Source organism: Jatropha curcas, chromosome 6 (assembly GCF_041381405.1).
Source record: "Jatropha curcas cultivar XTBG-Jc1 chromosome 6, XTBG_Jcur_1.0, whole genome shotgun sequence".
Taxonomy (NCBI): Eukaryota; Viridiplantae; Streptophyta; class Magnoliopsida; order Malpighiales; family Euphorbiaceae; genus Jatropha; species Jatropha curcas.
Genome location: NC_143156.1, coordinates 8,274,997 through 8,419,175, shown reverse-complemented (window position 1 = coordinate 8,419,175; position 144,179 = coordinate 8,274,997). Strand labels below are relative to the sequence as shown.

The 144,179-nt window shown below is 31.0% G+C and overlaps 8 protein-coding genes, 2 long non-coding RNA genes, 1 other non-coding gene and 1 pseudogene across 12 annotated transcripts; 10 read left to right on the top strand and 2 right to left on the bottom strand.

Annotated features, from left to right (window-relative positions):
• Positions 1-13,267: 13,267 nt before the first annotated feature.
• LOC105628135 (uncharacterized protein At4g06744) lies at positions 13,268-15,050 on the bottom strand. The gene has a single exon (XM_012209522.3). It carries the CDS (start codon positions 14,908-14,910, stop codon positions 13,417-13,419), a length of 1,494 nt encoding a protein of 497 aa, XP_012064912.1. The 5' UTR covers positions 14,911-15,050; the 3' UTR covers positions 13,268-13,416.
• Positions 15,051-45,211: 30,161 nt separating this feature from the next.
• LOC149495496 (uncharacterized) lies at positions 45,212-46,991 on the top strand. The gene is made up of 2 exons (XR_016321295.1): positions 45,212-46,180; positions 46,488-46,991. It is a non-coding gene; the product is annotated as an uncharacterized LOC149495496 (long non-coding RNA).
• Positions 46,992-53,114: 6,123 nt separating this feature from the next.
• Positions 53,115-54,795, top strand: LOC105630816 (scopoletin glucosyltransferase-like; annotated as a pseudogene).
• A 10,639-nt stretch (positions 54,796-65,434) lies between these two features.
• LOC105628277 (alpha/beta-Hydrolases superfamily protein) lies at positions 65,435-68,145 on the top strand. The gene is made up of 2 exons (XM_012209706.4): positions 65,435-66,880; positions 67,783-68,145. The coding sequence occupies exon 1, from the start codon at positions 65,596-65,598 to the stop codon at positions 66,844-66,846; it is 1,251 nt and encodes a 416-aa protein (XP_012065096.1). The 5' UTR covers positions 65,435-65,595; the 3' UTR covers positions 66,847-66,880; positions 67,783-68,145.
• A 3,035-nt stretch (positions 68,146-71,180) lies between these two features.
• Positions 71,181-73,693, top strand: LOC105628370 (cysteine proteinase mucunain). The gene is made up of 5 exons (XM_089722486.1): positions 71,181-71,789; positions 72,011-72,246; positions 72,342-72,482; positions 72,732-73,199; positions 73,292-73,693. The coding sequence occupies exons 1-5, from the start codon at positions 71,306-71,308 to the stop codon at positions 73,388-73,390; spliced, it is 1,428 nt and encodes a 475-aa protein (XP_089578612.1). The 5' UTR covers positions 71,181-71,305; the 3' UTR covers positions 73,391-73,693.
• A 938-nt stretch (positions 73,694-74,631) lies between these two features.
• LOC105628449 (hypothetical protein) lies at positions 74,632-78,141 on the top strand. Its single transcript, XR_016321208.1, has 6 exons — positions 74,632-74,763; positions 75,180-75,283; positions 75,620-76,543; positions 76,662-76,808; positions 77,242-77,572; positions 77,865-78,141. It is a non-coding gene; the product is annotated as a hypothetical protein (transcript).
• Positions 78,142-84,715: 6,574 nt separating this feature from the next.
• Positions 84,716-91,911, top strand: PEN2 (PTEN 2). Of its 2 annotated transcripts, XM_020677342.3 has the most exons (14): positions 84,716-84,875; positions 85,690-86,132; positions 87,002-87,103; positions 87,194-87,250; positions 87,840-87,905; positions 88,652-88,690; positions 88,965-89,141; positions 89,279-89,365; positions 89,493-89,557; positions 89,647-89,723; positions 90,432-90,478; positions 90,627-90,757; positions 90,861-90,930; positions 91,089-91,911. In XM_020677342.3, exons 2-14 carry the CDS (start codon positions 85,707-85,709, stop codon positions 91,623-91,625), a joined length of 1,881 nt encoding a protein of 626 aa, XP_020533001.1. In that variant the 5' UTR covers positions 84,716-84,875; positions 85,690-85,706; the 3' UTR covers positions 91,626-91,911. The 2 variants fall into 2 exon arrangements, with proteins under 2 accessions (XP_020533001.1, XP_012065393.1); XM_012210003.4 differs by lacking the exon at positions 88,652-88,690 and having other exon boundaries at positions 84,717-84,875.
• A 736-nt stretch (positions 91,912-92,647) lies between these two features.
• LOC149495494 (uncharacterized) lies at positions 92,648-100,649 on the top strand. Its single transcript, XR_016321360.1, has 2 exons — positions 92,648-92,846; positions 100,462-100,649. It is a non-coding gene; the product is annotated as an uncharacterized LOC149495494 (long non-coding RNA).
• On the top strand, positions 94,191-98,940 carry LOC149495495 (uncharacterized). The gene has a single exon (XM_089722365.1). It carries the CDS (start codon positions 94,718-94,720, stop codon positions 95,744-95,746), a length of 1,029 nt encoding a protein of 342 aa, XP_089578491.1. The 5' UTR covers positions 94,191-94,717; the 3' UTR covers positions 95,747-98,940.
• A 10,736-nt stretch (positions 100,650-111,385) lies between the features above and the next one.
• On the top strand, positions 111,386-114,873 carry LOC105628626 (Calcium-dependent lipid-binding (CaLB domain) family protein). The gene is made up of 7 exons (XM_012210096.4): positions 111,386-111,585; positions 111,753-111,857; positions 111,990-112,116; positions 112,223-112,294; positions 113,858-113,903; positions 114,012-114,300; positions 114,381-114,873. Exons 1-7 carry the CDS (start codon positions 111,486-111,488, stop codon positions 114,416-114,418), a joined length of 777 nt encoding a protein of 258 aa, XP_012065486.1. The 5' UTR covers positions 111,386-111,485; the 3' UTR covers positions 114,419-114,873.
• Positions 114,874-122,906: 8,033 nt separating this feature from the next.
• On the top strand, positions 122,907-124,970 carry CYCD3;1 (CYCLIN D3;1). Its single transcript, XM_012210210.4, has 4 exons — positions 122,907-123,658; positions 123,790-123,991; positions 124,111-124,241; positions 124,342-124,970. Exons 1-4 carry the CDS (start codon positions 123,152-123,154, stop codon positions 124,627-124,629), a joined length of 1,128 nt encoding a protein of 375 aa, XP_012065600.1. The 5' UTR covers positions 122,907-123,151; the 3' UTR covers positions 124,630-124,970.
• A 10,790-nt stretch (positions 124,971-135,760) lies between these two features.
• LOC105628797 (DNA-directed RNA polymerases II, IV and V subunit 3) lies at positions 135,761-140,466 on the bottom strand. Its single transcript, XM_089723340.1, has 3 exons — positions 139,889-140,466; positions 139,555-139,792; positions 135,761-136,178 (listed from the first exon to the last, which is right to left on the bottom strand). Exons 1-3 carry the CDS (start codon positions 140,329-140,331, stop codon positions 135,906-135,908), a joined length of 954 nt encoding a protein of 317 aa, XP_089579466.1. The 5' UTR covers positions 140,332-140,466; the 3' UTR covers positions 135,761-135,905.
• Between the last annotated feature and the right edge of the window lie 3,713 nt (positions 140,467-144,179).

Genomic DNA, 144,179 nt, shown 5'->3' with positions numbered 1-144,179 from the left:
AATTGGACCCTAGAGCAAGAAAATGTATTTTCTTAAGATTCAAACCCGGTACCAAAGGTTTTTTACTTCTTGACCTTCAAACCCGCACCATTTTCATTTCAAGAAATGTTTCATTTTATGAGACCATTTTTCCATTGCATTCTTCAAATTTTCCTACATCTGTTTCTTTGCTTACTAACTCTACCGTACCGGATTTAGATCTTTCTTATCCTGATCCTAATGCTTCACCTCCACCAATCATCCCCACTAATCCTCCACTTGCTCCCTCCACTTCTATTTTACCTATTCCTAGGCAATCAAATAGAACCAGAAGACCTCCAATTTACCCACAGGATTATCATTGTAGTCTCTCCTCTGCTGCAGATTCCTCTCAGTCCTTCAAGCAATCAAAATGTATTTCTTATCCTTTTTCTTCTACCATCTCTGATTCTAAATTGACCCCTCGCTATTTGGCATATACTTTGAATATTACCATTGATAAAGAACCCACAATATATAAACAAGCAGTTAAATTTGATTATTGAAGAGAAGTAATGAAAATTGAACTTTTGGCTCTTGAACAAAATAATACCTGGACTGTGACAGATTTGCCTCAAGGGAAACAACCGATTGGTTGTAAGTGGGTATTCAAGATTAAAAGAAAGGTTGATGGGTCAATTGAACGTTATAAGGCAAGATTAGTTGCTAAAAAGCATGCAAAAACTGAGCGAATAGATTACTTTGATACATTTTCCCCTGTTGCAAAAATCATTACGATAAGACTCCTTTTGGCCTTAGCCTCATCTAATTCTTGGTATTGGCACCAATTAAATGTTAATAACGCATTCTTACATGGTGATTTACATAAGGAGGTGTATGTGGAATTGCCTCAAGGTCTTCTAAACCCAACCAAGTATGTCTACTTTATAAGTCACTCACTTTATGGCTTAAAGCAGGCTAGTAGGCAATGGTTTTCAAAGCTCTCTATTGAATTGGAGTCTTTGGGTTATAAACATTCTCAATATGATTACTTTTTATTTATTAAGAAGACATCTACTTCTGTCACACTACTTTTAGTGTATGTCGACGATATCATCTTGGCTAGAGCAGATTTAATTGAAATTAACAAAGTCAAGCATTTTTTAGATACTACTTTCAAAATTAAAGATTTAGGAGAACTTAAATTTTTCTCGGCCTTGAGGTGGCTCGATCCCTTAATGGTCTTGTTCTTAATCAAAGAAAATACACCTTGGATATTGTCTCAGACACAGGTTTTCGGATTCCAAGCCTGCAAAAAACCCCATGGATTCAAAACTTAAACTGACTGCTGCTGGCTCTCCTTTATCTGATATTCCTCAGTACAGAAGACTCATTAGTAGGTTACTTTACCTTACCTCCACCAGACCAGATATCTCCTTTGCAGTACAGCAACTCAGCCAATTCTTAGATTCTCCTACTTCTATTCATTTGCAGGCTGTACATAGGGTATTGCGATACCTTAAGGGATCTCCAGGAGCAGGATTATTTTTTTTCTCAAGCTCTATTGTACAATTGAAGGGCTTTAGTGATTATGATTGGGCCGTTTGCATCGATACTAGAAAATCAGTTACTGGTTGTTTGATTTTTCTTGGTTCTTCTCTAATTTCATGGAAAGCAAAGAAGTAATCCACAGTTTCTAAGTCCTCTTCAGAGGCTGAGTATAGAGCTTTAGCTAAAACTACATATGAATTGCAATGGCTGCTCTATTTGTTAGCTGAAATGCATGTGTTACACCCTTCTCCGGCCTTACTTTACTGTGATAATAGATCTGCCCTTCAAATAGCAGCAAATCCTACATTCCATGAGCGCACTAAGCATATCGAAATTGACTGTCACGTAGTAAGAGAAAAGGTGTAATCTGGTTTACTGAAGTTGCTCCCTCCCAAATCTGCAAATCAACTTGCAGATGTGTGCACCAAACCTCTTCCTGCTTTTCCCTTTAATACTCTAATTTCCAAGATGGGACTAGTTAATATCTACTCTCCAGCTTGCTGGGGGTGTTAGATGATAAACCAAGTCAGCATTCGAAAAGGAAAAAGGGCACCAAAGTCAGTTAAAGGAAATTAGTTTGTTGCAACCAATTGTACAGCTAAGCAAATTAGTTAGCAGTTGCTTGTAATTGATGCGATATATAGTTGTAAATAAGCATCAGTGTAATTATTCTTTTTGGCTAATCAATATACATAACCAAATTCAGTTTCTTCTTTTCTCTTAAACTTCACACAAACTCACTGATGGAAACTAAAGCCTTGCTAATGAATGAATTCAAAGGCATCCCAATATAAGGTTTTATAGAAAATCCTCCTAATAAGCAATGAACCAATAAGAATGTATTCCAGGCTAGATGCAAAAACCTGAAGCTTCAAATTAGCCAGATCTTCTTGGGTAGATGCAGCAGACCGTATATGGATTTTCCATCATTACACGTTTCAATTGATGAAGTACTTACTTCAAGCAGAAAATTTCCTTGTGATAAATCTCTTGGTCCAAACTCAGCGCTCTAGAAACTTGAAAAATCTCCTGTCTACTCCATCAACTGCCTTCAAATGGGTATGAAAAGGAAATTAACATTATGAGAAAAAATAGAAAAGCAATGCATAAAGAATAGACACAATATCAGTTACACATCCATGACTTATATAAACTGACTTGCTATAATGTATAATTATAGAGGAGAGTAGCAGAGTCAAATTTACATGTTTAGGATACAACTCAGCCTATTAAAACCAATAAATTAGAAATTCAAATTTCATGGAAAATATTCATCAGAAGGATACCATACTGAGATTAAGAGGAAAAGAAAATGAGAAAAAAAATATAACCTCATTGTTGTGCCAATGCCTACACAAAATTACCAGAAAAATATAAACTGACTTGTTGTAATGTATAATTATGGAGGAGAGTGACAAAGTCAAATTTACTTGTTCAGGTTTCTTTTTGTGTTTATCGACTATCTCCGGAACAACTAACAATTTCAGCATGGATTCATGTGCGGATGTTCACCTCTTAAATGATATGCAAGGAGTACCAGGTTCATCCTCCCCCAATCCACTATACGAAATTCCAGGACTAGATGCAGGAACTCCTAAAGGAGTGTGAGCAGATACATGGATACCATTCAATTGATAGAACTTAAAAAGGATGCAACTGTTAGATTTCTGGCATTTCAGTTCCAGCATACTGTTAATATTTTTCTGTTATTTCTTTTTTTTACAGCATCAAATGGTGGAGTTAGTGGCTTAAGTTAGTGGCTGTTTTTTAGCTCTTAGTTGCAGATTTTTTATTCAGTTTTTATCCACCTTATGAGTGGCTTCTAAATAGGAAGTTTGTTATTTCCATTCTTGTATAAATTCTGCAGTATTCTTCAATGAAATATGTGCTGGAATTCTCTATCAATCTCATAAGATTTAATCTGTAAATTCTCTACTGTTGTTTGTTTTAACAGTGGTATCAGAGCCAGGTTTATCTTACGGGACCAAACTACAACCAAAGTTTTTTTAATCCAAAACTCCAAATGGCATCCAGCAGCCAATCTTTAAACCCGCCTATCATCTTAACTGGTCAAAATTATCACATTTGGTCAGTGAAGATGCAAGCTTTTTTGGAAGCCTTTGATCTCTGGGAATCTGTAACAGAGGATAAACCAATTCCTGCTCTACCAGCAAACCCCACCTTAGCACAAATCAAATCCAACAGTGAAGAAAAAGCAAAGAAATCTAGAGCCAAGTCAGTTATTCAAAATTCAGTAGCAGATTCTGTGTTCTACCGAATTATGGCTTGCAAAACTGCAAAGGAGGCTTGGGACAGGTTGAAGGAAGAATACCAAGGCAGTGATAGAACACGTCAAATGCAAGTTTTGAACTTGAAAAGGGAATTTGAGTCGTTGAACATGTTGGAGGATGAAACAATCAGTAAGTATGCCGATCGAATTTCTTTGATTGTTAATAACATAAGATTGCTTGGTGAAGATTTCTCAGATACAAGAATTGTGGAGAAAGTTCTTGTGACTCTTCCAGAGAGGTTTGAATCCAAGATTTCTTCTCTTGAAGAGTCCAAGGACCTATGTACGATTTCATTAGGTGAACTAATGAGTGCCCTTCAAGCGCAAGAGCAAAGAAGGAATATGAGGCAGGAGAGATTCACCGAAGGAGCTTTCTCTATGCAAAAGCAAAACTCTAGTAAGGGGAAACATCATCCCAACCAGAAAAATAAGGGCAAGCACGATGCTGGAAATAGCAGTGAAAGTTCAAAGAAATCGTTTCCTTCTTGCAAACATTGCAAAAAAACAACACATCTTGAGAAATATTGCTGGTGGAGGCCTGATGCTGTATGTGGCAGTTGTAAGCAGGTTGGGCATGTATCCAAAGTCTGCAAATCCAAAAACAGAGGCTCAAAACCTTCTCAAGCTCAAATGGCAGACGAAAATAATGCACAGGAGGAGCAACTTTTTGCAGTTACTTGCTTCTCAATGAATGACTTCTCTGATGCATGGCTTATCGACAGCGGCTGCACTCATCACTTGTGCAATGATGCAGAGATGTTCAGGACTCTTGATGATACCTACAAATCCAAAGTAAAGGTGGGAAATGGAGAATTCCTAGAAGTCAAAGGAAGAGGATTAGTGGCTGTCTTAACAAAATCAGGTATCAAAACCATTCCTGATGTTTTGTACATACCTGAAATTAGCCAAAATTTGTTAAGTGTTGGGCAAATGCTTGAAAAAAATTATTCACTTCTTTTTAAGGATCACAAATGCACTATTTTTGATCCTTCTGGAGTTGAATTATTTACTGTGAGCATGAAAAATAGAAGTTTTGTGGTAAATTGGGAGAAAGCAGCTGAGCAAGCTTACACAAGTGCTTCGCATTCAATTACAAACTTGTGGCATAAAAGGCTTGGACATTTCAATCAAAGAACAATTGCTGAAATGAACAAGAAGGGTCTGGTGGAAGATATGCCTGAAATTTCCTATGATACTCAAGTTTGTGAGATCTGTCAGCAAGGGAAGCAATCGAAGCTACCATTTCAAACAAATCAGGCATGGAGAGCAAATCAGAAACTTCAACTCGTCCACACTGATGTGTGTGGTCCGATGACAACCAAGTCCTTGAGTGGTAACAATTATTTTCTCCTATTTATTGATGACTGCACCAGGATGTGTTGGGTTTATTTCATTAAACTCAAAAGTGAAGTCTTTGATATGTTTAAACAATTTAGAGCTTTAGTAGAGAATCAATGTAATCTTAAAATTAAAGCTTTAAGATCTGACAATGGAGGAGAATATACTTCTCGCCAGTTTGCTGAATTTTGTAAAAGTACAGGCATTGAACATCAAATGACTGTACCTTACACTCCGCAACAAAATGGGGTGTCTGAAAGGAAGAATAGGACAATAATGGAGATGGCCAGGTGTCTTTTAATTGAGAAACAAATGCCAAACCAATTCTGGGCAGAGGCAGTCAATACTTCTGTCTATTTATTAAATAGACTTCCCACAAAAGCTTTGCAAGACAAGACTCCTTATGAAGCTTGGTATGACCACAAGCCAACTGTACACCATATCAGAATCTTTGGGTGTATATGTTATTATCAAGTATCTGAATCAAAAAGAAGCAAGCTAGACAACAGGGCTGAAAAAGGCATTTTCATGGGCTATGGTTCATCGTGTAAAGGGTACAGAATTTTCTGCTTGAAAACTGAAAAAATAATTTTGAGCAGACATGTAAAGTTTGATGAGGCTGCTGTTTGGTGTTGGGAGAATCAAAAGGATACTCATGCTAATCTCTTTCCAAAAGAGCAACCTCAACTTGTAGCAGATGATTTGGTGGATGACTTGCCGGTGAGAGGTACAAAGTCCTTAGAGGACATTTATGAAAGGTGTAGCTTGGTTGTCAATGAACCAACAAGCTACGCTGAAGCACAAGAATTTCAAGCATGGAGGAGAGCTATGCAAGCTGAATTAGAAATGATCAACAAGAATGAGACATGGCAACTAGTTGATAGGCCAGCAAATCACAAGGTGATTGGTGTAAAGTGGGTCTTTAAGACCAAATTTAATTCTGATGGTTCAGTTTGTAAGCATAAAGCCAGATTGGTGGTGAAGGGATATGCACAACAATATGGTGTGGATTACCAAGAAACTTTTGCTCCAGTAGCAAGGTATGATACAATCAAACTCCTTCTTGCTTTTGCTGCTCATAATTCATGGCAAATTCACCAACTTGATGTCAAATCAGCATTTCTGAATGGGTTTCTCAATGAAGAGATTTTTGTAGAGCAACCTGATGGTTTTTTAATTCCTGGTAAAGAGGATCAAGTTTATCTTCTAAAGAAAGCTTTGTATGGCTTAAAACAAGCTCCGAGAGCTTGGTATGAAAGGATGGACAATCATCTCATGCAACTTGGCTTTAGCAGAAGTCAAAGTGAAGCTACCTTGTATGTAAGAAATACAGATGATGAGTGTTTAGTTGTTTCAATTTATGTTGATGACATGCTTGTGACAGGTAGCAAACTTGAACTCATTCAAAAGTTCAAGAATGAAATGGAGAAAGTCTTTGAGATGACTGATCTTGGAATCATGAAATACTTTCTTGGGATGGAGGTGCTGCAAACTAATGATGGTTTTTTTATAAGTCAGCAGAAATACATTTCTGATATTTTATACAGGTTTAAAATGCAAGATTGCAAACCTGTAAGCACTCCAATTTCTACTGGTTTAAAGCTAGGCAAGGATGAAAATGCTGAAAAAGTAGATGCAAGCCTCTATAGAAGTTTAATTGGTAGTCTTCTGTACCTTACAGCTAGCAGACCTGACATTCTATTTGCTGTAAGTTTGCTCTCTAGGTTCATGCATTCACCTAGGGAAACCCACTTTACAGCTGCCAAAAGGGTGTTAAGATATATAAAAGGAACCAGCACATTTGGGATGTTCTTTGCAGCAGTTGCAGGGGAGAGTTTGAAGTTGGTTGGTTACTGTGACAGCGATTGGGGTGGCTGTATTGAAGACTCAAGAAGCACTTCTGGATACTTATTTTCATTGGGCACAAGTTTTTTCAGTTGGAGCTCAAAAAAACAAGAAACTACAGCTCAATCAACAGCAGAAGCAGAGTACATTGCTGCTGCCTCTACTGTAAACCAGGCTATTTGGCTAAGGAAGATGCTAAAAGATTTGCAGTGTGAGCAGACAGAAGCTACAAAGATCATGTGTGATAATATTTCGGCAGTTTCAATCTCCAAAAACCCAGTGTTTCATGGTCGAACGAAGCATATCAAAATTAAGTTTCATTTTATCAGAGAAGTTCAACAATCTAACGAAGTGCTACTTGTACATTGCTCATCTGAAAATCAGCTTGCAGACATTTTTACCAAGGCCATTCCTAAGGAGAGATTTGAAGACTTGAGACAAAGAATTGGTGTTTGTCACCGAAATGCCAAGGAGGAGTGTTAGATTTCTGGCATTTCAGTTCCAGCATACTGTTAATATTTTTCTGTTATTTCTTTTTTTTACAGCATCAAATGGTGGAGTTAGTGGCTTAAGTTAGTGGCTGTTTTTTAGCTCTTAGTTGCAGATTTTTTATTCAGTTTTTATCCACCTTATGAGTGGCTTCTAAATAGGAAGTTTGTTATTTCCATTCTTGTATAAATTCTGCAGTATTCTTCAATGAAATATGTGCTGGAATTCTCTATCAATCTCATAAGATTTAATCTGTAAATTCTCTACTGTTGTTTGTTTTAACAGCAACTCCACCTATTAAAACCAATAAATTAGGAATTCAAATTTCATGGAAAATATTCATCAGAAGGATACTATACTAAGACTAAGATTAAGAGGAAAAAAAAAAGAGAAAAAAAAAATATAATCTTATCATTGCGCCAACGCCTACACAAAATTACCAAAAAAAAAAAAGATAAGAACTTTGAACTCCATGAACTCAAAGGAACTTAATAAAAATATATATATATATACAATTATGCAACAAAAATTTGCAATGAAAAATGACAAATCTAACAAATTTCAAAAAAAAAAAAAAAAGATGAGAACTTTGAAGAGACAGAAACAGAGTTGATCGGTGGTAGCGAGAGAAATGCAACAAAAATTGGTGAAGAAGAGACTTGCGGCAGTGAGAAGTTCTGCTTGGGGGGTGATATTTTGTGTTGTGGTTGGTTTGTATTTTGTTTTTATTTTTTTTAATAATTATTAGTGATAATTAAAAATTAAAATTAGAATTATTAATTTTTTAAAAGCCACATTATCTGTGTCTATCTGATCAAATTGTGAACAAATAAAAGAAAATTTCTTAAATAAGATAAATACAATACTGCATAGAGAAAGCAATGTTAAATATTCTCTTTGTTTCAGCTTTCGTGTGTGTATATATAGATGAGAGTTAAAAATAAAACATCACTTTAGTTTCAAATGAAAACTCTTTATCTGTCACCTCTCTCTGTTATCTCCATTTATGGCTATTCACAGGAATGAAATGGGTCAAGTCGGCAAATAATCCAGATTTTTCATATTACTAAATTGTTTTTTCTTTACATAAAAGAAAAGATAAATTTGTCATCCAAGCAAAATTTATTAATAGAACAAATTTGACAGAAAAAAATAAAACCAAATAATTCATCAATTATTGATCCACCGCTAAAATCATAATAGAAAATTTGTTAATTGATATTTTCTAGTTAACAAGAGTATTAAGTATAATAAAATAAAATAATTCAAGGATTTGTACAATTTAATTTTAAATAGATTTTATGAATTTTAATACATCATTAAGCATAATCAGTAATCATATTAATTATAGTTAATATCTTATTTCGTATAAATTGATCTTTCTATTTTTTTGTTTAATAGAAATAATTTTATTTAGAAAAAATTACTTAACACATATGGTAAAATAATACAGAAAAAAAAATCTAGATCGAAGATTTTATTTAGTTAATTGGTATGTTTTTATTTTAAAATACATATTATTATTAATATATCAACAAGTGACTGATATCATAAAAAAATTAAAAATAAAAAGAATGAAAGTGATTTTTATTGACATGATTTGAGATTTTGGCACTTAGAATTTTAGGAGAAAAATAGGCTGAAAATATTTGATTTTCATGATGCGATAAGATGGGGCAGGAACTTGGATTTAAATCAAAAAATTAGTTTGGTCTCAAAATAACTTTCAGCACGAAACTATTAAATTAATGTCAGAATTTTTTTTTTTTAGGAAAAAAAATTCAGGATGATTTTTAAGAAGGGGTCCAAATTCTCATAGTCAATGCACACCAATAATTTTGTGAACCCAGGTAACAAATGATATTTTTACTAAAATTTCTATTTTAATGAATGTGAAAATTTTAATATTTTTATTCATAAAGTATATCATTCAGATTCATGTATTTAAATGATCCTTGGCTCAAGGATAAGGCCCTTAAACCCAGAGGCTGCGGATTAAAACCTCTCCTCCTATTTGCTTGCAAAAGGTGTCCTTAGCGGGACAAAAGCAAAATATGTATTTTAAAATACTCGTCTCATTTAATATTATTTATCAAAAATATATGTAATTATAAATGAGTTAAGATGAATATAAATAATAAAATTACTGGTCGTAACTAATGTAAGTAGGATATAAATATAGATCTTCGGTTAAGTAACAATATAAAATGTTTGATCATGGGTGCTTGATGGAATCCAATTACTACTATCAATTTCACCTTTGGGTCGATACTCGCTACTCGCAGGTATACGAGATAATCGTAGAAGTGTTTGAATCAACCAATATCATTTCTCTCAAGAAAGACAATGTAGTCGAGTTGCAGAGTAACAAAACCGCGTCAACTGAGTCAAGCGGAAAAAGTGGAACTGCCTGCGGCTCGATATGAGCATACTGAAACTGAACATTAACGTGTTGATCTGCAGAGCTTTTAGCTTCGTTTTCAAGACAATCAATGACATGGGTCTTGTTGCTCTCTGAAAGTATATACCAACGAATAGGAAAATAATTACATTGCCGTTATTATGTCTTGTCAAGAATAGAAATTGCAGTTGCATCCAGCTGGACGTTGCATGTCTCTTTCTAGGCTACTAGTCCGTCTGGCTCGGGCACATAATTTTGGGATTGATGGGTGTCGGCAAGACTTACAAATTTTGGGATAAAGGTTTACTTATGCTTCGTACTCGATCCGTTACAAATATTTGTCGTATAAAAATTTTTAAACAAAATAATTAATTTATAAAATATTTATTAATTTCATTAATTTTCATATTATTAATTTAATAAAGATAATTTTAAAAATTATAGAAATATTTATTGTACATAATATAAATAAAAATGAAATTAAAAAAATATATTTATTACTTACCAGAAATTTATGGATAAAAAAACTATTCTAAGACAATACATAAATATTGACAACGAGAATATAACTATTAATTTGAGAAAAATTATCATGATTTTGTATTATTTTGTCCCTTTTTTAATAAAAATATTATTTCATTTGTATTTATGCCATGGATCAGTATACCATATATTAGTAGGTTTTCCTTTTCAAATTTGAGTTATTAAATTTAAATATTTTATGAATCTTTCATTTTTTATCTGGTAAGAGAATAATTTTATTTTTAAAATATTTTTAAAATTCATAAATTTATTTATTAATTAAAATATAAATAGTAAACTTTTATAAATTTCATAAATGAAATGAATCTATAAATTTTTATTTCAACAATCCAAATCAAAAGACATTGATCAATCTTCCCGCGATAGGTGCTGAAATAGGAACTAAGTAGCACATGTTACTTAGGACCCACCTTATGACTCTTCTGTCTTCGTCATTCTCATGTTAACGAGCTTTTAGTGGCAGTAGACTTTGAGTCAACTTTTGTCTTTTTCTTTAAATTAAACTTTGATAATAATAAATCTAAATTTGAATTTTCCTCCTTTAATATTTAGAAAAGAAAAAGAACTAAAATTTATTATTTAATTATAAATAAATATAAAATATATGTACAAAATTAGAAATGATTTTCTTTGGAATAAAATTCAATTTGCCTGGGATATAAAATTTATTTAAAAATCATTTTTTTTTTATAATTGTCATCCCTATTTTGCACTAAATAGTAAAAAAAACTCAAATTGTGACAAAAAAAGTAAAAATAATAATGTTTAATATTTTTAAGTGATAAAATTGTTACTATTGTTAAAGGCAAAAATTATTATTATATTATTTTTTTATCTTAGTCTTTTTGGTCATTCAATGGAATACTAGGGTGATAATTATGTAGTAAGTGATATTACTTTCAAATTTAGAAGACAAATTGAGCTTTTTTTTTTATTTCTATTTAATTGTATCATTTAAGGCATAAGTTTCATTTTTTATTGATGAAAATAATTATTTAAATATATAAATTTATAAACTTTATAGACATTATATCTATATTATATATAAATGTGAAAATAAAGAGAAATAATGAGATTTTCGATAGCATCCTTGATGGAATTTAGGATATCCTAAAATAACTTTAGTCATAGCTAATTAGGAAATTATATTTTATTAGTTGATTGGATATATTTATAAAAATTATTTTTAAAATCAATTATTTGTGGTCTGATTATCTTCTCACTTATATGAAAAATGAGAGATCTCTAGTTTGAGTCATATCGATTACAAGTATTTTTACCGATTTGATGAGTGTAGGATTATTCATTATTGTGTAGCCCACAATGTTATTTCGGCCGTTCAAGCTTCCTAATGAATCAAAAAATTATTTTTTAAATAAATACATATATATAATTAAGTTTTTCAAAATTTTAAGTTTTATCTTTACTAAAATTATTTTTAATAAATACATATAATAATTAGACATTTAAAAAATTTTTTATATTTTATTTATTAAATATTTAATTCTTTCAGGATATAGATAAAAAAAGAAAATATATTCTTTTTATTAATATTTTTATATTTGTATGATTTGATTGGATATAATTTTAAAAAAATTTTCAAATAGAATATTTATGATATTTTATTTAAGAGAGAGATAAAAAAAAGTATGTTATTTTATTAATATTTTTCTTTGTTTTTGTAAGATTTGATTGGATATATTTTTTAAAAAGTAAATTTTCAAATAAAATTTATCTAATTAAATCTGGAACTGTAAATAGTTAAAAATTTTAATTTTAAAAAAATATAATATTTTATTGATATATTTATATATCTATATATGTTGAAACGTTTTTTATTATGTGAGTTTTGAAAGAGCTTTATGCTTAATAATAATTTTTTTTCGTTACTGAATAATTTGTAACTATTATCATTTTAATTTAGTAAGAGATGTATATCTTCCTTGCAATAAATAATGACCTATTGATTATTAAATATTTTTAATTTTCTTGATATTTTTTTTTCTTACGTCTTAAATTTGTTTGACTTAAAAAAAAATAGTGTTTAGAAAATTTTAAAAAAAGATAGAATTATATATTTCTGTTTGAGTCACTTTTTTGGTTTTCAAGAATTTGTATATATGTGTATATATTCATTTCTTTAATGTACCGGATAAGTACTGTAGCCAAAGTGATTTTCATTATCAATTCAAATCATTTTCTCATTTCTTTTTTTTTTTACCTAGGAGTAAAAAATAATTTATTATTATTTTTCATTATAGTTGTATATAGATATTAATTTGAGGTTGAAAGTAGAGAGTTGAAGATTAGGTGATGACTTGATTTTCTTTTAGGGCACCTATTAAGATTTTAAAAAACTGTATTATAAATTAGGGACTAAAAGATTAGGTAGTTGAACTTTATTCTGAAAACACTTTATTATATAAACATAAAATTAAGTACATAAGAAATAACATTGCAAGTAGTTTGTATGACAAACTACTTTAGGGCACCTATTAAGATTTTAAAAAACTGTATTATAAATTAGGGACTAAAAGATTAGGTAGTTGAACTTTATTCTGAAAACACTTTATTATATAAACATAAAATTAAGTACATAAGAAATAACATTGCAAGTAGTTTGTATGACAAAGTGTAATATAAATTAACCTTTTATATTTATTTTATCATAAACAAAACTTATGCATTAATATTATATAGATAAAAAATAAAATATATTAAGGGTATAATCAACGTGCAATACATCTTGCAAAATACCAATAATATATAAGAAAAATAGAATAATAAGCAAATAAAATGACACTAACGTAATTACGCATAAGATCCATTTGCTTGAAAGCAGAATTTGATGATTATATTGAAAAATAATTCATTATATATTAACTCAATGACTGAAATTATTTGCAGAATTATCTATTTGAAAATTCAAATTCTAATAAAAACTTATAGAATATAGAATATAGTACATGGATCTTCTTACATATTTCTAATAACTTAAAAATTAAAATCGCAATTTATTATTTGGAGAAAGAGCATCATACGATCTAGGAGGTGGAGCAACAGCAACCTTTGATTGCTCCGTTGCCGTCGCTGTTGAACTCAGAAACCCATTTTTCCGGCAAGGAACAATGGTCAATGACTTTTCATTTGGACATTTTCTGTTCTTTGAAAAGAAATCTCGACATTGAGCTGCTGATCTCTGATCTGGAAGATCCAAAATGCAATTCTTTCTAACATCAAGTCTCTTCGCCTTGATCAATTTCCTACACTCAGGTCCAACCTGCGTAAAATAATTCCCTGATAATGACAAATTTTGCAGCGTTTTCAGCTCGCAAACCAGTTCCGGCACCGGACCATAAAATTCATTCGTGGCTAAATTCAGAATCTCTATTTTAGGCAAACAACCAAAAGAATGTGGTATTGGACCAGTAAGCTTATTACGGCTTACATCAAAAACAGTAGCTTTCTTCAAGTTTCCAATCTCATATGGCAAGCACCCAGTGAAACTGTTATTCAGGAAAAGCACTTCAATTAAATTTTTAGCATTGCCAATGCTTTTCGGAATTGGGCCGGAAAACATATTATTAGCGAAAGTGACATATAACGCCGCCGTATTTCCGATGTTGTCAGGAAGCTGTTGGCTGAATTTGTTGTTGTTGAGGAAAAGTACATCTAAGTCTAAATTGAAGGCTCCTGCTGGGACCGGACCGAAAAAATTGTTGAATCTGATATCTAAGAAGGTTAAATTTGTGGCTTTTAGAATTTGTGACGGAAACTCGTCGGAGTACTTGTTATTGCTGATATCAAACTCGTAGAGGAAATTTATGTTGTCGATGGAAACTCCTTTTGGTACTTTTCCTGTGAAGTTGTTGGAGTTGGCGTGGAAGATTGCCAAGTCTTTTAATTCACCAAGGAAATCCTCGATTTTTAACTTAGGGCCGTTGAAATTATAGCCGTTGAAGTCTGCTGCTGCTACTGAAAACACGCTGGTGTCAGGCCTTGTATCACAAAAAAAGCCTTTATATCCTTTACAGACATTCTTGTTTTTCGGGTCCCATGATTTTTTTATGCCCTGCGGATCGTCAGTAATTAGCTTGCTGAATTGCTGAATTGCATTATAATCTCTAATGAGGTTTGGAGTTAGAGTTGTAGGTGGAGGCGGAGGAGAAGGAGAAGGCGGAGGCGGAGGCGAAGGAGAAGGCGGAGGAGGAGGAGAAGGTGGACGTGGACGTGGAGGTGGAGGCGGAGGAGGAGGGATTGGTTCAGGGCATATAGGTGGGGGTGGGGGTGGTGGACATTCTTCAGGTTGAGGAGGAGGTGCATACTCTCCGTTTTCAGGCGAAGGAGCATAGCCGCCGCCGCCGCCAATGATTATCTCTAGAGATTCTCTTTTTGACCCGACCGCAGCATTCTGAGCAGCTAGATTATACACGAAAGAAGAATGAAAAATGAGAACCAAAATTAGAAATAAGCAAGAATGAGAAATGCTAGCCATCTATAAGAGTGGGAAAGCTTGAAGGACTGTACTAAAAATGGAGGAATATTTATAGGAATGTTGAGAAAGAGAGAGAAGACCATAGTTGAAGCAAGTCAACATTCACGAGCGTTACAGAGGATTTCCTTCCGCTTGTTGAGCTCTCATTTTCAAGAGACATATTTTATTTTATACATACACATATACGAATAAAAAATAATAATTATAAAAAAAATTGTATAATTTCCTAAACTCTAGTGGAAAGTAGGCATGGCCGGTTAAGTGAACCGCCGGTTCGAGATGTTTAAAATTTTGAACCGGAACCGATCCTTGAACCTCCGGTTCCGGTTCCGGCACGGTTCAGCACGGTTCCGGTGAACCGACGGTTCAAATTACGGTTCCGATTCGGTTCCGACATTACGCAAATTTTTAAAAAAATAATAAAATTTTTGATTCCGAATTCATGAATAAATAATAATTTTAAAATGTTTAAATTTTATTAACTAAATGAATTATTATAAATTTTAAAAGAAAAACATCTATTAACTAACTTAGAACTATTATTACATTAAATTTTCAAATTTTGCTAATTTACTAATATAAAAAACTATAAATGGAATATAAAATTAATGGAATGAGTTGAAAATTATTATTTTCAAATATTAAGAAAAATATTTAAAAAATAAAATGAAGTAAATTTATGAATGGAAAAATTTGAGATTAGAGAAAGAATTTGGAATTGGACGTGAGAAAATAAAAAATAAACAATAGATAATTCCAACATTAGGGAAAATAAAGCAATAGAAAAAATAATGAACTATGGAAATTTGAGAGAATTTTGATTGAGAATAAGAGAAGAGTTAGGATATAATTGATTGTGAAATAAAAAAAATCATCAACTCATCATATTTATACATGTGTCTCATTTATTAGTTTTCCAAATTGTCCCTTATATAATTTAGTAAATTACAGTAAATAAATAAATAAATGATTAAAATGAATAAAATTTATTTACCAAAAAATAAATAAAAAACACCTATCATATCAAAAACTATCCATTACACTCTTTTTTTGTATACTTGAAAGTATTTTTTTTATATAAATCAACTATTCATGTACCATTTTTTATATAAATTAAGTCAAAAAATGTGTATTTTTTTCACAATTTTTTATAACTCATATACCATTTTACTTCTCTTCACCATAAATCAAATCAACTACAATCAAATCAATTGATATAAATTTTTTTTATAAAAATTTTAAGCTACAATTTTTTGTGTATCCGGTTCGAACCGGACCAGAACCGCCGGTTCACCACCGGTTCCGGGCCGGTTCCGGTTCATATTTTAACATCCACATGAACCTTAACCGGCCCTTGAACTGCCGGTTCCGGTTCAAAATTATGAACCGCCGGTTTCGGTCCGGTTCCGGTTCGTCTACAGTACGGTTCGGTTCCGGTTCGGTTTTGGTTAGAACCGAACCGGTGGCCATGCCTAGTGGAAAGACCGCAGGGACGTATGGTCTTCTGAATGGATGATTAGCTCTTAAATTTGTATAAAATGATTAAAAAGATCCGATTCACTTTTTAGGTCAATTTAACCTTTGAACTTGTTTTGATTTTTATAAATAATAATTGATTTGATTTAATATGATTAACTTTTCGTCTCTTTTTGTCCTACACTAAGAACACTGAGATCAAACTTTTTCAACACTTATAAATATAAATTTAAAATCTATAAAACATCATTTCTTATAATATAATAAATTTATAAATATGTATTATAACTAATTTATTCAATATGAAAATAATTTCATAAGCAATAACCCAGTAGTAGAGGTTAACTTTAAAATGTTCAAATTAATACATTTTTATAAACTCAAAATCATCAATCAAGGTAAAGAGAAATACAATATACTTCATTTATCATTTTTCTATATTTTATAATTAATTAATTTTTTAATAAATTAGTCAGCTCGATTCTAACTACAGTTTTAATAAATGTCTACATAATGATTTTTGCATTATAAGTACAATGAAGAATTAGAGATTAAATTAATGTCCAATATGATTTTTATTAATCATTTTAAATAAGTTCAGGGGTTGAATTGACCTAGAAAGTGAAATTAGATCTTTTTAATCATTTTATATAAGTTTAAGGGCTAAATTGACCTAAAAAGTCAAATCTGACTTTTTTGATCCTGCTAAATAAGTTCAGAGACCACATTGTGCTTTATTCTGTTAATTTTGTGACCCATTTCGTTAAAGGGAAGAAATTCAAACATTTTCGGATTGTATGTCTTTGTTTTGTGGTATGTGTTGATAAATTGGATTTTGGATTTGTTTTATTTGGTTTTGATTTAATATTTAGAATTTAGTTTTGAGTAAGAATTATTTTCTGCATATCAATTGCTTATATAAGTGCATTTGGGCTTCTAGCAGTTTAGTTATTTGTTAAGATTAAGATGGTGTTCGGTTCATACTGTGGATATATGTTTTATCTCCAATAACTTAGTTGTAGATATTTGATAAGAATTTTAATGAATAACTAGTGTTAGAACCTGTGTAGTGCACGAAGTAATAATAAATGATGAAATAATCTTTTATAACATTATTCAAAAATAACAAAATTGTATAATAAAATGATTGTGAAATGCATTACAAAACTGTATCTCATTGAGATATGCTAAAAAAATTGCAATGCTAACATGTGTATTCTTAAGTATCCTGCGAAGCTTTCACCAAGGTATACAATAGCAAAAGTCATGCATGTTATGACCTAAATAAAAATATGCACACATACTATTAATGTATTTTTCAACAGTGATAATAATTTGGAGAATTTAATAAATTATATTGAAATAAGAAATTAAGTATTTATTTATTTTATGTTTATGATTAAATGATTGTTTATTTTTTGAAATATTAATGTATTACACTTATTTAGTGTAGTGTGTCCTGGAGTGTGGATGTCCTACATATTTAAAAATTATCGTATTTTATACGTTCTAATATCTTGTGTCTCGTGTTTATGCAATTTAACTCCTGGTATATGAGACTACTTCATACACCAAGATAATCAATCAAGGTTTTTTTTTTATTACTAAGAAAAATGAATTATTCTTTTAAATTTGTTTTTATGTCTTTTTTTATTAATAAATGATCAGAAATACTCTCATTATAACTAAAAATATATTTGAATAGTCTTGGTAAGTCATTCGTCTTTGTCATACTCTAGAATTATTTCCCATTAAATAGAGATTTTTTTTAATGAAAACTACGATAAATAAATTGAAATGGGAGGAGGTTAGCTTTAATCTGCAAATTAATCAGTTTAATTGAAAATTTAACTAATTATATTGAAATAAGTAATTATGTATTTTTTTAATTTTATGTTTATGATTTATTATAAATGATTGTTTATTTATTTGAAATATTAATGTATTGTACTTATTTAGTTTAGTGTGTCTTAAGCGTGTGAATGTCCTATTTTTTAAAAAATTATTGTATCCCTGTACATTTCCATATCTCATGTCCCGTTTCCGTACAACTTAGCTTCTGGTATATGAAACTACTTTATACACCAACTTAATCAACCAAGGTTTTTTTAGGGTTAATTATAAATTTGGTGTATAAACTCTTAAAAAAAAATTCTATTTCAGTGTCTCAACAGAAAATATTTTTAATCAAGGGCTTGAATATTATAATTTTTCAATCAAGTGTCACATGCTTACGTGGCAGGCCGGAAATACAAATAGAATTTGTCTAGTTGTGCAACGATGGAAAAAAAAATGATGATATGTATATAAATGTTGACGTGGCAAATAATGATGTGTCAATCTGAGCGCCATCATCACAAAAATTGCTAACCCTGATTAACCACTCCCACCATCACCATAAAAACAAAAAAGAAAAGAAAAACAATAAAGGAAAAAAGCTCAATTTGCCCCCTCAACTTGGCATGAATATTCAAAATGCACACAAAACACCTTTTTGGCTAAAACCTCATGAACTTGGGATTTTTAATAAAAATACCCTTTCTCCACCTGGGTCATCGCGCGTGAGAGACACAGAACAAGAAGCATTTGGAATTGCAATTTGGGAGCCGAAAGTTAGCGAGGGCAATTGTTGATCTCCCTCAATAACATTTAGGAGGGAAAATCACACTAGAATCTCTCATAACAAACTCTATTTTGGGGCTATTTGGCTAGGTTTCAGTAGGAATCGAGAAATTTCAAAAACCTAGAACTGATTGAAGTTGTGTTCTCTATCAATTGTATCACTCCTCTCCAGATAACATTCATTCACTTATATTTACATAAAAAGCTTAGAATGGTTGATTCTGTGGTTGTTGCATTGAATGGAGAAAAGAATGAGATTTATATAACAGTATTGGGAAATCGATTTTTCTATTACACTCAATATTTTGCATGTGAAACCCTCTTATATATTCTTTTTTTATTTGTGATTAGCATGTCATATGATATTGGTGGAGATAATGTTTCAAATGAAGATGGGGTAGGCTTTCAAGAGACAGAGTTTGATGTTGGTGAAGCTCCTAGTGTCTTTGAAACTGAGGTTGGAAGTAACAATCCCGAGGCTCAATCTAATGAGAATGTGATTGGAAGTAATAATGAAATAAAAGTTGAATCCAACAATAGAAATAGTAGTCCAGCCTCTGAAGTTGGTACCAAGAGAAGCATTATTGGTAATAAAACTGAGGATGGTGAGTATGAAGGTATTGAAGTCGATCCTAACTATCAATCTGGAAATGAAGAACTACATAGTGCAAGGGAAAGAGTCAAAAATTTTTTTTCAGATAGAGGTTCAACTGATGATAAAGATAGCATTGGCGATGAAGAGGAGGGTGAAGAGCAAAATGAGGATGAGGGTGAAGAGCAAAATGTAGATGAGGGTGAAGCAGCAGATGATAGGCATGTTAGTGAAGTTTCAGCTAATGAATGGTGGCAAGGGAATGTGGGTGAGGGAGACGATTCTAACGATGAAGGTGAGGTAGAAGAGCTGTTAGGAGATGAGGGACATAGGAACTTGAGAAGGAAACCAAAAAAGAGGGTGGAATATAATCCAAATTGCCAATTTCCTGCTTTTGCTGTTAGAATGGTGTTCAAGAATGCTACATAGTTTAAAGAGCCTTGTACCAAATATGCTGTAATAAGAGGAGTTGAGGTTGATTTTGGTGGAAATGAGAAGGATAGAGTGAGGGCTACTTGCACATTTGATGGATGTCATTGGAAAATGTTTGCCTCTAAGGATGGTAACTCAAAGGTATATTTGTCAAAACATACAATCACAAGCATAAATGTTTTAGGACTTATGTGAACAAGAGGGTTACCACTAAATTCCTAGTGGGTCATTTTAGAGAGATGCTTCGGCTGAATCCAAAGACAAAATTGAAGGATATGATGGAGAATGTAACGAATACTCTTAGAGTTCATATTTCCTACAGTATGGCAAGGAGGGTTAAGAAGAATTTGAAAGTGGAATTTAAAGGTGACTTCAAATAAGAATATGCAATGTTGGAGGACTATGCAGAAGAGCTTAGGTTAAGCAAACCTGGCAGTACAATATTGGTATATTCAAATAGGGAAACAAGGAAATTCGAGGAATTTTATGTGTGTTTTGATGCACTTAAGAGGGTTTGGAAGGCAGGGTGTAGGTCAATTATAGGAGTTGATGGGTGCTTCTTAAAAAACTAACTATAAGGGGGAGTTGCTAACAACTGTTGGTAAGGATGGTAATGAATAACAGTACCCCATTGCTTGGCCTATTATGAGAGTAGAAAACACTGCAACTTAAAACTGATTCTTGAATCAAGTAAAACAAGATCTTAAAATTGAAGATTGTAGAGATTTATCAGACATGCAAAAGGTATAACTTTCTTTAAACATTTAAATAATTATGGGAAATGACATTTACTCATTGTTTATATAATTCATAGGGACTAATTGATGGTGTGAAGACACAACTACCAAATGCAAAGCACAAATGGTGTGCAATGCACATATTCAACAGATGGCAAAGGAAGTGGAAGGGGAGTAAACTGAGGAGACAGTTTTGGATACGCTCTAAAAGTACTTATTGGTAAGAATTTGAAGATCAATTGAAGGTTCTTAAAGTTTTGGCCCCTGGCAGTGTTGTCGACTTGCTAAACTACCCTCCTCCTTAGTGGTGTAGGGTTTATTTCATAACTGAAAGCAAATCAGATTGTGTAGACAACAACATGTGTGAATCATTTAATGGTAATATATTGGGTTATAGGACTAAAAATTTTATAACTATGCATAAAGACATTAGAGTGTTTTTGAAAAAAAGAATTGTTGAAAGAGGAAGAGAAGATGAAAGAGGAAGAGAAGATGAAAAATCACATAACACAGCTTACAACTCAGCCTCCATTTCTTGTGCACGAATATCATATCTATCCCTTATCAATTGACAGGAATGTGCATTGCCTTCATTGACAGTGAAAAAATTTGCCTTCAAATCATTTATGACATTCACAACCCTCACTCATCTTCTTGTTGTGCCACTCAAAGAAATGACATCCTTTCGGTTGTCATTTAGAAGAAAAAATAAGAATTTATTAGTATCACAAACTGATAAAAATTTCAGAATACCATAAATTAATCATATTCAATGACCTTAAAATATTGAAATAAGAATTTAACTAATTAGATTGAAATAAGAAATTGAGTATTTTTTATTTTATGTTTATTATTTATTATAATTGATTGTTTATTTATTATCATATCCCGTATGTCATATCTCGTATTTGTGCACTCTACCTCCTGGTATATAACACTACCTCATACATTAAGGTAATCATTAAAATAAGATCTAAGTACTTTTTTCTTTTATAGCTTGAGTTATATGTATTTTAATTTAATTTTAATTTAAACTAATTATATTAAAATAAAAAAATTACATATTTTTATTTCATGTTTATTATTTATCATACATGATTGTTTATTTATTATCATACATCTCGTACATTCCATATCTCGTGTGCCGTATCCGTGCAACCTAGCTCTTGATATATAAGATTACCTCATACACCAAGATAATTATTAAAATAAGAAATTAAATATTTTTTATTTTATGGCTCGGGTTATTTATATTTTAATTTAATTTAATAGTATTATTTCGATGGGATGTAACTAATAAATATTATCATGATAAAGACATTATCTGAAAATATAAAATAACTTATTTTTTTACAATTGTTGTCATTACAACTTATCTTCTAACAATTATACTAAATAACTGCTCTCCTTACACTTGTCAATTTGAGAGACTTATATTTGGCTATCATTTAAGATAGACCTCTCTGCTTTTATATATTACTTGTTCTTTTTATGACGTATGATGTACGTTGACTATACTTATTATATGCTCATTTTTTTATACTCGTTTAGCGTTTTTATTTATATGCTCATTTTATATATTACTAGTTCTTTTTATGACGTGCGATGCACGTTGACTATACTTGTTATATACTCATTTTTGATACCCGTTTAGCATTTTTATTTATATAATTAAAGTATAAACTCTTATTTAGATTGCAATAAAAATAGTATTTTTATATATACGGTAAAATATTCTTTTTAATTATATATCCTGCACTATAACATGTCATTAAAAAAAATTGATATATTTGTTTCTCCCTTTAAAATAGCAATTTAAATATGAAATATGTCATTTATATTCTTTTCAACATATTGATTCATATAATTTTTATTATATGCTAGTTGCTTTTATTTTTTATTTAAGTACCAAATTGATTTATAAAAAGCATCATATAGCTTTTATTTTATGTTTTATAATTAATTTACATATTTTGTTAATAAATTTCACTGTAATTTCTTTTAGTAAATAAATATACCTTAACAATGGAATAAGAAACTAATCTAATAATTTTTTATCTTATTTTCTGGCCAACCAAATTAATGTGCAATTTGTAATTAAAGAAATTTAACAATACCTTTTTTAACTGAAAATCTTAATTATCTAGATATATTTATTTAAAATAAATTCAAAAAAATAAAATTTCAAATTCTCATATTTACACATATTCATTTGAAACAATATTGTTAAGATAAATTACAGTAATAGTAAGTAAAAATAAAATAATAAATAATAATAACAAATTATTAAAATTATTTAATTATTATTAATAATTTATATAATAATATAATGAAATCAAACATAATTAGACGTAATCAGATAACAATAGTAAAATTTTAAATTTTCAAATGCTTAACTATCTATATGTATTTGTCTATTAAAAAAAGTTAAGAAAACATCCAATCAAATTATAGAGATATAATATATATTTTTATGTTAAAATTTTTTAATTTGCTGTCACTAAAGTTATTTTAGAATATCTTAAATTCTACAAGGAGAATATAAGAAATCTCATTATTCCCATCTCATTCCCACTTTTATATAGAGTATAGATAGATTATATGTAGATATAAATAAATTAGGCCTGGCCAATTCGTTGAATATTGATTTTTTTTGGAACTAAATTTAAGAAAAAAAATAAGAAGTAACTAAAATATTTTTCACAAAAAACTTATGATACTTGTTTTTTTTTTTTTTTGGATATAAAAGAAAAATAAAATTAATTTTTCTTTACAAATTTATTTTTATAGTTTTTTTATTTTCCTTCTAATTTGGAGAGAAAACTACCAGAATTATTTTTCCTTATATTCCTTTCTTATTTTCAAATAAAATAGTTTTTGCTTATTAATATTAGTTTAGTTTTCTTTTCTTTTCTTTTTTTATATGACATGATCTGAAAATATAAAACAACTTATATTCTTATAATTACTGTCATTACAACTAATCTTTTTACAATTGTGCTAAATAACATTACACTCGACAATTTGAGAGAGTTACATTTGATTGTCATTCAAGATAGACTTCTCTGCTTTTATATGTTATATAGATTGATAACTAATAGTCAATCACGTGCTTCTATCAATTATGTTTTGGAGCTTTTTTGTATTAACTTGCAATGGATTTGTATTTTTATTATTTTGGATTTCATTAACCTCATAAAAATAATTGCTAGTAAATTTTTTTTTTCCAAATTAATACTTTTATCATCATTTTACTCATAGTCATTTTAAAATAAAAAGTTTTCTTAAATATTATTTTAAAGATTTAATTAATATTTTTATTTATATAATACATTAAAATAAAAAAATAATATATTCACCTTAAATTATATATATATATATATATATATATATATATATATATATATATATATATATATATAATTATGCCCTTAATGATCATTTTATATTTTAACAGCAATCGCGGCTAAAATTTTATCAAACATAAATAGTATCAGCTAATCCCTATCAACCATCACCCTATACCAAATGTTAACTGGTATAAACCGTTTGAATCAAACAAGCTCTAAGCGTGGGATTAACATCTTTTTATTTATACTTAAATTGATATCAAATTGGGTAGTTTCATAGGTTATTAGTGGAAAGAATACAAGATTGTAGCTTATTTAGCTGTGGTTTGTGGACTCCACAGAACAAAATAGGAAATCCATTAGCATGTCAACGTGGACTCCTGATAGGTGTTAATTTTATAGTGTTTTTAATATAGTTTTTATTAGAATTTTAGTAAATTTTATTAGTTTAATTTGATTTTAAATTCAATTCTAGTATAATTTTGTTCAAAGCTTCCTTGATTCTTAATCTCTTGATCTAAGAGAAAATTGTAGGAATTTGGCACAGAAAAGAACATTTCAAGGGAAGACACTCAGTCTCTAGCACGCCCAGGCCGTGCTAGAAGGCACAGCCGTGCTAGAAGGCACAACCGTGCTAAAAGCTAAGGAAAACAAAGGAGAGACAAAAGAGAGCACGGCCAGGGTAGTGTCAAAAGGCACGGCCGTGCCAAAATGGGATTAGGGCGTGTCAAGCCTAGCACGCCCATGACAATTCTAGGCGGGAGTGACAGAAGCAAGCACACCCTGCCTGTGCTTGGTGGCACGCCCGTGCCTCAGGGATTCATCTGGGTGTGCTTGCCTAGCACACCCCGTGCTTCACTAGCCAGACTTCCAGACTAAAGCACACCCTGCCCGTGCCAAATGGCACGCCCGTGCTGCGTAGACAGAACTAGCGTGAAATAGATACGCAAATCAATCTTTTTCTCACATGAGCCGACCTCGGGGAGTTTCCTAAACACACTAAACAAGACCTAGACCTATTTTGGGAGAGAAAGGAGTCCTAATCAAGAAGAGATCAAAAGCCTAAGCAGTCATGATCTCCTATAGAAGATTTTGCACTAAATAAGGATTCTATTTCCTAAAAGGAGTCAGACTTACCTTCAGGAACTCTATATAAGGAGGGAAACTTCTCATTGCTAGGGATCTCATTTTTTATGCTACTCTCTACATAATTTACTCTCTCTCAAGACTTCAAGCATCCAAAGAATTGTGCCAAGAATCAAGGAAGCCATCCATATAGTTGTGATACAGTTTTTATTCTAAACTCTTCATCTTGTTTCTTTCTTTTCATTATTGTCTTTAAATATGATGAATGATTCAAGTATGACTAAGTTTTATTTAATTACTATGTCCAGCTAAACTTTAATACTAGGGATTTGATGCAACTTAATTCAATTCCAGTTTATAATATTAGATTTATTTTTCATTGTTCTTGTTATAACTTATTATTGTGCTTAAGGCTTCCAGGCAGAAGATTTCCCCTGGATTGAGTTATTTCAATAATCACTTTTGGGAGAAGGGTTATTGACATGAAAAAGATAATAAGTTACTTGAGAATAATAACTTGACGCGGAAGCTATATGGTTTGACTCAAGGGGGGTTTTCATAAGTTATTGATTATTAAGTTATGAACTCACAAAACAACCATAAAACCTAAGGATCTGATTTATGTTTGATTTCATTATTAAAAGATAGGGAATTAACTAGATTAGAATAGCTAACAATACATCGGGAGAGCTTGTTAGTAACTCTAGGGTTGTTTCTCCTACTTGAACAATTAAAGTTGATTAATGAACTAATAGAATAAGCTGGATAGAATTAAGTGAAATCAAATTCCCTAGTAGTTTAATTCTCTGATTTCTTTTCACCTGAATTTTGTGCTTGATCTCTTCTGTTTTTACTTTAAATTTTATTTTCCTTATAGCGATTCTCTCTTATCATCATCTAAATAATAATAGGTTAACATAATTTTGGTAATTGATATACAATCCCTGTGGATACGATACTCTCTTACTCTATATTACTTGTTGCGATTTCGTACACTTGCGAAAAACGCTGTCACTCCTCATGGCAATCTGATTTAGAGTTCTTGTATGCCAGGCTATGTGCCACAAGTGAAAAAATGGGTTTCAATTACATAATCATGTTTTTGGAGAGTCACATCAGACTCAGACTTTAAAATGTAAATTTTTAAAAGTTCATGCACTAAATTGATAGCATTCTGTGTTTAGATATGAAAATATGAAAAAAATGAAAAATTCAGACAACTAACTTGCAGTAAAATATTTTTCACAAGTTTTCGATGTTTGGGGCATTCAGGAAAATAATTCAATGGAAAATATTTTGCTAATCAAAGGAAAATTAAGTCATTTTTAAGGAAATTAACTTCTCATTTTTAAGAACATAAAATATTTTCCAAACTTTGAAAAACTTATAATAACTTTATAAATCCATTTTCAGACTTTGATAAATTCATTATAACTTTATAAATCCATATTTTGTTAATTTGTTAATCGATAGTAGCCATTATCATCACTCACTGTTCACCACCACCGGCCACTGTCGACCACCACCACCGGTCATAACAACCAGTCACGACGATTTTCATAATTTACCATTTCTTCCACCATTGACCACCACAATCAGCCACCACCACCAATCATAGGGATTTTCATAATTTACCTTTTTTTTTGCATTATTCTCATATTTAATAATAAAATTTTCAAAATACAAAATTTATATTATTAGTATTTTTTGTGTAAACCATCGGTATCCAGACTCTATTACTAGATATTGCCTAATCTGAATCGGGACCTAGTTACTGTTAAGCCTCTTCACCCCTCCCTGTAGGTGCATTTAGTGGGATTGAACTTGAGAGCTCTTCTCACATGTCCAGCTTGCGTTGTCAACTGAGCCACAACACATAAGTATTAGTATTTTTATTTTTATGGTCTTATGAGTTAAAAATTTTAATATTTTTAACTAATTTCAAATTGCAACCTAACAACGTAAAATAAGTCATTTGGATTTTCTTGGAAAATATTTTTCAAATATAAGTTATTTTTTGGAAACAAACGGAGCCTAAAGTTATAATTATTCTTAACTTTAATAATCCTTTTAGAAGCATATTTAGAAAATAGCTTTTAGTTGAACATATTTTGTAAAATGTAAAAGCCTATGAGATAGCAGGTAATTGTTTAGGAGGTGCTATGTTTTAAAATCATGCAAACATGGTTTTCTCACTAGTTTGTGGGCCCATTATAAATATGCATGGTTATTTTTTAAGGGACTATGCAACAGTCAATTATTGGTTGCTAGATCAAAAGATGGAAATAACCAAATGTTTCCAATAGTATGGGTAGTTATTGATACTAAGAGCGCAAAGAATTGGTTGTGCTTGGTTCCCATGGCATCAAAACAAGATTAGGTTGGAGAATTGGAGCGTTTGACAAAAATAATGCTCTCTATAAAACTATTTTTCAATCTAATATCATTTCAAAATTATTTATCAATTTAATATTTATTCTGACATGGAGAGAGAGTGTTGCACTAAAACTACCAATTGAATTGATGGTTTCAGTGCAACAATTAGTGGTTGCACTAAAATCACCAATTGAGTTGGTGATTTCAATATAATAGAAAATGTAACTCGTATTGACAAACAGTTAGCAAAAAGTAGTTATATGAATAAATAATAATTTTTATTTTGGGTTGAGACCACTAATCCAATTGGTGGTTTCAATACAAAATGAAAATTTTAAATTGTCAATTTGCCTTATCACTAAAACACATAATTCGTTTGGTGGTTTTAGTGCAACTATGAGATGTAACCACTAGTAAGCAAAAAGTATATGGGAAATAGTATTTTGTTAAGAGTCCACCAGATTAATTAGTGGTTTTGATAAAAAAATATTTATTCACTTAAAATATTTTTGCACCAAAACACACATAATTTGGTGGTTTTGGTGCAATACATTTGATATGTGCAACGAACTAGACGTTGGATTTCATTTTGATGTGTAGAAGTTGGAGCCATGGTAATTATTCGATATCTTTTTATCTTATCTTGTTATTTCTTAATCCATTGAATAATAAATTTTGCTCTTACTTCCATATTTTTTTAATACAGGCAGATGGGCTCCAACATATATATCACAATTCAACATCACTAACACGTAGAAATCCATCATTCCGTCAAGATTATTTAGCCTATTGGGTGCAATGAATGAAGAAATACGTAACGAAACTCATCCTATGCTTCAACCTACCCCTCCATCTATAGAGTTTCTCGTGTTTAAACACCAAAAGAACTACAGAGATGAAGGAGACGTGAAATGACATTTAGACTTATTCCAATTGAAGCCCCATTGGTAGACGATATACCTCAAGTCCCTCCCCCTATGACATATAACTATTATGAAGGTTATTGCGCTAATATGCCCAGCACATCATCTTCTGCACCACAACCTGAGTGGATTGTAACATCTGCAGCATTAGAAATGCTATTGAATATTCATTACACTCTGTTGATGGCAACCTAGCAAACCCATACTTCTTTCTTTGAAATAGGTGAAACAACGCCATTTCAATATACATTACATGCTTTCAATACTTCTGCAATGTCTTTCAGCACACGTGATGGATCTATATTTCATATTAGGCACTCATTTAATGATTTCTTTGAGATGATAATGGTACCTGAGCAACAGACTCATCTGACATTTCTTAGCTCACATTAACCATTTGTGAATGTGGTTCAAGCTTCTCGCATGAGTTTCGATGATAGGTGTTATTTTTTTAGTATTTTTAATATAGTTTTTATTATGATTTAGTATTTTTAATTACTTTAATTAGTTTTTATTTAGTTTTATTTATGATTTTATTTAAAGCTTTCTTAAATCATATTTCACTTGATCTTGAAGAATTTTGTAGGATTTTTATAGAAAATCAGCCAAAAATGCATGAGAGGATCAATTGTCAAAGGCTTCCAGCTAGTAGCACACCCAGGGTGTGCTACCTAGCATCCCCGTGCTACTTTACAGAGGTCAACTTGGACCGAGATTTCATATTAAGCTTGTGCTGTCTTCATAAAAATATTGCGGGATGTACCTTATTAAAGCTGGAGTCCGATTTAGACGCTGAGAGAGTCCTAATTGGGAAGAAATACAAACCTAAATAGTTTCGTATCTCCAAAAGATTTTTTCCTCAATAGAGATTCACTTTCCTAAACGAATTCGAAGATATTCCAGAAATTCTATATAAAGAGAGAGACTAGCCATAGTCGGGGATTCATGATTCATTGTATATTTCATCTTTTGTTCTATTGTTCTCTAGTCTATTTAGTTTCTCTCCCTCTCTTTGAGACTTCAAGTATTCAAGTTGACGTTAAGATTCAAGGAAGTTACTCAAGCCAATTGTTGACTAGTTTTTATTCCTAAATTCTCCTTTTGTTTATTATTCTTTATGGGATTATTGACAAATTTAATTGAGTTTGATTTCTTTACTATATCGAGCTAAATCTCTTTACTAATTCAACTCCAGTTTATAATATTAGATTTGATTTTCTTTATTCAAGTTAAGTTTATTATTGATCTTAATGCTTTCAGGCAGAATTTCTCCCTAGAATTGATTTATTTTATTAATCCTATCCAGAAAAGGATTTTTGATATGAATAGGATAATAAATTTCATGGGAATAACAACTTGATGCGAGAGCTAGATGGTTTGAATCGTGGGAGGTTTTTATAAAATTAAAGGTCTTAATTTGTGAATTTCTGAATAATCACAAGAAATTAATGATTTAATCTATATCTTGTTGCACCATTGAGAGATGGGTAATTGAAGTGAGTTAAAATAGCTAATAAAACATCGAAAGAGATTATTAGCGAATTTAGGGTTATTTCTCCTTCTTGAATAATTAAAATTCATTATCAAACTAATAGGATAAACTAGATAGAATTAAGTGAAACCAAAATCCCTAGTAACCTTTAAACCTTGATTTATTTTCAACAGTTACTTCCTTGATTTCTTATTCATTACTCTATTTTTATTTTTTCAATTATTCTTCTTATTGTTTAGATAACAGTTGGTTAACACAAGTTTAGTATTTGGTATACAATCTTCGCGGAAACGATACTCTACTCATTATTTATTACTTGTTATGATTTCATACACTTGCGAAAAAGACTGTCATGTTTTTTGCGCCGTTGCCGGGAATTGGTGTTACCAATATCAATATTAATTAACCTATTATTAATTTAAATATTTATTTTTTTTATTATTTATTTATTAATTGAAATATTTGTTTATATTATTTGTAGTTTTTCCTTATTTTCATTGATTTTTATTATTTTCTTGCAAAATATTTTAAGATGTTTCATCGACAAGTAGTCGCAAGTTTTATTCAATAACATTTAGATCCATTTTATGCCACTTGGGCAAGATTTAATGAATTGTTGGAGAGATTTCTTCATCATAAATTTACAAAATAAATATCTTTGTTGGTGTGTGGAGTAGACGGTGTTTGAAATTACCATTTATTTGCAAGGAAGAAGGAAAAGAAGAGAGAAAGATCACTCCTAAAAAAAGCCGTCTTCTTATATTATAGACGATACCACCAGACTCTATGTAACTTCTGAAGCTTTCCAAAAAAAGTATGTTATGTATGCAAAGGATCTAATTACTCTCTCGGGCTTCCTCTCCGCACCTTACAGCTACAGCGGGAGACATGGTCCAACCTAGTTCGAGCTTGCTTCTCTTAGTCCCACCCATGCATATTCTCTAGAACCAGGGGCTAACACCAAAAACCTATTGAAAACTAGGCCTACTGAACCTTACTCGAAAGTAAAAACCCTTCGCAACGCTTGGAAGTGGAAGTAAACCCTTCTCATTTACATGTTCTAATTTGGATTAGATGAAAAAACAAGAAGTTGAGTAGATAATAGATTGTCGGCAACCTGTATCCACCTTTTGGAAAGTAGCTATGGAGATGTACTTTAAATGTGATATGACAGATTTTGACTACCGTTGGCATTGGAATCCTTCACTATAGGATTGGAATCAGCAATACCCTCTAAATTTTGAGTATGAAGAAGAAAAGCAAAAAAATTTAAAGGATTTGATTGCTGCCCTTACTAAATCTCATATGGAATTTATGAATGAAACTTGCGAGGATTTTAAAATCCAACAAGAGACAATAAAGAATTTGGAGGTACAAGCAGCGCAATTGGCAACAATGGTAGCTAATAGATATCAAGATGATGAATGCAAGTTAGATTATAAGGAAACTTTATGGGAAATTGCACCTTTAGAAGAACTAAAGCCTACATGTGAAGAATGCAACTCCTTTGAAGACAGATTAAATCTCACTTTCTTGTTTTTCGCCACGACTATTAATGACAATGAAGAAATTGAGGTACAACTGGAAGGGATGTTGGGTGAGATTTTAAACGAACACAAGCAGAAAGCAATATTGGTCGATGAGAAAATAATTGAGACTATTGATTTGAGCTCATCAATGGTCTTTATGCATACACCAGCGAAAGATCCTTTCTTTTCAATGACACCACTTTCAATAAATTGTGTTCTCCATAATTTAATACAGTTCTTTCCCTAAGTTAATCATTCGAAGCCAGATGTTATTAATAAGATGAGCATAATTCTTTCTAAACCAGCCAATCTTGAGAGCATTTTCAACAAAGATTCAAGTGTGATGCTACATGATACATACTATGGGTGAAAGCCGTTGTCAGATTAACTTCTCAAAAGTCGAGCTTAAAAACTTAAAATAAAGTGCTAATGGAAGATAACCCACAATTTTTTTTTAGTTTATTATTTCAATAGTTTTTAATTATTTCATAGGTTTAAAAAAATTAATTTTATTTTTGATGAACCAAACTTAACCAAGTTTTGCAGGTGAAAAAGACAGAATTTTGGAGTTATACAGCTTGGGTATATAAATTAGCAGATCCGTGCTATTTTTTTTTTCCCCAGTTCAGGGACACCAAAAATTGGACTGCCATTGACAAACACGGGTGGGCCGTCTTAATTATCACAGCCGTGTAATTTTTGTGAGATTTCGGAATACAGGTCGTGATCTTCTAGTGAAAAACACGGTCGGGCCGTGCTATGATGACGGGCGTGTCATCTAAAGCGCATCAAACTAAATATGTCAGGGAAGTTCCTGGGGAGGGCGTGCCGTGGCACACGGCCGTGCATCTCTGGAAGTCTTTTTTTTTTTTTTTTTTTTTCTGCTTTTTGAGCTCAGTATTGTGCAGGTGTAGCCCGTGTTACGAAACCTACCGTGGGCCTTTATTTGAATTTACTTCTAACGGTTTCTTTCATCTTCTTAAGCTTTTAACTTTGTTTTTTTTTTTTTTTTCTTTTTTATATCACATGCAATTTGTCTTTTTCCTTACCATCTTTTATTTTATTTTATTTTATTTATTGTTATTTAAATTATGTATTTATTTAGTATTTAATTTTCTTGCGGAATAATCCTTTTGACTATTTACGTATTTCTTTATTTTATTTTATTTCTTAATTTTTTGTATTTTTTTCCTCTTTTCACAATTAAATTATTTTTTTATTTTTTATTAGGTTATTTAATTCTTTTTCATTTTCAGAATTTAGCATTTGGGTGGTAAGGTGTTCTCAACTCTATTTTTATTTTTGCACCTTGTATTGATAATATATGATAAGTTTGGAAAATTGATTTTATTTTTGCATACATTGGGGACAATGTGCTAAATTAAGTTGGGGATGGGAAAATTTTAGTGAAAATTTTAATTTTTTTAAATTAGCTTAATATGGTTGGAATAATTGTGAGCAAGCTTGGAAATTATTATAATTTATTAACTTGTGATGAATTTAGTTGTTTTTCGAAGCTAGTTGCTTTTGAGCTTAAATTTTAATTTTTGACTTAACATGATTATTTGGTTTAACTATTTATTTTTAAGGTCACGAACACTAATTTTTGTGATTTTTATGGTATATAGATATGTTTTAATCAAAATTTATTTAACTTTGGCATTCTTAGAACAAATTAGAATTCTCTTTGAGGCAAAATTTTAAATTCTTAAATTTAGAAAGAGATGATTTAGACATTATTTGTTAAACTTCATATTTAAACTAGGCCACCTAAGTTAAATTATGACATTTGCAATCAATTTGAAGCCTATATCCAAATTTTATTGTTTACGTTTATTTAACCTAGTCATTAAACCAAGTTCGAATCATTACCCTAAGTACAAGAATGTATAATTATGAGATTTAGCTACATTAAAATATATATAAAAAATAATAAAAATGAGAGTTAATTCATTAATGCTAGCAATCAAAGAGAGAAAAAAAAAAAAAAAGAAGAAGATCACCCCATGAAATAAAAAGTAATCAAAATTCAAGTTTGGGGAATTATAGCAAGGAAGTTGTTATGAAAATATTAATATTAAGAAGAATAATCCTTACCAAATGGTCTCTAATATTGTACTAGTAAATTATTCCATAGTAATCTCTCTTTTGAAAAAAAAAAAATTTTTTTGATGTAATAAAAATCTTGAGATTATGCATTCTTTGTGTTTTTTGTCTATCCTTTTATCATTTCCCTTGTTTAACTAAAGTATATCCCTAAAACTCATTACAACCTAAATAAAGACCTTTTGATCTTTCTAATTGTGTGCATTTCAATTGTGGAAAAGGCATTACTAATTGTGTCTATGGGAATGTTAGATTTATATTGTTAAACATCTTATTTAAAGGTTAAATAATTTTTTGGGAAAACTCATATTCTATTTTGTCATATGTTGAATAATTATTAGTGTTGAAAATCTTATTAATTTATGTTTAAATTAAGGAATGTATTTTGTTGAGAATTGAATTTTTACTGGAATATAATTAGCATAGGAAACACTTGATTTATTTTCATATTAATAATTTTTGATATTTTTGAAATTGTGAATAATTATCAGCAACCATATTAAGGTAGTTTTGTTAGTTTGTTTAGCTTGTGTTTTTCTTTTTTTTTTTATTTTAGTTTTGTTGCTTGAAGACAAGCAATGGTTTAAGTTTAGGAAATTTTGATATGTGTTATTTTTATAGTATTTTTAAGATAGTTTTTATTAGGATTTTAGTATTTTTAATTGCTCTAATTAGTTTTTATTTATGATTTTATTTAAAGCTTCATTGAATCATATTTCAATTGATCTTCAAGAATTTTATAGGATTTTTATAAGAAACCAGCCAAAAATCCAAGAGATTATCAATTGTCAAACACTTCCAACAAGTAACACACTCAAGGTGTGCTACCTAGCACCTCCATGCTACTATGCAGAGTTCAACTTGGGGCGAGATTTCATATTAAGCCCGTGCTGCCCATATAAAGATACCGTGGAATGTACCTTATTAAAGCTGGATTCCCATTTAAATGTTAGGAGAATCCTAATTGGAAAGAAATAAAAAACCTAAACAGTTTACTACCTCTAAAAGATTTCTTCCTCAATAGAGATTCACTTTCCTAAACGAATTAGATAATATTCCAAAAAGTCTATGTAAAGAGAGAGACTAGCCGTAGTCCGGGGATTCACGATTCATTGTATATTTCATCTTTTGTTCTATTATTCTCAAGTCTATTTAGTTTCTCTCTCTCTTTAAAATTTCAAGTATTCAAGTTGACGTCAAGATTCAAGAAAGCTACTCAAACCAATTGTTGACTAGTTTTTATTTTTAAACTCCCTTTTGTTTATTATTCTTTAGGGGATTATTTATGAATTGAATTGAGTTTGATTTATTTACTATGTCGAACTAAATCTCTTTGCTAGGGATATGATATAGCTTTAAGTCAACTCTAGTTTATAATATTGGATTTGATTTTCTATATTCAAGTAAAGTTCATTATTAATCTTAATGCTTCTAGGCAGAGTTTCTTCACTGGAATTGATTTATTTCATTAATCACTATCGAGAGAAAATAAATTTCATGGGAATGACAACTTGATGTGAGAGCTAGATGGTTTGACTCGTGGGAAGTTTTCATAAAATTAAAGGTCTTAATTTTTGAATTCCTGAATAATCACAAGAACTTAATGATTTAATCTATATTTTGTTACACCATTGCGAGATGGGTAATTGAAGTAGGTTAAAATGGCTAATAAAACATCAAGAGAGCTTATTAGCGAATTTAAGGTTATTTCTCCTTTTTGAATAATTAAAATTGATTATCAAACTAATAGGATAAACTGGATAGAATTAAGTGAGATTAAATCCCTCATAACCTTTGAACCTTGATTTCTTTTCAATGATTACTTGCTTGATTTCTTATTCATTACTCTATTCTTATTTTTACAATTATTTTTCTTATTGCCGTTTAGATAATAGTAGGTTAATACAATTGTAGTACTTGGTATACAATTCTCATGGGAACGATACTCTACTCTTTCTTTATTCCTTGTTGCGATTTTGTACACTTGCGAAAAAACTTATCAGTTGATATGAATATTGAGCATGGAGAAGAATATCAAGCTATTAGAGAAGATGCAGTAAGCCGAAATCCACGTTGTAATAAGAGGCCTCCAATGTGTGGTACATGAGGACATGTGGGTTATGATTAATTTTTCATGTATTTTTTAACATCATACAAGTTTAATTTGAAGCACTTTATTACTCTCGGCAATTTTTAATTATGTAAGGAAACTTATGTTGTTATTACTTAACTTGAAATAATTGTAAACCAAAACCACCAGATTATATGTGTGTTTTGGTGAAAAAATATTTTGAGTGATTAAAATTTTTTTTATTGAAACTATTAATTAATCTGGTGGACTCTTAATAAAACACTATTTTTTCATTTACTTTTTACTGACTAATGGTCATATCTCATAGTTGCACTAAAACCACCAAACGAATTATGAGTTTTAGTGAAAAGATAAATTGACAATTTAAAATTTTCATTTTGTATTGAGACCACCAATTTGATTTATTGTCTCAATACAAAATAAAAGTTATTGTTTATTTATATAACTACTTTTTGCTGACTGTTTTTCAGGATGGGTTACTTTTTCTATTACACTAAAACTACCAACTCAATTAATTATTTTAGTGCAATATTCTCTCTCTATGTCAGGACAAACATTATATTGATAAATAGTTTTGAAATGGCATTAGATTGGAAAATAGTTTTTTGAAGAGCATTATTTTTATCAAAAGCTAAGAAAATAAAGAGTAGAAGAAGGACAAAAAGGGAAAAAAACAATAAGAAAGAGAAGAGGGGGGGGGGATACAAGGAGAATAAAAGCCAAAAAAATGAATTAAAGGAGAAAAATAAAAAAATAAGAGAGAGATGAAGAACAATAAAAAAAAGAGAAAGAAAGAAAAAGGAGAAGAAAAAGAAAAACATAATAATAAAGAGAATAAGAAAAAAAAAAGGCAAAAGAAATTGAAGAAGAAGGAAAAGAAAAAAATGAAGAGAAAAAAAAAAAGAAGAAGAAAACAAGTAAAAAAAGGAAATGAAAGAGAAATTAGGTAAAAAAAAATGATGGTATTTAAATACTAAAATTAGGAAAAAAAAATTATCACGTTTACTTTTTATTGACTCGTGGTCACATCCGATAGTTGCACTAAAACCATTAAACAAATTGTGTGTTTTAGTGAAAAAACAAATTAATAAATTAAAATTTTCATTTTGTATTAAAACCACTAGTTGAATTGGTGGTCTCAATAAAAAATAAAAATTATTGTTTATTCATATAATTACTTTTTGCTGACTGCTTGTTAGCATGAGTTACTTTTTCTATTGCACTGAAACCACCAACTCAATCGATGATTTTGGTGCAATACTCTCTCTCCATAGCAGGACAAATATTAGATTAGTAAATAGTTTTTATTTGACATTAGTTTGGAAAATATTTTTTTAAAACACTTTATTTTTGTCAAATCTCCTTATTTTCCTTTATCCTCTTTTTTTTCTCCCTCTCTTTTGTTGTTCTCCTTTTTCTTCTTCTTTTAGTTTTCCTTTACATGTCTGTGTTTTTTATATTAATTTTTAATTTAGTTATTAAATTTTAATTTGGTGTAATTTGTTTAATTTGTTTAACTATTAAATTGAAAATAATTAGTAAAAAAAGAAAAAATAGTGATAGAATATGAACCAGCTAGCGATTGATGGACAAAAATTTAAATTTTAAAAGAAATATTATTATACTTTTTCAATGAATTTAAGTGATGGAATTAGGACAAGAAATGTACAACCAAATCAGTGACAGATTGAATTATATTTAATAACAAATTAAACTTCTATCACTAAAATAGCGAAAAACTTGAAATTTCATTGCTAATTTATAAGCAACAAAGGTTTTAGTGACGGAAAAATTCCATTGGTAAGTAATTCAGCGAGGAAATACCTTGTATTGTTTCACATTCATGGCCTATTTTATAATATCAAAAAACTAGAACAATACATCTATAATTTAAACATATACATTCCATTTACGAGTTAATATCTTGAATTACAAAATTGGGGATTAAGCCTCTTGCAAATTGATAAACTTAATTACAAAAGCAACATGGCTATAACTCACAATAGCAACGCTTTTCAATTCTGCAACTGAGCAACATGTAATTAAATAGCAACGCTTTTTAATTACATCCCTTAGTGTTATACAAATAATCACTACTAGGGATAGAAGCAGGACAAGTAATTAGAGTACTCGTCCTGCTTTGATCCATTTAATAAAGATATAAATAGTTATAATTAAGTATGGTACGAGTACGAATAGTGAAATTACTATCCGCAATAGAAATAAGTAGAAGTATAGATATAAGTCTATATATATCCGTTATCTGTTACCCGCTGTATTAAATAGATTTAGTAATGGGTACATGTGGATACCCTACCAATTGTTAGTAAAAAATGTATTTTAAATATATTTGGATTTGAATAATTAAAATTTTGTGGATATCCTATGACGTATTTTAAACGGATTTGAGATAAATAAGAATAATAAAATTCTAAATAAGTTTGGATACCCATACTTTAAATGGGTATTTAAACCAAATATCTATTATGACTATCAAAGCGTCATCTATATTACTCACGATGACGCTTTCATGAACAAACCATACACATTGAGTTTAATTACCATTTTGTTCAAATCACCTCATCAGTGGCACTTGTCTCATTTTAGTTCCTTTTGCTAATCAAACAACAAATGTCTTCATCAAACCTCATCAACCTAGGTAGTTTCATCACTTATCTTGCAAACTCAAGTTAGCGAATACTTTACCCACTTGAGTTTTAGGGGAATGTTAGAATATACGACTGTTGTTAGAATATCAAGCTGTCAAATCTTGTACACTCAGCATTTACTCACTATAGACTTCATTTTTGCCTCCCTTTATTTTCGAAAATAACTTACTTTTATTGGAATTTTCTTTAGAAAATATTTTTCCAATGACTTATTTTCTATTATTTAATTACAATATTGAAAATTAGTTAAAAATATTAAAATTATTAATTCATAAGACCATAAAAATATTTATAATAATAGAAATTTTAAATTTTAAAAATTTTATTGTTAAATATGAGAAGAATGTAAAAAAAAAATTGATAAATTATGAAAGTCACTAGTGACTAATGTGGTGACCGATAGTGGTTGGTGGCTGACGGTGAAGGTGGCTGGTGCTGGTGGCTGATGGTGAATGATGACTGGTAATAATGCCTATCAATGATTAATAAATTAAAAAAAATATGCATTTATAAGGTTATAATAAGTTTATCAATGTCCGGAAAATACTTTTCTCTCTTGAAAATGAAAAGTCATTTTTCTAAAAAATGATTTAGTTTTGTTTTGATCAGGAAAATATTTTCCGTAAATTTATTTTCATAAACACCCTAAAAAAACGAAAAATTGTAAAAAATATTTTCCTACAAGTTTTTATTTTATAGTTTTAGTTACCAACCATTTTAGTCTAGCTTCATTTTATATATCAACCTTTTTACTATTTTTAGTTTACTTCATACTTGTGAGAACCATCTGCTACTTGTAAGACACATACAAAACTCTCTCTTTCCCATTGCTTTCCTAGGAAATAGGAAAATAATTTTCTCAAATTCCAATAATCAAATGCCCTCTTGACCGTTTAAAATTATAATTAAAACATCAAAAATAAAAATTTCTAATTAGCTTTGTTTTCTAGCCATATGATATTTAGCAGTTGATAGGGAACTGTCAACAATATTTAACTTCAAAAATTTTGTATATTACTTTACATTATAATTTTTCTGTTATAATATAGAAATAAGATACCCATGCAAATACCTACAAACCAAAAAATGTTTCACAAGAATTGCTCTACACGAGAGATTTTGGTTTGATATGGAAATAAGATAAAGGATTATGGGCATCTAACGCTTGGGAGCCCACTTCGTTCAGCAAGTTGATTTGCGCAACCAAAATACGACAATACTACTTTTTAAAAAAACGACACTTCAATAATTGTACCATAATGGAGAGCCTGGGGACCAAGCCCTACAATGAAGCTAGGTGGTTCAGAAATAGCCAATACAAAAAGCAATTTAAGTTGTTTGCATGTCCGTACTTGAATATTTAGTTTTTTTTTTTAAATAACTTGCATGAAAATACTTTTTATAATTTTTCATTATTTAGAATATTTAGAAAAATAAGTCAATGGAAAATATTCTTCTAATCAAAGAAAAATCAACTCATTTTAAGGAAAATGGCTTTCCATTTTCAAGAGCACAAAACATTTTTTGGACTTTAACAAATTTATTATAACTTTATAAATCCATATTTTTTTTAATTTATTAATCATCGGTAGCTATTACTACCACTCATCTCACCACCAACCACTACCACTGTCAGCCACTACCACTGATCACCGGTAACTTTTATAATTTATCATTTTTTGCATTATTCTTATATTTAACAATAAAATTTTTAAAATACAAAATTTATATTATTATTATTATTATTATTAGTTAAAATTTTTAATATTTTTAACTAATTTTCAATATTGTAACCAAATAACAGAAATAAGTCATTTGAAAAATATTTTTTAAGAAAAACATTTTTCTTAGAAAATATTTTTCAAAAGTAAGTTATTTTGCAGAAAGAAATGGAAGCTTAATATGTTAATTAATTGATACTAGTTTTCCATACGCTTCAAATTCAAATGATTTTAAATTCACAAGCATGAGTTGATTCAATAAAAATTGAGTATGAGTTTATTTGCGTTAATAGGATTTGAATGATGGAATTTAAATTTTATATAGATTCGTTATATTCTTTTATTTGATCGAAAAAAAATAAATCATAACTTATAAAATTAATAAATTCCATCATAAATTTGGTTTAAAATTTTTTTTTGGAAAATTCCATATGAGATTTCTCAATTTCATTATTTGGATTAATAATAAATTTTAAACCAATTAATTTCTTTTATAATTTAAATCACTGTTTTTTTTTAGTATTGGGGAAGGGAGATTTGAACTTAAATTTATTGTCAAGCCATATATATACTTTCCATTAGGCTATGCCCTGGTATGCATAATTTAGATCATTTAAGTTCATATAATTCAAGATTTATGAAATATAATTAATTTCATGAATTTTATAAAATTTATGAATTTCAGGTACACAAGCTGTGAAGCCCACATGTGGTTAAGGCTATATGTAGATCATATTGCAGCACTTTTCTTATCCACTCTCCCTTACCTAATTCATTCATCTATCATCAATTGTCAATTTTTGAATTCTTTTAGGTATGACATATAAATTAGTGCATTAAAATAATTAATCAAAATTAGTTTATTTAAATCGTCAAGTCTAATCAAGCTTAATCTTTTATAATTTGGTTTGACACTTTGAATGATTAGATTCGTTATCACAATAGAAGGCAAAATTAGTGCCTTAATTCATATGATTTCTAATATTTAAGAGATGAAATTAAACCTAAATAGAAGATTATATATATAATATTTGTTTATGTAATTTAAAAGTATATAGTATTTGATAGTCTGAAAAATGCCATGATCTCATGAAGATAATAATATTTTAATTATACTTGATAACTCGAATTGGCATTAATCTCCACAAGGAGAAAGGGTTTTCTTTATATACAAGATATGTAGGACAAGTGGTTACGGGAAGAGAAATATCCGAGCAATATCTCCTAATATCAAGCCCGTATCATTTTTGTGTCACTTGAATTGTTCTATGGTCCTAAAATCCCACTAAGATCGGTGTCTATCAGTAGTATTTTACAGGTCAATTATAAAAAAAAAACCTTCAACTGTTGGCCATTTTCTAAGTGTTAAACTTACCCTAATATGTCCTTAGGGGTATTTGGCCAATTGTCGTTCGGATGGAAATCTTATGTTGTAGAAGTGAAAACGTCGTTGAGAGATTACTCGAGTATATTTTAACTATACTATTAATTTTTAAGAATTTTATAGCTATTTTGATAATTTTGAAAGCCAACATTTAATGATTAATTGTGGAGGGTATCATTGATGGATTGATGGAATTTATACATTCCATAGACTTGCTAGATTCATTTGTTTGATTAAGAAAATAAAGACTATAATCTGTGAACCTGATGGACTCCATTTCATTGTTTTAGAAGAGAGAGAAATTTCACCATATGGTGCAATTTTCTTAATTCTATTATTTTTTTATTGATAATGTCATTTAAATCAATTAATTTTATTAAAAATATATTTCAAAGTCATGAATTATGTTTTTCAACTTAACGATTAAAACATTAAATTCCACTTATTTCACAATTAATAAATTCTACATTCTATATATTTTACAAAATCCATGGATTTCACATTTCATTAATCGAAACAATTTATAATTTATTGTTTGAAAAGTAGTATTTGATTTATATGTCACAATCGATGTGCATATAATGCTTCCAGCTAATGTTCTTCACCATGAATTGTTCATATCCCCAAATTTTAGTTGGAAATTTTTGAAGAAACGTCAAATCTGGGACAAAGAAGATAGCGCAATACAGGGAAGAAGCACCGACACCTCATAAGATCCAATATATCTGTATCAATACTGACAATTTTCAGACATATTTAGAAATTTGGTATATATTCTTAAAAAAAGTCTTAATTTTTTTTTTTTTTAATTTCTGATACTTTAAGTATACATCTAAAATATGATGAGGACATTTCTTGAACATTTTATAGACACTTTTAAAAATTTTATAAATTATTATATAAATTTATCAACTAAAGTTTTAAATTGAGTATTTGTTCATAGTAATCTGAAATGTGTTGAAGATTTAGTATTTATTCATAGTAAATTTTCGGACTTTTATTAAGAAAAAATTCATAAATATTATTTTGAGTAAACTAAAATGTGGGACATTGGAAGAGATAAATTTTACTATATTAAATATGTTGAAATTCTTGAATTTGTCGGTTCATCTCTAGATAAGTCAGATATGGAGGCCATGATTTTTAATGATCGACATTGATTTTGAAATTTAACTAAATGATGTTAAAAACTTAAAACAATATTAAAGTCGAAAATTAGGAATTATTTGTTTTGTGTTTTTTGACTTGTTGTGAAGTGATTGTTTTATTTGTTTGATTTTTTTAAATAAAATGTTATGAAATTAACTATTTATCAGGTGATGTTTTTATTATATCTATTTGACTTTCAAATTAATAATTGAAGTATAGCGTATCTGCGTTCTATTTTTTAAAAAAATCCTGTGTCTTGTGTCCGTACCCGTGCTACCTGGATCATATTACATTATACAAAGTTATTACAAACTGAAGATTTTAGATATTAACAAACAGGGAGGAGCAAGTCTCCAAGCAGACTACAAGCAATGACGTTGACAAGATGCTTCCAATAACCATCGATCAATATTATCGACTGTCCATAATTTACACCTTGGGGAAAACATAGAAAGTTGAAAATATCTAATATCTAAAAATGGATGAGCATGTCCTTTATAAGCCAATATAGCTTTTTCTTCGTCACCTCTCTATATAGCAATAACAAGATTAACATGCATATTAATTATTCCCTCATTTCCATTAAAAGTGAGAAAATTTAAATATATATATATATGAGGTGATTTCTGGTAATGAAAATGTATATAAGCTCGATTCACTAAATAACCAAGAAATTGCCATGATATTACTCCGAAGGTGTACTTCATTTGGTGCATCTTCAGCTTGTATTCTTCCAATAAACAAGTCGACTTTTAATTCTCTCAGTCATTCCCAGCACATGCAATGTAGCCATAGATATTCAAGTGACAATACACAATAATTTGATCTATATATAGACAATATCGCTATGGTAAAGGACGTAATATCAGAGAAAAGCTTGATGATCTAGTGTGGATTCAATTTGACCAAGCTTCTGGCTTCGGCGTCTTCTAGAGGTTCGCTTAAAGGTTGACCTATTTGAAAATCTCTCGATATGTGTTTATTTTTAATTCCCTGAGTTACTTTGTGGTTTCTCGTAATGACAATGTATATAAGCCTATTATGATCTAGTATGGTATAGAATGAATCTATAATCATGGAATCGATTCAAGTATCAATTTATCGGTTAATAACTCTAACTCGTTCCCATTTTGGGTGGAATTGTCACTGCAATAAGATACCGGATTAGCAACTACTATATAAGTTTCTAAATGCAAAAATGGTTTCTAAATCGTGTTAGAAACAGACCAGGGATAAGTGCGTGTTTCTAAAATGTCTTATATCCGTTTCTAGAATTAGATGGGAATGAATTTCAATTGCAATCCATTTCTAAATCCGTCGCTATTTCATCTCTAAATTCCATTTCTAAACATTATAATGCGTTTCTAATTTCCCCTTCTTAACTCTTATGATAAATGTATTCAAATGTTTTTCCATTGCTAAATTCGTAGCTACACATTGTCCACCAATAAGTCTATTTCTAGATATGTAATTCAGTTTAATAAATCTGCCAAAACCTAATTCCATTTCTAGATCATTGAATATGTTTAGATAGTCTATTCCTAAATCCATTTCTAATTTCGTGTTTAGTTTTTTTTTTCTGAAATTAATTCACAATTAAAAAAACACAAATAAAAATAAAATTGGCAAACTTTTTAATGAACATATTAAATCTATTTAAAGTATTACAGTGATGAAAATTATGTCCCACAAATAAAACAACTCTATGTCTCATAAGTACTAAACTTAGCTAAAAAATACAAAGCATCTAAAGTCTACTGTATCTAGCAATTATTCAAAACAATCTCGCTGCTTGTTATCTTCTAATTATGCATGTATTTGAACTCCTCAAGGCATGTAAATAAAAATTCCAGACGAAAAACTAAACAGTTCAAGAAACTCAATTTGCCTCTCTCCTTATTTTTATTCTTTAGCCACAAATCTGAGGGGACCATCATCAACCTCATACATGAATCATACCGAGAAAAAGAACAAGATAATGAAAACAATAATCAGCTGAAAACAAAAGGCTTCTCTCATCGACAGCTTGCAAGACTTTCCTGTTCGTCAAGGTTGAAAATTCAACACACATACAGACAATCGCTGTTTTTTGTTGCTGCAATTTCTAATAACTTTTTTTATATAAATGAATTTCAGAAATTTGTGAAATTTATTTGATATTTTCATGATTGGTATGAATACAAAAATTATTTCTCTTACAAATTTTAATTTTATATAATATATAACACATAATTCAAATATTATAACATTATTTAAAATTAATTTTATACTTCCAATTCAAGGCAAATTAATTTCCAAAATTGTGTAAAAAAAACTCAAATGGTATTTTTTTTTTTCAAAAGTATTTCCTAAAAAGATGTGAAAATTCGCTTTTAAAAGGCTTTTGTTTCCGTCAATGTAATAAACTGATTGAGACCATTGATTACAATAGGGTAAAGTACTTTTTAGTCCCTGAAGATCGACTAAATTTACTATTTAGTTCCTTTATTTCGGTAAACCATGTTCTACATCCCTAAAGTTTAGTTTCACAAATTATGTGGTCATTCTGTAAAGAAAATAGTAGTTTTGACAGTTAAATATCAATGAAAAGACAAAAAGACCCTTATTGTATATGCTTCCATATCCCCATCTTCTTGTCTCTCCATCTCTCCCATCCTATCTCTACGACTCTTTCCATATCTCTCAAACTGCAACAATATACAAACATCCAAATTTCAAATCAAAGCCAAGCGTTTTCAAAGATCTAAAACCAAAACTCAAAGATAATGCTAATTTTGAAGGGATTCCATCAATTGATTATAGGTCTCGATTTTTTGCCATGAGGCATGGTAGACGAGTTTAAGCTTAATCAACCTCCTGACCAGCATAGAGTCCTAAGACGCTTGACAATACAACTCCTTAAACATGGAGAATCAGAACCACTAGAGCAAGAGCCAGTGCTATGAGTTAACAGAGATATTATTCACATAGATATGGCAGCAGATTAGCATATTCACATTATTGACTTATCATGATTTTAGGCTGATTATAATGCAGTTATAATGTTTGTACAGTGTATAAATCCCTTCATTGTAGCTGCAAGATTATCAACAAAGATATAATTCTTCAATTCCTATTATTTTCCTTCTCACTTTCTTTGATTATCATGGTATCAGAGCCATAAATTTTTTTCTTTTCCTCTGAATTAAAACCATACATACATTTCGATTCAGCAAAGAAAATTCAGGTTTTCTTTATTCAATCATTCTGAAAATTTACCATGGCTACTAAACAGCATGATCTCTTCTCCATCAAATTTTATGGCAAAAATTATTCTCTGTGGGAGTTTCAGTTTAGAATGTATGTAAATGGAAAAGAGCTCTTGGATATTCTTGATGGCACAAAAAAGGAATCAACAGATGATAAGGAAAAGCCAAAATGGATAATTGATAATGCTAGAATTATATCTTGGCTTTTAAACTCAGTCACCAAAGAAATTGCCTTAGGTTTGTGCTCCTTTCAAACAGCTTCGGCAATGTGGAACACCTTCGTAAGGTATATACTCAATCCAACTATGCTCAAGTTTATGAGTTAGAGCGTGAAATTGCAGAATATAATCAAGATGATAGAAACATCAATACTTTTTATTCTGGTAATCTATCTTTATGGTTAGAACAAGACATGACTTCTAGTATTTCATTGTCTTTTGATGCGATGATAGCTATAGAAAAAGAAAGAAATACAGTTCGAGTTGTTCAGTTCCTTATGAAACTCCGTCCAGAATATGAAGCTATTCGGGCAAATCTTTTGAATATAAAACGTTGCCAGATCTTGATATAGTTCTCTCTGATCTTCTACGCAGGAGACTAGACTTCAAACACAAAAGTCTCTTGATGGTTCGTCAATATTTGATCCAGCTATAATCACTTTGGTTGATTAATCCAAATTCAAAGTTCAATGCCATGAGTGCAAGGAATTCAGTCATGTTGTCGCACATTGTAGAAAGAGAAATTTTTGTAACTAATGCAAAAAAAAGGACATATCGTCACCGAATGTCATCGAAAACCAACAAATAAATCAAACATGCAGAGAACTTGTAAGGTTAGTGAAGATACACCAATCATCTCTTCTCCGATTGACCATGAGACAATCCAACCAGTTACGAAGCCAGGGGGGTCTTGGGGGGCGGTCTCTTTGATAAAACTTTTCTAATGTGGCTATTCTACATTATGAAGTCCCTAGCGTAGTGGTAAGATACTTTGATAAAACTTTTCTAATGCGGGTATTCTACATGATGAATTCTCTAGTGTAATGGTAAGATACTTGTTGATTCTTTCATTGGTACTGCGGTAGACGCAGTTTTTTATTTTTTAGTTTAGTTTTTTTAAATTAATTCTTATATATAAATTTAGTTTAAATATATGTACATGAATAAGCACACAAGATCCCACAATTTTCATAAATTATTTTTTTTCTTACCTTTGAATGACTTATATCATTAATTTTAATTTTACATTCTTTTTTAAATTTTAGTTTTGAATTTAATTTCATTCTAATATATAAAATTCACGTTAATATTAAAATATACAATAGTATTACAAATTTATATTTTAATTATTTATTATTGGTTATTTTATTAAAGCTTAACAACTCAAAAAAATTTTAGAATTCATTGAATAATCACATGATATTTAATTTATTCAAAGAAATAAATTTAATATTATAATTCATGATTCTATTTTAATAGTTTTTTAGAAAATAATATGAAATTGAATTGATTGAATTTTAAAATTACAATAACATATTTAAAATTTTAAATATTAATAATTATTTTCATGGTAATTTCTAATATATAAATTTTAGGAAATTATTTCTTTCCTATTGAAAGTCATTATGTATACTAAAAAAATCTCTATTATTTTGTTGTCATTTATACTATTTTCATTAAAAAAAATTTGACGATATGTAATATACTTGTTTATGTAATTACACTAATTTTTGACACTTTTTAAATATATTTTTTAAATATATTTTCGGCCCCTATCAATCAATTCTGGCTCCATCACTGAATCCAACGCCTAATCAAGGACATAGTTGTTGCTGCTCTCCCAGGTGCTCTTTCAATGCACTTACAGTTGGTAATTATCCAGGTATAAAATGGAATAAAAATTTATGGCATATTGATTCTACTGCTTCTAATCATATGAGTGGTAACCATGAAAACTTTTCTTCACTTGATCCCAAACCAAAATTAAATACTTTTGTTACCAGAACCAATGGAGAAAACTTACCGGTATCAGGTATAGGTACTGTGTCTATTCCTTCCTACCCAAAGACACATACAATACATGATGTTCTTTATGTGCCAAAATCAACTGCAAATCTTCTTTCCATTGGACAACTTGTTGAAAAAGATTGTTTGGTTTCATTTTTTCACTATGGTTGTATTGTTCAGGATCTCAAGACGGCAAAGTGATAGCAAGAGGGCATAGACATGGATGCTTGTTTTTGCTACAATTTGATGTAATTCCAAATCATTCATGTTTTCTTTCTGCTTCAATATCTGATATTGAGTTAGCAAATAAACAATGGAACTTGTGGCATCATAGACTAGTTCATCCTCTTTTTCAAAGATTAAATCTCATGTTATAGTCTTGTGTGTCATCCAATAAAAATAATATTTCTTTGTCTCCTACATTAACATGTGAAACTTGTGCAAAATCCAAAAGTCATAAGTTACCATTTCCAACTAGTCAATCTGAATATTCTTCACCATTTGATTTAGTCCATTGCGACATTTGGGGTCGTTCACTAGTTATCTCTCGAATTGGCTATTGATATTTCATTTTATTCATTGATCATGCTACTCGTTTTACTTGGATATATTTCTTTCATAACAAATGGGAAGTACCAGAAATCGTAATCTCCTTTGTCAATATGGTTGAAACTCAATTCACTGGTCATATTAAACTCTTTCATTCTGATTTGGGGGGAGTATATTGGGTCTAAACTTGCTAAATTCTTTTCTGACAAAGGGATAGTCAATCAATGATCATGTCCAAACACTCCTGAACATAATGGAATTACAAAACGTAAAAATACACACGTGGTTGAGTTATCACTTGCGCATCTTCTTGACTCCAACACTCCTCAAAAATTTTGGGTTGAGGCTGCTCAAATAGCTGTATATATATTTAATAAATAGACAACCAACATCAATTCTTAACCATAAAATTCCCTTCTTTTGTTTTTACCGAAAAATTCCTGAATATTTCTCACTTACGTGTTTTTGAGTGTATTTGTTTTGTTCATCTTTTCCCTCATGAACATCATAAGTGGTTAGCTAAATCTGTCAAATGTGCGATCGTCGGTTGTAGTTCCAACCAAAAAGGTTATTTATGTTATGATCCTGAGAATCATCGCCTAGAAGTATCTAGACATGTTATTTTTTTCGAACATTTATATTATTACAAGTCTTCATCAAATATTAGTCATAACACCATTCTTTATAGCCAAACTTCCCACGTGTATCTTTAGAAGATAGAAATTTGGATGAGCATCAAGATGTAGCAGCACCTTCATCTACATCCTACTCATGTGATACTTCTCTTAAGATCAATTCCAGTTCTAGTGACCCAAACAACACATTCAGAAATAATGATGAACCTTTTGTTCTTTGACAATCTTCTCGTCATGCCCATGTTCTAGATCGCTATGGTCACTCTCCTACAACTTATGGTAAATCATATGCCTTACACACCACTTTGAATTTGATTATTATACCCAACTCTTGTATACAAGCAGTTAGTCAAGAATGTTGGAAAAAAGACAATGGATGATGAACCACAAGCACTTGAGGAAAATCATACTTGGGATCTTGTTCGCGCTCCATCTAATACAACTGTTATTGGTAGTAAATGGGTTTTTTCTGTCAAGCTTAGAGTAGATGGATCTCTTGAACAATATAAAGCTAGATTGGTAGCTTAAGGCTACAAACAAGAATATGACATTGATTACGAAGAAACATTTGCTCCTATTGCTAAGATTTAGACACTTATTGCCATAGCTTCTGTGAGAAAATGGTCTCTTTTTCAAATGGATGTAAAAAATGCATTCTTACATGGAGATCTAGAGTTAGTGTATATGAAACCTCCACCTGGTTACGCATTATCAACACCTAATTTGGTTTGTTGACTTAAAAAATCCCTTTATGGCTTGAAACAAGCTCCTTGGACATGGTTTGGAAAGTTTCAAACCACCATCTTTGTGTTGGATTCTCACAAAGCAATTCTAATCATTGTATGTTCATACGCCGCTCCTTGATTGGTATCACTATTGTCCTCTTATATGTAGATAATATGATCATTACGAGTGATGACTCTGAAGGTATTTGCCAATTGAAGGAGTTTTTACACTCATCTTTTCATATGAAAGATTTAGGAAATTTGACATACTTTTGGGACTGAAAGTACTTCATGCTGATAGTGGCATACAACTAAACCAATGAAAATATAAAGAGGATTTAATTACACTTGCCAATCTATTATATGATAAAGTTGCTTTCACACCTATGGAAATAAATACTAAATATGGAAAAAATGATGGTGAACATTAAGTGATCCTACCATGTACAAAAAACTTGTTGGTTGTCTAATTTACTTGACTATGACAAGACCAGATATCTCCTACACAGTACAAGTCCTAAGCCAATTTGTGTCTAATCCTCGGCAATTTCATTGCTCCGCCTTGCTTCGCATAATTCGATATTCAATTGTTGTTTTATTTATCTACTACTACTTTAAAATTTTTCTGCCTTTGCTTATTCCGATTGAGCTGGATGTCCAATCTCACGACGGTCTACCACAGGCGGTGTATGTTTTTGGATACTTTATTGATCTCTTGGAAGTGTAAAAAGCAAGATCGTATTTCCAAATCTTCAACAAAAGCGAAATATAGATCCACATTTGCTGCATGTTTTGATTTCATTTGGCTTCACAGGCTTTTTGGAGAACTTGGTTTATGCAGATAATTCAAGTGCAATTCAAATTGCCTCCAATCCTGCCTTCCATTAGAGAACAAAACACATAGAATGGATTGCCACTATATTAGAGATCTTGTACAAGAAGATGTCATCTCATTTGCTAAAGTTTCCTCTTATGACCAAGTCGCTGATTTATTATTTACAAAAGCCATGAATAGAACGAGACATGATTATCTTGTTTCCAAATTAGTGTTGATATCCCAACCAACTCCAATTTGAGGGGGGTGTTAACAAAGATATTATTCAAGTACATATGACAGCAGATTAGCACATTCACATTATTGACTTATCATGATTTTAGGCTGATTATAATGCAGTAATAATGCTTGTACATCTAGGACAATATCTTCCTTTCACACTTGTATTTGTACAGTATATAAATCCCTTCATTGTAGCTGCAAGATTATCAACAAAGATACAATTCTTCAATTCATATTATTTTCCTTCTAATAAGTGGACAAAATTATTACTTTGGCTAGTGTAGGTCTTTATACAAGAGGAGACATGCCTTATAATTCATCTACGAAAAGCAGATAGTCCGTACCTACCAAGCTTGGTACAAGAAAAATATTTTATATTGAAAATGTGTAGTTATTTATTTTTTATTTAATCTAATTTGTGAATGTGAAAATATTTTATTTGTAATTTAGCATGTAACCTTCTGAGATTTCATAAGCATCAAAATATTAACCAACATTCAGGGGATGGAAACCGTTCTCGAAATGTATATATTTACTATTGCACTTAGTCCTTAAAATTTAGAGGTCATTTCCAAAGTTTGTTAATTTGGATAAAATTTTGTCAAAGTATATCTAATTCCGTAAATTTAGAAATATAAAAGTTGGACTTATAAATGAATTTTATAAAGTTTTATGAAATTTTTTTATACCATATAAGCTCTGTGAATGACACTTTGATGACTTTTTTTTTTTTTTTTTTTTTCTCAGGCAACTGAACTTTTAAGGTTTTTGTCTATTGAGCCTTGCACTTTAATTACTCTAGATTAACTTTTTGATTTTTATTAATATGCACATTAATATATTTTTATTTTTGTACCAATGAGAATTCACTTAAACAAAAAATCGAATATTCAATCCTTAAGAATGCAAAAAGATTATTGTTGAAAACGCTTCTCTTTATAAGCTTAATGCAGCACAAGCAAGATTACGTTTGGGTCAGGAACACCTGTCTGTGTGTGTGTATATATATATATATATATATATATACACTTTTTAATAAATGTTGAAAGTGTGTAAACCATAGTCTGGGAAAAATTGTTTGAAAAACTATTTTTAGAAGGAAACTTTTATATCAAATTGTTGGCTACCAATTTTATAAAAAATAAATAAATAATTCTATTGATATTACACTAAAATGAGCGATTAATTCAATGAATTGGGGTGAAAGTTAAAAACCAGTTAATATCATAAAACAGCAAAATATTACAACTATCAGAAAATCATCATAAGACCAATTCAACCTTCAATTCATTCAAAACAGACTCCACTTTCCTATATCGTATGCCATGATCTATACATAAACAGCACACCTTAACTAAAAATTCCTTGACATGCCTCCATTATTGAAGTCAAGATAATAAGGTTATGCCCAATAACAAATTTGCTTTTTCAAAAAACAATAAAAAAAAAAATTTCTTTTTGACCAGAAAAACAAAATGTTTTTAACTACCAAGACATCGAGCACAAGATACAGTCAGTCAACTAAAACAAAAACACTTGTTTAGGGATGAATTGTTAAAGGTATAGTAAAGTATGGCATGTCTTTTTTTGTTTGTGGAGAAGGTTTGGTAAATAAAAGTTTAATAATACTGTTTTATTTGGTTTGACAGTAGAGGAAGGTATTGTTAAATATAAATATTACGAAAATACCTTTTTCATGGAAAATTTACTGATAGTCATGGATAATTTTGAAAATCAAATTTTTTAACTATACTTACACCCCAATTCCGTGGATTGATAATTGGGGTACTTAGAAGGGTTTCAATCTCCTCAAATAACTTTCAAAAAATCATCCTCTCCCTCAAACCCTCCTTCCAAACGATTAAATAATTTTCATTTACCTCACTTTACTATCCAAACCCACCAAATAACCTCCGTCCAAACAATCTTTAATTTGTTTTTTGAAAAGACTTTGTTAATTACCTCATCACTATCTTTAATTTGTATATGGTCACTAACACAGCTGATAAGTATTTAAATATTGTCAAATGGATGCAATAAATTGCCTTTCCTCCAAGTATACTTTCTTACCAAGTATTGGTTGTCTGCTTCTCCTGGTATTAATTTGGAATTATGAACAATTTTGATTAAAGCATGAGCAGGCAAATGCTTAGGGAATAAAAAGCCCAAGCTTCCTACTCCTTGATACAGCATCACTTCAGATCAAAACATACATAAATAGCTTTCTTTACGTCTGACACCTCTCCTCTTCAAATACTTAAAATCATCATTTGATTAGTGAATCATCTGCGCTAAATCTGTTAGTTCCGGAAGGCTACATGGATTCACAACCAAGTAAACTTCACATTATATTCTTTCCATATATGGCTCATGGCCTCGTGATTCCAGCCATAGACATGGCCAGGCTATTCGCAAGGCATGGTGCTAAGGCAACCATTATTACCACTCCTCTTAATGCACCTCGCTTCTCTGAATCAATTGAAAGAGATAGAGAATTGGGTGTTCAAATTAGCATTACGATCATAAAATTCCCTTCTGCAGAGGCAGGCCTTCCGGAAAGTTGTGAAAACTTAATGTCTATCAATAACCCAGAAATGGTTCCAAAGTTCCTTCATGCAATTAGCCTGCTTCAAGAACCACTTGCAAGGGTCCTAGAAGAATGTACACCGGATGGTCTTGTGGCAGACATGATGTTTCCATGGGCTACAGAAGTTGCAGGCAAGCTTGGGATTCCATGATTGTTTTTTAATGGAACCAGTTGTTTTGCTATATCCGTGTTTCATTGTCTTAGACGGCATGAGCCTCACAAAGGAGTAGCTTCAGATTTTGAGCCCTTTATAGTGCCTGGCCTACCAGACCAGATAAAGTTGACGAAACTACAATTGCCAACATATTTGACAGAGACAACTGAGTGTAAATTAAAGAAGTTAATGGATAAAATTTCAGAAACTGATTTGAATTTTTATGGAGTCCTTATGAATAGTTTCCATGAGCTAGAGCCAGCATATTCAGAATACTACAGAAATGTTATGGGAAGAAAGGTATGGAATATTGGCCCTTTCTCACTTTTCAATAGGGACACCAATGATAAAGCACATAGAGGGGACAAAGCCTCCATTAGTGAACATGAATGTCTGAAATGGTTGAACTCAAAAAAAGCCAACTCGGTTCTCTATGTATGCTTTGGAGCTTTTTCAACTTCTCAAATTCACAATTACTTGAGATTGCTATGGCACTTGAAGCTTCTAGGCAAAACTTCATCTGGGTTGTGAGAAAGGAAGAGGAAAAAAAGAATGAAGAAATAGAAGAATGGATACTGGAAGGATTCATAAAGAGAATAGAGGGGAGAGGCTTGATAATAAAGGGATGGGCGCCCCAGGTGTTGATCCTAGATCATGAAGCTGTTGGAGGGTTTATGACTCATTGTGGATGGAACTCGACTTTAGAGGGAGTCAGTGCAGGAGTGCCAATGGTCACATGGCCTCTTTATGCTGAGAAGTTTGATAATGAAAAGCTTATTACAGATGTTTTGAAGATAGGAATAGGTGTTGGTGCCCAAGAATGGTCTAGATATGAGAAGAAAATTCTAGTGAGAAAAGAAGATATAGAAAAAGCAGTGATTCAGTTGATGATTGGTGAAGAAGCTGAGGAAATAAGAAATAGAGCTATGGCAACGAAAGAGATGGCAAGAAGAGCAACTGAAGAAGGAGGATCATCTTACTCCGGCATCAAGGCATTGCTAGAAGAATTAAGGGCCCTCAAGGCAAGCAAGTAGAATGCACTAGAAACAGAATAGGAAAAATAGAAAAGGAATAGAAGGAAAACCAATTTATATGCTTCAAATGATTGTTTATACTTCCTTATAAAACCCCTCCTCATTTGTTCCAGATTTACACTATCTTCATATGATTGTTTATACTTCCTTATAAAACCCCTCCTTATTTGTACCAGATTTGCACTATCTTCATGTTGCATATAAATGGATTTGAAGTACAAAATTCATGTATGGACAATATGATTTGGTTTATGTTGATTTCCATAAAACTGAATTCATAGGAGTGAAATGAACATTTTTTTTCCCTCAAACATGAAATTCAAAATGAATTCCAGAACATTTTGTGGAATCATTTATACCAAAGAGGTCTACAAGAACATAAACCAAATCATTTATATATATAGACACATACATATGAGCGCGTGAGAGTGCATGCACCAAAACAGGGCCCTTACAAGAATAAATTTCAATGTGTCTGTGCGTGTTTCTTTTATGAGCTGCATGTAGACAAGTTAAATGTTCTATTAAAACTGATAGGCAACCATGATAAGCAATTGCAGCCAAAATTGAAATGAACATGTCAACCATTTAATTTTACCAACCAATAAGTTTTTGCGTTGTTCATTAATATTAACAATAACAGAAGTACAGAAACTTACCTTCACTAGAATGAATGCATAAACGTTAATGGCCAACAGCGACACTCCTATTTTTGACAAAAGAAAAGATAAAGATAAGATAACATGGATTAGCATAAAGAAAATTCAAATGAAAGGTAATGAACTCATGATAAGACAAAAAAACAACATAGGCTTTTCATCAAACAGGTGACGTGCTTCGAACTTACCCAAACTATTGGCATAGAAATCAATCATTAATCTTAAAATAATTAATCCAATTCACCACATCAACTCCTCAGTAAAATTAACGAAAGCATAAATTAACGGTTAGATGATGAAGGAGAACGAAACTCTATTCAGTGGTATGGTCAACTAGATTGCAATAATTATGACACTCTCCGTTCTGGATTATCAACAAATGTAATAGGAGCTTCGACAAGAAATTCAAAAGATGTCAAACTCAGTCGACAATCTGGTGGATATACTACAATGCTGAACCCAAGCTATTTCAGACATTCAGTTGTGGGTAGAACACCGATCAAATTTACAATTTCGCACTGAGTAGATCCTTAAGAGGTCAAATTATAACAAAGGGACTTTTCATTTTTCGGCTGAGCGGATTCAAACTCAAATGAAACTCAGCCAAATACATCAAATGGGAACCAGTAGGGATTGTTAAGCCGAACAGTAACAGCCCAACCAACGCCAGTTCTATCAATACCATCAGCGTAATCATCTCATCCTATTTATTTATAATATTCTCGACAACATCGTGCCCTTAGGATCTATAGGTCAAATAAGACAGAAATTCAACACCCATTTTCGGTGGGAAGAGGCACAAGCAGAATATGATTCAACTGTTTTGCACGGTGCTTTAACAAACCTGGGCATAGAGTTTCGGGTAGCAGTCCGACCGGTCTATAGGCATTTTTGTTTTTTCTTTTTCATTTTGAATAAAAATTTAAATCTTATGTATTTTTTTTCAAATTTTAGAATTCATTTTTCAATAAAAAATCTTTTTCTTTATTTTGTCAAGTATTGATAATGTTAAGGCCCTTATATACAAATGCACTGGAGCTATAACCCGCGTAGCGGATCAATATTAAATAATAAAATAATCTTTTATATATTATTTAAAAATAGTAAAATTAATTTTTTATATATCATTTAAAAATAGTAAAATTATATAATAAAATGATAAATTGTATCTCATTTAAATAGGTTGAAAAGTTGCAATGCTAAGATATGTCTTTTTAAGTATCATGTGAAGCCTTTCATAATGTACGCGATAGCAAAAGCCAAACATGGTATAACCTACATTAAAAAATACATACACACTATTGATGTATTTTTTAATAGTGATAATAATTTTAAAAACTTAACTAATTATATTGAAATAAGAAATTAAGTATTTTTTTATTTTATGTTTATGATTTATTATAAATGATTGTTTATTTACTTGAAATATTAATGTATTACTTATTTAGTGTAGTGTGTCCTAAGAGTATAGATGTTCTACTTTTTTAAAAAAATTATCGTATATGAGACTACTCCATACTAATCAACCAAGGTTTCTTTTTATTACCAATAAAAAATGAAGTGTTTTTTTAATTTATTTTTTATCATTGGAATAAGAAATTAAGTATTTTTTATTTTATGTTTATAATTTATTATAAATGATTATTTATTTATTTGAAATATTAATATATTTCTCATTTAGCGTAGTGTATCTTAAGTGTGCAGATGTTCTACCTTTTTTAAAAATTATTATATCCCATATATTTCCATATCTCGTGTCCCGTGTTCGTTCAACTTAGTTCCTGGTATATGAGGCTCCTCCATACACCAAACTAATCAATTAAGGATTTTTCTTATTACGAATAACAAATGAATTGTTTTTTCTTAATTTATTTTTGTGTCATTGAAACGAGAAATCAAGTATATATTATCTTCATGATTTATTATAAAATGATTGTTTATTTATTTGAAATATTAATGTAGTACTTATTTAGTATAGTATGTTCTAAGAGTGTAGATGTCATACTTTTCTAAAAATTATTGTATCTCACACGTTTTTGTATCTCATGTCCTATGTCCATGCTACCTGGCTTCTGGTACATGAGACTACTTCATATACCAAACTAATCAATCAATGTTTTTTTTTTTTATTACCAATAAAAAATGAAGTATTTTTTTAATTTATTTTTGTGTTGTTGAATTAAGAAATTAAGTATTTTTTTTTGTTTTAGGTTTATGATTTATTATAAATGATTGTTTATTTATTTGAAATTAATGTATTACTTATTTAATGTATTGTGTCCTAAGCGTGTGAATATTCTACTTTTTAAAAAAATTATCATATCTCAAACGTTCATGTATCTCGTGTCCCGCGTCCGTACAACCTAACTCTTAGTATATGAGACTACTCAATATACCAAGCTAATCAACCAAGTTTTTTCTTTTATTATCAATAAAAATGAAGTGTTTTTTTTTTTAATTTGTTTTTGTGTCACTAAAATAAAAAATTTAGTGTTTTTTATTTTATGTTTATGATTTATTTTAAATCATTGTTTATTTATTTGAAATATTAATGTATTACTTATTAAGTATATTGTGTTCTAAACGTGTGGATGTTCCACCTTTTTTAAAAATTGTCATATCTTGTATGTTTATGTATCTCGTGTCCCGTGTCCGTGCAACCTAACTCTAGGTATATGAAACTATTTAATACTCCAAGCTAATCGACCAAGGTTTTTTTATTACTAATAAAAAATAAAGTGTTTTTTTAAAATTCGTTTTCGTGTCATCGAAATAAGAAATTAATTCTTTGTATTTTATGTTTATAATTTATTATAAATGATTGTTTATTTATTTAAAATATTAATATTACTTATTTAGTATAGTGTATCCTAAGCATGTGGATATTCTATTTTTTAAAAATTGTCATATTTCGTACATTTTTATATTTCGTGTTCTGTGTCCATACAACTTAGCTCCTGATTTATGAAACTATTAAATATATCAAACTAATCAACTAAGGTTTTTTTATTACCAATAAAAAATGAAGTGTTTTTTTTTAATTTATTTTTTGTCATTGAAATAAGAAATTATTTTTTTATTTTATGTTCATAATTTATTATAAATGATTTTTTATTTATTTGAAATATTAATGTATTACTTATTTAGTGTAGTGTATCCTAAGCATGTGGATATGGTACTTTTTAAAAATTGTCATATCCGTATGTTCCCGTATCTCGTGTATGTGTTTGTGCGACCTAGCTCCCGGTATATGAGACTACTCCATACACAAAGCTAATCAATCAAATTTTTTTTATTACCAATAAAAATGGAGTTTTTTTTTTAATTTATTTTATGACATTGAAATAGAAAATTTAGTGTTTTTTATTTTATATTTATGATTTATTATAATTGATTGTTTATTTAATTGAAATATTAATGTATTACTTATTTAGTGTACCGTGTTCTAAGCGTTTGGATGTCCTACGTTTTTTAAAAATTGTCGTATTTTATACGTTCCTATATCTCGTGTCCCGTGTTCGTGCAATCTAGCTCCTATTATATGAGACTATTCAATAAATCAGGCTAATCAACCAAGATTTTTTTTATTACCAATAAAAAATAAAGTGTTTTTTTTAATTTGTTTTTGTTTCATTGAAATAAGAAATTAATTTTTTTATTTTATATTTATAATTTATTATAAATAATTATTTATTTATTTGAAAGATTAATGTATTACTTATTTAGTTTTGTGTATCCTAAGCGTGCAGATGTCTTACTTTTAAAAATTGGTGTATTTGTACGTTCCCATATAAAAAGAGAGTCAGAGAAATATTAAAATATAAAAATAGAAAATAAAAAATAAAAAGCTATAAGTATATATTACTATTAGTCCTTACTGTATAAAACGTAAAGATCTAATTTGATTGATTTTGTAGAAAACGTTTATGATAATTAACTGTTGGCCAAAATTTAATTGTTGGTCCCTACTATTCTTATTTTTGGTTTTTAATTTTTAATAATTAATCAAACTTATTGTTTCCTACTACTCTTTCTCACATTTGGCAATTTCATAAGCTTATATTTGGCTTCTATATAATGCAAATGCTCTGCTTATATATATTATATATAGATTTGTACTATTAACATTATATATTACGTTGTTTCGTTACAACTTACTAAACATATCCTCAATATAATAACAGAATAAAATCTTTTTTTTTCCCTGATTTCTATGAAATTCGTTGTTTGTAGAATAGCAATTTAATTTTTAGATTATTTGAATTTATAAATTAATAAATATATTTTAGGATATATTTTTCGGAATTTGAGCATATAAAAATGAAGTATATTTCATAAGAATATATATTATTTGTCTTGGACTTATATTTTATTTATTTATTATGAATTTAAATGAGTAAATAAACAAATAAATATATAAAAATTACCAATCCCTCGATGGGTTTCGGACAAAGTCTCTATTCCTACAAAACAAAAATCCTTATGGCTAAGCCTAAGCTAAGTAATTACCATAAACTTTTTGCAATAAATAATTGGAAAAAAGTACTACATATTTACGGGTTGTGGTTCGATTAGCACGTATGTTAGATATATAAAAAGAGCTCTCGAGTTCGATCCCACTAAATACATTCACAAGAAGGGGCGAGAAATTTTAACTATGACTAGCTCTCGAGTCGGATTGGGTGGTCCCTAATAACAAGGTCTTGATATCGGTGTTTACATAAAACAAGCATTTTTCCTAATAAGATGACACGTGCCATTTCATAAATGAATGTTTTTCTTTTATTCTTATCGCATAAGATTTTTGGTAATGACACGTAGGATTATAATGACACATAGGACTATAATGACACTTATGACTCTTAAATTTTGATAGTGCCACATAGAATTTAATTATTAATTATAATGTTATATAAATATTGAAATTAATTATCATTCAATTATCATAATTAATACATATTAGTAAATGATTATAGTTATTATAATATTGTAACTTATCTTTCTAATTAAAATTACATAATATTTATTTTAATTGTCATTCAATTATCATATTAATATGTATTAAATAATTAAAATTATTATAATATTATAACCTAATTTTTAATTAAAAATTATCATTATTTTTATGTTGATTATCATATTAATATGCATTACAAATTATCTTTTAAATTAATATTATTATAATATTGATATTGAATATCATTATAATCAATCATCTTATCATTTATTATTATGAATGAAAATTTTATATTGAAAAGAATGATAGAGAAGGTTAATGGGGAAAAATATTTATTAATAGCTTTATTAACATTGAATATCCAAATATTTCAATATTTATTAACAGATCAATTTTTTTTTTTTGTAATTTCAATTTTCAGCATTAATATATTTTTTTCTCTTCTAATTTATATTACTCTATCAAATTAGGAAAAGTTTGATAAATTATAAAAGAAAGCATTTTATATGAAATTATCATTAAAAATGATATATATACACGTCTATGATTGAAAATTTATTTTATTATTTTTAATATCATCTAAGAAAATTTATTAATTCAAAAATAAATTAAAATCAATGATTTTTAATATATATTTCCTTTTCTTTCAATTTTATTATAGACATTGATTTTTATATAATTAGTCTAATATTTTGAATTTGAAATAGATATTCTTTAATTTAAATAATTTTCAACAAAATTAATAAATATGAAATTATAAATAATTTAAATTATAAATTTTTTTCTTAACTAAATTATATATCTTAATGTGCATAGCACAGGCATGCTGCTAGTATAATAAGAAATATGACACTCCTCCTCCTCTCTAAAATACTTAAAGCTTTTTCTTTTTTTCTTTGAGTGGCCACCGGCAGCAGCGCCTTTTTCTTTTCTTTTTCGCACCTACTCTTCTGTTATTTTCTATTCTCCTTCTCTCCAAAATATTTAAAGTCTTTTTTTTCTTTTCTATGGGTGGCTACCGCGACAAATCTTTAGCCGGTGGCAATTCCTTTTTCTTTTCTTCCTTTTCGCACCTGCTCTTCTATTATTTTCTATTTAGCTTGTTAGTATTTCTCCTTTCTATTTTGTTTTGCTATCCCCAATGGATCTTCTCCCCAATATGCTTTTGGCCTCTTTCTCAAGATAGATCTATGGATCTGTTCTTGCTTTGGTTTCTACCTAGGGTCATCTGAGCTTCTCAATTTGGGGCAACCACTCATAGAAAGTATCGACAAAAATTCTCTATTGAAGGGAGATATGGTTCATCCTCTACATCAAGATGGGTTTATGCACTAGATCTTTTTTTCTTAAAGATCAACTCCAAACTCTGGAAAGCCGCTGCAAAGGAAGTTTGGCACCATGCCGCAGCAGCGGTTGCCAGTGGGTTACTCCCCCTTCCCTTAGACATAGGGTATTTTAACAACCTCATTTTTATTCTAAACCAATCTCGTATGCTCTTGGTTGTGCTATATTACTTTTCCTCTTATACTCTCGTTTTATGATATTAATATAGGAAAATGCTCATTTTGGCCCTTCAACTTGGTCCCCAAAATCAATTGACCTATATTTTAACTTTAAAGCCAAATTTCTCCATTAGTTAGTATATTATAACCCAATAGCTCAGACATTCAGCTGTTCAGCGCATATGTAATATAATCAAAATCCAAAGAAGGTGATGTAATATAATCAAAATCCAAAGAGGGTGAGAGAACAAATTCAAAGCTGAATCTCCACACCAATAATTCAGTTACCAAATATTATTGTTGAGAGGGAAAAATAAGACAAGCTGCCTCCTTCTGTAATATGAAGTTGGCACAATTGAGGTAAAAATCAAATTGGGGAAAAAATAAATTTTTCTTTGATATTCAGAAACAAAACCGAAATTGACAGTGACTCTCTCATTTTTCTCGATTTTGACGATAAGTAGTTTTTTTGTCTTTGTTTCTTTGTTAACTAAAAGTAACTCGGGAAAAATATTTTTTTAATTTCTTGCTAACTGAAAAAAACTCAACAAAATTGTTTATTTGTTTGCTTGTGGTGTGATCTACATTGTTTCATTGGATTGTTTTATGTCTCATGTATTGTAGCCCATATTTTCTGCTTTGATATCGATCTTCCTAGTGATAAGTGAAGGATTGTTCCTTGTACTCCTTGTTGGTTTTTTTTGTAAAGTCTTTCAAGTTTGTGATACACCCGCTTGCGAGTTATAGTGTAACAAGGCTTTCGATAATGCTATACCTCTGATTCTTTAACCCTTGTGTTGGTAGAGGTTGTTATTTAACCTTGTAGACTCTGACCAGTACTCGTTGCTATTTCTTTTACATTGTATGCTTTGATATCGATCTTCTTAGTGATAAATAAGGTGTTGTTCCATGTACTCCCTGCTATTTTGTTTTCTAAAGTCTTTTAAAATTGTGATACATATACTCGCTTGCGGGTAAGAGTGTAACAAGGTTTCAAACCACATTTACAGTATCGAACCACTCTCTCATAATCATACTCTAGATGAGAATCTCCATTATTACGAATGTTGGGTGAGCTTGAATATCGGCCTCCAGACACCGAGCTTCCCTGACTCTCTTATCCTCACTCTCTCATTGATTAAGGATTTATTTTAGGTTAAGGGTTTTGGTTTTTGATAATTTAGGGATTTTGAGATACAAAGGTAGCATTTTAACTGTAATTATGTTAATAGAATGTTTTCATCTTTAATATTTAAAAAAAAAAAAATCTTTGACCACTTGTGAATCACGCTCTCGTACCAGCTGAATGTGTGAGCTATTTGATTTTAATATGCTAACTAATGGAGAAATTTGGCTTAAAAGTTAAAATATGAGTTAATTGATTTTGGGACCAAGTTGAAGGCCCAAAATCAACCTTTTTCCTATTAATGTATTTTCCTTGTTTGTGCCAAAAAAAAAAAAAAAAAGACTAAAAACAAAAATGTTGAAGATAAAATAACATCTTTCTTTCTCTCTCTTTTTCTTATCTCCCTCCACCATATCCTTGCTCCTCTATAAAAGATCTTCTTCAAAGCGCAACTGGTTCGCCCTCGTGTGGCTAAGTATGTGACAATTTTGATAATGTGTTTAGAGATAATCTCAATATTTTTCCCTTATTTGGTCTCTTCTTTTTGTTTAACCTTTTTTTTCTTTAATTTGAACTTGAAAAGGAAAAATATGAAGTAAAGTGCATAGATTCTATTGCAAAGCAATGGAAATTGAGAGGGTAAATTTACGGAATCAAATGATAAACTTTTTGAATTTCTTACATTCTTAACTGATAGATGTATTTATCGAGAATATTTTAATTTTCTTCAAATATTTTGCTAAATTTCAAAACGACAGTGTATAATATAAGGGAAGGCATCTTCTTCTCTTCACATATACTTAACGGTCAAAAGGAGTCTTTTTGGACCGACGGACCTTCTAGTTGGATAGAACTAAAATATAAGGACTTTTTAATTGGCTAACTGAAATAGGAGGAGGATGTAATGAATTTGACAAAATTAAAAGGATTAAATAGTAATTTTCTCTAAATAATTTAAGTGCAGCAGCTCAGCACAGCAGGGTCAAGCATGGCCCCTCCAAACCTTTGTCTATGGCTGTGACATCCTCTTTTAACAGCTCCAATAATTTAAAGGTAGAGCAGCTCATCCCCGTCTCATTATACTTCTCTTTAGATTATCTCATGTAAATCTTATATATCTTTTTTTGTAAACTTAAAAGGACATACATGTTTTGATTTGTAGTATAAATTTTTAATTCTTTATGTTATATTTTATTTTTGAACTTATTATAAATAAATAAAAACTTAAAAAATTAATTAGAACAGGTGATGCAATCATACAATCTATTTTAAATATATATAATAATAAAGTTATGTTTCAATCCGAATGAAATGCAAAAATAGAAGCTGTGATTCTAATTTCATTCTTCTCTTTAGTCATTCTTCAATGGTTTCCTGATATCAATTCTGGCTTATTTTCTAAATGATAATGAAGTTTATTATTCAACATTTGAAATTATTTTCTCAAAATATATAAGAATAATTCGAAATTGTTTATTTGTATCAGCATATTTATTTTAAAATATATGTAAATTAAATATTAAATTAATTCATCTTAATAAAATGCGAATGTATTAACTGAGTTATGATATAACTCAGTGATAATTTTATGTACGACTTGACAATAGACTCATATTTGAATTCTCCTCCCTCTATACTCAAAAGAAAAAAATAATCCTAGTATGATTTGTACATTCGATTTTCTCAAAATAGAAATTAATAATAATATGTCATTCTTGTTGAATTTTGACCCTCCTTATAAATCTCCATCCCGAATCATTTTCTTTTATTTTCCTAATTTTCCCATCACCTATGATAATAATAAAATATTTGTTCCGTACACCTAATATAGGTTGTATTCAGTTCATTAATATAGCGTTTGAATTACTTTGTAGAGATTAAAGTAGCATTTTTCGTTTAAATTTTTAGTATTTTATCAAAAGCTGCTAAATTAGTTAACAGTCACATATTACTCAAACAGCTAATAGTTATTAAAACAATTAATTTTACCGAACAGATTCGTAGTTTAAAAGTTTTTCCATAAAAATATGTAGTAAGTAAATATGCCTATCATTGATGTAGGGAGATTAAGAAACTAACAATCAATATTAGATTAAAAACTTTTTATCATTTAAGACTCTTTTATCCTTTTCTAAAGTAAATTATTGGTAATTATCCTCCGTATTTTCATTAAATTAGTGATACACCTGAGTGTTATTCCTTCAGATGATGGCGGGCATAGCTCATGGCCGCCTGAACAGTTGGAAAAAATAAAAAAAATAAAAAGATCAGCTAAGCCTAAAGTCAACATGCTATCTCACCACTTGTTTTACTTTAAAGAATAGTCTGTCACAACTTACAACAAAAATTATTTCTTTTTTTTTTTTTTAACTAAAGAAAAATATTACGATTTTACCAACAATATTTTGACTGGGATGGTCAAAAAATTCTTACATTCTGAGAAATTAATTATATAAAAAAATTATTTCTATTTATTTTTATATGGTCAGAAATATTTTTATTTTAATAAAAAAATTTATTTTATTACTTTAATTCAGGCTATGTATCCAGTCTATACAAATGAAACTGGGTCAACCAATGACTGAATTGTAGGCACATATATCAACACCAAGGAGGCAATCACATCAAACTTTCTTTTCCTTACCTAAACCCAATCAAAAACCTCCAAGTCCAACGCACTTTCCTCATCTCCTATCTAATCACGATTTCCATGGAAACGACACAACAACAACAAACGCCGATGTGTGAAATTCTCGGCTCCAACGACTGGAAAAACCTGCTCGAACCACTCGACCTAGACCTCCGTAAACTCATTCTCCGGTGCGGCGACTTTTGCCAAGCCACATATGACGCTTTCAACAATGACCAAAACTCCCCGTACTGCGGCACCAGCCGTTACGGCAAGAACAGCTTTTTCCACAAAGTAATGCTTGAAGACGCTGAAAATTATACAGTCTCTTCTTTCCTTTATGGCACAGCTCGGGTTAGCCTGCCTGAAGCCTTCCTGCTTCATTCTCAGTCCCGCGAATCTTGGGACCGAGAATCTAACTGGATCGGCTACATAGCTGTCACCTCCGATGAATATACAAAAGTCATCGGCCGGCGTGAAATCTACATCGCGTTTCGTGGAACTACTAGAAACTATGAGTGGGTTGATATATTAGGAGCAAAGCTCACATCGGCTAAACCATTGTTGAAGGGTAGTAGCAATGAGTTTAAAGAGAATAATAACAGTAGCAGTGATAGCGATAGTGAAGGGGATCATGAAAAGTTCCCAAAAGTAATGTTGGGTTGGATTACGATTTACACTTCTGATGACTCGAGATCGCCTTTTACCAAAATAAGTGCAAGGGATCAACTTTTGACGAAGATTACTGAATTAAGAGAAAAATATAAAGATGAAGATTTGAGCATAATATTTACAGGACATAGTCTTGGTGCCAGTTTATCAATTTTGGCAGCTTTTGATATTGTAGAAAATGGCATTACTGATATTCCAGTAGCTGCTTTCGTCTTCGGGTCGCCACAAGTGGGAAATAAAGCTTTTAATGAGAGATTCAAAAAATATGGAAATCTTAAGGTTTTGCATATAAGAAATAAGATTGATGTTATTCCACATTATCCAGGAAGATTGATGGGGTATCAGTATACTGGAACTGAGCTTGAAATAGATACGAGGAAGTCTCCGAGCTTGAAGGATTCGAAAAACCCGAGTGATTGGCATAATTTGCAGGCCATGTTGCATATAGTAGCAGGGTGGAATGGTGAGGATAAGGCGTTTAAGCTGCAAGTTAAGAGAAGCTTGGCTTTGGTTAATAAGTCATGTGAGTTCTTGAAAGATGAGTGTATGGTTCCTGGGTCATGGTGGATAGAGAAAAACAAAGGGATGGTTAGAGGAGAAGATGGAGAATGGGCGTTGGTTCCGCCGGATGAGGAAGACAAGCCTGTGCCTGAATATTGACCGTTGGAAGAGACAGACTTGTTGGTGTTGCCTGGTTGGTATTTTAAATAATTTCCTCTTTTACTTTTTTCTTTTTTAATAATTTCCTTGTTTTACTTTCCTTTGAAAGAGACGATATGTGATAATGTGTGACCTGCATAGTAAAAAAAGGTATTTTATTTAATTTTAGTAATATCATAGTGCACATAGGGCATGTTTAGTAGGTTGAATAAAAATAGAATTAGATTTCTATTCTCCATTTCCTCGTTCAGTGGCCATTCATTGTGCTGCGAAATAGATAATGAGTTTTGTAATAGGGATTCTTATCATCTTCTCTAAATCCATATTACTTTTTATAAAATAATTTATATGTTTTTATATTGTATTTTTCTCTCTGTCTATTTTAATAATTTTATTATTATTATTATTATTTTGGCATTTTCACCAATTTTCCTTCTATTATCTTGTAATTTAAATTCCTATTCCCCTTTCTATTTCATTATTTATTTAATTCCTTACTCCATACTAACATAGTAATATTGTCGTATATTTTTATTGAAAAATCTTATTAGTAGACAAATTAATATATTAGTCGGTATTTCTAACGGTTACCAATTATCACCTATTGCTGATAATTATAACATTATTTATATTAGGAAAAAACTTGACTAGATCATATATATGCCTCTGAACTAAATGAATGAATTTAAGAATTTTTATGGAATCGAGAGTCTATGACTCTTGTTTAGAAAATCTTTCATTTCATTTATTTGATTTATGAGTGGGTCATAGATCCGGTCTAGATAAGTTCTTTCTGTCTATAATACTTATGCCGAATACATCGTTTGCCTTTTGAACTTACACAAAAATAGTATTGTGGCTCTTTCTACTTTAAAAGTGACCTCATGTCATCCTAAATTTTATTGTTTATAAGATTTAAGAAAGGTTTGTTCACAGATCTAGATCTAGAAGGGAGACGGACAAAACCTTGAAGAGGAGGGGAAGCGAGGAGGAGGAAAGTGAAAAAGAGAACCAGAAGATTCTTCATAGTCGCCATGTGTAGCGCAAAAGCTTGGTAGTGGTGGCGGTAATGATAAAGATCAACACGACTGCTAAGTACAAAAGCCAAACTTTAGTTCTCCAGTGAAAAAATGAGATAATTATAATTTATTTGGGTCTAGTTATTTTGTGTGCTTGGAAATGGAGAAATGCAAATTTGCAATTGCCTAATACGGCACAAAGAGTCGAAAACTGCCAAAAACATGGGATGATTGGGATTTGTATACAATCTGATCTTTGTAAGGTTTGTTTAGAATTTTATTGTTTGATCTTTATTTAGGATTTATATATATATATATATATATATATATATATATAGCAATGTGAAAAGACGAAATCAAACTTTAAACTAACTAAATATTTAAAATTTATATTATCGATTAAAAATTAACAATTCATTAAAAAGCTTTAAAAATTTTTACCATTTTTAAAGGAAAACATACATTAAAATTTTGGGTAATAATCAAATATTTATGTAATAAATTAACAAATTGGATCAGCTGCTTTGAAGGTCAATATAGTAAAGCTGACGACAAGGTGGTTTAGAGTTTTTGAAAGCTAGATGAGTAAAATGGGCTTTGCTTCTGATTGGATTGACGTCATTATGCTCAATGTCACTCTTGTTCCTTAAAATGTCAGTTTTGACGGTAAAAATATTGGGCCTATTATTCTTAAGCAGGGTCTTCGCTGCTCCATTATTGGGCCTATAATAATAATTATTATTATTAAAAAGGGAAGAAAACCTAAATTTTTGTTCAAATTATATATATTTTTTCATTTCTTTCTTATTACATTTATATTTATTGTGACAGTATATATGAGAGTGTAATAAATTTTATTTTTTAATAAGAAATTACAAATTTTTTTAATAAAAAAATTAATTTTCTTTTTTGTAAAAAAGAAAAAGACAACATGTATTGACCCTCATCTTTCTCTTCAATTCACCATACCATTCCTCTCCCTGTCAAAAACTTTTATAAAATCATTTTTAATTAAAAAACAAATCTTGTACAATTTTATTCATCTCTATCTTTCTTCACTTATGATGCACAAAGACTTTTAGCTAGACATTTCTGCGTCTCAAAAAATATTTCTTAGGTTGTGGCATTGAAATCTATTGGGACTTGGGGCTAAGGATAATGATCCTCTCACCTGTATATCAATAAAAATATTAATATGATATTTTTATTAATAAAATATACTCCAATATATTCCATTTTTTCTGATACGCATGGGATTCCTGAAAGGTCCCAGAACTTACAACTACACGTTCTCTTCACCATTCTGAGCATTACATTATGTTTTTTTTATCACTTTTGATCATTGGAAATTTTAATTTCATTGTGGGGATAATTTTTCTTTAACCTTTTTCCGAGTGGAGCTCGAAGTAATTTATGATGGGAGTGACTCGTGTTAGCCCCTGTGGATAGATGCTCCCAGCCTTTGCATTATTGCCATTTCTGCCTGCGACATATGGGCCTAATTGATTACTTTGGTTTATTAGGCATGTCCTTTTTTTTTCCTCTGCTCTTTATTGATAAATATTTTATATTCACGCAAGTTGGAATACTCAGCTTATCCAATGAATACAATTTCATAATTCTTTTCATTCAGTGTATCAACTGCAAAAGTTTTCATATATCAAATAATTTACTCATAAAAAATTATTAATGTCTAATAAATAAATCTCATTCAAAAATGCCAATGTTTGTTCTTTCTGGGTTGTTTTTCCCCAATAAACAGGACCAAATCACTAGCAATAACTTCAGTATCTTATCACTTACCCATCACGTTTGTTATCTAATAATTGGATTTTTTTTTATTATAATTAAAAAAAAAAAATTAACAAACCCTTCTTAATTAAGGAAAAACACCTACACGTTGTTCCATTCACACCCTTCACCTTATTGATTAAATTATTTCAATTTTTAAATTAATATTTAGGTCTATGGGATAGAGATCACAAAAATGGATTACTAGACTTGCCATAAAAAAAATATATATCATTTAGGATTTGTTTGGTTTAATAATTAGGTTTTAATTATTAATAATTAGTGGTGACGTGGCTATTTGGTGGCTAACAAGCGATTAGATGATCAAATATTAATAATCATAAATAATAATTTTTAATATTCCAATTATTGTTTTATTTCTTTAAATATTAGATTTTATATTACTCTTTTGAGTTTAGGGTTTAGAAATTATCGATTGAAATTTAACATCAAACACTAATTTCCAACTATTCATTCAAATGGATCTTAATATAAATAAACTCAAAAACTAATATGAAACAATTCCAATTATTTAAATTGAAAATGTTGACAAAATAATCCCTAATGTATTCTACTTTTGATACTAATATTCAAAGGACTTAAGTCTTGAATATATAATCCAATTTTATTCAATTTATAAATTCAATTTTATTCTTATCATAAAAAAATTTGGTGAGGCCTTAATTTTTATTTTGCTTTATTAAACACTCTAACTTATAAAACTATATCTATTAAATAATTCAATTTATAAAATCATGCTATTAAACGTACTAATTTATAAAATTAGATCAATTAAATTTTTATTTGATAGTTAAAAATTGTGAAAAGTTGTACTAATAATATTTTACATATAAAAACTAAAACTTTAAAAATTATTGTCATAATTTTAGAAGATACAATTTTTTTTTTTTTTGAAAAATATAAAAGTGTATGCTTTTATACTTTGCTGCTAAGGAACATAAATCAAGGAGAAGATATTAAATTATAGTAATTATTTTTATTTGTCAAGTGAAAAGCATACAATTTAGACAACACAAAACTCTTTTAGAAAAGTTTGATAATTTATAAATACCTACTAAAATTAACACACATGTTCATCAATGTGATAAGTTGTAAAAAGGATTTAAATTTGTTAAATAAGAGATGAAGTGTTTCATGATTTTGGATGTAACGAGGATTCGAAGGATTCTCCAATTCCTATGGTCATGGATGGAAACGTGTTTCAATCATAAAAATAAATTATAAAAACATGTTTTAATTAAATTATAACTATTTAAATTAAAAAAGAAAAAAAAACAATAAAAATATCCTCGCATGTGGCAACCGCCAATTTGCTGAGGCTATCACATGCTAAAAAATCGAAAACAATTTTCGTTTTAGTCAAAAACGGCACAAAAGAATACCCACACACTCCTCTCTATATTAGGTGGGTCCAGCTCATATTAACCTTACCTTGCGTGACAAATATACAACTCCTATTTCAACGCAGCTTCGTCTTCCTAATTCTTGTCCTCTTCAACCTTTACCGGTAACCTGTCTTTGTACATGTAGTAATCCGATTCTAAAAATATAAATTTCTCCCTATATATATACGCTCAAAAGCACAAAGCAAAATCACCCATATCACCATCCGACCCAACCCTACAGCCATGGCTTCTCCTGGAAGATCTCTCCCTTTTTTCATCCTATGTGGGTTCCTTTTTTTCTCCTCTTTAGCGCTGGACATGTCGATTATTGATTACAATATCAGGCATGGACAAAACCCAGAAGAAAGAACAGACGCTAATGTTCGGAGAATCTATGAGATGTGGCTCGTCAAACATGGGAAAGCTTATAATGCTTTGGGCGAGAAGGAGAAGCGGTTTCAGATCTTTAAAGATAATCTTAAATTCATCGATGAGCATAACTCGGTTAATCGGAGTTATAAGCTCGGATTGAACCGGTTCGCCGATCTGAGTAATGAGGAGTACCGGGCGATGTTCTTGGGTACAAGGATGGAAAGGAAAAATAGATTGGGGGCATCGATGGGGACTGAAAGTAGGTATTTGTATAAAGAAGGTGATGATTTGCCGGAAAAGGTTGATTGGAGAGAAAAAGGGGCTGTTGTTCCTGTCAAGAATCAAGGACAGTGTGGTAAGTTTGTTTCTTAGCGATTTTTCCTTTTTCTTTTTTGAGTTTTGTTGGTTTTGATTGCTTGTGAAGTGGGACCTGGAAGCATGGCATGTTCTTCCAAGGATTTTCCTGGAAACTAGCGACACCAATTGATTTTTGATTTGTTAGTGTTATCTCCTTAGCAGGGATATTTCTTGATTTTTCGTGAAAGAAAATAAATTGTTTGTTTTTATTTATTGAAGGGAGTTGCTGGGCTTTCTCAACTGTTGCTGCAGTAGAAGGGATTAACCAGATTGTAACTGGTGATCTAATCTCTCTATCAGAGCAGGAGTTGGTAGATTGTGATAGATCATATAACCAGGGATGCAATGGAGGTCTTATGGACTATGCCTTTGAATTTATTATCCAAAATGGTGGTATTGATACTGAACAAGATTACCCATATGAGGCTGTTGATAATGTTTGTGATCCATACAGGGTATGCTAAATTTATTTATTTACTTAATCTTTGTTCTGTAGTTACATTGGTATATTGATCGTTCTAATTTTATTTGTTGTTCTTGCATCTTTTAGAAAAATGCTAAGGTAGTTACTATTGATGGATATGAAGATGTTCCTGAAAATGATGAGAAATCCTTGAAGAAGGCTGTGGCAAATCAGCCAGTTAGTGTTGCCATTGAAGCTGGTGGCAGGGCTTTCCAACTTTACCAATCGGTAATTACTCTTTATTGCCAAATGAAATTATCTCATTTGCAGTTTAACAAGAGCAGTGTTATATTTTGTGAGTACTAGTTATACAGAAACTATTATAATTCCTATTCTTTTGGTTTGGCATAATTTTGTTAACTCAACTCAATATATGTTATGCATCAGAATCATATAACAAGTTGAATATATAAAGTACAAATCTTTGCTGGCATTGATTGTTTTGTACTTGTCTTTAATTTTACTTCCTCAATGCAGGGTGTTTTTACTGGTAGATGTGGTACACAGCTTGACCATGGTGTGGCTGCTGTTGGATATGGCACAGAGAATGGTGTAGATTACTGGTTGGTGAGGAACTCATGGGGTCCTGATTGGGGTGAAAGTGGTTATATCAAGTTGGAGCGTAATTTGGCCACCACCACAACTGGAAAATGTGGAATTGCAGTGGAGGCTTCATATCCAACCAAGAAGGGTCCAAATCCCCCTAATCCTGGCCCAACCCCTCCATCTCCGGTCAACCCTCCTCCTCCAAAGCCCTCCACTCAGTGTGACGATTACTTTTCATGCCAAGAGGGAAGCACCTGCTGCTGCATATATGAGTATGGTAGCTATTGCTTTGGATGGGGATGCTGCCCTCTTGAGTCTGCAACCTGCTGTGATGACCACTATAGCTGCTGCCCTCATGATTTCCCTGTCTGCGACCTTGAAGCTGGAACCTGCCGATTGGTAAACAAAACATATAAATCTTATTTTTGTCAAAGAAATTTAAAAGATGTTTGATAAGTGTATTGACTTTTTTCTTCTTTTGCTGATGGCAGAGTAAGGATAATCCATTGAGTGTAAAACCATTCAGACGTAGTCCTGCTCAAAGAATCGGTTCTCACCTTCGCGGTGGCAAGAAAATTATTGGTGCTTGAAAGCTCAGGGTCTGCAGGACATTCAGCAAGTGAGGCTTAAACAGAGAATTGTTTCCTATTGCATCATAGGAGGATTTAGCAAGGAAGAAATGCTTTTTATCTCACCCTATTTAAACAATTACTGAATGTTTGATTTTCTTTTTTTTTTTTTTTTCCTTTTATGATTTATTGGTGACTATTGTAAATACTTTCAGTTTGAGCTAAAGCAGAAACTGAACTATAACCAATTAGGATATATAGTTCACCTGAATTTGTAAAGTCACCAACTATTGATTCTCATTAATTAAGATTGCTGGTTTATTACATGCTTGTGTTAAGATATTTTATATATGAAGTAACATGATTTTCACTGGCTGGAATGGACACTTGATGCGGATGTGAAGTGGCCATATTCAAGAAAATACCGTACAAAGTTAAGTTGGGTTTGTTGAGTTTCTTTCAATTAAAAAGAAACAAAGCAACACGAAACTACTTCCCTGCAATGCAAGAAGAATGAGAGGTTAACTGTCAATTTCTGTTCCACTTCTGAATATTAAAGAATAATATATATTTTCCCTAATTTGATTTCTACCACAATTGAAAGACAACTCTCCTTTTTGGCTCTGCATGTGGAAACCTAATTTTGCAAAGGATGGAAGTTGGCTTATTTATCCCTCCCAATGACAATGTTGAGGAACTGAATCGTTGGTGCACAAATCAAATCCTAATTGCTCTCTCGTTCTATTTGGGTTGTGATTAAATCACATGCGTGCTGATCAGCTGAAGCTCTAAATTTACTTGGCTGTAAAACGCACGCTAATAGAAAATATTGGCTTTAAAATATGAATCAATTGACTTTAGGGGCTAAAATGAACATTTTTCTTATTCTTTTTCTGCTTTTTTTTTTTTTTTTTTTTTTTTGGTATTTTACTTTTTGATTATAGAAATCTTCTAAATGAGTTGAATTCATTACTTGGAAATAAAATAAAATCTAAATAAAAATATGGGAGCGCTCCACTATCGCTGTTGGGCTAAGATCCAAATTAATTGGATAAATAAATTTTGGATACTGAATAATAAAATAAAAATAATTAAAAGTAGTTTTCGGAATGATAAAATAAAAATAACTAAAAATAGCTGGAGTTATTTTTTTGAGAACAAAATAAAAAAATTTATTTTATTTTTAAAAGTAAAAATTCTAATCTATAAATAAATTTATCAAATTATTGAGAGTAAAATGAATAATAGTAGTAACCAAAACACACACACACACACACACACACACACGCGCGTAACCTAGAGTCATAGTTAAGCGCATAAACCTGGAAAGAAAGAGAGAGGACCTTCAATTCACCACTTCGAGCAGAAGGAAATCCTTCAGTTCGAAGTCTGAGGTATGTTGATCCTTTAGCTTCTCTTATTATTTCAAAATTTTCACAGTTCATATGAGAGAGAGAGCTATTCCAGACGTTATCTGCTTTATTTTTCTGTTTGGAATTTCAAACGTTGTCCAATGGTTTATTGCTAAACCTGGATTTGGAGGATTAAATTAATTGTCAACTCTTGTAATGTTCTAAGTGATAAAATCCTAAAAATCGTATCTTTTTTAATCTTGATGGCAAATTGTTTTCTTTTTATCTACATTCTTTTAAAAGGATATCCAAAAATTGATTCTTTACTGCTAAAAACAGAGTTTTTGTGCAAAAACAAAAACTGATTCTTTGCATCAAAATGGTTTATCATGCGGTCTAATTTATCATTACTTTTACAGGTTAAAAGATAATTATTTGTGTGTAATCAACTGACGCAGATTGAAACCAGCATTGATCTCCATTCAGTAAAATGGCTTTGCAACTTATAGTAACCAATTTTATACGTGCTTTCTTGGCGCCCTTTGAAGAAAATTCAGACAAGGTCAGTTTTCTTGAACCTGATCATTGGAAATTTGTAAATACTTTTGTAAATTTTAATAGGCTTTTGCACTAAAATTTAGTATTTGTTGCACCAACCAAACACTTGTCAACCAAACCCATTAGGCAGACAAACCAAAATGAAGCAGTCAATTCCAGAGGCTTCAGTAACCTGCTGCTCTGGGTACCATATCTGATGTTCTATTTTATATGGTTTATGAACTGCTGTAGATTAACAACTTAATGCCTGTCTAAAAATTCTTGTGTAAAGGAATGCTTACAATATATGTTTTGGTTTTCTTGACAATTTATCCAAACATTGTGTTTTTTAACCATGTAGAATGATTGTTTTGAGGAGGATTGCATTAGTCAGCTGCCAGATGAAATTCTTGCTTCAGTTTTATCATAGTTGACAGTAAAAGATGCTGTTAAAACAAGATTGTTGTCAAGAAAATGGAGGCATCTGTATTTATCGTATCTCCATGCATCAAGGTCGGAGCTCAACTTTGACTGTAAATCGGCTGGTTTAGATTACACTAAATCTCATAAATGTCAACAATATACATGTGCATTTGTGCAATGGGTAAATAAGTTCTTAAACCAGTATAAAGGTCCGAACATCAGTTCCTTTAGAGTGGCTTTTTGCCTTGGCCCGAAGTTTGCTTATGATATCGATCGATGGATCACTTTTGCAGTTAAGCTGGGTGTTGAGCAGCTGAAGATTATCTGTTCATGCTATGGTATCTCATACAGAAAACAGCATGAGTTATATGCTTTTTCTTTCCAGCATTTGTCTGATGCATCCGAGTTGAAGCATCTGGAATTAAATTCTTGTATACTGAAACAGGATTTTAATGGCCAATTACATTCCTTGAAGTTCATTGATTTAATATTCACCCCACTAGATCAAAGTATACTGCTATTTATTTTGTCAATGTGTTGTAATCTTGAAAGACTGAGATTGGCTTGGTGTTTGTGTCCTGCTGTTTTGAGCTTTTGTGGTCCATTCCTGCAGTTGAAGATGTTGACTGTATCTTTTTGTAAAGGATTGGAGGAGATTGAGCTCTCTGCTACAAATCTCACCACTCTTGAGGTTTTCGGTGATCGAACAAATTTTAACATCGTGTTCTCTGATGTTCCCAATCTGCAAAATGTTCTTTGTCAAAAGCCATGCACAAGTAGCTTTCCAGATGATTTATTCAAGCAATTTGAGAATGCTGCTCCTCAACTTCAATCTCTAATACTGTCCAGTACTACAAGATTGGTATGCCAATTTGTCATATTTCATAGTTATATCATGTTTTGATCCAGCATGTCCTATTTCTCTTTCTGATTATATGTACTGTTTCTAATTTTGTTTTCCTCTTTATGGGGCATTCCAGCTGAAGTATATACCTAGTAGCATAGCAACATTTGGCAATTTGAAGCAGCTGGAATTCATTTTCTATTCCGGCAATGAACCTTATAATATCTGGAAGATTATTCCTGTTTTAATTGCCTGCCCTCTTCTTCAGATATTTAACTTGACGGTGAGTCAACTACTTTTCTTTTGTAGTTTAAACTTTTCTCTTAGACTGCTTTCAGTTAACGGCTTGTTTTCGGTTGCTGTGACCTGATATGTGTTTTTTCATTTAAGTATATCCAACCAGCATTTTCAAATTCAGGTCAAGGATTATAGGATCCAATTCCAAGATCCTCTTTCACAAAATAATGGGTTCTGATTTCATTTTTAGTCCAACAAATATTTCATGATCTTTGTGCTTTTCTACATATATATATAAATATTAACTATAATCATCTGGAGATTGTAGATAGATGCAGCTAATGTATTGATTAGTTGAAAGATAGCTCTGTTAATGAAAGTTATGTCTGTTTAGCAATTTGATATCTGAGTTAGCAATATGTTAACATATGCATTTCCAATGTTCCATATACGAACTGATATTATGGTACTTGTTACAGATAAGACTGGGTATACATTTATATGATGCGGTTAATATTGAAGAAAGAACAATGAAAGAAATCCAGAAATACCATTATTCTCGCTTGAAAGAAGTTGAAATTGGTGGATTTCAAGGCACTGAAACTCAACTTGCATTGGCGTTATATTTTCTGAAAAATGCAGTTGAGCTCGAACGGATGGTTATTAGTTCTTGTTTCTGGGAGTATCTTACATCTAGCAAGCGTACATATCATTAATTGGTGACTTGGACTGATGGGATGCATAAAAACATCATTGAACAATTGCAAGGAAAGGCAACATCCAAAACTGCACGACTGATTATTTATAAAGGTCAGTATTTACTGATTTGCATTAAAGATTTAGCTTTTATTTGGAATAAATGAATTTCATGAAATTTCGTGAAATTCATTTATAAATCCAAATTTTGTGTTTCGCATGAAAAAATGGAAATTCTACATTCAATTTTATCAAAGGATTAAATAAACTTAAGCAATTCAAAAATTTGTGATAAAACTATTCATTCTAAATTTATAAAATTATTATGCTAAGAGTATTTTAGGAAATAAAAGGAAATGATTTTCAATTATTATACCCTCTAACGGTTGGACTTGTGATGTGTCAGGTCTGCCACCGCAGGGCAAGGTGCAGGACTGATTGTTTATGAAGTCATTATTTTTATTTCTTTCTTTAAAGATTCAAGCTTCATCATGAATTTTTTTTTTCTGTTGATACATAAAAAAACAAATGGGGGATAATTATTAATATATCCTCTTAACGCGTTGGACGTATGATGTGTTAAGACTTCTGCCACTTATTCCTAAGGGTTGTTATGTTACTTAAAATTTCATCTGAAAGAAATGGGTTTAATGCCAATTGTAGCATATTTTTTATTGGTTTCATTTTATGGGCATTGAAATCCAAAACATTGCTATTTAGTATGTTTGTTTTAATTATGAGGGTGAAACTATGGCAAAGAATGAAGATTTTCTTTATCTATACTGAAATTTATACTAACCCTTAGATTAACATTATTTAAATATAAGTCGTAGATTTAAAAATGTTTAAATGACTTTTTACCTTTAAAACAAGTTATTCATTTTTTGAAAAGAAAAATTCAGTTTTATTCATTTTTTATGATTATTTTTAAGATTTAAAAAGATATATACTATATTAATTATTTTTAATAAATGATTAAAGCATAAAATTAGAGAAATAAATTAAAAATTTCAATACTCGCACATAATTTTCTTTTCACAATGTATTAGATTTAGATTATCTAAATATTAATTTTATGCATCTAATAAATTAATTAAAACAACCTCAAGATATCAGTTCCTACATCGAAATAAATTAATTAAAACTAATAAATAATCAATTTTTCTTTTTTTTTTTATAATGCCAAATTTGCTTTTAATTTATCAAAAATTGTATAATTTTAAATTTTCAATTAACTTTGTGAATATATAATTATATATATATTATTTAATTAATATATTTTATTAAAAGTCCTAAATCATAATATTTTATGGTATTTACATCTAATTTTTTTAATCAATTATCTTTAAAGTGACATGGATTTTACATATCTTCGAATGAGATTATATTATTATAAAGTATTTCATATTCTTATTGTAATATTTATATAAATCTCAATCGCATATTGTATATATGCTTTTTTTTTTTTTTTTTTTTGAATGAAGCATAAATTTAGAGTTATATATATTTTTCGAAAGATAAATAAAAGTTATTTAAAAGAATACAAAGAAAAAGTAATTTATAAAAGACCTATTTAATGGGCAACCAGTTTTATAGCAAACACGTGTCACTTAAATAGAGTTTTGTATCTATACGGAAATTGTTAACTATGTATAATTGTAAATAGCAATGGACACCGGTTCGGTTCGAACCAAAATCGAACCGTAATGTAGATGAACAGGAATCGGCAGTTCAAAATTTTAAACCGGAACCAACGGTTTAAGGGCGGTTAAGGTTTATATGAATGTTAAAATATGAACCGGAATCGGCGGTTCCGCTCCTATTTGAACTGAAAATTTTCTATTTTTATTTTCAAAATGATAATTACTTAGCCTATTTTATACATCTCTAAAAGTCTCAATAATATTTTACTACATGATATATTTTACTTAAGAATTTATTTTTTAAATTACACTTTACTTTAAAAATTAAAAATTTAAAAAGTAAAATGGTAAAAAAAGAGAGAAATATTTAGTCTAAACTTATATTATTTTTAACTTTTTTTTTGTCCTTTTAAATTGTTTGCTAAGTTTAAAATTACATTCTTTTGAAACATTTTTCAAATTTTTCTTATAATTTATTTATTTAATAAATTTAAACAAAATAAATTGATAATTTATTTGATTATTTTGTAAAATTAATTAATTTTATTCCTATGTGAGTATAAGCATTCTAAAATTTATTTAAAATAAAATTTACCAATATTTTTTAAACTTATATTAATATGTACAAAAGAAAGATGTAACATTAAAACCGATTTTTTTTAAAAAAAACATATATCGCTAGAAACCGTTAACGGAACCATCAGTTCATCGGAACCGTGCTGGAACCGGCGGTTCAAGGGCGGTTCAGGTTCTACATTTTAAAAAATTTGAACCATCAGTTCCGTGAACAGGAACCGGTGGTTCAATGAACCGACCATGCCTAAGTTGTAAAACCCTAATTTTGAATCTTCTCGGATCTCTTATCTTTATGAAGTTAAGTTAACTTGTACTAAAAAGTTAAAACACTGATTATATTATTGTCCACATTAATTCGCTTATTCTCTTTTCTAACATTTAACTGCATTTAGGCTCTATTTATTTTCAAAAAATAACTTATATAAAAATTAATTTTTTTACAATTTTTCAGTATTTAGGGTGCTCAGAAAAATCAATACATGAAAAATATTTTTCTAGTCGAAAAGAAAATTAAATCATTTTTATGGATAACGACTTTTCATTTTTATAAGAGGAAATCATTTTTTAGATTGATAAATTTAATATAACTTTATAAATATTATTTATTAATTCAATAATCATTGTTAGCCACTACCACTGGCAGTCACCAAGGCCACTATTTTTATCATTTGTATTTTTTCATATTTAATAATTAATTTTTAAAATACAAACTTTCTATAATTATAAATATTTTTACGGTGTTATAAGTTAGAAATTTAATATTTTAATTAATCTTTAATATTGTAATCAAATAATATAAAATGAGTTGATATTTTTCAAAGATAGAAGAAAAAAAAAACATTTAACTACATACAATCTTTGTATGAATGCAGAGATTAAATACTATATTTATGTGTACAATATTCAATGGGTATTCTAACGAAAAAAAATTTATGGTTTCTTTGCAAAATTTCTACCACCATAAATAATTTTCAAGGAGCATAAACATTAGATATGGTTTCATATTGCTTCATTGAAGAGATGAACTACTTTGATTCAATAAGGAAGAAAAGTAATCTTTGACCTTAAAAACAAGCTTCAATGTCAAATAAGATCTCTCTTCACTTATAAAAATGATTGGTAGTTAATTTTTAGTGGCCGTATTTTTAAATTAAGACCATCTTTGTACCCTAAAATCAAATTTCAAGAGAAAATTGCTAACAAAAAAAAATATTAAACAATATTAATTTGATTATATTTGTTTGTCTCTTTTTTTTTTTTATTTGGTAAAACACCCTAACTAAGTTCTTTGATTTGCCTAGATAATGATTTGTTTAAAAAATTAAGTGGTTGAATCACGAATTTAATTGGTGGATTAATGATTTAAGCAATAGTTATAAAAATAATAATGCTAGTGTTAATTAAATAATATAATTATCAAATAATTGATCCGAGTTTATTGAGTTTGTGTGAATCAACCTGTTCGACTATAGTTCGACCAATTCATTTCGATTCTCTTCCTTAACATAGCTTAGAATGAACCATCTTGATTTTGAGTTTGGTTCACAAGTTTTTCAAGTTAATCTACTAGCTAGCTAGGTTTAACAACACTACTCTTTACTCTCTTTTTTTTTTCTGCAAAATTAATTTTATTTTATTTATATATATTGTCCAAGAAAAACTTAATATATCAAAGCATTAATTATAGTCAATAGGCTCTCTCTTACACCCAAACTCAGGCTGAAAATATTAGGTAAAAGAATTTGATCAAAACCTCTTAAATGAAAAGATACAATAGATCCCATAAATGAATCACACAAATATTCTAAACAAAGTTTCATATAGAATTGCACTAATATTGAACTAGAATAAACCAAACCTAAATAATTTGCATATAGCAAATCTAAACTTGAAATAAAAGCATTTCTTGAAGTGAGAAATGGTAGCCAGCCAGCATAAAACTTTGAAGAAATTAGCAAAAAAGCTTGTTGAAAGCTCTAACAACCATTATTAAATCCAAGCCAAAATTTTATTTGTTGCCTCAACCCCCTTCTTTGCCAAACAATCTGCAAACTGATTACATGCTCGGTTAATGTCTAAACTTCACTTTATTCATTTTAGTTATTACGGAATCAAATTTGTTGAATCTTTCCTACCAACTTCAAGGCTGTTTTTGTTTTAAAGAATCTAACAAAGAGCATTTCGAGAGTCAAATTCAATAATCAATGGATAAGACTTATATTCAGATAACCAGTAAAAACTCTATAGCAAAGAAAATAGCAATGAGCTTCGCCTCATTTGAATCTAGCATACCAACTGAATTATAAAATCCACATACAATCTACCCCAAATAATTTCTTAAGATACCGCCCACCCGAGCAGGGCCTGGCTTTCCGATTGTAGAACCATCCATATTGAATTTCATTTTATCTTCACAAGATAATTCTCAACAGATTGAGGGATCTACAACCACAACCTTTTACTTGTCATGAAACCATTAGAGCATACCAGACATGGAAAAAGAATCCAATTATTAAAGCAAAAAGATAGAGAAGGGTATTTTGCTTTCAGAAGTTTAAAGCTTATGAGTTTTATGTTATTAAGTACCATTCCCACTTCTCTTTTAACATTATCAAAAACAAGTTTATTTCTACTAATCCACAGAGACCACAAGGTAATATAAAACAAAAGATTTCATGCAACATGGGATTCTTTTAAATAGAGCATACTTTCCCATTTCCACCCAATTCAATCAACTTATTATGGAGTATCCCTTTAACATCCCACCATTTCATGACAGCAATCCAAACTTTTTCACAAACACACATGATAATAAAAGAATAGTCTATGGTTTTAACATCATAATCACAAGAAGGACAACCAATCTGTGCATCTTTTTGAATAACTTTATGCTTAAACAAATTAGCTCAACATGGAATTTTATCTAAAAAGGCTCTCTGAGCTAAAACTGCAACTTTAGAAGGGATAAAAGAGGACCATAAACCTTTCAAGTTAATACATATCTCATTTGTGCTCAATTCTTTTTCCACAGTTAGAGAATATAAAGAATATAAGAAATACGTTCCTTCCATTGATTTTTAACACTACTCTTAACTTTATAATTTTAATCTAGTTTAACGAAGATCTATAGTGCTCTATAATTACAGATTTGGGTAACATTTGACACCTTTCCATACTATCAACTATAATTTTCAGAATTTTTATTTTTTTTTATATACAAAGTATTGCTTTAATGTACACTTAATAGAACTATTAAAATAATGATATTCACATTTTTCAACTTAAATAAATATTAAATTAATTTAAATTTTTATTAATTAGAGTGTTTAATAAAATAATTTCACAAAGTAACATGTTTACCATGTGGATTTTTATAAATTGACTAGTCTTTTGTATGATGTGTATTTCACATTGACTATACTCGTTATATACTCACTTTGCTGTACAAACTATTTGTAATGCTACTTTTTATGTAATTAATTCTATTTTTATATAATGAAGTTGTTTCAGAATAAAGTTCAATCCAATCCCTAGACCTAATTTTTTAGTCCCTGATTAATGCAAATTTTTAAAATAATAATAGATGCCTAAAAAGAAAATCAAGTCATCATTCAATCTCCAACTCTCTGTCCTCAAGCTCAAATCAATATCTATATACAACTATAATGAAAAATAATAATAAATTATTTTTTACTGCTAGATAAAAGAAAAGAAATGAAAAAAATATTTGAATTGATAATGAAAATCTCTTTGGCTACAGTAGCAGTATTACTTATCTAGTGTATCAGTAAAGGAATATATGCATATATACACAAATTCTTAAAACACCAAAAAGTGACCCAAATAAAAATATATAATTCTAGTTTTTTTTTCTAATTTACTAAACATAATTCAAACAAATTTAGGATATAAGAGAAAAAAATATCAAAAATAAAAATAAAAATGCTTAATCATCAATAGGCCATCTATGTATTGAAATGGAAATATAAATCTCTTACTAAATTAAAATGATAGTAGATACAAATTATTCAATAACGAAAAAGAAAATAAAAATTATTATTTAAAATAATTTTTTTTATAATTCACCTAATAAAAAAAACATAAAAACGTTTCAATGTATATAGATATATAAATATATCACTAGAATATTATATGTATTTTTTAAATTAAAATTTTCAACTGTCTACCATCCCGGATTTAATTTTATAAATTCTATTTAAAAAATTACTTTTTTAAAAATGTATCCAATCAAATCTTACAAATATAAAGAAAAAAATATTAATAAAAATAATATACTTTTTTCTTCTTTTTTTACTCTCTCCTAAATAAAATATTATATATATATATATATGTATTTTATTTGAAAATTTATTTTTAAAAAATAATATTTTCTTTTTTTATCTATATCCTAAAAAATTAAATATTTAATAAAAAAATATAAAAAATTTTCAAATGTCTTATTATCATATATATTATTAAAAATTAAATTTAGTAAAAATAAAATTTAAAATTGTAAAAAGTTTAATTATCTATATGTATTTGTTTAAAAAATATACTTTTTATTCATTGGGAAGTTTAATTTGACAAAAATTATGGCTACACAGTAAGAAATAACCCTTCAAATTGATGAAAACACTTGGTCAAAAGAACTCAAACTCAAAATATCTTACTCTTCTCATATAAGTGAGAAGATAATCAGACAACACATGATTAACTTAAAAAATGATTTTTATAAATACATCAAATCAACTAGTAAAACGTAATTTTTTAATTTATTATAATTAAGATTATTTTGGAATATCCTAAATTTCGTCTGGCTCTAACGGAAATCCTATTATTCCCTGTTCCACATTTATATACAGTATAAAAGTATTTAATATATCTAAATAAAAAAATTAAAGGTTTGATTAGATTTTTCTCCTAAAGTTTTGATGCTAATTTATGCATTTGGACGTTAAAAATACGTAGATGATATTTCATAATCTTTCCTGACCGTTGGATTATAAAATTAAATTGAAATATAATCATCCATCACGATTACTTTCTCTGCTGATTCGTTGACCAATTGATAATACTTGATAAATTTTCACGCCCCAATCTCTCTCCGTGTCTCTCTCTCTCTCTCTCTCTCTCTCTCTGAAACCCTAATTCAGCTTCACTATACCCTTGGCTTATACTCTGCGTGTGGTTCTAGTAAGGCAAGAATCATTTCCATAGATCTCAATTTGGTTAATTTAATTCACTCTTATGTACTTGTTTTGCTGATTTTGGTTTCAAATTGAGATGTCACCAATCTTTTTCTTTCTTTTTTCTTTTTTGATTTGAATCTTGGTTTCTCTGAATCCTGAAAATGCTTCTATTGCTATATCTTATTGTTACTCTTTAAATCGAGAAATAATTACCCAATTAACAAGTGGTAGTTAGTGTTGCAATGGGATGATGCTTAGAGTATATTTTGGTATTAAATTTAGTGTTAACAGCTAAAATCCGCCTGCCAATAATGGTTTCTTGTTGTCAACATTGTCTCTGTTTCCAAGATCAGTGGTCATTCTTATTGTCAACAGTCATTTCTTGTCATCAATGGGTTGACCTCGTAAATTTTAGTTGGCCTGGTGGGAGTATTTCTTATTCCATGATGTCATGTTTAAAATCTGAGAGAAGCTAATTGTAAATCAATGGTGAACTGCTCGATGGTGCAATTTTGCATTTGCCTTCACAGTTGCCCCCAACCCCTTCCTTTTCTTTTTGTTGTCACTAGTGTAGAGATTAGGAAAGGTGAATGCCAGAAACGAGATGGCTCTTTGCTTATCTTATTGCATTTATATTGTAACTGATTGCACTTGCTTTGGACATTGAGATTTAGGAGTTGGGACCTATATGGTGATTTTTTTTTTTTTTTTTTACTTACTTACTCTTCTTTTGTTTTTCTCGAATTATTTTTGTATATTTTAGTGCGTTATAGTGACTTCTTATATGTCATATTCTTGAATATTGTTCTTCATAATCATCAAGGCATCTGAGTCGAACGAATGGATTCTGGACCTGTTGATTCATCAACTTCGTCTGTTAAAGCTCCCGATGTACAAACTCATGCTGCTACAGATCCTGGAGTGGATAATTCCCCACGTGATGCGCCTCCAAAGCTATCTGCAGCTGGCATAACATCATGGGCCAAAAGTTTGAAAATTCCCCAGCCATTGGCTCCCTCACAAGGTGACTCACCAACTGGAAGCCCTGGAAAATCAACCTTTGCCCGTTTTACAAGTGGATTTGTACTGCGCTCATCTCCGAAATCTCCTGTAACTGATGATAGTTCTGAAGGGCCTTCATCACCTTCACAACCTGGTTTTATTGGAACAATCACTAAAGGTTTAGTTGATACATCTAAGAATGCAGTGAAGGCAGTACAAGTCAAGGCTCGTCATGCTGTCTCTCAAAATAAGCGAAGATACCAGGTAGGTTACTGTTTCTGCTGAGTTATTTGAATCTTAACTAGCAATGCAGATGATTTATTTCTTGTTCCTCCTTTGATGTTTCTGCCAAAATATACCTTATTGTGGTTTCCTTTTCAACTTTATATGATAAGCAACAGATGTCTGTGCCCTAGTGTACTGCCAATCTTAAACTATGTTCAATAGGGGTAGCTAGGAACTACTTATAACAGTTATGAGGAAGTTGGTAGCTGTTTGTTAGTATTTTATTTTTCTTACAAGTGAGCAGTATATATTTATGGAGATATCATCTATGCTAAGGGCAAACTTGTTATATCTTTCTTCTACATTTTGTTAAAAGGAGGAAAGAAAGAGTTGAATAAAAAAGTTTTTCAAATTACAAAAGCACTATTTTGGAAATCAAACTCTCTTGTCAATCAACTATCAAGTCTTCGCAATATCCCTTGTAGTGCATTCTGTATTCACAAAGGCAGGCCTTCAGTTTTCTCTCTCTGTTTCTACAGAATCTCTAAGGAATGAGGCAGCTGGTCTTGCTAAACCCTGTGAATTATCTTCATTGTGCTTGTAGATAATCTATATTTTTATCTGATTTTTTTTTCTGTTGCATTTTATAATTGGAATATGCTTTAAAGTATGTGCCTATTGCATAAATTTGTATCCTGAGATATGGATGTTTACATTTTAGAGAATTTCATACATTTTGACACCTGATTTGTTGCTTGGATACTTGCTTAATTAGGGGATAAGGATCCAGTGGGTAAAGATAATCTACGTAAATTTATTGATATCTGTTTTAATGCTTTTGGTAATACTTTCTATTATATGATGTATGTCTACACATTTTCTAATTGATTCCTATTACTTATCTTCAGGAAGGAGGATTTGATTTGGATATGACATATATCACAGAGAATATAATTGCCATGGGGTTCCCTGCTGGTGATATGAGCTCTGGTTTTTTTGGATATGTTGAGGTGAGCAGGTCAATCTGCCCTATGAATTGCCTTTAATTTTCCTAATCAATTGGATTGCCAATAATTTAACTATCAAGCTATGTGGTGCAGGGATTTTATCGAAATCACATGGAAGAAGTGATTAAGTTTTTTGAAACTCATCACAAGGTTTACACTTTATTGACTCTATACTTCAACTCGATTATGTCTTTTGTTATCTTTGTTTGACTTCAAATGAGTGCATATGGTAAACCTGGTCAATAATTGACTTGGTGATTAATATAAAATGATATTTTAAACTCTATTTGAGAACATGCTTTATAATATAATTTTTAGTTGTAGTTTTTTGCGTCTTGGAAATGAGTGCTTCTCATATTTTCCTTTTCTTTTTTGTGTGCGTGTGGAACTGATATGACCCGTTCTCTGCTTAATTGTTGATTATAATGATGGATGAAGTTTTCTCATTTTGCATGTTGGATTTGTGTATTTTGTGTTTGATTTGGCATTCCATGTATACAGCATCCTTACTGAGTATTAATTATGGTCATATTTATTGACTATGAGTTCGGGGCAACCCAATGATGTATTACCTCATTCTTTTGTATCAGTGTTCTGTCTATAACTGGCTCTATGTGATACATCCTTATGAGTTTTGTACCAAAAGTTGCAAGTTTTACCCTTTTCTAATTGTAGCTTAGTTTGGAGAGTTTGGATATTTGCATAAATACTTTACCTTAGATGTGTTTTCTACATGCAGGGCAAGTACAAAGTGTACAATCTTTGTTCCGAGAGGCTATATGATGCATCATTGTTTGAAGGAAAGGTGCGTCTTATTTTTCACCCAAGCTTATAAAGAATGAATATTTGTAGTCTTTTCATATCCAGGGTAGTGTCTGAGCTGCATAAGACTGCACATGCTTGGCTTGTCTTTCATTAGGTTTTACAAGGGATATCCATTCAGGGCAATTTTAAATCACAGTCATGTAGTTACGAATGCAAGCAAGGACACAAATGCGGTGTATTCATGTTAGCATACTGCATCTAGAGCCTAATTACTATTGGGGCAATTCACAATTACTATTGTGTTGATACAGTATTTTAAAAAGTATTTAAAACCATGTTTCAGAGTCTCAATTTCTTTAATTGAAAATACTAATCAACATGAAAAAGTTGAATGTCATCTAATAATCTTAATTTGGTAACCAATGAAAGCATGTCAGTTAAAATTCGGTATGCGGAAGAAAAAATTAAATATGCAACATTGCTAGGATCTTGTATTTGCTGGCTATAATGTTTTGTAGGCATGATTATCTGGAACTCTAATAAAATAAATCCAATATGTCCTGTGTCAGAAGTTTTGAGGGACTGCTTAAGCATCTCTTTTACATTATATTCAGCGTTGGAATTTTTTGCTTTTAGCTATGAACAGAGCAGACTAGAGACAAGATATTCATATAACCGACCGTAACTAGTTTTAAGGCTTAGTTGTTGTTCTTTTAAATATTTGATTTGACGATCATAGCAATGATGTTAGAGCTTCAAAATGAGCAACGAGATTTTTTGTTGCAGGCTGCAAAATGCATGCATATTAAAGTCTGTTCTTACCTGGTATGAATTCAAATAATACATGGTAATAATTACTCTTGCAGGTTTATTTGCTTGGTTTAATGTTGAAATTTATTGCAACTTGGATGTTGTATTGGATATATGATATTTAGGTTCAATTCTCCTATTGATCACTCTCTTAATGGTTTGGCATCAGTTTTATTTGTAATCGATACAGGATGTTTTTAAAAGCTTAATCTTGCTCTGGTGGTCCCTCCGTTGAACTTAGTACCCATAGAAACAGTATATTTATAATTGGTACATTGAATTCTTTCAGGTGGCTAGTTTTCCATTTGATGATCACAATTGCCCTCCAATTCAACTTATCATATCATTTTGCCAAAGTGCTTATTCATGGTTGAAGGAGGATATTGAGAATGTTGTGGTGGTGCACTGTAAGGCTGGAATGGCAAGGACAGGGCTAATGATTTCTAGCCTTCTTCTATACTTAAAGGTACAATTTTATTTATTTATTTATTTACAATTTATTCTTGATTGAAGATGAGTTTGGTGGAGTATCTAGTGACCTGCACATGCTTTACTTTTACTGCTGAGTCTTTAATTGTTGACTAGTTCCCCCTCTTTCTCTAGTTCTTTCCTACAGCTGAAGAATCCATTGACTACTATAACCAGAAGAGGTGTTTTGATGGAAAAGGGCTTGTTCTGCCAAGTCAAATTGTGAGTTGATTATTGCTTACCTATTGAAAAATGCACATTCAGGATATGTCATCTCTTTTGAAGCACCTTTGCATGTTATCTGATTGTTTTTGTTTGCTCCTTTTTTTTTTTTTTTTTTTTCCTGCAGAGATATGTAAAATATTTTGAACGTGTCTTAACATACTTCAATGGCGAAAACCAACCAGGGCGTAGGTATATTTCTGGCTTAGCATTTGAAATAAGCCCCCCCCCCCCCCCTTCTCTCTCTCTCTCTCTTGTTTAATGACATCATATTCATGCAGGTGCATGCTTAGGGGTTTTCGTCTTCACCGATGCCCTTATTGGATTAGGCCTTCTATTACTGTCTCTGATCATAATGGTACTTGCTACATTTTCTTCCTTTTTCCCCCCCTTAATAACTCGTTTAATTGAATTGAATTTGTTTGGTAGTCCATGATAAGGTCAAAGCTTTCATCTGCAAATTTTCTTTTTTCCTCTTCCTTTATTTGTTTTTGGTTTGACCTGATCTATTGGAAGGCCGTATGTGCTTGTACTCCATGTATTTATCATTATAATTGTTCATGCAAACCCTCTCACGTACTTGAATATTTTTTGGGTTATGCACTTCTTGTGCCACATCTATGCTTGTCCCATGAGTTGTCATGGTTTTGTATGAGAGAGACTTTTTTTTTTTTTTTTTTTGTCGAATTATTACGAGGAATGTTCCCTAAGGAGATTGTGCACTTCCATAGACTCGAACATAAGAGATTGTGTGACAATGACTTTCTTTATCATTCTAAGCTCTAAGCTACTTTCCATAGATTGAGTACAAGGTCTTTTTTTTTCTCCTTTAGCAAATAATGACTGCTACTGCAACAGAACACACCAAAATCGATACAGCAAAGCCAGGGGATTATTCAGGCACAAATATAAGAGGATGTGCTAAGATTACAGTAAAAATCAGGAAAATATAGGATGGAAATACAAGTTAAAGCTAAAGTTTATGGCACCATGGCTTAATAAAATATAATTTGATATATTTCTCTGTAACAGCTTGCACATTCTTTAATTCTTTCCTTATCGACAGGTGTTCTCTTCTCCACAAAAAAGCATCCTAGAACCAAGGAATTATCGGTAGGTGTTCTGAAACATTTGGTAGATAGTCTTGCCAATGCTCCATAAGAGATTATCTGGACTTCTGGTCTTAGCTCAGTTTTGACTTTGAACTAATTTTTCACTTTTTCCTGTATGAGTTATGACACATGTATAATTCTCTCTGCAGCCAGAAGATTATTGGTTTAGTGCACCAAAGAAGGGCATCATGGTCTTTGCTTTGCCTGGGGAACCTGGTCTAGCCGAGGTTGCTGGAGACTTTAAAGTCCATTTTCATGACCGCCAAGGAGATTTTTATTTGTTAGTATATTTATCCGGTTCCCTTTGAATGTGTCCTTTAGATTTTAACGATTGAAATATCATGCAATGCTGATTACTCTCTTCTTTGTTCTCCTTATTTCAGTTGGTTAAATACAACAATGATGGAAAATAGAAAGGTTTTGAACACCGGTGACATCGATGGGTTTGACAAGGTATAAACATGGGCTGCTTTATTATGCATATGATATTCCCTTGTCCTTATTGATTATAGTCAGGGGAATTGGTCCTCTGTCAACATTACTGTTCTTCAATGCCACGTCTTCTTGGTGCTCATGACTGACAATAACAATCTGGATGGATTTTTGTGCAGAGAAAACTGCCTTCCCCTGGATTCCAGGTCGAGGTTGTGCTAGTAGATTACAATGGCACTGTTCCATCAAGTCAAGACAGTGAGGCTGCTGCTAACAAGTCGAATGAAGGTTCAAGTGCTGCTCCTGGTCCAGTTGATACTGGTGTGGCAGCAGCTGTTCCAAACCAAGATAAAGAGCGCGGAAGTAATGATAAAGATGATGTATTTTCAGATGGTGAGGCAGAGGAATCTGTGTCCTCGAAACTAAAGCAAGCTCAAGCTGCTTCTGCAGGGGAAAGAACTGCCACCACAATCACCTCCAGTGAGGAAACTAATACAAAATCAGATCAAGTTGCAAGTTTAACACGCGCAACTGAACAACTCTCTCTTGGAAACACAGGCTCACAACCTAGTGCTACTCAGCCAAAAAGCGATGCTGTTGGTGAAGCAGCTGTCTTAGGCCTTGGGATTAACAATTCAGAAAGTGAGTTCAAAGCAATGGCTGCTGATGTTTCTGTTTTCACTTTTGGAGACGACGAAGATTATGAAAGTGAATGAAGAAAAGGAAAATGTTGAGGTCTTGATTGAAGGTTCTGTACATAAATTGGCTTGCAAGTTATACAGGCACCAGTCGCCTTTGGTTCAATCTATTTCTTTATGAGAATGTAAATGTCTGCTTTTTCTGGCTTATCAGTTATTCAAAGTCAAAAGTAGAGGCTGAAGGAATTAATAATTTGTTGCATTAAGATTGTGGTGGTATTTGTTTCATTATTTTCATTAAAAAATGTACATTATGATATTAGTGTTGTACAAATCTGTCTTCATTAATCTTTGACATTCGGAACTGATTATGTTCTCTAAAATGTTTAACCATGGGGTGGGCATTGGGTTTAACTGAACTGGATCAGCTTGTTTCTCTCTGGCCGAATGCTTTTTTATGACTATCGAACCCACAATCGAATGATACTGAACAAATTCAGTTATTTTGAATAAAGTTAGTTGTTTGAATGATACTGAACAAATTCAGTTGTTTTGAATAAAGTTAGTTGTTTTAGGCGTAAAAATAAATTCAGCTGTGTATATATATTTATATATAATTAAGCTTTTCAAATAGAATATATAATTAATTTTTTCAAAATGTTTAAATTTTTATGTTTTATAATTTATTTTTAAATAAAATGAATATATGTACGTGTGGAATGATAAACAATTGAAAATTTTAATTTAAAAATATATATAATATATTATATATTATTATTGTATACAATTATTAGGTGATGTTGTAAAATTTTTTAGATAACTGATGATATAAATTAAATTGAAGTGCGTGTATATGCACATTACTATTTTACTAATTAATAGTAAATTTATAAAAATACCTCAAACTTTTCGAGTTGACAGAGAATCACTCTATTTTGACTTTTGAACCATAGGCATTTCTATTTTAAAACTTATATATATTAGCATCCTAAAATGCATTTATGGTTAGGGATTAAAATAAAAAATATTTTAGTGGGACCCACATCAGTGCCTTGAGTTAGCTTAACCCAAGGTCAAGCAAAACAACATCGTTTTCTTAAAGGAAACTAAACGCTGGAAATCTCTCCCGCTCTCTTGAAGACGACATTCTGCAAACTTCCTCTTACAGCTCCCATTGTAGCTATGGAACTCTCTCTTTCTCTCATCCCATGTTTACTTGCTCTATCTCCCACCTGCGAAATTGTGAAGATGATGAAATCAGAGAGAGAGGAACGATAGAGAGATAGAGAAGGGAGAGAGGTAATCTTCCTTTTCTTTTTCTACTCGCCATTTTTACCTCTTCCTTATCTTCTAAAGCCACTGAATTTTTCTTAATTGAAGATTGAAATCAAAATATTTAAACCTTTTACCCAAACATTCTTTACACAATTTCATTTTTTTCTCCATCCAAAATTCGTCTTTCTATACCTTTCCTAGATTAAAGAAAGGGGATCGATTTCTAAAATTTGATGGTTGTTTGTCTTGATTTTACAAGCTCAGGCACTATAGTCCACAATCACCTAATTTTTAGGCTTGGCAATTATGTTTGAGAATGTGATGATGCGATTATATTTGGGAATGTGAATTATTCATTTTCTGATTGGAAATTTTTGCAGAATTTATTTGTCAATTTTATTAATTACTGATTTACTGGTTTGAAAAAATTGGTATATAGTTGACTCTCTACATGTGCGAGTTTATGGAAAATGTCATTTGGCTGGAATTTTTTTTTTAAGCATCAAGTGTTGTCTTTGCAGAATTAATCATCTGAATTGGATAAAGTATTAGTGAGTGATAATATATGCACTGCTTCACTTTCTCTCGCTGAGATGATATGGTTCATTTTTGTTACTTTTTGAGTTCACAGATGAGATTTAAATGGTCATGAAAAGGTTTGTGAGAGATTTTAGCATATGCAGTAGTTTTTTTTTTTTTTTTTTTTTTTTTTTTTTTGAGAAAAAGCATATGCAGTAGTTTGATTCCAATGATTTTGTCCAAATGGTGCGTATTATATTGAATTTTACTAGCCTTGGGTTAAGCTTACCCAAGGTACTAACGTAGGCCCCGGTAAAATATTTTTTATTCTAATTCCTAACCCTATATGCATTCTCGGAGTACTAATATATCTGTACTAATATATCTAAGTTTCAAAATAGGGGTGCTCAGGTGCAAAGGTCAAAATAAATATAGAAAAGTTTGGAGTATTCTTGTAGGTTTGATCATTAATTAACAGTTATATTCACATTAATCTCATATGAAATTTAGTTTTAACGTTATAAAAAATTAAATAATATAACAAAAATTATAGTTAATATTTAATATTAAAAAATAAAAACGAGTATAAATAATAAATAAAAGTGATAATGACATAAAAAATGTATGAGTACGAATAATGAGTATGAGTACGAATAATAAGTATAATTAACGTGCAATGCATGTCCTAAAAAGACTAATTCTATTAAACGAATATATGATAAGAGAATGTACCATATATATATATATATAATTTTGAAGCAAAAAAAAAAAAAAAAAAATTTATGAAGTTGACTTGACACTTATCTTTTGAGTATTTCTTTTTTTTTTTTAACAAATTTTTGAGCTTTTTTCTTTAAATTTAATTGGACATAAAAACATTTTTTAAATTTTAATCTTATGTATCTAAAAACTATTATCTATATACTCTCTTTCGGTTAAATCTCAATCCTCGTCTATCTATTATTGGTTTAAGTTAATAAATAGATGAGAATTGAAATTTAAGTTAATTTCTCAATGGAGCACAATATTCAGGTATGCAATCTAGCATGGAGTAAGAACATGAATGTATTGGTTAACATTGTGTTAGGAGCTATTTGTTTGGTTCTGTTAAATAAAAGTCCTATTCTTTAGGAAGTCCTATTCGTTGGGATTGTTAGGATTTTTCTGCTGTATTTTTTCTTTTATCGTTGTGCTATTCCTGTAAGGCTATATATTGCCAGGTCTGATTTCAATGAATGTAGACTGAAAATCCAATTGTTTGAGTTCTCTGTTCAATCAGTTTTTCTGCTTAAACTTAACAATTGGTATCAGAGCCCCCACTGGGTTTCTGAAAAAGAAGGAAGATTGCAATCTTCAAGTAATCAAACACAGAGAGAATGTCAGACGACAAAACCTTAACAAAAATTCCTCACTTCGATGGTCACTATGATCATTGGAGTGAATTGATGGAAAATCTGCTCAGAGCAAAAGGTTTATGGAGTTTGGTGGAGAAAGGTTTTACGGAACCACTAGAAGAGACGAAATTGACCGAGGCTCAACAGACGCAGCTTGATGATGATAGAACCAAAGATTATCAGGTAAAACATTACCTGTTCCAGGCAATTGATCGAATCGTCTTTGAACAAATCTTGGACCGTCGCACATCCAAGATTGTTTGGGACTCATTGAATCGAAAATTTGGTGGAAATCAAAAGGTGAAGAAATCACTTCTTAATGCATTAAGAAGAGAGTTTGAAGTCCTGGAGATGAGAAATGATGAAACAATCACAGAGTATTTTGCTAGAGTAATGCTGGTTGCTAATAAAATGAGAAGCAACGGAGAAGAAATGCCAGACAAGAAAATTGTGGAGAAAATTCTACGCACTCTAACTGATAAGTTTACATATGTTGTAGTATCCATCGAAGAATCAAAGGACACTGATACTATGTCCATTGATGAGTTACAGAGTTCATTAGTGGTGCATGAACAAAAATTTTGTCGACCCAGTAACAATAATGAGGATCAAGCTCTGAAAGTTGAAGGTAGATCGAACACAAGCAACAGAGGAAGAGGAGCTTACAGAGGAAGGGGGCGTGGAAGAGGCAGAACAAGTTTCAACAAGGCAACTGCTGAATGTTATAGATGTCATGACTTAGGACATTTTCAGTATGAATGTCCTAAGAATAACGAAGCAAATTATGCTGAGCTCAATGAAGAAGATGAGCTGCTGTTAATGGCCTATGTTGAACTTCATGAAGCAAAGAGAAGAGACGCATGGTTTCTAGACTCCGGTTGCTCAAATCACATGTGTGGTGATGAAAGTATGTTTTCAAGTTTAGACACAACCTTTACTCACAGTGTCAAACTTGGAAATAATACCAAAATGAAAGTTACTGGAAAGGGTACTGTGAAACTGTTTTTGTAGGGAAACTGTTACACTGTTGGAGAAGTGCATTGGGCACCGGAACTCAAGAACAACCTTTTAAGCGTTGGACAGCTTCAAGACAAGGGGGTAACAGTGCTGTTCAAAGGTGGAGCATGTAGCATTTATCATCCACAAAAGGGAAAAATCGCAGAATCGATTATGAGTGCAAACCAAATGTTTATTTTGCTGGCAGAATCATCAAACACAATAGGTGAAGGAAAATGCCTACAAGTTTTAAATACGAATCAATCAACACTTTGGCACTATCGTTATGGCCATCTTAGTTACAAAGGTCTCCGTATTTTGAAACACAAAAACATGGTAGAAGGTCTGCCACAAATTGTTGATCCAAGCATCACTTGCGAAGCATGTATGAAGGGCAAACAGCATCGGACTCCCATTCCAAAAAGAAGTCAGTGGAGAGCTTCTGAAAAATTGAGTCTTGTTCATGCGGATTTATGTGGTCCAATTACACCATCTTCAAGCAGCGGAAAAAGGTATTTGCTGTGTTTTATAGACGATTTTTCTAGAAAATCATGGATGTATTTTCTTCTAGAAAAATTAGAAACATTATATATTTTTAAATGTTTCAAAAATCTGGTGGAGAAAGAGATTGGAATGCCCATAAAATGCTTAAGAATAGATAGAGGAGGAGAATTCAATTCTGCAGAATTCAATGACTTTTGCAAACAACATGGAGTAAAGAGACAACTGACCACAGCCTATACTCCACAGCAAAACGGAGTAGCTGAGCGCAAAAATCGCACGGTGATGAATTTGGTAAGAGCTATGTTAACAGAAAAAGGGGTACCCAAGAAGTTGAAGCCTGAAGCTGTCATGTGGGCAAATCATGTCTTGAATCGATCTCCAACACTTGCAGTAAAAGATATGACACCAGAAGAGGCTTGGAGTGGAGTGAAACCAGCAGTAGACCATTTTCGAGTTTTTGAATGTGTGGGATATGTTCATGTCCCAGACGCTAAGAGAAAAAAACTTGAAGACAAAAGCATGGTTTGTGTTTTTTTCGGAATCAGCGGCGAATCAAAAGGGTACAGGTTGTTCAATCCAGTTGAAAAGAAAATCATAGTGAGCCGTGATGTAATTTTTAATGAACATCGTAAATGGGATTAGGAGAGTTTTGAGGATGAAGCTGATTTAGATTGGGAAGAAAGCATCGAAATTCCAGCAAAAGGAGAAAACACAAAACAAACAGGCTCTGCTTCATATGATGCTATTGAAACTACTGCCGAACCTATTATTACTGCCTCATCTGCTGATGAATTTACTGCACCAAATAACGAATCAGAATTGGCTTTAAAGGAGGGCAGAAGTCGACGTCCACCTATATGGTCAACTGATTATGTGTCCGGTGAAGGATTGTCTGAAGAAGATGTTAACATGGAAGATGATATTAATATGGTTTTTTTAATGGTTTCAGATCCTGTAAACTATGAAGAAGCAGTCAAGAGCTCAAAGTGGAAACTGGTCATGGATGAGGAGATTAATTCCATCGAGAAGAATCATACTTGGCATCTAGTCGTTCTACCTGCTGGTGCGAAGAAAATAGGAGTTAAATGGATTTATAAAACTAAGCTAAATGAGCTTGGTGAGGTTGATAAATACAAAGCGAGGTTGGTGGTGAAAGGCTACACACAAGAGCATGGAGTTGATTATACTGAGGTTTTTGCGCCCGTGGCTAGAATGGACACTGTAAGGATGATCATAGCATTTGCGGCACAGAATGGCTGGACACTTTATCAGTTAGATGTCAAATCAGCCTTTTTACAGGGAGAACTGAAAGAAGATGTTTTTGTAGAATAACCAAAAGGCTATGTCAAGAGAGGGAATGAGCAGCTGGTATACAAACTTAACAAGGCTCTCTACGGGTTGAAACAGGCAGCTAGAGCCTGGTTTAAGCCGAATTGAAGCCTACTTCATCAAGGAAGGATTTGAAAGCAGTTCTAGTGAGCACACACTCTTTGTTAAAAGGAAGGGAGGTAAAATTCTTATTGTAAGTGTGTACGTTGATGATTTATTGTTTACCAGTACTGATGAACTATTGTTGGGAGAGTTCAAATGTTCTATGAAAAGGGAATTTGATATGACTGATCTGGGTCAAATGAGGTTTTTTCTCGGAATTGAGGTCATACAACGTTCAGATGGCATTTTTATATGTCAAAGGAAATATGCTGCTGAGGTTTTGAAGTGATTTGAGGTAGAAAATTTCAACTCTGTTTGTAATCCTATTGTTCCTGGATAAAAAATCAGTAAAGATGAAAATGGTGTCAAGGTGGATGCAACTCTTTACAAGCAGATTGTGGGAAGTCTGATGTACCTTACTGCCACTCGTCCTGACCTAATGTTTGTGGTAAGCTTAATAAGTCATTTTATGGCTTGCCCAACGCAACTGCACTTTGCAGCAGCGAAAAGAGTTTTGAGGTACTTGAAAGGCACAATTAATTTTGGTGTGTTCTATAAAAGGGGTGGAATTAGTGAATTGATTGGTTTCACTGATAGTGATTATGCCGGCGATATGGAAGATAGCAAAAGTACTTCGGGCTATGTGTTTATGATGAGTGAAGGAGTAGTAGCTTGGTCATCCAGAAAACAACTTATAGTCACCTTATCAACCACAGAAGCGGAATTTGTCGCCGCCGCTGCGTGTGCATGTCAAGCTGTCTGGAAGAGAAGAATACTCAGAGAGATTGGACATTTGCAAGTGGAAGGAACAAAACTTATGTGTGATAATGCTTCAACTATCAAACTGTCAAAAAACCCAGTTTTACATGGACGTTCTAAGCATATCAGAGTAAGGTTTCATTTTCTTAGAGATCTTACCAAAGAAGGAACAGTTAACTTATTGTTTTGTGGCACTCATGATCAACTTTCTGATTTATTTACAAAGCCTCTCAAGTTGGAAGCATTTCAGAGATTGCGCAAGAAACTTGGTATGTGTGATGTTTCAGACTTAAACTAATTCTTGTCTAGAGAAGAATAAGTTTAAGGGAGGGAATGTTAGGAGCTGTTTGTTTGGTTCTATTAAATAAAAGTCCTATTCTTTAGGAAGTCCTATTCATTGGGATTGTTAGGATTTTTCTGCTGTATTTTTTCTTTTATCTTTGTGCTATTCCTGTAAGGCTATATATTGCCAGGTCTGATTTCAATGAATGTAGACTGGAAATCCAATTGTTTGAGTTCTCTGTTCAATCAGTTTTTCTGCTTAAACTTAACACATTGATGGTTACTCCTAAAATCAAATTATGGTGTGAAAATATCTGTTATTAACAAAGGTATTATTTAGTGAAATTGTTAAAGATAAAAACCTTTTCATAATTGAATACATGTAACCAAATCTGTATTTTTTTTCTTGAAATACGTACAGATTGCAAGCCTATTTGACCATAATTTGTATAGTTTTTAAGTACTCTATCTTGCCATTTCCCTTGATGGTTAGGTATACAATGTTGCCTCTTTGACATAAACAACATTTTTGCTTCTTTTTTTTTTTTTTTTCTCAGTGTTTGTTTCAATTGCTTTAGGAAAACCATGACATTTCTAACTTTCCCAAACCATGGTTTACTAACTCTAAACATTGCGGTCATAGTTTACAAAAGCAGTAAAAACAAAAAACCAAACTTATCAATCTTATAATCTTATAAGTAAAACTTTTGTCTTCACAGACAAACTTATCAAGTAATGAACTCAATTATGAATTGCAGATATAGTGCCTAGAGTGGAGATGAGAATTTGAGGTTTTGGAATATTGTTCCATTGATAAAGAAACTAGAAGGCAGGACTACTTAACACCAGGCATAGCCGGTTCATTGAACCGCCAATTCCGGTTCACGGAACCAACAGTTCAAAATTTTCAAAATATTGAATCTAAATTGACCCTTGAATTGCCTGTTACGGTGCGGTTCTGGTTTCAGCCGGTTCCGGTGCAGTTTTGATTACAATTTTCGGCGATATATGTTTTTTTTTTTAAAAAATCGGTTCTAACGTTATATTTTTCTTTTAAAAATATTTAATATAAGTTTAAAAAATATTGGTAAATTTTATTTTAAATAAATTTTACAGTGCTCATATTAATATAAGAATAAAATTAATTAATTTTCCAAAATATCAAATAAATTATCATTTTATTTTGTTTAAATGTTATTAATTAAATAAATTATAAGAAAATTTTGAAACTACTTCAAAAGAATGTAATTTTAAACTTAGTAAACAATTTAAAAGGGTAAGAAAAAGTTAAAAACAATATAAATTTAGACTAAATATTTCTCTCTTTTTTTACCATTTTACTTTTTAAATTTTTAACTTTTAAAGTAAAGTGTATTTTAAAAAAAAAATCTTAAGTAAAGTATATCATGTAATAAAATATTATTGAGATTTTTAGAGATGTATAAGATAGGCTAAGTGATTCTCATTTTAAAAATAAAAATAGAAAAATTTTCGGTTCTAACCAAATCAGAACTGTTGGTTTATGGCCGGTTTAGGTTCAAATTTTAGCATTCACACGAATCTCAACCGGCCCTTGAACCGACAGTTCCGGTTCAAAACTTTGAACCGATGGTTCCAATCCGTTTCAGTTCATCTACAATACAGTTCGGTTCCGGTTCAAAATGAACCCGTGGCTGTGCCTACTTAACACAGTCCATTTTACTAGTTTTCATATGCTAAGATTCTTCCATTAAACTATTTCTCTATGTTTTCAGGCACGGTCAAAGATACAGGTTTTTGATCAGTGGAAAGAACTCAAATTCGGTGATAAAATCCTTTGCAAAAATCAACTTAAGGTATATGCTCTAAGTAGAGATAATAAATTTTTTATGCTGTTGTCACTATAAGTTTATGAAGTGAGTGTGAGAATTATTGTGTTTTATATTTATATTTCTTTTATTTTTCTTCGTGTGTACCAATTTTGTTAGTGGTGTTATGCATTTTAGTGCAGGATTTATAAACCTTCACCCCTATTTTAGATTTAGTTACTTAGTAAATTACTGATAGGCTATACTATATGGTACAAAAACTGATTGTATGGAAGTTCATCTCTTTTCTTCCGTTTATTTTTGCACATGCATGGGTCATGGTATTATCTTTTGACACCATGTTTAACACATATTTCAAATGATGATAAATATATTAATAATAAATAATCATTTATTATATATTGATTGTGATAATAATTTATGTAAATCAATTTTAATTAATAGAAAATTAAAAGATGTAATCCTATTTGGTTCTATGGCTATATATTTGTGCTATGCATAGATAATTTAATAAATATTGAGTTTTAATATTTAATTTAAATTTTTATATCTCAATTTTTATTAAATTGATTTGTAGATAAATAACTTTAGAATTTGCAATATTTAAGTTGGTTACATGATCAGGTAGTAATTTTTTTATTCACATAATTACTTACCAATTAGTTAGGTTTTAATATTGAACTTGACGAACTTATGATTTTTCAAACCAAAATGAAATATTTTCTTTTATTTTATAATTTCTTAAATTTTAAATTTAAAATTATAAATTTCAAAATAAAATATATAAAAAATAATATACACAATGCGCGGCCCTCGTTTAGTTAGAATGTAAATTTAGATAATTTTATACATTACCTTTATCCGAATCTTGTTAGTCTAGCTCTTTTCATATCTTAAACCTGCCCTTCGACTTAGGTAATGACAAATAAGAGGCATAAGTGAGCCAAACTAATTAGGCTATTGTCACGACCCGTTTCCGTGGGCCGGACCGGCACTAGGGCCTAGGTAAGCTTAAGGCCCCCGAGGCCCGTAGTAAGCCTAAATTATTCAATCTGTCTACATGATTCTCCTAATTTCAACAAAACAGTAAGCCCATATGACTTGAGATATAAGTTTTATAAAATTTTCAAACATCTGGCCCAATATCAAATAATACATAAAATTTAACCAGGGCCTAATCACAATAACTCATAATCACAATAAGGGCTTACTAGTTTACCTACAGTTAATTACACAATAATTAATTTATAGCGTAGTGCTAACAATAAGGCCCAATTTAAATACACAACCCTATAACTGCGGAGTTCAATAATAATCTGATAAAAGAGTAACTTATACAACCAAAATTAAATAACAAAAATATAAAGTTTACATTTATAACTCTGCGGAGAAGATTGCAGAGCTTCAATCGAATCAGCTGCTTCCTAGTACCTGAGAGGTTTGGAGAGAAGGGGGTGAGTTTTGCAACTCAGTGAATAATAATAAATAATACACACCACATACAGGCAAGCAAAATGCACCCTAGTATACTGAATGAACACACAACAGTCACTCATATGTCATCATATCAGCACCCACAACAATATCACCTTCAAATAATCACATCACGTGGAAATTAGTCAGTGGCGTCACCTAAATCCCCGACGAGCCGTCCTCTCAAACAGCCCATCCTCTCAAACATGTGCACCCGGGGAGCCAATCCCCCATATCTGGCCGACCGGTCTAATCCTCACTTGACCAGTCCTCTCAATATTTTATTTTTTACATTCTCTCTTTTCTTTTCCATATCATCAACATCATTTCATCAGTTCATCAGGTGCACACGGGGGCGCCGATCTCCCATTTACCCGGCCGACGGTCCACTTGCATCAGTTCATCAGGATCCTTATTTATCGACCGTCCTCACAAACCCATGGTGACCCACTTCATCCCAACTCCACACAAACAGAACACAGTATATACACAGCACAAATAATCAAACAATTCATTTATCATAATACACCAATTTCATCCAAATGCACAATTATGCACAAGTATAATTATAGTGATCATAACATAATATATATGAGAAAATACAATATGTAAATATATAAACATGTAATGTTATGCAAATGCAGTGTTGATATGCATTATTTATTATTACTCACAGTGGTGGAGAGCGAAGCTCTAGTTTTGATTCTATCCGGGAGGAGCACTAGATGGACCCGAGCGATCTAAGCAAAGTAAAAATGACATCGGAAAAAGAATAATATCAGATAAAATATTTATTCATCACACTACTATTCTTAACCTATTTAATTTCTATCAATAATTTACTCTTTATAATTAATTAAATTTCTATAATAAATTTTATTTGCTACCGAAATTCATTTTATTTTCTACCGAAATTTCGACAGCATCTCCCTTAAAAATTGGACTTTCCACCTGTTTAAAGTATCAACAATTTTATCTAATAACTCCAAATCACACAGCCCATCCATCGGGCAATCAATCAATTAAATTTTCCATCCTCCATCAATTTAATTTTTCCCGTCCTCCACATTTATCCACATCAACTATATTAATTTTTCTTTAATTCCATAAATCATAATTTCCCAACAATTTTATTTATTACCAGAATTTAATTTTAATTAATCAAATATATTTTTATTAATCGACTCATCAACACTAAATTAAATTAATTCAACTAATCAGATTTGCTAAATTAAATTAACTAATCAAGATTACTAAAATTAATTTAATTAACTAAAATTACTAAGTTAAATTATACCCAAATTACTAAAATAAATTCTGAGAATTAGCAAGAATTGCTCTATACCCCAAGTATAATTTTTGTTGAATTTTGCTAGATCGGAAAGGCTTACGCGTGCTAGATCGGAGCTACGCGCATCGGGACTGCGAGCAAGTGGCGCGATCTACTGGACAGCAAGGATGGTGGCGCAATGAACTCGAGGAGCTGTGGCGCTGCGATCTGGCTGAGGATGAAGCGCTGCTGCAGGTGGAGCCGCTGGCTGTGGCGCGCGGAGGAGCGGCGAGGCGGTGCTGTGCGCGATGGAGGCGGTGCGACTGGCTGTGGATCGCGCCTCTGCTGTTGCTGGCTGAGGTCGACGCAGGCGCAGTCACAGCAAGAAAGAAGAAGAGAGGAAGAAGAAAAGGGAAAGAAAGAAAGAAAGAAAGAAAGAAGAAGAAGAAGAAGAAGAGGAAGGAGGAGGCGCTGCTGTGATTGTGAGGAGTAGAGAGGTGCAGCGCTGGAAAAAAAAAGGAAAGGGAATTTTCTAGATGGTTTGGGTCGAACCGGTTCGATTCAGTTCGATTCGACCCAAATCTTTGATTTTCGATTGGTTTTCGACTTTTTCAATCGGTTTTCGGTTCGGTTTCTCACAGTGTTCGCATTAAAATATTAAAATAAATTTCCAAGCTGTCGGTTTATTAAATTTAATTGGAAAATCTTTGAAAATAAAAATTTGAGTTGTTTCAGTCTTCCCCCCTTAAAAAAAATTCGTCCTCGAATTTTGAAAATAACAAGAAACTAGGATACAATAATTGTTTACGACAATGGTGGTTATGCTTCTCACATAAAGTTGCAAGTTCGTTAGTCAGAGTGGTGAATCTGATTTTTCTTAAATTTAATAATTAAGACAAACCAATGAACAGACCTGGGAAGAAAATCTAATTTATAGAGAGGGTAAGATGATTATAAGATAAATCCATCCCTAAAGTTAATTTAAACGTGAATCATACTATGTCTACAAGTTGTCACCTCAAGTCAAATATTCATAACTTAAAGCACATATTCGACACTAATATTCACCTTTACACGTAAGAATTTTATTCACTTATAACATCTGCTCAAGTAAGGGTTATTGATCTCATTAGCTCTATATCATGTGTCCTTACATTGATGTATCGTCATTTATTCTCTCACTAGCTATCATAGGCAATGATCATCACTCCATAAGAAACTCATACACCAACCCATTATGTAATCTTACTGATATAAGAATCCACATATTCAATCAAATTTATTACTATTCCAATTTAGAATCCTTATTATTATTATCAATTCTACCATTAAATACCATTCAATCCTTTCCAATTAAAGAGAACAAATTCATGGTATTACTACAAGCTTATTTCAAACAAAATCATGACATTTCTCTAGCTAAGTGCTATCAACTGATAGGATATACTGACTTCTATCTCAATCTCATCACATATTTATCAACTTAACTATTTTCCAACAAAAGATATATAATTTATTCTCAATTCCTACTAATGAGAATTCTCATAAAAACAAATAATACATCGACTATATAGAGAAAATTTCAATTCACAATCAAGTCTCTATTTTAGTTATTAACCTCTCTATCCTTCTTCCCGAATTATCATATCATACCATTTCTTAACTAATTATGACAACAACTTATGCAACTAGCCAAATTAGTTGTTGCCATGCCGAATAATTCTTAATTTATTTTCTAAAATTCGCAAACACAGTTCTATTATACTCCATTCCATCATGAAATCCAATCTACATTTTTTTTACAAGCTTAATCAAGATGTAAAATTCTCCAAACCGTAATTTATATCCAATTTACCTAGGTCTACGTATCCAGAAATCCTAAACAAGTATTGCCTTTGCTCTAGCTAAGTATGAGATTAAGGATATTAAACCTATAATCTAATTCCTGATTACACTATGTCCATTGTTTTATATTTATTCTTAATCCCATGAATTCTTAAAGAATATTCAGATAATAATATCATAGGGTTATTCCTTTTTCTCCAAGTCTATCATAATGTCTATCACCTCCAAAATTGTAAAATTTATACCTAATACGATCTAGGAAGATTTTCAACCTTAATTATGTTCTCTCTATATTCTTTACTCCAAACAGGGTTAATAGCTCATTGAATTCCTCAATATCTGAGTTTCAATGTATCAGTCCTCAAATGCACCTAACTAATTAAATATTTCCTTAAACCATTAGATATGTCGCAAACTACCATTTACAACACAATTCTATTCATTCAATCATAATTGCTACCAATTGCTAAGGAATTCAGAGTAGGTTTACATTGACTCTACATTATGTATCAATAATTTTCGCTCTAATTGGTACCTCAATAGTCCCATGAGCAATTTGAATTGATTAGTGATCTGATCGACACACATGAGTTGGCACTCCAATATAATCAAGATGTAGTCTTAGACCATCCTGTTATCACATCCAATAATCCTCTAGTTTATATCCTTAGTCTTCAAACACTAACATGTATTCTCTTCATTAATTTGTTAAAACTATCCCAAATTCACCTTTTCCTTCTTATACCAAGTTTCACTGTTCCATGCAAATGGTAAATTAAAACTCAGCTTGCTTACTAATGAATGAAAATACTCTAATTACCTTCATGTTCTACCAAGGACATAAATATAACTTCCCTTCTTTATCTAATAAAACAAGCAACTTGCAAAAGTTGCACTAATTAATAGAAATTCCTTATTTTAATTGCTTTACGTCAAGAAATTAAATTTATTTACATTCGTTGTCATCTCAAGCTAAGTCCCGTGATCCTTTATCAACTATTATTCCAACTAGATGCTATCAAATTACAGTAGTCAAAATTCTCTTTCTCTCCAATAGAAAGTCTATCTTTCTTTCTGAATATAAGTACTAAATTCTTTTGTCATCGGGATTACAATCCTCGAATCATTTATCTATTTGTTTAACATAAGACATTCAATAACTTCCTACCTTTGATCTCTTTTTAGATTTAAATTTACTATTCATGAACCACTAAATTCTCGAAACTCACCTCGCAAAGACCCGATTAACTCAACTCAAAAGTTTGGTTATAACATTATCAATTATTTATTTAATATCCTATTAGAATTATCATCAACAGTGATAATTATTTTAAACCTCAAAGCCATTTTTCCTACCTTCAATAGTATACATGTTCCATCATTCTATCTTTAATAATATTTCGCTCCTTTTTGTTTAACTACATAGTCTTAACTACTTATTCTAAAACATCTGTTAACTTTCTAAATTTTTATAAATTTTAAATTTATTTACAGCATAAAATTACTATTTATGATCATTTAAATTCTTAATATCCACCTTATCTCTATTTTTTTTTTTATCAATATAACAAGAAACTTTACAATTACACAAATATTATTCTCCTTCAAATTATATTCTAATTATCATTTTCTAATATAATTATCACCCAACATAATAGCGTTCCAATCCCAAGTCCACTAGTTTCCTCTATTATCTTTTACTTTCATTTTATTATACTAGATCCATAAACTTAGTCTGGCTTATTAAACATCCTACATATACTAGGGTCTTACTTATGTCCCGTCTAATACACTCATGAATTCCCAAAGTATAGAAGTCTTTATCTTAAAGCTGCTGTGGTATCACTATTTCTAGTTTTATCAAATCTTGTTACCCATAATCCTTAATTTATTAAACCTCTAATTACTGACTATCCTCATTTAAATCATATTAATTTATACCCTTCACGTTTCTGTAATTGATTCTTTTCTTAATATCCAAACAATAACAGGACTAGATCCATCCTTACTTATCTATTTCATTAGTATTATATCAATTCAATAATTGGACAATTATCTCTCCATGTCCGATGTCATTCATCAATATACTTAATCATCATAGCCCACTATTTACATAACATAAGTACCTTAATTCCCTTATGGAGTCATTAACTCCTTCTCAGATCATAGAATCTCCCATTAAACAAAAATCATTGTTTGTAATTCACATACCATCGAGTGTGCAACAATTATTTTAAATATCAAAAGGCTAAATACCATTAGATTTAATTCTTACTTGTACCATATTAAACCATAAGATGCCACAATCCACACAATATCCACCACTAAGTACATCATGATTAAAGTAGTTTATCTTTTACTAAGAATCACAATTTACTTTTCTTATAACCACAATAATTTATATTATTCCCTACATTCATACACTTGAAACGAAATAGCTGATGAATGCTACAATACACTTTGTCCCACCAAGCAGTAATTACTCATAAATAAAACTCACTTCATATAATAATTCCACCAACATTATTCTTTATGAAAAATACTCATCACCAATTATTATACCAAATCGCACCAAATCCTTCAACATTCAGACCTTATAAAAATCCATGTATATCCATTCCATCCAGAAAATATTTATCTCAATAAATATAAGAAATTCCACTAACCAACATCATGTAAATTTCATCAAATTCATATACTCATTCAATACTTTAATTAAATAGATTCTGATGTCCTCGAATCCGAATCATTTAGTTCTCTTGTTAAATTATTAGCAACTCATTCTCAATTCCGCAAGCACACCTATACACACATTCATGCATTCTTAAATATGTATTCCACATTCAACACGTATTAAATAAAAAATAGCACACTTTCATCAACTAACCTCAACTTATTAATCCTATATAACTTATCTTCTTACATACTTAAATTATATATGAATATTATTTATTCCATAAAAGGGTTTTTGTTTAAACCATCCCCTTAGCATCAGTAACTAAATCACATCTCTAAAGAACAAGGATACAAAATTTTACTTATTAAACAACTTAACTCTAATCTGGTTGCGAACAACGCTGAAGAGGAAAGCAAGAAAGACTATGTCAAGACATGACAGGAATTACTCCGCAGTTACATCTAGACTTATGAACTTTTGCTCTGATACCACCTTTGTCACGACCCGTTTCCGTGGGCCGGACCGGCACTAGGGCCTAGGTAAGCTTAAGGCCCCCGAGGCCCGTAGTAAGCCTAAATTATTCAATCTGTCTACATGATTCTCCTAATTTCAACAAAACAGTAAGCCCATATGACTTGAGATATAAGTTTTATAAAATTTTCAAACATCTGGCCCAATATCAAATAATACATAAAATTTAACCAGGGCCTAATCACAATAACTCATAATCACAATAAGGGCTTACTAGTTTACCTACAGTTAATTACACAATAATTAATTTATAGCGTAGTGCTAACAATAAGGCCCAATTTAAATACACAACCCTATAACTGCGGAGTTCAATAATAATCTGATAAAAGAGTAACTTATACAACCAAAATTAAATAACAAAAATATAAAGTTTACATTTATAACTCTGCGGAGAAGATTGCAGAGCTTCAATCGAATCAGCTGCTTCCTAGTACCTGAGAGGTTTGGAGAGAAGGGGGTGAGTTTTGCAACTCAGTGAATAATAATAAATAATACACACCACATACAGGCAAGCAAAATGCACCCTAGTATACTGAATGAACACACAACAGTCACTCATATGTCATCATATCAGCACCCACAACAATATCACCTTCAAATAATCACATCACGTGGAAATTAGTCAGTGGCGTCACCTAAATCCCCGACGAGCCGTCCTCTCAAACAGCCCATCCTCTCAAACATGTGCACCCGGGGAGCCAATCCCCCATATCTGGCCGACCGGTCTAATCCTCACTTGACCAGTCCTCTCAATATTTTATTTTTTACATTCTCTCTTTTCTTTTCCATATCATCAACATCATTTCATCAGTTCATCAGGTGCACACGGGGGCGCCGATCTCCCATTTACCCGGCCGACGGTCCACTTTCATCAGTTCATCAGGATCCTTATTTATCGACCGTCCTCACAAACCCATGGTGACCCACTTCATCCCAACTCTACACAAACAGAGCACAGTATATACACAGCACAAATAATCAAACAATTCATTTATCATAATACACCAATTTCATCCAAATGCACAATTATGCACAAGTATAATTATAGTGATCATAACATAATATATATGAGAAAATACAATATGTAAATATATAAACATGTAATGTTATGCAAATGCAGTGTTGATATGCATTATTTATTATTACTCACAGTGGTGGAGAGCGAAGCTCTAGTTTTGATTCTATCCGGGAGGAGCACTAGATGGACCCGAGCGATCTAAGCAAAGTAAAAATGACATCGGAAAAAGAATAATATCAGATAAAATATTTATTCATCACACTACTATTCTTAACCTATTTAATTTCTATCAATAATTTACTCTTTATAATTAATTAAATTTCTATAATAAATTTTATTTGCTACCGAAATTCATTTTATTTTCTACCGAAATTTCGACAGCATCTCCCTTAAAAATTGGATTTTCCACCTGTTTAAAGTATCAACAATTTTATCTAATAACTCCAAATCACACAGCCCATCCATCGGGCAATCAATCAATTAAATTTTCCATCCTCCATCAATTTAATTTTTCCCGTCCTCCACATTTATCCACATCAACTATATTAATTTTTCTTTAATTCCATAAATCATAATTTCCCAACAATTTTATTTATTACCAGAATTTAATTTTAATTAATCAAATATATTTTTATTAATCGACTCATCAACACTAAATTAAATTAATTCAACTAATCAGATTTGCTAAATTAAATTAACTAATCAAGATTACTAAAATTAATTTAATTAACTAAAATTACTAAGTTAAATTATACCCAAATTACTAAAATAAATTCTGAGAATTAGCAAGAATTGCTCTATACCCCAAGTATAATTTTTGTTGAATTTTGCTAGATCGGAAAGGCTTACGCGTGCTAGATCGGAGCTACGCGCATCGGGACTGCGAGCAAGTGGCGCGATCTACTGGACAGCAAGGATGGTGGCGCAATGAACTCGAGGAGCTGTGGCGCTGCGATCTGGCTGAGGATGAAGCGCTGCTGCAGGTGGAGCCGCTGGCTGTGGCGCGCGGAGGAGCGGCGAGGCGGTGCTGTGCGCGATGGAGGCGGTGCGACTGGCTGTGGATCGCGCCTCTGCTGTTGCTGGCTGAGGTCGACGCAGGCGCAGTCACAGCAAGAAAGAAGAAGAGAGGAAGAAGAAAAGGGAAAGAAAGAAAGAAAGAAAGAAAGAAGAAGAAGAAGAAGAAGAGGAAGGAGGAGGCGCTGCTGTGATGGTGAGGAGTAGAGAGGTGCAGCGCTGGAAAAAAAAAGGAAAGGGAATTTTCTAGATGGTTTGGGTCGAACCGGTTCGATTCAGTTCGATTCGACCCAAATCTTTGATTTTCGATTGGTTTTCGACTTTTTCAATCGGTTTTCGGTTCGGTTTCTCACAGTGTTCGCATTAAAATATTAAAATAAATTTCCAAGCTGTCGGTTTATTAAATTTAATTGGAAAATCTTTGAAAATAAAAATTTGAGTTGTTTCAGCTATCCTTGGTTTACAAAATTTTGAAAATCTTTTTTTTTTTTTTTATATTCAGGAGGTTTAATTTCTTCAAGTTGTAGAGTGTCAAGGTTTTAGCTCTCTCAATGAAGCGCATATCTTGATGGTTAAATTTATGTCTTCATCCTTATAGAGACTGAGATGGCTAACCATCTCAATCAATATTTTATTGGTACAAAATATTAAAATTTGACTGCTTCAATATCGGAAGAAATTTGCTAATATTTCTCTTAGGAAAAAGACATCCATAATATTCTTAGTTTGTGAGAAATCAAGAAATTGGATTAATATGGGCAACTAGGAAGAAATTCAAAATCAGAGAGCGTGCCACTCACGCAGGCGCGTAGACATTTCCTATCTGAACGCGTGTGCAGTCGCAGACTTCACGTTTTCACAATGACCTCCCTACACGCTTTTTAAATGTCCTAAAAATTGCGAGTAACAAAACTTAACGGCGGCCCCTAAAATCAAAAAACAGAAAAAACAAGGAAGAAACCTCGAAATTACCGAGTCATTGAGAATCCCAAATCCCAGTCAATTTATATTACCGTAAAAAATAAAATACAACAAAGGAAGAGATTGAGAATTATCATCAACGCGTTATGCAATTATTGTACAACCGAAAAAAGAAATAAAGTAGTAATATAATAACGGGAGACCTTTTTCATATATAAAGAATGCATCAATTCTCGAATCAGCGACCTTCATCATCATCGTCTTCTTCTTCTTATACCATGTCTGTTTCTGGTATCCAAGGCCAGCTTCTTGAAGTTACTGGTACATATTTCTTTATTTTTCTTTAAATTTATCATTTTTGGATGGTTTTAAACAAACCCTCTTAACTGTTTTTTCTTAATTCTTTTTTTTTTTCCCTTGTATTTTTCTTGGATTGGTTGCTATGTTTTCTGATTTTGGATATTTTTGTATTTTGTTCTCGGATGCAGTTATTGGTTGTAACAAATTGAAAGATACAGAATGGATTTCTAGGCAGGATCCTTATGTTATTGTGGAATATGGTAGCAATAAGTCCCGTACAAGAACCTGCACAGGTATGTTTCAACTTTTTAGATCTGATATTAATCCTTTTTGTTTCTAGAAGTTTGGTTTTTGTATTTATTTTTAATAATTTGGTCAAAGTTGATTTAGGCATATAACGTTTTTTCTTTTGTTTTATTTTTTAGATGGTGGTAAAAATCCTACATTTCAAGAGAAGTTTATATTTAATTTAATTGAAGGGCTAAGAGAACTGAATATTGTGGTTTGGAACAGCAATACATTGACATATGATGATTTTATTGGCAGTGGAAAGTAAGTAATCTGCATCCTTTTTGGTGTAATTCTGATTTTTTTTATGCATACCCATTTGCATCTTTGGGTTAGTTAAGCTTATTGTTTGTTGTATTGCTTTGTACAGAGCTCAATTGCAGAAGGTTCTATCAGAGGGGTATGATGATAGCACTTGGCCACTTCAAACTAAAACTGGCAGGTAATTACAAATGCAATTTAACCCCTTATAAGTTTGAACTGAGAAATCAACCAAGAATCTTCTAAACAGTCACATTCAAATTACTATGTAGAAACTTGAAAATTTAGCGGATAATTTTGTGTAACGTTTTCTATTGAGGAAAGTGTTTAAGGTTTATGCTCTAAAGTTATTTAGCAAGTTCTAGTTTTTTTTTTTTTTTTGCACATGATAATAGAACAAAGTTTGGCCGTAGCATCTTTATTTTGGATAGTTAACAATCGGGGTTGGGCTATTTCATTCTGTTCCTATATAATCACCAATTATTGGGTGTATGTATGCTAGTGTTCAGTGGTGCATATCAAATACTGGCAGTTAAAAAATACAAGTATTAATATCATTTTTTTTTTCTTGTTGTTAAACATCTTAATCGGCTTAGTGCTTGACACCTCGATCATTGGCCCAAGCAAACTGATTTGCGAATTCTATTTTTTTGATAGAAGTTCCTTCAAATGTACTGAATTCCATGTTCAAAATTGTGGAATTATAAATGAATTTCACAAAATTTTGTGAAACTTGCTTCATTATACTATACAAGTTCCTTATGGTGAAAAAGAATTGGAGAACTAAAGGGGATCAGATTTGTTCTCGATAAAATATCTGTATTTGATCTGAAATTTTACAGGTTCGAGGTAACAAATCCTAGTAGAAAGTAATAATGAGCTTTTATTTGATGTTACTATTTCTTTTTTCTCTCTGTGTGTGTGGAGGGGGTTTTTTTGAAGTTGGGGGAGGTTAGCGTGTGAGTGGACGGGAGCTACAAGAGAATTCTACATCTTGGACCTATGAGATTTAAAGCGCCTCTCTAGTCTAGCACAATCTAAGCTCATTATTTATCAGCTCCTATCGTAATTGTGTTAGTTTCTCCTTCATGAACCTAAACAAATGATAGAGAAGTGAACATTTACAATAGAATGATTCAAACAAATTGAAGAATAACAGATAAATTAATAGAACTAAGAGAGAATTTACTTGTATTAATTGATAATCTGCATGACGTGTCCCTTCCTTCATCCTCAAACTTGCTCCTCTTGCAACTTTGCTTCTTCGAGTGTGTACCAAATAATGCCTTGGGCCTGAAACCCCATTCCTCTCACCAAGTTACTGTTTGAGCTTTCTTGAGAAGTCACCATTTTCTTTTCATTTCCAGTTTCTTTGGGTTTCTTTAGAGGAAAAATGATATAGGAGAAAAAAATGTTGAAAAAAGGTTGGTTTTTTTTTTTTTTTTTATGTTCTTAATTCTTTTGGAACTGTCTTGGGGAAGCTCAAAATTGAAAAAATACAGAATTGTTTTTTGGTCCAACGTAGAGCAATACTGCATCAATTTGGTCCAGAAAGTATTGGATGAAATCATACGCTATGTTGTGTTCCATTTTCTTATCTGACAATTTGAAATCTTGCTCTGCCAAAAGAAATATTATGTGGGGCAACTCATTAGTGTATTCTTAATATTCTATGATATGATATGTCATATATTCACGTCTTACACATCTACTTCCTTTCAAAATGTGTTATTTTATATTGCAGATATGCTGGAGAAGTGAGGCTCATTCTGCATTATGCAAATGCCAAAGTAAGCAATCTGTGGTCCTTTTCTGACTGTATAATTGCAATATCATGTATCTATGCATGGTGAAATTTTTATTTGTGGAAGCTAAATTACTACATTTATTTATTGCAGAAACCAGCAACAAGCTTCGCTCCTTCTGCTCCACCATACGCACCACCTGTTTCACATGCCTCACCATATTCAGTACCACCTCCAGCATCAGGAGCTTCTTATGCACCACCAACCACAGCTTACCCAACTCCAGCTCCTTATCCTTCATACTCACCTAATCCAGCATATCCACCATCTGCGTACCCCCCTCCACCGTTTGCTTATCCCCCTCAGCCATACCCATCACCTTCGACATACCCTCCACAACCATACCCACCACCTCCGCATCCTTCCCCCTATTATCCTCCAGGTAACTTCATATTCCATTTTGTTTAATAGTTGATCCTATCATTTTTCTCAGCATTAACATTAAAAAATATTTCTTTTCAGGTCCTTTTCCTGGGCTTTATCCTCCTCCACCTTACTAAAAACGTTCAGCAAACAGGTCCAGATGAAGATGCAACATTTGGAACCTACCGCCATGCATAGTGGCATTAGAATTTTAGTCTTGGCAGTGATACTTCTCCAAGGGCAAGTCTAAGTGCAACAGTAATGATAATCTATTGTGACTTGGAATGTCAACGATTCAAACTGGAAAAAGAGCCTCTTCGCGATAGAAGGCAGCACTTCATTTGATCCTCTTCAGAACCTGTAATGGGTATGCCTCCTGTGCAGGATGCCCTTTTAGTTATACTCACGGAAATCTGATGATCTTTGTCTTCTCTATGACAATTGTCCATAGAATGTTAAATGTATTGCATTTTACAGATAGTTAAATGTATTCTCATTATCGGTATGGCTTTGCATGAAGCTGATATGATCCTCTATTTGAATTGATTGACCGAAATGAGAAAAGTCAAAATGGAATGATTTCTCGCGTTAAGTTTCAGCTTTTTTTTCAGTTCCATTATCTGCATTCTGGGTAACCAAACACCTAGGAAATAGGAATGATGGTTCCAATCGCATTTCTAGTATCATCTTCTAATTGATTTTGTATTGAGCATATGCCACGTCAAGAGAATACAGTGTGTTTTTCTACCGGTCCTATTTAGGTTGGTTCTCTGTATGCTTAAGCGCAGATTCGGTTCGATTCTGGGTAACTTTATTTTTCTTTGTATCCAAACTCTAGTCATCCAAAGTTGTCCTTCATCCTATACTGCTATTTCTCAGTTCAATATATAGAGAAAGCACAGCTGGATTGTCGGAGCTGGGCTATCATAATCCTTTAGCTTTATTGTGTTTTTAACCTTCCCTTGCCCTTAAAAAGCTTTTGATATGAAAATAAGAATGTCCGTTGTGTAACTATTGACCAACATAAATATGTTATATTTGTTTTTTTGACATAAGCTAGATATTCCGGTTCCTTACCCAGCTGGGAAATTAGGGTTCCGACAAAGAGTTTCAGAAGCTATTTTATCACTTAGAAGTGTCGTTATTTTAGTTACCTTACCGCTTTCGCTTGAGGGTTAGGAACTATCAATGACTCCTTGTTTGATATAACTAAGAGGTTTAATCCCTTTCGGACCATAAAGTCTAAAAATTTTTTCTTCTCTAGGCAAAGTGCAGACTAATGTGCATTCTGGATATCAAATTTGTGTTTTCACCCTTACAGGATTAAGATCGCTTTACCACTTCAACCAACAATTTTATGTTGTTTTTATGTGATTAATTTCAAATTTTGAAGTGATTGCAATTTGAATTTTACAACTCATTTATAGTTATAGCCAAGAAACGTTAACAAAGGCAGTCCCTATGTAATTTGCGTCAAATTGCCAAGACATGATTCATGTCAAAATCTAATTTCCTAATTAAATGATAAAATCTGTGATGGTTACAGTTTTAATTGCTTGGTCTTGGGTGATTCAGTACTTCAGTTAGCTAGAAAAGGGGTGAGGACATTATAAAATGAGCTTATCAGCTATTAAATTTGAAAATTATACTATTACAAATAGATGACACGAAAGTTCAATTATGAAACTTATGCTATTCACTATTTAGGTAGGTACAGAATTAGCTGGGTTGAAGGCAAAATTATAAATGGAACACGTGTACAAATGTGTTTTTGGGGCCCAATTCAAACCGTGAGCCTCCACCGCTAGGTTGGGGTGGCCCAAACCGTCGGTTGGGAATTGGTTGGAACTGAAATCGGAACTGGCTATAATTCCGGTTACGGCTCGATGCGATTCTGGTTCTAAGTTTTTTAGAACTGTGAACCGATAGTTCTGAGAATCGACTGGAACCTGAGGTTTTGACAATTGATTCCAACACATTTTTTTTTTCAAAAATTGTTCACAAAATCTCAAAATTAACCATCCTAACAACTGGCTATATAATGTCTACTTATATTAAGAGTATTTTTGTTTAGTTGATTTTTTTGTTTTAAAATTATGCGACCATCTGGAAAACTGGTCGAAACTGTCGATTTTGAAATTGTTAAGGAACCAAAATCAGAATCGAAACCCTCAATTTTCGGTTTGATTATGGTTCCACATTGTTTAGAACTCGAATTGTCAGTTCCGGAACTGCGGTCACCGTACTGTTAGGGGTAAATTAGATGATTTAAAGTTCCATTAGGTTTTATGTTTAATTTACTGAAAAAATTTTTTAAAAAAGAATCATTTTTTTATGTCTATCCCTTGTTTTCTGATCTTGGTATGAGGTAAAAGGGATTTTAAATTTCCAAATTAGGGTATAATTAACAGACAAAAAAAATGTATACATACAATTTTAAAAATAAACAAAATAACGCTTAAAGAGAGAAAAAAAAAAAAAGCAATAAATTAGAAATTTCTGATTATGAAAAAGTGGACAGATTGATGCTTTTTGATGGGGCATTATGAAAGTGCATGGTTCATTTCTCATATGATTTAGAGACATTTGACCTGCAAACAACAGCTGTGCTTGCTAGATTTCAGAAGTTTGTCTTGTCTTAGTGCATGAGAGAGCTATTCTTTTATCCCAAGAGTGAAATCACACAAGCCACTAGGATTTAAGCTTTCTGCTTGTTTTATCAGAAAATGAAATTAAACTAATCATAACTGGAAATTGCAGATATTACACTTTTGCTGTGACAGCTATTTTGGGAATCATTATTAACAAAATTTTAGTGTTTGAATTCTGCTAAAAAAATCCTGAAACTCAAGATGAGATACTTAAGGACTTTGCCTCAGAAAGTTTATTTTCATGGGAGTTTCAAAATGCTAAAGAAATATTCATTGTAAGTATAAAAGAATCTCACGTGTATGAAAAAAAAAAATAACAATGAATAATTTCAATCACATTCTATTATTTTGGTCAAATTCTTTTAATTTTATCAATCGACTGTTTTATCAATAGACATATAATATATAAACAGCAAAAATTTTGAGAAGTTCACTTTAAATTAGCTGGAGGATGGATGGTAAAGTTTTAGTAAATCATGCATGGTGAAAACTATGCGAAGGTGAAAATAATGGTGGCAAAAGTTTTGAACATTATTAATTTAATTTGGTTTCTCTGTTGAGTTTACAACTAATCATCTCACTTTGCATTGATGAGATATGCTAACCAGAAGCACTTAATTGGTTGAAAGATGCATGCATACTGATAAGAGAGATTCTATTATGCTTATAGTACTATAACAGGATCTTCACAACCTTTAAGCAGAAATGGTCACACATGGATTAATCAATTCAAATCTTCCCGAAATCATTATCTAAGAAGGTGAATTGAAGATTTTAAAAATCCCATATAATGTCACCTTCGAAGCATATATAGTTTTAGTGGTTGCCATGTGAGGCTAGTCAAAGTTGGCAAGTTGAGATATGAGTAACAATGTCTTTTGCTTGGGTCAAAGGGAAGATGAGGTATGATTGGTGACTTTGAAATAAGTATTCGTTATAGTGGATGACAATCTTCTAACCATTCTCATCAAGTGTTTCATGTTTTTAATTTCCTTTTAAAGTATGAAACATAATCAAACATTGTCCCCATTTGCTTAAAGTCGACGATGTTGTGCTTGAAAAGCATTCCACCTCTCTTTTTTTTTTTTTTAACCGTTCGGCTTTTAAAATTCATTGACTCGATTAGTTCGGATTTACATCGAACAAATCCATAAAATAAGCAAAGCATTGCACCTTTGTTATATGTTCTATAATTTTTAAATTTTATAGTTTACACTATAAAATGTGGCTGGTGAGATTAATTTATATTTATATTGAAATGAAATTTAAGTAAAGAACTCCTAATAATAGGGAATTCAGATTTCAAACCTTTGATGTTACGAATAAAATTTACCTGAAAATGCAAATTCACCTTTTGATATCCAATTACCTGAAAATGCAAATTCACCTTTTGATATCCAATTATACGCAGATTTATATATTTTATAAGACATAAAAGAGAGAATTGTTAATGAAGTGATTAGTTAACTACTAATGGTAATGGTAATGGATGATTAGACATAAGCTTTAAGGATGGTCTGGCCATTATGATGTAAAGTGTGATCATAATGGTAAAAGAGGTAGATTCAAAGAGTCAAGCAGTAATAGTTTTAACTGTTTAATGTGTTCAAATTTTAGCTGTCATTGATGCAACCATGTAAGCATCATTGTTGTTGTTGCCACTATAACCATCATCACCTTAATTTTTTCAGTAGAAATGACAATTTCTGAAGTTAAAAGAAAACAGGACATGAAGCATGTTAACATCTCTTGCTGCAATTTATTTATTTTTCAAAAATATATTATAGTTTCTCGATATATGTGTTCACTAACCAATTTGTCTTTCATCTTTGTTCCACCTAATAAAGCAGACTTAATGATTAGTCATTAGAGTGTAATTTGTCCCATTAATCTGCATAATTAAGTTTGTGATTACAAATTTGTCTCACGAATGTGTGTTAGATTTTTAAATTGCCTAGCATATCGTTTTGTGGCCTATGATCTAACATAATTTCTAATATTAATACACACTAGAGTTATTCTACTATAAGATTTATTTTGACGTATACAAAAATATTTAAAAAGAAATAGAATGCAGTACTAAAATTTTACGATTGATTTTTTTTTTTTCCAATTCGTTTTGATTTTTATTTATGTAAAAATGAAAATCCAAAAGTTAAAAATGAATTGGATTAACCTAAAAAATAAGTCAAAGTTGAAAGACCAAATAAATTGGTTCAATCATATATAAACCAATCAATTCAATTCAATTTATATTTTATAAAATTTTAAATTATTCGATTTTTACCGGTTCAGTCTAATTTTCAACGAATTTATGATTTATTTACCCTATTAAAATTATTAATATAATGTCATAATTTACCAAAAGATCACTAGTGTGGTAATTGCAGCAAAAGCCCTGCATTTGTTGTGTCGTTTGGTGATTGGAAAAATATCCAAACGCAACCTAACAAAAGAAATTTTTTTTCAGATGAGCAACTTTTGTGTAAAGAAGCGTCGTTGATGTTTCGGAAGTTGTCATCTGTCCACATATGTGAAGAAGAATTTTTGGAAGTTTCTTGGTGTTACTTTCGTCTAGTCCAAAGACCCGTTTGTCCTTTGCAATTTTTCACAATTTCAAATGTGTTAGGTACATATCATATTATATTTTATTTTGAATTAGATGTTTTTCCAATTTGGTTCCTTATTAATTGTATCTATTGATAAAATGATTCACTTTGAAGATTATTTTTCTATTTTAATTAGGTAATTGTGTGACACTTGCTAATTTAAAAGGCTTTAATTTGCATACACGACAATCACTGACATAAATTCCTTGAAAGTAACATAATTTTAATATTTTAATATTTTTTGGATGGAATTTTATATTTTAATATTGCTTGTTGCAAAATTAATTTGCAGATTTTAATATTAATACATTTGAAAAATAATTTAGAAGGTTAAGAATTGAAATTTTAGTAACACATTTTTTTAAGTTGTAAAATATTATGTGAGTATATTCATTATAAATATCAAATTTATTCCCCATATAGTTTCTAAATATAGAGTTTCATAAATAGCCAACGACATATTATTAAGGGAGTAATCTTCAAACATCATTTTTAAATATTGGTTAATAATGTAATATTTTGGATTTTTTGCTTTTTTTTTTTTCAAATCAATCCTAATTGTATGCTAACTTAAAATACTTATATGAAATTTGACTATGAAATTTGACGTAACGTAATTAAATATTGTTTTATATAAATATATATTAAAACTATTTTTAGTTACACTACATTTCTGATTATTAAAATTAATTTAAAGTAAATTTATTTCTTATTTATTGACAAAAAGTTCAATTCTCAAAAATATAAATTGAGAATGAAAATATGTTGTTTGGTACATTACATAAAGGGTTTTGTCTCGATTAAGGATTCATTTGGTTTAATTGTTTATACCAGCGAATAGCGAATGCTATAGTTGGTGATTAGTAATTAATAATGGTTAGTTGACTGAATCAACAATTGTTTGGGACTTCTATCAACTATTAATTATTGGTTAAAAAATTTACTAAACACATACAAGTTAATTGTTGGGTATGAATAGCTATGGGCTGCATAAATCAATTGAGCCAAATGTTCTCTAACTCATAAATTTATTCAAAAATAACTCTAATCATTCAGATAAAAAATAAAAATATTAATAGTTAAATTAAGAAATCAATAAACAAAGAAAGTAAAGTAATTCTATACAAAGTAGCTTTCTACATCTCTCTGTTACCACCGCGCGCATCTCAGAAGTTGGTACAACCACTGCCCCTCCACGTAGTTATCTCAGCCCGCGCGTGGAGTGTTATAATGAAATATAGCGTAGGTTGCGTTTACTTAGTCATATTGACTTTCTTGCATTGTCCATACAATTTTTTCTTGTAGATTACAAGGTCATCCGCCGCATATATAATTTTATGCTTAAATATTTTTACTTTAATTTGTTATTTTTAATAAATAAATCTTAAAAAATATGTTGTACTAGATTCTGTTTATTTTTTAAAATAATTATCTAAAAAATATTTTTCAGATTTTTCCATGTTTGGAATTATTTAGAAAAATTATTTAACGGAAAATATTGTGTAGGTTAAAGAAAAACTAACATTTAAAAAAAAAAAACTTCTCATTTTCAACAAAGAAAAATCTTTAATATTATTTGACAATTTTATCATAACTTTATAATTTAATTTATTAATAATTCATCAGTGTTACTCACCGATCACCACTAACTACTACCATCAGCCACTGTTTACTATCTACTATCACCACCAGTCATCGACTATCGGCCACAACCACTACCATTGATTATGATGATTATTACTATTTATCATTTTTAAAATTTTTTGTATTTTAATAATAATTTCTTAAAATATAATTTTTTAATTTATAAATATTTTTAAATAAATTTTCAGTATCACAACGAAGCAATGAAAAATGAGTTATTTGGATTATATTTTTCATAAAAAAACATTTTTTCTGGTAAAGTTTGAGCTTACAAAGTCTTAACCTTGTAAAGTTTAAACATTTTCATGGATAATGTGTTTTTTTAACCTTCTCAAGCAAGTTTTAGAAAATATTGGCAATGTACATATGCATTGAGCATTCGATTGGTTCGATTTAAAGTAAACCAATATGAATTGAATATTTCAAAAGTTTTAAGATGAAAACCGAATAAAATAATATGTAAGAACAAACTTATTGATTGGATTCAATCGATTTGATTTTATTTTAAATTATTTTTAGATGGACTATACTTATTTATTAGGCTCAATAAAAATCGAACCAAATTGAAATAAAATGTAAAATCAAAACTAAATATATTAAAAAGCTGAATCAATTGAATCCAACCGGTTCAGTTCGAGATGATGAGTTTAACCAAAAAAAATATAATATATGTATAATAGACGTAGTATATGGAGAAAAAAGGGGAATAGTAAGTTAGTAAGAAGGTCAAAAGAGAAAAGACAAAGCACCTATTTAGGGTTTGATTGAAATTTAAAAAAAAAAAAAAGGAAAAAGAAAGAAAACTCAGTTACCAATACAAATGAAATGAATTGGTATAGTATTGGAGAGAGCACAGTGACTTTATTTTTGTTTGAATAAGAGGTTGCTTTCATGGGGTCCGGCTTGGTGTGTGTGCCGTTACATTTTCTGCCCGCCAACCCAACTCACCGAACCGAAAGTACTCACATTTCCATTACCCAACATTTCATATTATTTATATTTTTCCTTTTTTTTTTTACTTCTTTTCGTTCATTTTTCTACTTTTATATATATTTTAATGAATTTATGCTTGAATAAATTTGTATTACATGTATATTAAGACATAGTCTACTAGTAAATACATGTATAATCTAACAATATATCTATGTTCTAATCCTTCCTTTTCATAACACTCAAAAACCATTGAAAATATAATTTTTTATAAAAAAATTATGAAAAAAAAAGATTTGGAATGTCCAAATATGACAGGTATCATACAACGGAGTTAAGATGTATATACATGAATGTATCAATACTTTTTTTTAAGGAACAAAAAATGATAAAATAGTAATCATAAGTTATAATTTTTTAATTAAAAATTAACTATTGATTGAGTGACTGAACATGAATATACAGTTAATTTAAATAATTTTCTCTTTCAAAATTTGAAAGTTAATTTTTCAAAACTATAATTCATGAGTGGTAATTCATGGTATCACTTTATTACTAGATTGTAAATTAGAAATTAAAAAAGAAAGGTACTTCTCAAAAAAAATAAAAGGCAAAAAAGATAATTGGCAATAATTTTTTTATATTGAAAATTCTTTAAAAATTATTTAAATATTTGAATTTTTAACTTTTATACATTATTATTCTATCAACAAATAGCTAATTTTATTTTATTTTTAAAGTATTATAAACGTAAAAAAACAAAAAGAGACAAGCGTGAAACCCACTCTGTTAAAAATCAATCCTCTCCTTTTCCTTTCTTTCTCTGCTTTCAGCCTCTTCTTTCATAGCCACCTCTCTCAACCTGCGTCAACCCCACAAAGAAAGAAAGGAAAGAGGCTCTATAGCTCTTGTCTTAAGGGGCACCTATATAGAGAGAGAGAGTGAAAGAAAGAAAGAGAAAGAACAATGAGCTTTTCTTTTATGTTCTCTTTTGTATAATGAGTAGTGGACCAAAACCTCTTCTTCTCAGAAGAAGATGGAACACATCAACACCACAAACCCTGACCAAAGCTCTCCTTTCTTGTTAGAAACTCTTTACTGTGAAGAAGAGAGATGGGAAGAAGAAGAGCAAGAGAAAGAACACGAAGAGGAAACCATGAATATTGAAAACAGAAGTAGCGCATCTTTTTTTCCGTTTTCAATATTACTTGAACAAGACTTGTTTTGGGAAGATGGAGAGCTTCTTTCACTCTTTTCTAAAGAAAAAGAGCAAGAAACCCATATCAACGTTAAAAATGTCGAAACAAACTCTTCCCTCTCTGTTGCTCGTTTAGATGCTGTGGAATGGATGCTTAAAGTCAATGCCCATTATGCGTTTTCAGTTCTTACAGCAATTTTGGCTGTTAATTATCTTGATAGGTTTCTTTCTAGCCCTTATTTTCAACAAGACAAGCCGTGGATGATTCAACTTGTAGCTGTTACTTGTCTTTCTTTGGCTGCAAAAGTTGAAGAAACTCAAGTTCCTCTTCTTTTAGACCTCCAAGTATGTTATTGTCATTTTTTCTTTTAACTAGCTAGCTTTTATTAGATTTTAATTTCATATCGTTAATCAAAATTATTGTCATTTTGCTGATTTTCTGTTATTTATGATATGGGTTTTTGCTTGTGCTTTAGGTGGAGGACACCAAATATATGTTTGAAGCTAAAACAATTCAAAGAATGGAGCTTTTAGTGCTTTCTACACTAAAATGGAAGATGCATTCAGTGACTCCACTTTCATTTCTCGATCACATCATTAGAAGACTTGGATTAAAGACTAATCTTCATTGGGAGTTCTTTAAAAGATGTGAGCATCTCTTACTTACTGTCGTCTCAGGTAAAGTATCTTACTTTTTCTCCTTGATTTAAATTTTTCGATAAGAACAAACAGTAAAGGGGAAAAAAAGGAAAAAAAAATTCTTTAATGGTGGTGTTTCCAATTTTTCTTTCTTGTAGATTCAAGATCCATCAGTTATTTACCTTCTGTGCTGGCTACTGCTACAATGATGCACGTTATAGACCAAGTTGAGCCCCTTAACTCCATTGATTACCAAAATCAGCTTCTGGGTGTGCTTAAAATGAGCAAGGTTTGTACATTTACACCGTAAATCTTTTATTAAAATGCATTAATCATTATAGTTCTTTAATGGGCTAATCATAAAATGTTCATTAATGGTTTTGTAACAGGAGAAGGTAAAAGATTGTTATGAATTGATTCTTGAGGTATCAAAGAGAAAGAGTAATTATAACAAGAATGGCAAGTCTTACTCCTACAGTCTTAAGCGAAAGTACAATGAGCCAATCCCAAGCAGTCCAAGTGGAGTGATTGGTGCAAGTGTTTTTAGCTGTGACAGCTCAAATGATTCTTGGGCTATGGGAGCTTCAGTCTCTTCATCAGCAGAAGCACCACTTTATAAGAAGAGCAGAGCCCAAGACCAATGGGTATTTGTGGACATCGTTGGTAGCCCTCATTGATCTCTCCTTTTTCTCTTTATAGACAAAAGTCTATATTAAATATGGATATTTATGTCTTTTCAATTAAATTAAATTGCCTTCCTCTTCTTCTCCTTTCCCATATACAATTTCAAGATCTGTCCCTATACAGTCTTCGACATGGAGATTGGTTTTTGGTGGCATTTTTGAGAGAAGAGGAAGGATATGGAGATGGGTCATCTCATTTTCTCCCTCTTATTTATGTCTTTTTGCAATGTTCCTTTTTCATGTATAACTAACTCTCTTTTGGGAGAAATACTTTATATGGACATATTAATATCATAATTCATAAAATAAATTCAAAGCATTCTTTTCCTTGTAAATATTTTTTGTATTCTCTTTATTTTTTTAGAAATTATTATCCAAAATTTATTGTCTTCTTTTAAAGATCACAGAATATTAGTTATTTTTTTAAATGAGAAAAAATAATTTATCAAATTACGAGAGTCATTAGGACTTTTTGTCTTTTAACCAAAGGTCTCGCATTCGAGTCTACTAGGTTAATTGTTTTGCATTACATTACTCGGGGATGCATTCCGAGTTTAATGGGTTTTTGGATACTGGTTATTGATTGGAGGAAGAAAAATTATGGAGTACAAAACTAAAAATAAAAATAGAGCAAGGAAGCAGTACTAGATTCCAGCATATTAATGACTATAGGTATGTTTGAACCGTTGATCCAAACATCCAACATTAATTCTATAATGTAAGTGAATATTATTACAGTGTAAAAGAGGCTGTCCAGCCAGAATGATAGATTGATTGATGTCTGTAGCATGTCAAATATTTTAAATAAGTAATTAATTAAGTAATTGTGGATTATGGAGTAATTAAATTGGAACAGGAGGAGATTAAGTGCTTTGTTTACAAGTGGAGAGGAACAGCTTGTCGGCCAGTGGGGTTATGGGTTTTGGTTTGAAGAGAGACTTTTGGATTGGGAGAGGTTTTGACTTCGTAGGAAGAGCCAACCTTCTCTTTTGTTGCTGAAAGCGATCTTACTATACTACTATCCATTTTTATTTTTTTTTTCCTCTATAGTAAGTTAGTGACCTAACCCAACCTAAACAATACTATTCTTCTTCTATTGAACTTTTACTTTACCCTTTCCTTTTTTTTTTTTTTAAAAAAAATATTGATGCTATTAAATTTAATTTATATATAAAAATACCCTGCCACATAAAGATTGAGGTTAAGAAACAATGAAAAAAAAAAATCTATAAAAAACTTGAAAACGTTGTTAATGAAATGATATTACTAATCGACATTCTTATATTTTTAATGTTAAATTTTTTATTATTAAAAAATAAACGATTTAATTGTAAATTTAATATTTCTATTCATAAAAAAATTATGTGTGTGCACACCCAGGAAGCAAAAAATGAATCAACATATAAACTGGAGTTGTGAAATTAATTGATCTTCCTAATTATCCTTATTGTTAAATCCATTTGACCTAAATGACTTAAATGTTCAATTGATACTCCCATGTTAGATATCACATTAGCCTAATAATGAAGTCATAAAGATTAATATAGAAACCAAAAGAGTGGAAACAAATAGCACCCTAGAAAAGCTTTGCTGTCTTATTTTTGCTAACCTAATTATAAATATCTATTAAACTTTAATGGTTCAATTTGCAATATAAGCACTTTAAGTGATAGGTACTTAATTAAGTAAATTACTAGTATTGTTTTAGCATTCTTCCCACTAAACAATTGGGATAAAATTGTAAATAGCCTTTTTTTTTACCAATAATTAAGTAATATTTTGTTGATTCTGTCCTTTTAGGTTGTTAATATGAGATTAGACTAACTTGGATTAGGATTAAAGCTAGCTTGGCAAAAGTTATGATACCCACTACACTATAAAGTTTACATATTCTTGTTCATACTTCCCTAGATTGCCACAGATTCATCATGCCCTATTTTTAGTGGATTCTAAAAATAGTGCATGCTTATACTTTTGGTGCTTCTTTTGCTTTTTTTTGTTCTTTTAATTTTCACCATTTCTTTTTTTTTTTTTTTTTTTTCATGGGTTTCTCTTACTTTTTTCACATGTTGCATGTTATTTCTTGAAATCTATTGAATTTAATCAATGCATGCCAACCATTTACATTGGAAAAACAATTCACCAAGTGTTCTTTTACTTTTACCTCCATTATTTTCATGTATGTGTGGTAAGCATTGTTAGATTTTTTAAGATGTGTACTTGTGATATGAAATGATAGGTTGTAAATGTTTCAAAATTTCATGCTAATTATTTTTAAATGTCAAAAATATAACATGTTGAATGGACTAATTTCTTTTAAATGTCAAAAATCAAATTTTTAAAGAAATGAAGAAGAGTAAAAAGTTGTTTATTTTATGATATATCATATTTTGTTAGCTTGTGCACTTAAATCCTATTACAAGCATTAACAATAATTTAAGCAAAAAAAAAAAAAAAAAAAAAAAAAAAAAGAAGAAGAAGAAGTCTTCCCACAAAAGAAAATTCAAGAGGAGAGAGAGAGAGAGAAGGGACAGAAAGAGGGTTTGGTTGTAGTTTTATGGAAGAATGATTCAATCTAAAAAAGGTTAAAAAGGGGAAAGGTGGGGGATTTTGAAATTGGGAGACAAAATCTTTCAAATTGCGGAGAATTGTCTTAGGCGTCCCTTTATTTATTTATTTTTTAATTTTATTTCCCTCCTCTGCTTTAAGGTTGGTAGAGTATATAGATTTTATAGTAGATGCATGTCTAGTGCTCATATTCATTATAGAGAGAGAGAGAGAGTGATGTTTTTTCAAAGGGAAACAGCTTGCTCTCAAGCTCCACAGATGGTGAGATCAATTGTGTCCCCACACCAATAATTGTAGAATAATATGCTCATACCACAAGCTTACATATAATGTAACCTAATAATATTACAAATATTTAAATAAATATCTATAAGATGTGATCTTATTAATTTCTTAAATGTTTGTAAAAATATATAAAGTGATAGTCCTTGTGTTTGAGTCTCTCTAATTTTATAAATTTTGACTGATTTATTAAAAAATAAAAATTATTCATTATTATTGAAAGAATTTTATTTGAATATTATAATTCGTTCGACTGAACGGGTGGAAATATAGCTTATAATATTATTCCAGTTTATTCAGATTGTGTTCAGCAACAACTTCTAAGTAGCCAGTTAAAACACTAAATGTTATATTTTATAGTTCAGTAACATAACATTTGAATTAGTTTTTAGAGATTGAGATAACTTTTTATAAAAGGTTAATCTTTATAATGATAGTTTTTAATATTTTATAAAAAAAATACTCAAATAATTATGAGCTAAATGTTATCAAAACAACTAAATATAACTTGTAATCCTTACTGTCCAATAAATAAAGAAATAAATATTGTCTTTTGACTTTGCCACTTATTATTGTTTCATAAATAAATCACATAATTCATACACAAAATCCAAAAAGTAAATTCTTTTTCTTCTTTCATTCTGCTCTTATTTATTTTATTTTTGTTTACAGCTGTAAAGTTTAAAGACAATGTAAGAGAAGACCAAACAGAATGTGGGTCTCTCTTCCTTTTTCTCTATATACAGCCTATGTTCATGTTTCACGCCAGAGTTTTTGTTTTATTCAGAAAAAAAAAAAAAAAGGAAAAAAAAGGAAACAATATTATTATTTTTATTTTTTTTGACATTAAAGGAAACAATATTATTATTAATGGGAACTTTGCATTCCTTACCTTTGTAAAACCACCTGCCACCAACTATAAACCTTTTGGGCAATCACTGCCTTTTGACTCTCTGAAAACTTGCTAAAACCAATTAATTACAACCAATTTCCTCTAAATGTCAAATGTTGCTGTTTTTGTATTTGATATTGAAGTTTTAACTGCTGTTTTAAATTCTATTTTGATTACTTTTAAAATTTTTCTTATTGAGAATTACAAATTACTTTGAATCTTATTCTCAGAAATCTTCTTTGGGCACTAAAAATTTTATGTGTGAATATAAAAGTTATTGTGATATCACATGAGATTACTAAAATGAATTGGTCCCCAAAAAGTAGAATTGGGTGATCAAATTCAAAATGAAAGACTTTGACATGTGCATCTTATCATGGAGGGTCAACAAGATCAAATCAATATAATTAATTAGTCAAAACCAAATTTCTCCTGATTAGCTTGTTAGTCTATTTGGATGGTCGCCAATTTTGCTTCCAATTGACTTTGGGTTGTCCATTAATTTAATATAATAAATTATACAATTTTTGAATTTTTCAATCACCAAATCAATTCAGTCTATTAGAACAAGTACATTAATAATTGAAAATGAGTTAAATTGATCTTTTTGATGGAAAGTTTTCATTAAATTCAATCTTCAAACTCTATGTTGAGTAAATTATATTATTGCGAATAATTTTAGCATTATTCTAAAATTATACTTGCCGTCAGTCTTAAAAATAATTGTTTGGAATATCAAGAGATACGGTGAATTTCTCTTCTATCATAATTAAAGTTGGATCATTTAGATTATAAAAATATTCATGTTTTGTATAAATTACTAATTTTATATAAATAACTTTTTAATATTTAATCTCTTAAATCACGATTTAGTAAAAAATAAATGAACATGGAAATTGACATTTTACTGAATATATAGCCATTGCTTTCTACTTAGTCTTCTGGAATGGCATAAATACTCCTATTTTCCAAGTATAGACATGTGGTCCAAATACCAACCAAGCAAGAATGCAACAGGATTCAGGCAGGTGCTAACTAACTAATAATTCTAAACATTAAAATGTGTACATGTAATATAATCTTAGTATCAGAGTCGTAGAGTCAGTATTTTAGGTAGGAATTTTAAATATAATCGTTCTTTGTCTAGAAATAGTTAATCTCTCGTATAACCATTAAATAAAAAGTGTGAGGACATTTTTAGTAATACCTAAAAAAAAATGTATACATACAATTCAAATCCTCAGTTAACTATTTAGCCTAACCAATTCACAAGTAGTTTTACAAAAATAGAATTAATGTATTGAAATAGATTTTCTTTTAGAATACAAATTTAACATATTCCCCCAAAAATACCATGCAAGTATTAAGTAGGAAATGCTTTAAGGTTGATGCTGGCTCAGCCCTACCCTTTTTTCTTCTTTGTTTTTTTCCTTTATTTTTTTTATCAATGTTTATATTATCTTTCTGGACAGTGTAGAATCATTTCTCTAAGGTAAAAAGAAGAGAGATAAGTTTGGAATATTAGAAAAATAAAGGCATCTTTTCTTTTTTTGGCCAAAAAAAAAAAAATTCTTAAGTGGTTATAAAACGTCAGAGCTTCAATTCATATACTACAAAACAAAATAGATATTTCAACACTGAGAAATTTTTATTTATTTTTATAAATAAATAAAAATATAGTTTTTAATTAACTTAATCTGATTGATATAAGGAGCCGCATGATTACGTCTCTCTAATTATAAAAGTTCCTATTATTTGATATTAAAACAAAATGTTATCATGTACTATATATATTTTAGATTGTGTTCGGCAATAACTTTTTAAGTAGCTTTTCGCATTTTGACTGATAAAAAAGTTAAACGCCATTTCAAAAGTTATTCGGTAATATAACTTTTAGTGTTTTGTGAAAAGTTAATTTGTATAATATTTAACTTTGCGTTTCATATAAAATTACTCAAACAGCTAATTTTTACCGAACAGGCTCTTACGATCTATTTTTAGGTACGAATTCGAGTCAAAAACTAAACTTAAGACAAAAAAAAGTTCTACAAATAAATTTGGTGAATTAAATTATTCATCTTTTAGCATAAATTGTAGAGCATCATAAGTGTTGGAAGGCTCAACAACCTCAGTATATAATTGGTAGATATATCTCATAAGGTAATGAATTGTGAAAAACTAGAAGTAAAAACTTAAAAAAGAGACACATTAATTATATGTTTGAAACTCTGAAAGGACTATCCAAACACACAAACACATACACATGGTCCCAAAGAGTAGAAGAGATCAGAACATAGGACCCAAAAACAACTTCTATTGCTGGCTTTGCACATCCATTGCGTGAATCAAGTAAATTGAAATGCTAAGGTTTTTCTTTTATTAAAGACTACCCAATTGGCATCCAATGTTTTATTTCTTATCTCTCTCATTTCCAAGTGGTCACCATCTCATATAATGCCAACATTTTGCTATGCAACACATCTAAAATTGTACAATCCCATATTCAATGTTGTTAGAGAGGACATTTTTTAATTTATAGCATTCGAATTTATTCAATCAACTTATTCACTACATCATGTGAAAATATAAGGTGCTTCAATTCGAATTTAATTTCATTATAATCGATTATTAAGTTCTGTTGACTGAGCTGTAATAGAACGTAATAATGTAATGTGATTGGATTCGTTTCTAGCATAATGTTGATATTAGAAATATATTTCATTATGGCTTATCAAATGAAGTATGGTCTTTATATATTATTTAGAAGCATTAATTATTATGTGAAATTTTTTTATTCGTAATTTTAATTTTATTGTATTATTGGCTTAATATAAATTCACCCCCGAAGTTTATCATTTTAATGTTGTGGCGCACTCAACTTTTATTTTGACTCATCAAATACTTCAACTTATAAAATTATACATATTAAATACTTCAATTTTCAAATTTATTTTAGTTAATACTTCAATTTACAAAATTAAATACTCATTAAAAGTTGAAATTTATGCAAATTATTATTTTAAAAGTGATACTAACTACGTATGAAGTCGATATTTTGCAGATAAAAAAACTCTAAAAATTATAGACATTAGTGTTGAAAAGTATATAATATTACCAAAATTTTTAAATTTGAGGACATGATAGGTCCTTCGCAATTATCAAGGTACCACAAGATTAATGGTACAAAATTCAGAATTGAATTTATATATTCAGTCTCATATCATTAAATGATCAAGTACAGCTCAAAGCTCATTAATCACTATAAATAAACTAGCCTACAAGCAAACCCTATCTCCGCACACTAAATGAACTGAGCTCAAACTATTGGTGGCCATTGGATGTGTTTCAACCAACATAGTGCAACAATAATCCGTACACAATAGAACTCCATTAATACATTTCCCTAATAAAATCTTCAAGTGGGTCCTTAATGAATGTGCCTTTAGTAAGCCCATAACTCACATAGTATATATATACACACACACACACAAAACTACATATACACACGTACACATATGGAAGCAAAGTGAGAGGAGGGAAGCAGACAAGTAGCATTTAATTCAGAAATAATGGTAATACCTGTTTTATGGGTAGGGTGGTCCTAAGGAAGATCAAATGAAAAAGAGTGGAAGGTAAAAAAAATGTTACTGTAAGGTAAATATAGGGTTAGCTTTTTAATTTAGGGCCCAAGAGGGGTTTCTTTATGGTGAGAAGAAACGGACAATAAGAGTATTTTGAAGTGTGTCCATAGATCAGCTATTGTCCCAAATCTGTGAGACTTGGTTACAATCTTACAAGCATGTCTTGTCTCTCAGACAAAGATTTGGGGTATCTTTTGGCAGGGCTAAGGAGACACTATTAGGTATTGGCTTAACTTCAAGAAAGTGAAAGAAGAGGTCAATGGATTTATGGAGGTGACCAAAAAATTAATTTCAAATAGTACGATATGGCTACTTATAAATAACGTGATTTTATTTATTCCCAAAATTTTTGACAATTATGTGTCTTTTCCACTAATCAAATATAATTATAATTGTTCGTTAATTTATTGTTACGTGCGATATTGAACATATACTCCAAATCATACTCTAGTGATAAGTTCATATACGATCTGATAACAGATCCAGTTTCAAATCTCTCTTCTTCAGTACTTAAAAAAAAAAAAAAAAAAAGTGATACGAGACATGAGCATGAATATTTCGTATATTATAGTATATCATAAAGTAATGAATTGTATCTATGTAACGTAAAACTAATATATGAATTACAATATAAATATAAATAACCACATTTATATAAATTTAAATTCTTGAACCGAACTCGAACTTAATATTATTAAATTAAAATTAGATTGAGAGTTTTGGCACTCAAAATTTTTAAGTACAACCCTAATGCCCAACCTAAAGGATCAATCTAAACCCTTACTTTTAATAGGATTAGACTCAAGTTTAAGTGAGGGCCTATGTAGAATGTATCCTTGGCTAATCTTGATAGTCTATTTAAAATGGAGACATTGAAATTACAAAAGCATTCAAGGAGTTGTTATACACAAAAAATTAAAGAATAGTTTTACCTGCCAATTAGGTATAGTAATGAAAAGTGAAAAATTTTGAGTTCGAGCCTTCTCTAATATAAAAATTATCACCAAATGATTAATTGTTATGTAAATGAAGCTATGATTTTAGATAATACAAACATTTTTGTATTTTCATGGTGTCAATCCAAACATTAAAAAATAATTCCTCAAAAAAATAAAAAAAAAAAGAGCAAAAGATGATATTTAGGTTCATTCTACAACCTAGAAATGGAATCTTCAATTCTTTACTTAACGGTAAAATATTTTTTATTAGCATGGTAACCAACAACCACTCACGCCAAAGTCATGGGTGGTGCGAGCAAATGAGGGAAATTCTCTCGTTTGCTGGTTGCAGGAGGTACAATTCCTATCTCCATCGCTCCCTCCCCTCTAATACCAACAACTAACATAAATGACACTCTCCAAAAATTCATGTAAACGCAATAATACTGTCTCCTTATCTTCTATTATCCAATAATCGTTTCATTAGCCAATATTACTAATACCTTTGCTTCATCAAAATGCCAATTTATTACCTAAAATAAAAATAATAAACTAAACCAAAGGTAATTCAACTTAGGGATGAGTATTATTTAGTCCGAATAAATGTTTTTTGATTTTTGATTTTGATTATTTGGAATTTCAGTTCCATAGGATTTTTTTTTTTTGGATAATTTTCATTAATTCAGTCGACTTTGATTTTTTATTATTATTTTGGTTCTATTTATTTATTCTATTTAAGAATTTTATTTATTTAATTTTTGTCCAATTTTGAATTGAAACACATTGAATTGACCGATACTCATCCCTAATTGAACTCAAAAGCATGGACATGCATAAACCATTACCATCTAGCTACCTTGTGATTCAAAACTTCTGATCATTTGGCTGTCAAGTTCATGACATTATGCTAAAACATTACTAAACTAAAAGCTGAAACATAGAAACAAGGATTGAAAAATCAATTTTAATCTCTCTAAACCGTAACTAATAATTCTATGCACTGAAAATTGCAAGATGCTCCCCAAATTGCAATTATTACTACTAGTTGACACCTTGCTTATTAGCCCACCATTTTGTTGCTGTTACTCCTCCTGGATTAGATGATTAGGTCATTTCTTGCACCCAGAAAGAGAACATTTTGGGCCATAGTTTCATTTTCACTACGTTTAGACCCGTGACCCTTAACAGTACGCAAAGGAACTACAAAGCAAAACAGGGTCATGTGGTGAGCAAACCATATAAGATAGGACAATCTATAGGTTTTGGTTCTTCTGGTTTAAATCTAAAGGTTAAAATTAGGATGTAAGAATATATGATTGCATAAAAAAAATGGTGCTAAAAGATAAAAAAATTGAGATTCTTTACAGATAAAAGGATACTAGACTTGCAAATGAAAAATGGAATTCTTTAACTAATTCTTTTAAGCTAATGTGAAAGAAGACCATAACTTGGACAAATTCTCACAAGAGATGCCATTGTTGTTTCCTGTTTGCTTTCCACAATAATATAGACAAAGGATATAAGTGGCAAACTGGCAATCCTCCACCTAAACCTGTTGTAAGCCACTCCTTCACCCAGAATATAGCCATTACAACTAGCCCACACATAGTACTGCATTTCACTTTCAGTTTCAGTCTACATTTTTCCTTTCTTAGGTCATCACATTTCAAAAACAAAATTGATTTAAAAGAAGACAATGACTTTGATGAACTTAGTGAACATAGGGAGCCGTAACAATATCAATTATACATAATTACAAGTTTTAAAGTTCAGAATACTATATCCATATTACAAGGCTTCACACAAAATTCTTGAAGCAAATATTACAAGCTTTAAAGTTCAGAACATTAGATTGATATTCTTATCGGAAATTCTTAAAGTGGAAGGACAATGTCAAAACAGAGAGAGCTAGAACCACATGAAGGAACGTTGTCTCAGAGGACTTGATTATGAATACAGCATAATGCAAGAAAGGATTCATATATTCAAGCCCAACTAGTTTGAAATTAAAGTTTAGTTGTTGTAATCATGATTACTGAACAATCATCTAAAAATGAGAAGGAGAATTCAAGCACTACTGTAGCAACTAATCCGTCTAATTAAAAAGAATAATCAAGCGTAGCAATTTTACAAAGAAATAAAGACCAAAAATAGATAAACATATCAGTAGGCCTAACTCACAAATCGAAGTAATAAGATATCAACAAAATGATATAATACATACTATCTCCATTGCACACCACAAACAAAATAAGAACCCACAGTTTTCTCAGAAGAGAAAAAGATAGCACACTTGAGTATTTGGTGTATGTGGAAATAAAGAGAGAGACACATGGAGTGCTGAATTAAAAAAACTGGCCAAAGAGCATACAACAAAAGAAGTACCATAACTAGGTCAAGAGATTATTGCCCTCGTCTGTCCTAAGCTAAAACGGCGCTACTTCAGTCACAATAACAAAATTCTCAGTTTATTAAACAAAACATATCATCAAAGATGCTACGAGCTATTGTGTAATAGTGTGTTTTTCTAAACCCACTAAATACTTCTACGATACAGCTTTTCCAGTGATCTCTAAAATGCATAAGAGGAATAAACTTATACAACAATTTGCACAGCAAACATAATCGAGGAGGAAATATAGATTCATTCTTGCTTTGTTCACATCGTTAGGAAGGGTGGGTAGAAATCCCAAGCAAGCACCAAGATTATGCATAGTCATGGCTCTCTCTTGTGTACAAAAATAAAAGGCAAAGGTACCCAAATAGTAAATATAAGTTAATGTATCATTCTCATAGAGATGTACTTAACAGGAAAGTGACGCAGTTAGCATAGATATAAGAATATCATTCTCATAGAGATGTACTTAACAGGAAAGTGATGCAGTTAGCATAGGTATAAGAAGTTTGACAAAGTAAATTGACAAAATGACAACTAGGTTTAAAATTAGATCACCCTCCTCGCATATGAGCACCAAGCTCACCAAACTGATCATCAGCTTCCACTGTATCCTCTGATAGGCGAACAGCATCCAGCTTTTGTTTTAGAACTTCTATGGCATTGAGCACCAACTGAGAAGCTTTGATTGCACCAGTTGATTCAACTGTGAATATAAAAGTGTCTTCCTTGGCACGGATGTCAACAAGCCCTGGTTTCCCCATGGCTTCTGCTTTCTTGATCACTTCATCATCATAAGTGTATAATTCATGGTCCTCCACTTTAACCTAGAAAATAATTGCTAAGGAAATAAGCACATCCGTTCAAGTGTAGCAGGAGAAAACAAAAGCAAAATCATGATCATAAGATCTGGATACAATAGCAGAACATATAAAAGAAATCTCGGCGGAAAATTCTAAAATCATTTTGACAATAGTGCCAAGCATATTTCACAAAGGTACACCATAACCACCAATGCGATAATGAAAAGAATTTGATTCTCTATCGAGAACTGTAACACAATGAGTTTGTGATATCAAGTGTATACACTTGATAAATGAAAGACTTGGAAATTATAGCTGAGAATGAATTGTTAAATCAACCACTCAGAGGTCCAATATTTTCAATCAGGTGCAAGTTGCCCCTGCATCCTCTGGGGTATAATTTCATCACTTCATAGTTCACAGCAAGCTATGAGTTCAGCTGTGCAAATCTAATCTTACTTGAGCTCCTCCAGATCCAATAGATTCTAAAACCAAGACCAAGCAAAGGATAACCATAAAGGGCTTGTGGGTATAAAATGTTTCAAAACACAACTTGGCCCTCCACCTGGCACTCAATATCATGTTTGCCCGACCAGAACTTCCAATGGAGCACATGTCAAACATAAGATCCCACAAACTCCATGCAGCATAAGAAAACTGGTTGGCCACCATCGCCTCATAAAAATACCCCATGCACACCTCTCACCATAATTTGTTAAACATTATACATAAAGACATTAATGATGAATGCCATCATGTTATGTATATGATTCCATTGATGTTAGAAAATAGAAAGAGAAGATTCTTTAAGACATAAAACAAAATGTTGGAGGAGACTGGAAATCATAGCTGCATTTGTGGTTAATGAGTCACAAATTGGTCAGACTACTTCAATCCTGCATATTGCAGGTCTGTGCTCTTGATCCTGATTTTGTCAATTATCCACAATCTATAGGCTCAACACATCAAGTCCTGAGGCAATCATATCGGAAATCCTACACATTTCAAACTAATGTTGGATGTAAGTACAATAATTCAAGAAATGAATTACTCCACAATATAATAAAAAGATGAAAAAAAAAAAAGAGGAAGAAAATAGGGATAAAAGGGGAAAGAAGGGGAAAATGAGGAGATTTGCAAAAGAGAAGGAAAAACAATTATTGAGGAGGAAGAAAAGAAAACTCTAGGTAGCAAATAAAATTGTATTAATGGACTCGGACTTGTGCATAGCAGCATTTCCTTCAAAAACATCAGACACCCATCTTTTACCAAATATGAAAATCTTAATAAGTAACTAAATAGAAAATCTAAAACATGTAAAATCTCTAATGAAAAAACTACCACGGTCAGTTAGTTTTAAAAAAAATATTCCCTGATTGACAGAATCCAATTAAATTAGTCCTGGGTTTCCAAAATGATGCTTTTTTACTCACAAAAACAAAGAGGGTTCATTAACTATGACTGAACTCATGACCGATAACCACCAACTTCCAACATTAATACATTTTTCAGAGCACATTATTGTAATTATCTACAAATCACTCACTCCTGCAGCTTCTATAGTTCAGCTGGCACAATCCTAGAACTTACCAAATAGCATACATCTGCCATATACTCTCGTAGTCTCAATTAATAATTATGGCTCATTTAAAGAATTTCCCATTTGACATATACTAATTACACATTATCTAAAAAAATATAGAATACAATATTATATATATATATATATATATATATATATATATATATAACTAAACAATATCAAATAATTGGCAAATCACATCACATTATATTTAGCAACTGTTTAAACATCACAAAGAAAAGTCAAAATTTCGTTAGAAATTCTAAAAACAAGAATTTTTTCTACATAAATAATCAAAAGAACAACAAAATACTAATAAATGTTATCCATTTCTTTTTTAAATACAAAAAACACCAAAAGATGCAATGTATAAGTAATTAACTCAAGTAATTTAAAATTAAATCAATCTATCAAACCTCAAATCATTTATAGTTCTTAAACACTATCAATAATCAAGATTAAGTAAGAATTATAAATACAGGACCATCATTTCAACAAATTAGTAGAACATTAAAAAAAAAAATGTACAGGTGCGCCTAAGCCCAAGGCTGCTCTTCAGAGCCCGGCAGGCCTAGGCACACCTGGCCGGATTCAGCTACATTAAGGCACACTGCACCCAGGTGTGCCTCTGGCCCAGGCACGCTTTTAAGAACTCTATCCCCAGCCACTCATATATTATGCTATGTAGCACTATCTCAATGTATCAAGGCATATAATTCTAATGATATGAAGTAAAGAAAAGAAGAACATGTAGTTAGCCAAGTACAAGCATATAAATGTGGTTAAGTTTCAAGACCTAAGTAGCAGACATGGATTAAGAAGAGACCTACATCAAGATGGCAGAATAATGCAAAGAAGCCATCCCAAGCCCAAGGTCTCAGATAAAGGACATGGACTGACAATGATATTTTATTTCCTGAACCAGAAAATGTCAGACCTACAAATCCTCAAACAAGAAAAGATATCCATATTTCTACTCTACAATATACTTCAACCTTGAGGCATACCCCAGCATTCAAGTCTGCTAACATGAAAGCCTGTCTAGCAACAACTTTTGAGCTAGCTTTTAGTATTTTGACCAAGTGAAAAATCTATCTCTATTAATTGTACCATTCGGCAACATAGTATTTATAATAGCTTTTAGAAGTTGAGGGAGCTTTTTATCAAACATTAAACACTCTAAAGTTATCGTTTCATAGAAATTAATTAAATTTTTTAACAACCATACCTATTGTTTCCTTTCCCCAAATTCAGCTAATTAAACAACTAATGTTATTTTTTGTCATTTTTTGTTAAACATCTGATTAAACATTTATTTTTACCTAATACTTCTAATTTAAATCACTATATAAACTGCTACCCACTAAAAGCTAATAGCTAATAACACAGAGCTAGTATTGTCAAAGAGACCCGAAATGCAATGGGACAATTAACAAGAATATATTGTAAAGTGGAAAACGGCAAACGCGAATGCCAACGAGCTCTGAGTTTCAAATCTCTGAATATATAAGAGGTCATAAAATTATGCTGCATAAACAGAACCAATATGGTTCTTTGTCCCTTCAACAATAACATTTAGAAGATTTATAATGTCAATAGTTCTCAAATTCCCATTCCTTCTTATCTCAAGAAGAACATTGAAGGTTCTGTAGACATTTAAGTGAAAATCATACTTCCAGAACCTACAAATTCAAAAAGTTCATAAACTCAAACTGAAACAGAGCGTATATAACAGGTTCAATTCCGCAATGCAACATTTGCAGCAAATGATTTATTATATTGACTAAATTAAATAGTCCGGAAGCGAACAAAACTAACCTGCTGGGTAACAGGATCAATTGTAAACACTTTGGTAGGACTACTTTCAACCCAACTCTGTTTCTCCTCGAGGGTCAAAGTTTCCATCAAATCCTCATTGATATGAATATCTGGTTCATACATAAAAGTGACAGTTGCCGCAGGGGACCATTTAGCATGATCCTTGCCAATCCCTTTTCTAGCAATGGCCCTTAGTCTCAGTTCTTGCCCACGGCGAAGCTTCACAATAATGATTCCCCTACGCAAAAATAACCCCAAAACAAAATAATTCCTAATATTAACCCAAAATATAAAAGCACAAATAAAACTATAAACCAAACAATTCCTAGATTACCTCTGCTCGTTGGATTCATATCCGGAATCGGAGAAATCTACTGGAATCACCGTGTGATCAGAGCTATACAAGTCCTTGCTGGTGACGTCTAGGGTTTGGTCTGTGATACATTTAGCCCGAAGGTGAAACTCGACTGAACAATATTCGCACTGGCCGTCTCCATCACAGGCGTCGCAGTCACGAGAGAAGCGCATGCTCATAGCACGTTCACTGGTGAGAGGAATGAGGCCGAGACGGTGAGCAATGAACTCGTCGTTGAGGACGGAGGAGTTGACTTCAATTTCCACGAGGTCGATTGCAATAGTGGGCACTTCGGCAATCATCACGCGCCGAAGCGCGTTAGCCATGGAGGAGTCTGTGTCGTAGAGCACGAATTTGCAATAGTCATCTTTGAGCTCTCGGATCTTAACCTTCGGGAAGCGCTGATATGACGCTCCGTCCATTTCTCTCTCTCTCCTCTCTCTCTCTCTCTCTCTCTCGTCTTTCTGCGTGAGAGTGAAAGGAATATCAGTCGCTTACCTTCTAAACCCCAGTGCTTGGGTTTTGATACTCAGAAGTTTGCACCTTCCATGTCGTCGTTTAATGGCAGAGTTTACCTTGTTTGGAAAAATTACTATTTCATTCCTAAAATATGACCAAATTATTTATACAGTGTCCGATATTTGGTAGAAGATCCCGGCATCTTTGAAATTTGGTTCGGACCACGGATGTGGGTACCCAACTCACAAAAAGCGAGTTTTTGTGGGTACCCAACTCACAAAAGCCTGTTTAAAGTAGATTTGGATGTTGATCAAACAAGTTTGAGACGGATATCAAATCAACTATCCAATACAGGTTTAAATTGGATATAGGTTTAAAGATGTGGGTAACTTCTATAGCTCTATCCATCAAACTCATTATATAATTTAAAAGATTTAATATAATAGAAGCTCCAAACCCTAATATCATCAAATACTAAAAAATTAATTACTTAAATAAAATATTGAACTACTAGAATTTTAGAATTGTCCTTTATTCGTACTTTCCATTTTCTAGTTTCCACATATATTTTCATCTCCATCTTCCAAGGCTCAATCAACATTAACTATAATGGATTTGGTGAGATATTAGACATATAAACAAAGTTGATTTTCATAGATACTAGTCACCCTAATTCATTTAAAGTGAATTTGGCCATTTGGGTATCAGTTAAATGGATGTAGAATGGGCGCAGGTATTAAAAGTTTAAACGAATGGGTATGAGTATTACAAAAGAAATTTTAAATGAATTTGAAATGAGTATGAGTATCGAAATATTTAAATGGATTCCAGTATAGATAATGTAAATTTTGTGTTCACTTCTGTCCTTAGTTATATTATTTCAAATAGTCATTTCATTCAATTTTAGAGGTTTTGACGATAAAAATAATTATGCAAAATAATTCCTCATAATTATATAACACTATTAAAAGAAATTTTTTACTTAAACAAAACTATTTTCAATCCATTTAAAAGGTGAACTTTCAATTTCTCCATATAAAATAAGAACATCATTCTATTTAAACCATCAACTTTCAGCTTTTTCATACAAAACAAGAAAATTATCAACTTAAATTATCTCAATACCCTTTAATTTTGCTTGTGTCATAACATAAGGGAAAAGAGCTCCCAGCAAAATTTTTCTCAATTCACAAATATCACACACTCAACCTCTCACTTAGGAGACTTGAGTAATTTTCACTTAGACTATTCAATTCGTACATTTTATTAATTTTCTAATGCTGTATATTTTTTTAAAAGAATATTAAATAAAAATAAGGCTAAAAAAGTAAAAACAAATTGAACTCTTTTTTAGATTGAGCAATTCATTTAAAAAACCATAACATTTGCGTTTAGTATTAATTGCACCCCATTTTGACTCTAATCACGGGAACATCCCAAATTGAAAGGTCAATAATAATTGAGCCCAATTTAAAATCAGGGTCTAAAAAATAATAAACAATTTGTTTGTGGGACCCAGAGACTAACACAAGAGTTTGTTGGGAAAATCGCTATTTTCCGCCCTTCGGATCGGCTTCAAGCAGGAACAAATGAGAAAACAAAATAATGACTGAAAAATTAAAGAGAACACGATAATTTAACGTGGAAAACTCCCCAAGTGGAGAAAAACCACGGCCGTTGCCAAACGACAATGAAGAAAAATATTCACTATGCGGCAAATTGTTACAACCACAATTACAAAATATTTTTCTACCCGACACCCTCAAAACACCCCAAATATTTTATACTCCAAGGGACTCCAAGAGACTTGCTCTAAATCCCTAATATAAAACACATTCAAGTATTTTTGGTGTGTTTTGGTGTGTTTAGAAACCTAAACATTGGCTTACTTTTATAGCCAATTCAAACACCCTCAAAACTCAATCTCTCCGATATGGGATTGAGCACAACCAATTTTTTATATATATATTTTTTTCTTTTGTTTTCAACAAAGGCGGCTAACAATCTCCACCTTGAATGAAAAAAAAAAAAAAAAAAAAACACAACATTGTCTGCTACCGACAATTATAATTCTTATCATCAAGAATTATCATACTCCACCATAAAAGAGTATCGCCACTTGGAACCACTTTATCGACTCCAAGAATTTTCCATCGGCCATGTCGGATCCCGCTAATAGTTTATGGTGCAACCCTCCTGTTGACTTTTACGAGAATTCATTAGCCATCGACATATTTTTTTCACCACACACTTTGCATTAACTGTCAACCAATGCCGTGCACATTTCCGTGGACCAGCTACCAATAATCAATCCTCTTCCATGGCATCTCAACGGGTAGCAATCATGCCATGAGGACACACATCTCTCAATTACAGAAAGATCACATCATCTCTTTTGCCACAGGAGATCATATTGGCAGCAACAACGTTAGAGCTTCTAGCCGAATCAGCTCCACCGTTCGGGCAATCCTTCCTCACGTGTCCAGTTTGACCACAAACCCAGCAGACAACCTTCCTCTTTCCGGAGCTTTTATTCTTTTTCTTGGTATCGACAAATAAAGCTGAATCCTCATATGATTTATTTTTCATTTCATTCAGTCTTCTCTCCTCAGTAAGGAGCTTACTAACCACATCCGCATACACCACTTCCTTACTACCATATTTCAGAACAGGTTTCATGTGCTCATATGTCGAAGGAAGTGACAGGATGAGTCGGAGAGCTTTATCTTCATCTTCGGTTTGCACTCCAAGAGTTTCTAATTCAGAGACGATGCCATTAAGAACACTCAGGTGATCTGACAGCTTTGTACCTTCCGCCATTTTCAACGTATGAAATTGCTCCTTCAAATATAACTTGTTGGATATATTTTTTCCCTGGTACAATTCTTCCAGTTTCTCCCACAACTCCTTTGTCGTGGACAATCCAAGCACATTAGCAAGAACATTTTTTGCTAGACACATGCGAATTTGACTTGCCGCTTTGATATCCAGCTCCTCCCATTCTTCATCGCTAATCTTGGATTTTTCTGAGTCTCTACTGCCATTGTCTTTTCCTGAATTCTTTCCGCTGGCTGGTTTACCTTGCAAAACCTTATGCAGTCTAGACTGAATCAACACGTCTTTGACTTGCACTTGCCACAGTGCAAAATTCATTCTCCCGTCAAATTTCTCAATCTCACATCTCATAGCCGACATGCTTACTTGTGCTTATAATAGTGAACCCAATAATTAATGAAGTAAACCGATTCGGCAATACACAGGAAAGACCACAATGATCTCCTAGACAGTATTACCATTCCACGTAAAATCTCAGTTGGACGGAGGGGTCACAAGTGGTCCCACTTAAAATCTGGCCTTCTAGATAGAAGTTACGTGCACAGTATATTATCAGAACTTTCGTACCAGAATAACTTCAATAATTATCGTCAGGACCTTCACCACCGGTATTCAAGCACACCAAAGCAAAGTCCACCCGCTTCAAGACTTCCAAAACTCCACCTGCTTTTAAAATAAAATAATTTCTAACAACAGTATTTCTGATGTGGAAGATCAGACTAAGCCGCAACCACAGTACATACTTATAATTTAAATTAGAAGAAATTATTTTAACACTAAAAGCTCCGCCTAACAACTAGGCTCTGATACCACGTGTTGGGAAAATCGCTATTTCCCGCCCTTCGGATCGGCTTCAAGCAGGAACAAATGAGAAAATAAAATAATGACTGAGAAATTAAAGAGAACACGATAATTTAACGTGGAAAACTCCCCAAGTGGAGAAAAACCACGGCCGTTGCCAAACGACAATCAAGAA

Coding starts and splice junctions, on each gene's coding strand:
- LOC105628135 (XM_012209522.3), bottom strand. CDS start 14,910: ATGGCTAGCATTTCTCATTCTTGCTTATTTCTAATTTTGGTTCTCATT.
- LOC105628277 (XM_012209706.4), top strand. CDS start 65,596: ATGGAAACGACACAACAACAACAAACGCCGATGTGTGAAATTCTCGGC.
- LOC105628370 (XM_089722486.1), top strand. CDS start 71,306: ATGGCTTCTCCTGGAAGATCTCTCCCTTTTTTCATCCTATGTGGGTTC. Junction 72,483..72,731: donor CTTTCCAACTTTACCAATCG/GTAATTACTCTT, acceptor TCCTCAATGCAG/GGTGTTTTTACTGGTAGATG. Junction 73,200..73,291: donor AAGCTGGAACCTGCCGATTG/GTAAACAAAACA, acceptor TGCTGATGGCAG/AGTAAGGATAATCCATTGAG.
- PEN2 (XM_020677342.3), top strand. CDS start 85,707: ATGGATTCTGGACCTGTTGATTCATCAACTTCGTCTGTTAAAGCTCCC. Junction 86,133..87,001: donor AAAATAAGCGAAGATACCAG/GTAGGTTACTGT, acceptor ACTTATCTTCAG/GAAGGAGGATTTGATTTGGA. Junction 87,906..88,651: donor CATCATTGTTTGAAGGAAAG/GTGCGTCTTATT, acceptor TTTTTGTTGCAG/GCTGCAAAATGCATGCATAT.
- LOC149495495 (XM_089722365.1), top strand. CDS start 94,718: ATGTCAGACGACAAAACCTTAACAAAAATTCCTCACTTCGATGGTCAC.
- LOC105628626 (XM_012210096.4), top strand. CDS start 111,486: ATGCATCAATTCTCGAATCAGCGACCTTCATCATCATCGTCTTCTTCT. Junction 112,295..113,857: donor CTTCAAACTAAAACTGGCAG/GTAATTACAAAT, acceptor TTTATATTGCAG/ATATGCTGGAGAAGTGAGGC. Junction 114,301..114,380: donor TTCCCCCTATTATCCTCCAG/GTAACTTCATAT, acceptor ATTTCTTTTCAG/GTCCTTTTCCTGGGCTTTAT.
- LOC105628797 (XM_089723340.1), bottom strand. CDS start 140,331: ATGGACGGAGCGTCATATCAGCGCTTCCCGAAGGTTAAGATCCGAGAG. Junction 139,793..139,888: donor TATGAATCCAACGAGCAGAG/GTAATCTAGGAA, acceptor ATTTTTGCGTAG/GGGAATCATTATTGTGAAGC. Junction 136,179..139,554: donor TTGATCCTGTTACCCAGCAG/GTTAGTTTTGTT, acceptor ATTATTTTCTAG/GTTAAAGTGGAGGACCATGA.